Source organism: Cryptomeria japonica, chromosome 5 (assembly GCF_030272615.1).
Source record: "Cryptomeria japonica chromosome 5, Sugi_1.0, whole genome shotgun sequence".
NCBI classification, from domain to species: Eukaryota; Viridiplantae; Streptophyta; class Pinopsida; order Cupressales; family Cupressaceae; genus Cryptomeria; species Cryptomeria japonica.
In genome coordinates this window covers 124949692-125093870 of record NC_081409.1, presented here as the reverse complement: position 1 = coordinate 125093870, position 144179 = coordinate 124949692, and the positions used below count along the sequence as shown (strand labels likewise).

General features: G+C 36.7%; 1 protein-coding gene across 2 annotated transcripts; it reads right to left on the bottom strand.

Moving 5' to 3' along the window:
* Positions 1–25984: 25984 nt before the first annotated feature.
* On the bottom strand, positions 25985–106668 carry LOC131068391 (protein EI24 homolog). 2 transcript variants are annotated; one of them, XM_058003573.2, is made up of 11 exons: positions 106126–106668; positions 105951–106016; positions 76716–76875; positions 75195–75247; positions 32122–32262; positions 31842–31905; positions 31550–31635; positions 31359–31441; positions 30803–30884; positions 27299–27414; positions 25985–26488 (listed from the first exon to the last, which is right to left on the bottom strand). In XM_058003573.2, the coding sequence occupies exons 1-10, from the start codon at positions 106269–106271 to the stop codon at positions 27336–27338; spliced, it is 960 nt and encodes a 319-aa protein (XP_057859556.2). In that variant the 5' UTR covers positions 106272–106668; the 3' UTR covers positions 25985–26488; positions 27299–27335. The 2 variants fall into 2 exon arrangements, with proteins under 2 accessions (XP_057859556.2, XP_057859555.2); XM_058003572.2 differs by having other exon boundaries at positions 30808–30884; positions 106126–106651.
* Positions 106669–144179: the final 37511 nt, after the last annotated feature.

The following is a 144179-nucleotide window of genomic DNA, read 5'->3' as shown; positions in this document are numbered from 1 at the left end:
ACTGTTTGACTGTTTTTCATGACAAGAGGACACAATGTTGATGAGGACTCAATGTTTGCGAGTGTTTAGACTCCAAAAGTGTGTTGTTTGATGTAAAATGTTTTGCATACACTTGAAGACATAAAAGACACAATGTTTTGTTGTTTGGTCTTGAATGTTTGAATGATTAACATAAGACAAGCACAATTCTTATGGCTGGCCAAGACAATAGTTGTTGATCCCACATAGGGTTTTACCCCCGAGGCTATGCTATTCAGAGTGGATACTTAGATGCTTGAGCTCACTGGCTCCACCCTCGGCACTCACTTCTCGGGTCAGCCAAGCATCAGTCCCCATGAAAACTCCCCATGGCGAACTTTGTATCTCTACTAAGAACCGTATGTGTGTGGGCCGCTACCAGAGGTCCGACCTCCTGCCTCAACAACTAGAAGGATTTGGGCTTCTAAAACAAAAAGGTGCTAGTAAGGGCATCCGCTCGTGTGGCCATACATGCGGCACTTTCAGCTCTGTAAATATAGAAGGCTCCCAGCCGATAGGGGTTACGCCCTACAAATGATCAAATAAATTTGATCAAACGGGTTTATGGGGAGACATAGTGTCGGTATGAACTAATCAGCACACGTTATTCATAGTTTTCACCATGAATACATTTATTTATAGTGGTTTGGAAGAAGATGGCTTTTCTTTTGCTACCACTTGGGTCGTTCTCTTCTCACTAGTAGTCCTAATGACCACATGGGAAGACAGGCCCTCTAAAGATTAAACAAAAAGAGCCTATTGCTCAAGACACAAAAGACAATGATTCAATTTTAGTGCACCAATGGAAGTGTTTGCTAATCTATGAAAACAAGGCACACAACAAAATTTGTTAGTAGTTTGGGTTGTTTCAAATGATCACCCCTTCCTGCAAACACACGAGTTAGGTAAATTTTAAAAACCCAAAAGACTTTGTGAAAGAGGGGCCTTCAACCAAAACGTTTTTGCTTCCAAAACAAGCTGCACAAACTTAGTTAGCTAGATCTGACAGGGTTAGTCCAAAAATAAACCAAATCTGAAACCCTAGGTATGAAATCCGAAAATTGAACCAAAGAAAATTTAAAATTCCAAAACAATAAAAACACAGATGTTGTTACCCTAGACACAGACGCGCCTGTATTACACAGACGCGGTAAAAAATCACAGACGCCCCTCTCGGACACAGACGCGATCAGAAACAACACAGACGCGCTTATGAAACACAGACGCTCCTGCCTGAGACCTGCAAAATAAAACTTGTCAAAAACACAGACGTGGCTCTAGTATCCGCAGACGCTCCTGAAAATCAGAGACGTGATCCGAAAGTTTGCAAACGCAGAAAAACCTAAAATGTCGTCGAAAATGTCCGATCTGCCACTTCAAAAACGCAAAACCTGCAACAAAAAGGTTAAATGCAAAGGGACAAGAGTCCCACCGGGCGTGCCAAAATGTGTATGGTGAAAATGGATAACAATAATAACAATATTGAAAGGCTAAATGAATTCAACCACAAAACCCTAGCCTAACAATCAACAAAGATCCACCATAACATGTGAAGATTACCTAAGACAATGCAAATCACATGAAATCACAAAGATTATACCATCACATGTCCAATAGGGTTTTGATCTCCATTCTTCCTATCTCCATTGATCTTGCTTGATATATTTGCTCTCAGATTTTTATATGCACAAGAGCCCAACAAAGAACGAAATGTGGTTGCAAGTAGGATCGTAGTGTAGTCAATTGATCAAGTTGTTAGAATGCATCATTAGGCATTAGGGTTTGATAATGAAGAAGGCATCTCCTTAAATAGAAGACCCAATATGAAATGGAGGGATAAGATTGAGAGGTGTAAAAAGAGAGGTCAGCTAAGATTAGAGGGTAGGTAAAAGAAATACCAAAATAATGAAAGAGGTAGGTAGTGTAGGAATTAAGAGATGAATGACATGTGTCATGTGTAGAAAAAGCTAATGAATTAATTAAATAAATAAAGATTTATTTAATTAATAGAAGAAGTAGGATAATTAAATAAATAAAATATTTATTTAATTTAGGAAAAGGATAATTTAAATAAATAAATGTATTTATTTAAATGAGAAATAAGGCTAGAAGAGGATAAATGAATTAATTAAATAAATAAATATTTATTTAATTAATAGAAGAATTAGGCTTAGATAATTAAATAAATAGAATATTTATTTAATTAGACATGACAATTTTAGGTGTCTACACCTTGTTCTAGGAACTAGAGGAGTGATTTTCAAACCTAATACATTTCATGCATGAAACTAGTGCAACAAACATTCATGATTTTTTCTCAAAGAACACAATTTTTGTTGGAAAATATAATCTGATGATATAGAAATCAATTGATGCTTTCCTTGAAGCAAGCAAATTCTTACAAGTTTCTTCAATCTAAACATTATGGCTTAAGATTTTTTTATTTTTTATTTTTTTAAAAGGCATTTTATCGTTTGAAAGTTAATCGTGGTAAGATTAAATTTGTAGGTAGTAGAGGATTGGGCATGTAAATCATACATGATTGAAGGAGATCGAGATTACCCTAGTTGTTAATAGGTAGTTTTCATTTCATTTAATATTGTTGTTGATTATGTTTGAATATTGTAAGGAGGTCCTAATTTATTCAAACTTATTAGACTTTTCATGAAACCCTAACATTTATATTTTATTCCAATAGTGGAACTTCCATCCAAAGTTTAAATTTGAATATACTTATTTCCTTTGCCATTGATTTTCGAAAGATGAATGGTTAAATTTTTTGGTTATTATTTTAATACTTATTTAGGTATCTCACAACTAGGGAGAAAAAATATACAATTATGCTTGAATCTATGTTGAATTGGATTTAAATAATTATTTTCTAGAGGCTCTTAATATTTAGAACTAGGAGATTTTTTTAGCATCATGCACTTGATTATGAATCCATTCCTTTTAGATGTAGGGAATTTCATCTTTATGGACATATCCTTTAGGATTTCCCATAGCTCGAATCTAATGATTCTTTTGATAAGGTGTCACAAGAAGATAAAAAAGGATAAGCAACCAATTCAAACAGATAATCAAGGTTTTATTTCTAGTCCTTCTAATTATGATGGTTTTACCATGGTTAATAGGGAAGGTAAATTTTGACCTCCACCACACCCTAGAGGGAATAAAGCTACTACTCAAAATAAAAAATAAAATTGTTACTTTGAGAGAAATACCTACCAAATCTTAGGATGATCAAAATGAAAATTAGGGAAATGATGAAATAATGTAACATCATGAAAGTCATGCTCAACTATAGGGTACACATTTTTCTAATAAGTAGAAATGTCTTCTCAGGCTAAGCCAAGAACATCACTAAGCTCCTATCTATTAGCAAGAAGAAAAGAAAACTCTTTAGGAACACCAGGTTGCATATTCCCTTGCCCCTTAGGCACATGATCAAGGGTTCAAGTGTATTATCAGCCAAACCATTAGTGAAGCCTTTCTCTCTCCTCAATTCACCAAAATGAGAAGATCCAACCCTTTGATCATCCAATTTGGATTCATCTTTAGAAATATTTCATTGGCGAGCCTCCCCAGTTTTAACCTTCTTTACCTTATCAATAGCAAGGCAAATATTTTTTATAGCTTGCTCCTCACATGTGTGCGAACCCTCAATCCAAGAATAACGAGGCCACACCCTCCTTTTAGATGATATCTTCTTCTTACCCTTCACAGCCTTAGGAGACGGGCCTTCATCCACATAATCCTAACCCTCGGTCTCTTCAGTCTCCATGTCCTATGTATTAGTAGGCATGTTAGAGTAATAAGTATGCACAAGGACCTGATATGGTTTCTTCACTTTCTTTGACATGTTCTTCGGGATTTTAGGGGAAGAATATTTAACATACTCCATAATTAACATAATGAGCAACTCATGAAGAATAGTAAATTTAACATTCTTCATGTGGATAATGGTCATTGTAATGTTCAATTTATTTAGACATTATAAATTAATTAAATAATTAAAAATTAGTTTGTCTAAAAATAAGGGACGCATTAAGTCAAGTTCTTGCCAATAGTGTGATTAATCTCGAGTAGATAAAATTAGAAATGAAGATGGAGAGGTGAGGAAGTGGGAAAGTACGCGCGCGCGTGCACATGCACACGCACACACGCGCGCACACACACACACACACACACATATATATATGTATGTATGTATGTATGTATGTATGTATATACATACATATATATGTGTGTGTGTGTGGAATCAATGAACACTGAGAGGGGGGGTGAATCAGTGTTCTGCAATTAACAAAATCTCTTAACCTGATTCTTAAACCACCAGATGCAAATGAATAAAAACAAAGTGTTGAAACTAAAATCAAATAACCACAAAACCATAACACCAGAATTTTTATGTGGAAACCTGGAAAGGGAAAAACCACAGTGGGATTGGAACCCACAATATTATAATACTGTGATCAGGAGTATAATAATATTACAAGAGGGGAATGCACATGCATTCAGGCACACTGCCTAGAGCTCACTGCTCAATTACATAAGAGGGCTACAACTTAGAGGAAGTCTCACTGTCTTACGAGTGATTAAAAATAAGAACAAGAATGTTTAAACTGAATAGTAGCATCTACATATGCCAAAAAGCAGTTCCAGTTAAGCACAAGTAGTTTTCTTCCATTGTTATGTCTTCTGCTTTGTTCTGTTTCTCTATCATATACTGGAGCACAAAACTTCACACAATCGCTCATACAATATTCCCACTCTCACATATCATAACAACACTCACCAAAATTCTCAAATGAATTGGTCTTATATATCCGCATCAACAAGATAAATCAATTCTCATGTCGACTTCCAAAACTAGCATAGCACGCAACATGAAACGTGTAACCATAAGTCGGCTCAATCCGATTACCAATCTATATGTGAACCCAAACAAATTGATAACAAGCTTTGAACACACATGTCGGCTCAATCATCTTGAACTCGAAACCAATCTTTGAAATCATCCCAAAGGTTCCGCATAATACGTTACACCAAAATAACTTTGTTCTTCCTGAATTACCGGTTACCAGATCTTCTAACTTGCACGAGAGTTAATATCGAAGGCTAGGATTGTGAATCAAGCTGCCTCAAACATCTAACCATCTAAAGTTCTTTTACCGTAACCAAAACTATGCAACCAAAATGGAGATTTGCATAATGTATCCATACTTTGTATTCCACCTTCCAGACTTAAGCATAAATGAATATCAAAACTTCCCAAACTTTTGGTAGATCACTTCTACATATACCGGATAGAATATATCTTATCTGAGTTGCCATCAATGACAACCCAAAAATATTTCTCATGCACAAATCTCTACTGGTGCAGTGTCTCTTTCCAACAATATATGTGTGTGTGTGCACGCACACACATATGTATGTATGTGTATAGTGTATGTATATGTGATAGAGGGTGGAAGGAAGATAGAGGTAGAGATGAAGAGGGAGATAAATAGATAGAGAGATAGAGAGAAGTAGAGGGATAGATAAAGAGGAAGAGATAGAGAGAGGTATAGATGGTGAGATATAGTGATAGAAAAATATAGATATAAGAAGATACATAGATATGAGAGAGAGAGAGAGAGAGAGAGAGACCAATATATAGATATACGAAGGGATAGGGAAATTGATAGAGAGATGGAGGTGGACGAACACACACCGGATGCACATTGAGTGGTTCAGTGAGAGGGTTAAATGAGGTCATCCAAGGTTTGACCAAGAGAGAGTTTACTCCCCAAGCCCACAACTTGTTTAGCACCAAGTCATGAGCATCAGACAAATCAAATGAAGAAATAAGAAAACCCTTAGCACAAGAGAAAATCTCGAGAATTTCTTTTTGAAGGAAGAGTAGTAGTAGATCTGGCAACCTAAGCAAAGCTCCGCTTTCCAGCAATAGAATAAGGCATTCGAGGGAGGACTCCAACACCCACACACCAACCAAAGACCTAGGAGCAAGTTGATCAAGGGATAGAAAAACCCCCAAAGAACAACAGTAAGAGTAGTGCCACCAAGGAGAGCCACCAGATTCACCACAGTCCCATACCCATATGCATCACAAAAGGGCTCAACAACCCCTACATAAGAGCCAAAGCTCACAAGTGGAGGAGGCAAAACCCTGTAACAAAGGTAGGCATTGAAACAACGTTAGAATTAATAAATGTTGCAAGTGTTAGAAACCCATTCAAAACCTTCGCATGAGCCAGAGCCATTGCATGAGTGAGAGCCAGAGTCGTTGTGTGAGTGGTAGACATCTTGTCATTCTTGGACAATCAATGCTGATAAAAAAAATGTTGAGCTGAGTTGTTTGACTCCCCATAGCTTTCAGTTTTAAATATTGGATGTATGTTTATGTGGATACCATTTTGGCAAAAAAAAAGATTATGCATTGATATAAAATCATTAGTGACAATTCACATAAGAAAACTACCACCTTTGGGGTAACTCGTAAATTCTTCATGACTTCCTATTAGTCTAATATTTGGCTATGAGATCTACTTTTGTTTGGTTAGATAGAATGGGTACCTTGCATACGAAACCAAGGTATATTATTATTATTGTTACCCTTAAGTAGAGAAAATGGTATAAGGACTAAATGATGCTTTTTCTATGTGGTTAGTTATAACCATGTAAAGGGACACGGAAAATATATTATCTATGGAGGCATAGAGAAACATATATAGTAGGAGAATTTGGTACATCAATTTACTAGTCACATACACATACATAAGAATGGGAGGATTTCTTTGGCAAGCCATTCAAATTGTCAAGATATTCAACTGATAAAATAGTTTTGTTAAAAATTTCAAGTCAAATAATAGACTCTAATGAACTCGAGTCTTAAAAAAGGCAGAAATAAAATTTCCTATTGCTATCAAATAGTATGATACCATAGCATGAGTTGTGCCAAAGTATTAGAAAGAGAATTACAAAACTACATCCCTAGGAAGAGGTGTAGAGATGTCAATGTCAACCAAAATGCAAGCAAAATTAGAGTGACCCATGAAGGAAGTGGCATCATCAACCTTCAAAAAGTGACTAATAGAGTTGTCAATGACCTCATAACAAGAAATCTCCCAGAAATGAAGGGGAAGATTAGGAAGACGAACCCACACTGGATGCACATTGAGTGGTTTAGTAAGAAGGTTAAAAGAGGTCATCCAAGGTTTGACCAAGAGAGAGTTTACTCCCAAGCCCACAACTTGCTTAGCACCAAGTCATGAGCATCAGACAAATCAAATGAAGAAATAAAAAAACCCTTAGCACAAGGGAAAATCTCAATCAAGATGATAATTTGTTTTGGAAGGACGAGTAGTAGTAGATCTAGCAACCCAAGCAAAGCTCTACCTACCAGCATTAGAATAAGGCATTCGAGGGAGGACTTCAACACCCACAACATCAACCAAAGACCTAGGAGCAGGTTGATCAAGGGAGGGAAAAACCTCCCAAGAGTAGCAGTAAGAGTAGTGCCACCAAGGAGAGCCACCAGATTCACCATAGTCCCATACCCATATGCATCACAAAAGGGCTCAACAACCCCTACACAAGAGCCAAAGCTCACAAGCAGAGGAAGAAAAACCCCGTAACAGAGGCAGGCATTGAAACAATGTTAGAATCAATAAATGTTGCACGTGTGAGAAACCCATTCAAAACCTTCGCATGAGCCAGAGCCATTGCTTGAGTGAGAGGTAGAGTCGTTGCGTGAGTGGGAGACATCTTGTCGTTCTTGGACAATCAATGTTGATAAAAACAATGTTGACCTGAGTTGTTGGACTCCCCACAACTTTTAGTTTTAAACCTTGGATGTATGTTTATGGGGAGACCATTTTAGCAAGAAAAAACATTATGCATTGGTTTAAAAGCATTAGTGACAATTCACATAAGAAAACTACCACCTTTGGGGTAACACGTAAATTCTTCATGACTTCTTATTAGTCTAATATTTGGCTATGAAATCTACTTTAGTTTGGTTAGATAGAATGGGTACCTTGTGTACGAAACCAAGGTATAGTATTATCATTGTTACCCTTGAGTAGAGAAAATGGTATAAGGAGTAAATGATGCTTTTTCTAAGTGGTTAATTATAACCATGTAAGAGGACTAGGAAAATATATTATCTATGGAGGCATAGAACAACATATATAGTAGGATAATTTGGTACATCTATTTACTACGCACATACACATACATAAGAATGGAAGGATTTCTTTGGCGACTCATTCAAGTTATCAAGATATTCAACTAATAAAATAATTTTGCTAGAAATTTCAAGCCAATTAATAGACTCTAATGAACTCTTAGAGTCTTAAAAAAGGCAAGAATAAAATTTCCTATTGCTATCAAACAGTGTGATACCATAGCATGAGTTGTGCCAAAGTATTAGAAAGAGAATTACAAAACTGCATCCCTAGAAAGAGGTGTAGAGATGTCATTGTCAACCAAAATACAAGCAAAATTAGAGTGACCCATGAAGGAAGTGGTATCATCAACCTTCAAAAAGCAACCAATAGATTTGTTAATGGCCTCATAACAATAAATCTCCCAAAAATGAAGGGAAAGATTAGGAAGACGAACCCACACTGGATGCACATTGAGTGGTTCAGTAAGAAGGTTAAAAGAGGTCATCCAAGGTTTGACCAAGAGAGAGTTTACTCCCCAAGCCCAAAACTTGCTTAGCATCAAGTCATGAGCATCAGACAAATCAAATGAAGAAATAAAAAAAATCCTTAGCACAAGGGAAACGCTCAATGAAGACGAGAATTTCTTTTGGAAGGAAGAGTAGTAGTAGATCTGGCAACCCAAGCAAAGCTCTACCTACTAGCAATAGAATAAGGTATTCGAGGGAGGACTTCAACACCTACAACACCAACCAAAGACCTAGGAGTGGGTTGATCAGGGGAGAGCAAAACCCCCCAAGAGCAGTAATAAGAGTAGTGCCACCAAGGAGAGCCACCAAATTCACCACAGTCCCATACCCATATGCATCACAAAAGGGCTCAACAACCCCTACACAAGAGCCAAAGCTCACAAGCGAAGGCGCATGAGCCAAAGCCATTGCATGAGTGAGATCCATAGTCGTTGCGTGAGTGGGAGACATCTTGTCGTTCTTGGACAATCAATGCTGATAAAAAAAATGTTGAGCTGAGTTGTTGGACTCCCCACAGCTTTCATTTTTAAACCATGGATGCATGTTTATGTGGAGACCATTTTACCAAGAAAAAACATTATGCATTGGTCTAAAATCATTAGTGACAATTCACATAAGAAAACTACCACCTTTGGGGTAGCTCGTAAATTCTTCATGACTTCCTATTAGTCTAATATTTGGCTATGAGATCTACTCTTGTTTGATTAGATAGAATGGGTACCTTGCGTACGAAACCAAGGTATAGTATTATCATTGTTACCCTTAAGTAGAGAAAATGATATAAGGAGTAAATGATGCTTTTTCTATGTGGTTAGTTATAACCATGTAAGGGGACATAAAATATATTATCTATGGAGGCATAGAGCAACATATATAGTAGGAGAATTTGGTACATCTATTTACTAGTCACATACACATACATAAGAATGGAAGGATTTCTTTGGCGAGCCATTCAAATTGTCAAGATATTTGACTAATAAAATAGTTTTACTAGAAATTTCAAGTCGATTAATAGACTCTAATGAACTCTTAGAATCTTAAAAAAGGCAGGAATAAAATTTCCTATTGCTATCAAATAGTATGATACCATAGCATGAGTTGTGCCAAAGTATTAGAAAGAGAATTACAATTACATGATCTATAGCTCTATGATCATGCGAGGCAAATAATGGTCCTTTTAAAAGAATGAAAAAGTGTGTTGCTTCATCTATGAAGAATATACTTCATATATAAGACTTTGATAGATTTCCCAAATGATCATGACATGAAGAAGAGTCCACATCAAATTCTCATAATGAAGCAAATGAAAATTATGGGCACACAAAATGCAAAAATAGATAATGAAAATGTCCTAGATTTAAATTATGAAATAAATAAGATTTGTAATTAACCTATTTTGTACCTCAATCGGTTTGAAAAGGATATTTCTTCCATCAATGAGATAACACAACATAACTTGGACAATAGTGTCACTCGGCTAAACCATCATATCCAAACCTTGAAGGAAAGAGTTGTCGTCATAGAATATAGCAGGGGGAATCTTCATAAAAGAAAAGATAAGATTGAAAAAGATGTTGATTTTGATAATTTCTTTATTAAGAGGGAAGTCCAAGAAGTTAAGGATGTAGTGAAGAAATTCCTTTGGTTAAGAAGGAAGTTGTGGCAGCTACTATTAAAGTAACAGCTTCCAATGCCACTCAACCAATAAATGCAATACCAATTGATACATCTAGTGCATTAGGAGTTGTGTCTACATCTCTCCCACAAGCACATATTATAGGTCCAATAATAACTCAAACAATGCAAGGATAACCAGTCACTCTAAAGATAACATAGGAAAAATCTAAAGGTAATCAACTTGTGACAGTAACCCCTGCCACTTCTCTAATTAAAACTTTGTTCATGTCTCACCCATCAATGTGTAATATAGTCATAATTGTAGAAGGGCTGGCGAGGAAAAGACTGAAAAAAGAAGCCAATAGTTATAAGAGAATAAAGTCACCAATTCTGTTTGAGAAAGAACAAGAGACTCTAGCACGAGAAGGGCGGGCTGAAGATACAGAGCATAATGAAGAGTTGAGGGGTAGTCTACATGAAACCCGAAAAGAACTTGATCAAAAAACAGAGAAATCCTCCTCAACACATTGCTGAGAAAGTCCACAAAGATAGGAGGATTGAATAAAGATATTCACTCGGGTGCATCATTTAGTTTCGAAGAGATTATTTTAGAAATCCCAAAGACAATAAAATGACAGAATAATGAATAATGAAGAGTTTGTATAGAAGTTGTTAATCAGACTAATAAAGAAGTTGATGAGTTCGAATTTAATAGATAATAGACCAACCAAAGGTGAATGTTTCATCTCCTCAAAAGTAAATATTGGTAGAATATCACCAAGAACAAGCCCTAGATGAAATAATGAATAACCGGAAAAACAAGGGAATGTCTCTATTGGTCAAGATAAAACTCACAAGACAGAAGGGGTAATCACAGAAGAGATAACAGAGTATTTAGAATCACCAAAAGAGAAACAATATCAAGAAGGTGGACCAAAACGTAGCACCCTTACATGGCTGATTAATAGAATCCAAAGGATAGAACACATTGAGTTCATCCCTCTCAACCCAAAGACGCTAATGCAACAGATTGATACACCAAAACCTAAGAGAAAAGTTGAGGCATTATCTTCTATCACTTGGGAGTAGCGAGATCAATAATTTCCTAAATTACCACACCAATTGCACCTAAAAATCTGTGTGATGCACCCCAACTAACTATCGAATATCTACCATCAACTTGGGAGGTTCCACTAGGGAACAAGATATTGTCGAACTGAAAGCACATGTGGATGCAGCTATCTCAAGGATGTATAAGGATAAAGAAAAGAAGCAAGAATTAAAAAATGCAAGTTGTAGAACTTCAAAGGTACCTCGAGCAATTAGTTTACTCACATTGCAATAGCCATTTATCTTCCTCCCACCTGGAACGATGTGTGGGGATGGGTGGGCACCTAAAATGCCCAGGTGGGGGGACAATTCTAGTTAGACCTCCCACCCTTTCATATTGCTTATCAGGGTGGAAGGAAATAGATTTAGCAGGGGCCCTTTTAGGGTGGGTGGGTGGATACAGTTGGAAGGGGGGTAGTCTCTATACTATCAAAGGAACAGATTCCCATTACTCATGTTCTTTTTTCACAAAATGAGGTCTCCTCATTAGACAAAATGAAACATATGTAATACAACTAAGGAGTGGATGAAAACATTGTTATCTACAATAGATGAAAAAAATCAAATTTCCATTAAAAAGTGGGAGACAGTAGAATGGGAAGGTAGACTTTAAAGGCTAATAGATGATTATGAAGCTACATTGAAACATAACCAGATTGAATTACTTAGGCTAAGGGAAATTGCGAGTATAAGTGATAAGTTGCTCTTAAAAGAAAATATTATTACCAAAGAAACATCCCACAGGTCAAAACGAGGATCGAATATCTCAAGTGGGAAGAATAGTTGATAAAAGAGTACATTAAAGAAATGAATGAATTAATGGAATTAGCTACATTTTAAAATTTAAAGAGTTGAATGTCTTAGAAAAGATGAGGGATACAACCATTAGTATTCACATTGTTCAAGATGAGGAAGTTTCCATTGCTAGACTTAAAAAAATGTTTAGCAGTGTGCTAGATGATAAACCAGCAAGTTTTGATCCAAAGATAATAACTCGGGTAGCCAACATTATGGTAGTAATGAATAAGTACAAGAGAAAAACTAGAGTCAGAACTACAAGATATACTCAGATCTCTATCACGTATTGATTCGATAAGTACAAATAGAAATTCATGCGAGATCAATATAGGAGCGAGATTAACAAAGCTCTTATTGCCTATGAAGATTTTATGAGGTGGAGATCTACTTAAAGGGAGAATTTATAATGGAAGCAAATAGCAAAGCAAAAACTTGAAGTTCCCATTCTGCAGATTTTAGGTTTCCTATCATTTTACAAAATTTGGCTCAACTAGTTTGCGGGATTCTTGCTTTCAACTTCCTTCAAGCCATTTGATTTTGTCTTCATAAAGAACATTTTGTCTTTCAAAGAGATCATAAGATAATACTCTTTGCTTTCATATTTTTTATAGGTTGATGTTGGGTAAGGGCAGAAAAATGGGGGAGCAAAAGTGGCCACCCAATTACATAACACGAGTATGTTATAATGTATTTGGTGTTATAAAGATGACAATGTCAAGTGTGTTGTTCATATGTCTTTTAATGTTGAGTCAAAAAATGACACATATGTAGTCTCTCTCTTAGCTTTCTATCCTTGTATTTTTTACTACTTTTCAATTTGTTAAGGTTTTGATATTTACTTATTCTACTTATTATTGCTAGTGTCTCCAACTTTTTTGTCAAAAACCTACAAATAATATTTTTGGCTTCATTTTTTACTCTTTCATAAAAATTGAAATAAATTACATTTTTAGAAACTAGATTCTATTCTATACACAATTAACAAAAATTAATTTCTTTTTAGTTTCCAAAAAAATTAGGGGTCCCTACAACCAATTTTTTATTTTTTAAGATTTGTCCACTTTGAAAATTAGTTAAAAAAAAATATTCATTAAAAAATGAGCAAACAAATCGAGCATAAACTACATTGTGTTAGCTAAGTTTTGATTAAAAAGAAAGCAGCGTTAAAGAGGGCGCTGACCCTTTACAAAGCCAAAGGCTATCAATATTATAAAGACCAACCAGGGGAGCAAATCCCAAAAAGCAAAGTCAGACATGCCAAACTGACCTATCAAACCATCAACAACCCAGCCCAAATCAAGAGGGGGGAGAAAAACCCAGAACTTGACCAGGGGGGGCTTGGGAAAGGGGGTTAGATTTTCCTTTCCTCCTACAACAAACAACCATCCAAGCAACACTATCATTAGGAACTTTCAAAGAAGAGTCAAGCGGGGAAGACCCTGCAGGGTCACTACCAGACTGTCGATGCAGAGCGGCAACAACAGCAAGAGAACAAGCGCCAGGAGCAGAGTGAAGGTGAGGAGTAGGAGCAACAGGTGCAGGAGCCAAGGGGGAAGGATCCACCACTACAGTAATATTAACCAAGCCTTCATCAGCAGTTAGGGGCACCTCATCATGAGATGAATCAACCGAAATAGAGTCTGAAGCGTTAATCGTCAAGTGGTCTTCCGTAGCATCTTTCCACCAAGTAGCAGCTCCTTGGCGACGGGAGAGAGAACAGTCAAAAGCCAGGTGACTCATTGAGAAGCACCTTTGACAGCAAAAAGGGAGGCCCTCATAATCTAGCGGTTGGGTCCAAGGCCTATCTCCAACCATAAGAACAACATCCCTAGGGAGGGCCAAAGATAAATCAACATCAATTAAAAGGCGAGCAAAGGTAGAATGACCCATGGAGAATGTGGCGTCATCAACCTTCAAGAAGTTGCCAATGGAGTTACCGATGGCCTCAAAACAAGAATATTCCCAGAAATGGAGGGGGAGATTGGGGAGGCAGATCCAAACCGGACGCACAAGGAAGGATTCTGAAAGGGGGTTGAAGGAAGGCATCTAGGGCTTGATAGAGAGGGAGTGATCCCCCCAAGTCCAAAGTTTTTCCAGAATCAAATCACGCTCATGAGTAGAGGTAAAGGAGGCAACAAAAAACCCCTTAGCACAAGGGAAAAACTCAATGCCATGAGACAAAAGGGGCTTCCAAGAATCACTCACCCAGCGATGAAGGTTCGGGAGCTAAGTTTTCACCATAGCAATTTTTTAAATACTAAAAAAAGTTGACATTTTAGATGGGCCACACCAATCGCTATATTATGTTTGTTTTTTTTGTTTTGTTTTTTTAAACTTTGTGCAGACACTCTACTTGAACCCCTTAATCTCCAGGATTTTCCAAAAAAAGTAGTTTACAACGTAGAAACAAAGCACCACAACTATTGTTCTTGTTGCCTCTTCAAATTTTGAGTATAACTATTTTCAATTTCTCATCCAAGATCTTCGTTTTTTTTTGGGAAAAAAAGGCCACTTAAGACCCCTTTTGGCTCCCCATTTCTTTCGCATACCCTTGTATTGGCATATTCTCATGACTTTTGAATTGTAACCATCTATTATTTCAATGAATACTAGATTGAGTTGTAATTTTGGCACCGTGTTGCCTATAAAAAGTCATCACTATTCTTTCTAAAACACTAGGAATTGTTGGTAATTGTGAGGATGGAGAAATGTCATTAATTAGTTCGCTTTGAATGGTTTGTCATTAATCAATTTGCTTCATGGTTTCATTTCATATTGATTTCCTTGTCTATACTTGCAAGTTTGTTATTGTGATGGTAATCAAATCATGTACATTGTAAATCTCATATAATTGCTAAATTTCATGTCAATAATTTGAAATATCAAAGTATTGTGTCATTGTTTGTGTGGATTTTGGTCTCTTTCTTAAATTAATAAGTCTCCTTTGAAGATTTCCATGTCAATGTGTGGTTATGATTAATTTTGGCAAATAATAAATTGGTTGTGGTGTCTATTTGCAACTTTCAATATATTTGTGTAGTCTTGTGAAAAATATAGCTTCTTAACCTTTCCTCTTTTTGTTATCTTTTTCATTTCTTTGAATCTTTTAAGTCTTTAGATGAATTAATGAAAGTTATCAATAATTCTTGTAAATCTTGTCAAATAGCTTGTGATATATGCAATGAAGATGAAATCCTATTAAATGCACTTATCTTTTGTAAATTCACCTCAAACTAGAGACACTTGAACCGTAAAGCGCCTTTGCAAAATAGTATCCACATTGAACTACTAAGTTACCTTGCAAGTCAAGACTGACATTCAATGTCTTGGGATAATTGAATTTTGTTTTGTAACTTAATTTTCTTTGAAGAGGAAAAATTATCTGTGAATTTTATTTGAAGTTGTATGTGCATACAAAACATGTAAACAACTATTTTGATATGGAAAACTATAAAATTTGATTCCAACCAAATAGTTAATCCCTTCATGAATCCTTTACCACCACAAACAAATAATTCAATGTTTTGAGTTCCCCCTTATCACTCTACCAAGCTCTTAATAATAAAACCAAATGTTGACAATAATGGAGCATAAACCAAAGACTTGAACTTTAATTTGTATATATACCCCAATAAGAGGGATAAGAAAATGTTCAAGGGCTTATGTAGAAGATAACATAAGGATATAGTAGGATAGAACATGCAAAATAATACAAAACATGGGTTCACAAATTATTAAACTACACATCACATAGTATCTCATCATATACTCGTTATCTTCATGATATTTGTGTGTGTGTGTGTGTGTGTGTTTTATATCTATTACCATCTTCTCATTTATAAATCATTCCTTACTTGCACTTTAGATCTTGCCTAATCTCTCCTCAATATTACACATTAGTCTTATCTCTATTTGATTTATCTTATCTTCTATTATATCCTATCTTTTATGCATATTTTGGCCCACGCTATTGCTATGTCTTTTAGGCATGTTGTGGGTCAATTGGATGTGATGCACTTGACTTATAGTAGGTTTAGATTGCTATGTCTAGTAGGGAATTTTTCTATCTATCACCAAACTTTGACACCCTTGTAAGTTTTCACCATTGACCTCTATTGGGCCACCCTTTTAGACTCTAAATGTAGCTATTTAACAAGTCATCCCAATTATCAATGATAGGAATATTTGGAACTCAATTTTGAGGGAAAAAAAATATGTTTTTATTGTTCAAGTCAAACTATGCTTACAAAGAGAGAGTAAGTGGATCACAAGGAAAATAAATATATCAACTTCCCCTCCTTCGCTTTACCCCTTTCATTTGCATTCTAATTTTGGTAGTTAAAGTTCACATGCTCTTTTTTGAGTCATACTAGCTTTTTTTTAATATTTATTTATATTGAGGCAAAAACTTTAGAGCTTCAAAGTGGTATATATGATTATGTATCTTCTCGTCAAGATTTTTTTAAATCACAATTTATCACAAGTGATGCTAAATAATTCTTAATTTGAAAAAAAAAAAAAGTGTTCCATTTGGACTTATATGGTAACATATTTAAAGCGTTTCATTTGGACTTATATAGTACCTATTTGGATGCAATTTTTTTCAAAGCACATAATTTTTTGTGTACTTTCCATTTGTATACTACAATTTATCGCATTCTATGTCAAAATTATATTTTTTTTAGTTTTGTGGCCTAATTTGGCTTCTATAATACATTGAAATCAAGACCACTTCTTTGATTTGGCAAGTGGTAACAATACCACACTATTATAAAGTTTCAAAATATAACGACGTTGGGTTTCATAATTGTTTGATTTTGGGGGGCTATTCTTGTGATCTTATATTTTTTTTTTGTTGGTTTCATGATTTAAGTGTGGGAGTTAATCATGCCTTTCACTCCCTTTCCTTTCCATTTGAGAATTCAACATAATTCTTATTAATTGTGTAAGGTCAAATATGGTTAATATGGGAAAAAATCATAATGAAGATTATTTTTGAAGCAAATTGAAGAACTAAAGCAACTTCTTTAAGATGATCACATTAATTTGTAAGAGTCTTCTACTATAACATTGTAAGAACCCTTGTGGTTCTACCTTTCTTGAAATACTATTGTTGATTTGAATTTGTGTTTTTGAAGGGGTTTTGGATCATTTTTTAATAAAAACAACAATTTTGTCAGGCAAAAAGTGCACATAAAAACTAAATAGATACGAAATTGAGAGCAACTGCAACTATATTGTGAATCAGGAAACTGCTACAAATAAATCTAATGTTAATTGCATACTCGTAGGTCCTCAGCTGACTTTAAATAAAGAATTTTGGAGTTTGCCAAGCCAAGACTAGAAAAATGACCAAAATAGGCCTACAAGTCCAAAATACAATTTCTCCAGGTAAGAAATGAGATGAAACCACCTGAATATGCAGGGCGTTGGGAATGGTGCAACCAGATTGTAAAATAGGAAGGTGTTTCAGCCTCCCAAACAAAATGCCCACCCCACATGCCAAGCAAAAATTGTACGGCCAACAACGGGAACTTGTACGACTACTTATTAAAATGAAAGATGTTGCTAATTGGGGCAACTAAACCTCAATGCCATTTCCTTATTGAAAAAGTATGCAAATAATTGAACAAAATAACCTTTGATGAAGCACAGTAAGACTCTTCAATGAAGCCCTATCGGTTGCAATAATTTGGTTGATCTTTCATAACCTCAAATCATAGATCCATGAAGAATTAGTGTTCTTCAATAGCAAACCCTCTGAAACCCTTGTCTCAGAAAATCCACGAAGAAAAACCAAGCAATTTCAAATAATCAATAATGAATTCAACTTGAATTGTTTTTTTCCCTTATAACCCCAAATGGCATGAATTCCAAGAAATTATGCTCAATTTCCCTTTTAAAATACATTAAATGTATTTTAAATACTTTACATAGTTATAAAATGAATTTGGACGAACTTTTTCATTTAGATGATTTTTAAAGTCACTTTATAATATTTAAGTGGCTTTTTAATTTATATAAAGTCACTTTATAATATCCATATAAGTTAATTAAGTAACTTAACCACTAAAATATTAATATCTCCCTCAATATTCAATCTTTTGACGAGCCATCTGAAGTTGGGGTCAACACTGTTTAACCCCCATGTGTCCAAGTGCCCTAACTAAAAATAGCACTACTGTTAGATTGACTTACTATTCCCTCTACTGAGCCCATACACTGACTGCAAAGGCTTGGAACTGAAACCAAGACTGAACTGAAGAAGTGGAACTGCCCCTAAGACTCTCTATCCAAACATGTTAGCCTACAAGAGTCCAAATAATAGGCTAACCCATCAGCAATTGATGTTGACTAGACTGGGGACATTACAAACATCAACAAATACATTTCATATTGATACTCATCTTTTGTGGACACATCATCTAAAGATGAGTAGTGTAGTCAAATGGCATCCACTAGATATCATCTTCATCTTCTTAAGAGTTCAATGTTTCTTCAAATGGGGCTTCTTGTGATTTAGTGTCGTATGACATGTATTGTCTTCCAAAGATAGCTACTTGGCATGACTACTTGACAAATCTTACAAGTTATTTTGTGAGTCTCATCTTATTAAATTGGAGGACACCATTGAGGATATCATTTCCTCTTTTGATGTTAGCTCCTATGGAGTTACATCATCTTCTTCTAATGTAATAAGGGTACATTTCGAGCCTTTTGTTCCTTCTCCACAAACATCTACTTCTAGAGCAACAAATTTTGCAAATACTAGTTCATATATCCAACTCAATCATCTCTAATGTTGATATTTCCTAAAAAGTGTGTCATATTTTGATTAGTCCAATTATCTTACATATGGTGAGCAACATACATCCGTGGTTACTATACTTGAATCTTGCATGGTTCTTGAATAGTCCTTGATCCATCTTATCAATATTAACTTAGAGATTTTTTAGCAACATTAGGGTACAATTGTCTTTGGATATTGTTCTACATTTATTTTACACTAGATTTTGGATGGTCCCTTCAATTAGTCATAGGACTCTTTATTTGATTGTGGCACTTTTCAACACCTACATGGCAACACCTAAGATACTTCCAAAGACATACATCACGGTCTTTCTTTACCTCATGTTCCTATCTAAAATGGGAAGATATCCTACATATACCTTTGGCCTTGTTTCTTCTTAACAAACATTGTTCAATGATCATGGTGACTTTAGCACCCAATGTCAAGCATTCAACATTGATGTGAGAGGCTACATAAGAGGGTTTGCATAATCTCTCTCCTTATCTCAATTTTGGGAGGCATTGTTTCCTCACATGAGATTTTATCATTCTCGCTAATTTCAAAGGGGGTCACCTAGACATTCCGTCTTCACCCTCTGAGGGATAGTTTTGTTCTATAAGATTTCTCCTCGTGTTATGAGGAGCATCGTCTTTGTATATGTATATCGCATCAACCTTTGTAGTTGGAACCCATCTTTTCACCTTTTCATGTTTCTCACCCTTCATAAATTGCACTTAAAAGAGTGTTGGTGTAAACAAAATATATTACCTAATTAATTTCTTTATACCCATTTTCACACTTTGCTACTTAAATTTACTTAAGGTGTTCACTTTTTATATCTCAAATCACAAAATTAAAACACACATCATAATCTTATATTGTCTTATGCCTCACCCTTGCCTATATATACAAAGGTTTCTCATTTTAAATCATGAATCGTTATATAATTGTTGTTAAGTTTTATGATCAGATTAGATAGAAGATAATTCAAACACAATTGCACAGTATATACCCTGGGAAAACCTTCCAACTTGAAGGTGAAAAACCCAGCAACAAATATCTTGTAATATATTAAACAGGATAGCAAGATGTCTTTACAAAATTCGCTTCACTCCTTGAAGCTAGATGAATGATGCAATTCTCACTAGATGAATTACGATCTATTGTATGCGTCTATCCTTCTCAAATGATTCACAAACTGTTGAATGTGATGTCCAAACTGCTATGAATGGTATTCGGTCTGTTCTAGATGATTATCGAACTGTTGAAGGTAAACACGAAATGTTGTAGATGATTGGATCTGCTTGTTGTATATTCCTTCGATGATTTTGGAGGGAGGGAGTTAGACTATATATACACCCATACATGTGTGCATCCAACCAGCACGTCCATTCAAGGGTCGACTTCTTATTAACCAACACGTCTCTTCATTAGGGATCGGTTACATTATAATCAACACGTCTTTTTAAACAAGGGTGGCGGGTTTACATTTCAAAATATTTTATTTAATTTACAAATGCAAAGTTGGCATAATATAGAAATCGAACCTATAAATGTCTAAGGCCGATTAGGCCAATTAGACATTTATATTGGCTATGTTGGCCTAAAGGAATCCAACCATAGCTATAATAACATTAACACTCCCTCTTAGCTAGGGAGGAATCCTTCTCGATCTTTGTAGTGATATCCACCATGGCTACTCCCAGGGGATGGGTCCATCATGGCTACACCCATGAATGGAAATGCAAATGAACACAAGTACTCATCACGGAATCACTCAACGTGATGTCGTCATCTCATCATGACATTCACCATGGCTACTCGCAGAGGGTGAATAAACACAAGTGTTAAGTCATGGAGTCTCTCACATGACATCCACCATGGCTACTCCTAGAGGGTCGAACAAGGGCTTTCACCTCAAACTTCTCTCTCACAGAGAAGAATGCATTATAGTACATCTCAAGAAATCACTAATGTTGAGACTCCCTCTCAACAAGTGCTTCATTTTCCACAACTACAAGCTTATCTCGAAAACGCACAAACTTCACTTTGGCAAGGGGCTTGATGAGAATGTCAGTTGTATGTTCCTCAGTACAAATGTATCTCAACTAAACAACATTCCTCTGTACCATATCTTTGATGTAGTGGTACTGGATCTCAACATGTTTTGTTCTGTCATGGAATACTGGATTGACAGATAGCTTCACACAGCTTTGGTTATCACAATGAATAACTGTAGGCTCCAACATTGTCCAAACAATCCTGCAAGAAGCTTTCGAAGTCACACTGCTTCGCGAGTTGCCACACATGCTGCAATGTATTTTGCCTCTGCGGTGCTCAGTGCCACTAAAGACTGCTTCATGCTACACTAGTAGATCATAGCAGATCCCAAACTGAAGCAACAACCAGAGGTGCTCTTCTGATCAGTAACACTCCCTGCCCAATCAGAATCAGAATAGCCTTGCAGATTTAGGTCCACACTGGAGGAATATTTCAAGCCATATCCAACTATGCCATGCAAGTATCTCAAGATATGTTTGGCTACAACTAGATGTATCTGCCTTGGTTCACACATGAACTGACTAAGTGCACTCACTGCATAGCAAATATCCGGTCTAGTGTTAACTAGATACATCAAGGATCCAATCAACTGCCTGAACATAGTAGGATCCACAAGATCTGAACTAGCTGCAGATTCCCTCAATTTCTTCAAGTTAGTTTCCATCGGTGTAGACATGGACTTGCAATCTAACATTCCAAATCTCTTCAAGATGTCAATGGTGTATTTTCCTTGACTCGAGATAATCTCATTAGGCCTTTGCCATACTTCCAAACCTAGAAAGAAATGCACGAGTCCTAGGTCCTTCATCTCAAATTCTAAAGTCAACTCCTTCTTGCATCTATAGATAAGATGATCTTCCCCAGTAAGGAATAAGTCATCAACATATAGAACCAAGATTAAAACTTCACCATTGACTAATTTGAAGTAAAGATTTGGATCAACATCATTCTTGCAGAAACCCAAACTCACCAAGTATTTGGCAATCCTTTCATACCATGCACGAGGAGCCTGCTTGAGACCATATAATGTTTTCTTCAATTTGCATACATGAGACTCTTTCCCATGAATTACGAAACCTTCAGGTTGCTCAATATAGACCTCTTCTTCAATTACACCATTGAGGAAGGTTGTCTTCACATCCATCTAATGTAGCTTCCATCCCTTAGCTGCTGCAATGGCAATGATGGTTCTGATGGAAGTATAGCAAGTAACTGGAGCAATGTTTCTTTGTAGTCTATTCCTTCTTTTTGAGAGAAACCACGAGCCACAAATGTAGCCTTGTACTTCTCAATGCTTTCATTAGCTGCATGCTTAATCTTGTATAGCCACTTGGAAGATACAATTGACTTTCCTTTAGGTCTAGGTACAATATCCCAAACGTCATTCTTAATAATGGATTTATATTCTTCATCAATAGCATCTTTCCATACTTGTTGCTTTGAGGCTTCCTCAACACTAGAAGGTTCGGTCTGAATATCTCTAGGCCCATCAATAGGATCCAAAGGTCCAATTGGATCATCATCTGCTACAGGTTCAGTGGACTCCCTCTGTATCTCAGGATTATGATCAATGTCCATGTCTTGAGGAGTCTCATGATTTTCATCATCTATCTCCATGCATGAACCTTTAGATTTTATGAATGCAACATCTTCCTCAAATGCAACATCTCTGCTCACTTCTATTTGCTTCTGACTAGGAATGTAAATTTGGTAGGTTTTAGATGTTTCACTGTAGCCCACAAATATCCCTCTCTTCTCAGAAGGTTCTAACTTGGTTCTTTTGTCTTTGGGTATATGAACATACAGTGGACAACCAGAGATCCTCAAGTGACTGACATCAGGCTTAATTCTTGAAAAGGCTTCTTCTGGAGTCATATTATGTAATATCTGATGAGGATATCTATTCTGAACATACACTATCGTTCTAGAAACTTCTGCCCAAAGAAAGGTTTGAAGGTCTTGATCATGGATCATGGCTTTTGCAGCTTCAACAATGGATTTGTTCTCTTTCTGCAACCCCATTTTGTTGTGGGTTGTAAGGGACACAAAACTCCCTCTTGATCCCTACCTCAATAGAGAAATCACAAAAGCTACCAGAGGTGTATTCACCTCCATTATCAGACCTTAAAACTTTAATTCTCTTTCCAGATAAATTTTCTACTTGAGCCTTAAACTCTTTAAATCTACCTACGACTTCATCAGACTCTTTAGACTTTAAGAAATAAATCCAAGTATTCCTAGAGTAGTCATCTTTAACCATCTTCTCCAATGATGGAAGAGCCTTGAAATGTAGATGCCCAAGTCTTCTATGCCATAGTTTGCTAGAACTAGATGAGTCATGTAGAAGAGCTTGAACTGGATGAGTGGAAAGCTTATACAAACTCTCATGTCGATTCTCGATCACACGATCGGTCTTGATGTTGGAGTTCTTTGGCAATGCAAGAACTCTCCCTTCAGAAAATTCTATTTGATAACCCTTATCCTCCAAGGCTGAAATAGACAGAAGATTTATCTTGATTCCTGGCACTCACTTAGATGAAGAGACATTCCAGATTCTAGGTTGAGTGATGTGGCACCAAATACTTTCACTGAATAGTGCGGCATCATCTCGAATGATAACTTGGAGATTAGACTCCCTTTCCACCAAATCTGAAAGATGTTCTCGAAACCCTGTGATGTGTCGAGAAGCTCCACTATCAATTAGCCAAGTGTCACTATATGTGGGAACATTATAGGGTAGATATAAAGAAGAATCCATTAGAGTTGTCTTATGTTTCCTTTTGAATTGAGACTTCATTAATGTTTGTCATTTGTTGCTTAGGCCTTGTCAAACAATCTCTTGCATAGTGACCAAACTTGTCACATCTAAAGCATTGAATGTGAGAGAGATCTTTCTTCTTCTTCTTTGAATCAGGTGCAGAATCTGATCTTTGATCTCTATTCCTCTTGAAGTTGTCTTTCTTCCAATTTCTTCATGTCTCGGTAGATTGAGTGGCAAGAACATGAGTGTCTTCATTTTGAGAACCTTTGACAATTCCCCTAGCAGCCAATCTAGATTCATCTTGGATGCAATCCACACGAAGACGATCAAACTTAGGCAATTTGGATCTCCCACTTATACTTTGAATAAATGGCTCCCAAGAATGAGGAAGGCCATTCAATGTCAACATGACAAGATCTTTATCAACCACTAGATCTCCAATAGCACTTAGTTGATCCCCCAATTCTAAGATCTTCATGAAGAATGACATGACTGATTCTCCTTTCGCCATCTTAACTTTATGAAGTTGTTGCTTCAATGCAAGAGCCCTACTTGTGTTGTTGATCTCATATAGGCCTTCCAAGGTCTTGAACATGTCTCTTGTAGTTGTCATCTTGGAAATGAGAGGCACTAAATGATCTCTCACGGAGTCAATCAATATCTTTTTCGCTTTTATGGCATTCTTCTTGAATCAAAGTTTCTCCTCTTGATCTTCTAGCTTGGATAAGTCCTTTTCCTCCACAAACTAAAGATCATTTTTTTCAAGTGCAATAAGCACTCTAAACTTTCACGAAGTGAAGTGTGATGCACCATCAAGTCTATCCTCGACTTTAAAACCGTTCACCATTTTTGAGGCTATGATGTTCCTTTTTGAAGGTGAGAGATGAGAGAGAACTTCGTTGTTATAGGGAAATCTGATCACGACCTACTTCAAACTGGCTCTGATACCATGTTAAGTTTTATGATCAGATTAGATAGAAGATAATTCAAACACAATTGCATAGTATATACCCTGGGAAAACCTTCCAACTTGAAGGTGAAAAACCTAGCAACAAATGTCTTGTAATATATTAAACAGGATCGCAAGATGACTTTACAAGATTCGCTTCACTCCTTGAAGCTCGATGAATGATGCAATTCTCACTAGATGAATTACAATCTATTGTATGTGTCTATCCTTCTAAGATGATTCACGAACTGCTGAATGTGATGTCCAAACTGCTATGAATGATATTCGGTCTGCTGTAGATGATTATCGAACTGCTGAAGGTGAACACGGAATGTTGTAGATGATTCAATCTGCTTGTTGTATATTCCTTCGATGATCTTGGAGGGAGGTTGTCAGACTATATATATACCCATACATGTGTGCATCCAACCAACATGTCCATTCAAGGGTCGGCTTCTTATTAACCAACATGTCTCTTCATTAGGGCTCAGTTACATTATAATCAACACATCTTTTTAACCAAGGTGGCGGGTTTATATTTCAAAACATTTTATTTAATTTACAAATGCAAAGTCAGCATAATATAGAAATCAAACTTATAAATGTCTAAGGCCAATTATGTCAGCCTGAAGGAATCCAACCATAGCTATAATAACATTAACAATTGTATCCTTGGTAGAATAAAATTATTGTCTAATTTTGTAACTCTTGTACTGTCACTGAAGCTCCTTATCATGAGTGGCTATCTTCATAACCAAATCTTACATAGTATTTAATTATTCCATACCAACTCTTACATTGTGTGTGTATTTCTCATTTCTGTTCTACTCTCCTCCACTCTTTGTTTAATAAATAAAATTAGTCTGCAAAATATCATATGTTCTAATGTAAAAAACCCAATATGTTAATATAAAAAACCCTTAACACAGTATAAGATAAAGATCTAATAAACTTTTAAGATTTTTAACAAATAAATCAAATAAGCGAAAAGACAATTATATAATGAAGACCACAATGCCCCAAATTCACAACATAAAATTGTTCATGAAATTCATCATTTGCAAATGTTTTCATAATCCAATAGCATTAAATGCTTAACACTATATTATAAATAAATATTAGAAGATTTTAGTCATCTAGTAAGTGACCACTACGGACATGTGGTGCCATACACACAAGGAGTTACAACCTTGTAAGAAGCATTACCATACATGGTATGTACAATTTGTTAAAATTCAAATGACGTCAAAAATATGAGACAAGAACCAAGTGTAACATAAACCAATTTTACAGAACTGCTGAAAATTACAACAGACTTGCAACACCATCTTCTATTTAAACAATCATTACATGGAAAATCAGAATACAGAGCAAGCTTGCCGGACAAACAGCATTTCAATTGGGATGGCACTCAAGGAAAGACGATGTACATTTGTAAAGCAATTCACAATTTTGTGGAATAAAGTCTTCTCTTTGCAAATCCTGCAAAAGTCAAGATAAGGATGCTGCAAAAATGAATGCAAATTCCATGCTTTCCTCACATACTGGCACAGCTTTCTGTTTTGCACTGAAGCAGATCATCACAACCGATTCCATCATTGATTTTCAATACAGTTTCAGTCAGACTTTTTATTTCTTGTTGCTCGTGACTGAAGAAAAGTCAGGAATTGCAACAACCGTAGCCTGTATATCATATGTAGCATAGAATTTGTAAGAAAGTTGTTAAGAGAATGCAACCGAATAGGAGAGAATAATATTTCACATTCTCCCAAATAACAATGGCATTAACCCACATGACCAAATTTCTTAAAGGCGCTTGCATCTTTGCAAGACCAGGTAGAGAACAATATAGCCTAGCCACAATTATGAGCATACAAAATAAAAGATCGTCTGTTTAGGGAAACAAGGATTTTAAATTGTTGATACTAAGCACACCTTATTCCTATTGCAGTCACATAATTAATTAAGTTTTGAAAGATAAAGAAATCATTGAATTTATAAACCAAGTTTTATAAATTGTAAGAAAGGTTACAAAGGCAATGAGCAGTTTTTATTGATCTCAAGATGAAAAAAAATATGCATCTGAATTAAGTACAGCTAAGGAAAACCTGATGTGTTTCTGGTAGCTTGTTAACAAGGAGAAACTTGATTGTATTAATGGTCTAGAAATAATCAAGGAAAATTACTGGTAAATTCCAATATATATTTAAGCTCCTAAAAGGATTAGAATTTAAAAACCAAACAATGATCTCAAAATTCGTGAAGAGAAGACAAACCAGAGAAAATATATCATGACACAAATTCTGATGATTAGAACAAACCATAAAAAGAGCAGACATCAATTCTCAATACAACCATAGTTTCTTAAAAAATAAAAGCAACAAATGGCATGCATGTAAACATGAGCAGATTTAGTTTTTGAATTTCTTATGAGAAAACTGATATAGAAAAATGCTCATGCGAGCTTTGCATGAGTTTCTATGATGAACTTACGATGTAGCATTTGGCACATAAAATACTGGAACTTGACTCAGCCTATGGACCGTCCACCTTCTAGAATAGGAATCAATAACTTCCTGAGGATGAGTGGCCGTTGCAGCAAGTACACACTACAATAAAATACATCAGTTAGGCAACAATACTATTGTAATGAACCCGCAACTTTAACTAAACCCAACTTGAATTGAGAACATACAGAGTTGAAAACAATTTTAAACAAACATTGCATCAGTGACTTGCAGTCACTTCAAGTTTGTAGACAATCAAATCCTATCAATTGAACTGGTTCACACTGCAGGTAATGTTGTCAATCCAGTGTATTATTTTTTTTATAGTTACTTTATCCTGCTCAGGGATTAGAGAAATATTTTCATTTTTAAAATTTCACAACATGCCATTTAGTTATGAAAATGTGTTTTGTCCCAAATGAAGTGATGACTTTAAGAAAACTGTAAAAGTAAAAGTTTCTAGGGGCGAATTGACTCCAAGTATAGTCATAACACATCAACGGATATGGTTGACATAATCTATCTATACCCCATGAAACTCTGAAAAATAAGAGGAATTTCTTTTTTTTAATTCACAAAAACATAACCTGCTTACAAAGACAGCCAAAGCATTGTTGTTCTCTTTCTCTCACACAAACAAGTCATCCCTGTGCCCATATTTATAGGGATTTTAGCGTAGAAATTTATTTTGAAAAAAAAAATTATGGCACCTTTATACATAGGTCTTTTAATATCATTATAAAGGTCACCTCCCAACCGCATCCTATCCAAGGCTTACCACAAATGTGTCATATTAGCATAAGATATCACACCCCTATTGGCATTGGTATTTGTGTCCATGAAATTTTGCTTTATTTTTTAAGTTGTGTTTATGCCAACGAATTATAAGCCAATGTATCAACAAAATTTTGGCAGCAGTAGTTACTCCTCAAAAATCCACATCAACCTTAAGATGCAGAAGTGTGAAGATTTAAGTTATTCTCTGTACTCCTTGTACATTAAACTTTTAAAGAACTCATGATTCTACTGCCCTGATTCAATTTCATATTGGGAAGGTCCTTAGCTTCAGTATCCATATAAGAAAGGAAGTATTATAAAACCCAAATAAACAACTCAATCAGTACTGTTATATGTGATCCAACAAAGGTATAAGCAACAATTTTGTGGGCATCAGCAGCTAGTGGTTACCCCATATTTGATAAAATGAAACAGCTACTTTTATAAATAAGCTAAAGCAAGCAAAGCTGGCTGAATGTCTTTTGCAAGAATCAGATAAAACATAGTTTGGTATCTACTGAACAGCTCAGTTCATATTCACAAGATGAGCCATGGTCATATTCTCTAGAAAGCAGAAATATGTTTTGGAAAGTATGTGGGAATCTTCCAAATAATTAATAGAAGATCCCTTCAGAAGCGATTTGACCACATCAAAGCTAGTTTGCACCAATGAGTAACAGTAAAACTAAGTTTTATCCTATATGGAAAACTGAAAAAGAAAATGTTTAGAAAACCATGGATATAATATAGGCTAGGATGCCACAAATATAACGATATGAATATCTAACAATATACATACAAAACAAAATACAGGGCCCATAAAGTGTTTAGATGAGGAGCATGTTATACGGAATGGAAACATCTTTGTCTGGTTTTTATAAGCAATGGCTACAACAGAGATGGCAAGGGATTTTCAGAGTGGAAAAACAGATCTCTTACCTTACATCAAGGGTAATTATAGTCAAATCACAAAGATCTTAAAGAGAAGAAATATTACAATAATTCTCCTTCCTCTGTACATTTTTGTCAAATCATTGAAGCACTCAATTAATGTCCTTGTTATCAACATTTCCCCTAGTTCAAGAGAAAAAATTAACTAGAAGATCTAAGTTAGAACAAACTTTTGTATAGTTGAATATCCGTGGAACAGACAGTGATTATTATATTTTAATTAATCAGCATTTGGAGAAATAGAGAAAATGCTGGAATAGCTTCCTGTCTTGTAATATTTCTTGCCTCTTTTTTGCGGGGGGATGATAGTGGAGTGGTTTTATCCCGTTTCAACTTTCATTTGATTATCACTGGAACTGAAAAGAGTTGAATTTTTAGAATGTATCATAAAATCAACTAAGAATGCTTCATTGGTGCTCTTTGCAAGAATGTAAGACATATTGAATGCTTTTTGTAAGAATGCGCTACAAACACAATTTAGCATCTTTTGTCATTGTGACGTCCATTAAGGGCAATTCAACAGCTCTATATTACTCCATTTATTATGGTATGCTTTGCATCAGTGCAAGCAAGCTTCAAATCTTCATGGCTTCTATCAAAACCACACGTGTATGTTTGATCAAGGTGCTGAATAAGGCCTCTCTATTGGTAGTTGTGAATGTTTTTGTCAGTACTCTTATAAAACAAGATTTTTGGACATTAAAATTTTTTCTCTAGTTATTTATTTATTTATTTTTAGAGTTATTTTTGCATTGTGTTTATACCATGTATGTTTTGGAGGACTTCAATAGATATGCACTGTGCGTATACCATGTGTATTTTAAAGGACCTTAATAGAGTTTCTCCAGAGCTATAGAAGCTTTCTCTTCAAGTCTTTTTTTTTTACTTTTTGCACCACCTATTATGTGCATAACTAGAGTGAATTGAACACACACCGCAAGAAGCACAAAACAGTTGACATATAAATTAATTAATGATTTAATAATATGCACTACAATCTTCTTGTCTGCAACAAACAGATTTGAAGAAGCAGTAGTGCTGATACAGGATACCATTATCAAATTTAATTGTTGAAATAGAGGGCTTGGCATTTGCAGATCCGGATCAGAGTTGGCCATGGACCACAAAATATTTAGAGAATGAAGCATCAGTACCTTTAGATGCAGAGAAAAGTGTACTCAAACATGAGAATGGTAGTTTCCAGTGACAATACAAAATGGGAACATGGCAGTGCTGCTCACTTTATTTTAAATTTGTTTCAAAAAACAATCCATCATCCGTGGAGTTTGGACTGTGTATAGCTTTGGACTCTTTGCAATATACAGATAGAACTATATGTCTGCTGCTTTGGATTTTCAATGTGCATTTGGTAGTTTGGGATTTTGTTTTACAAACACCTTTATGCTTGCTGTGCTGATGGAATTGAAAATTCTGAGGTATTGCATGAAATTATGGATATTTTATCATTTTGTCTTGTCTAATTTGTCCAGTTTTACACCAAGTGATGAATTGAACTGAATTAAAACCAACATGCATGATTCTTTCATAGATTGAATTCCATCATTGCCATTCTTAACCTGAAGGCCTTTTGCATATTAATTAGAAACTTTTTGAGAGAATTTATAATTATCTATGAATTACTACAAAATATCAAGCTTCAACATAAAATTCAAAAGGAGGGTATGTTGCATATTATGGTCTTTCAACAACATCAACAAACTATAAACAATGCCACAGAATATCAAATGTATCAGTTTATCACCTTACCAATGGAAAAAGTATAGCCATAATTCCACTGCTCACAAGTTGACTTGAAAAGACAATTGGTAACACGCATGGGCTCCCTGGACAAATGAGGTAAGAACATTTTAAAAAGGCAAGTTTAGAAATGGAGATCACATCAACACAGAATGCTTGCTTCTTTGCTTCCTTCCTTTGAAATTCATATTTTGATTTTCAGTTCAAGTATTTTTTCATTTGGAGCATAAAGGAATTATTTAGAGTTATGCATAGCAAGAAAGAGGCACAGATCTACCCAAAGCAAAGCATGATCATTTTCAGACCAAAAATGAGCTAATATAAACACAGTGCAATTGAATATATTTATATGTTTTTCCTCGTTCATATATATACAGAATTGATCTTTTATTTGAAAATTTATAATATAATAGATTTCACTTTCATTTCCAAAACATTTTATTTTGATCCAAGATTTTTAAAAACACACTAAATTTGCAGTTAAAGGAGAAAGAAGTAGAAGTTCAGTACTTGGTACTATGATACAAAAGATCAAATATCAGAGGAAGAAATTTCCATACCAAACCCTGCAAAAAAAGCCCAATTGGTTTCAAAGAAGCCAATTCTCTTATCAAGACTCCATCCAATGAAGTTCCATTTGTACCTGCAAACAGAAAAGATTCGCGTTGATACCTATGTGAAGAACTCCACTGATGCTGGAAAAACTTCAATCCAGTCAAGACTGTTTATGTTTGGAATTTGTTAAACTCACTCAAAACTGTAATAAGCATAAATCCAGGAGAGGAGGAGGAAATTCAATATCTTTCCAATAAATGGAACATAACTAATTGCAGACACCTGCAATACAGAGTGAAATGTACATTTAGCAGCTGATTTTTATTTCAAAAATTCAAACCAAATTAACTGAGGAATAACAATTGCCTAGTAGATATTCTAATATGGAATAATGCAACAGAATTTTTTATATCTCGTGAAAAAAAAACTCCCATACTATGATACACCAATTAAATTTGTAGTACCAAGATGGACATTAATTAATCAACCTCTACGAAAAATATGCTCAACATAAGACATGAATATATCTTCTCTGCAATCACAGTCATCATTCTGCACAAAGACAAATAAGCATTAAAGAAATTTTACTTGTGTATAATACTAAGAAATATTTTATGATTATAATAACACAAACAAATATTCTACTAATTAATCATCCAAGCTCATTAGCACAATTGAAACCTCATAACTACAAGAAAATGAATAGCATGTCACAAATTATTACCATTGATTATTAGCATTTCTGAATCAATATAGTTCCAAACTTACCCCTCAAGGCCATCAAGATTATCTCCAGAATCGGTTACAAATTGCCTGTTACCTGTGCTGCCTTCCTCTGAATTTTGTCTCTGAGGCTCTTGTTCACTCTGCTCCATCACCTTACAAGCTTGCTCGGCAATTTCATTGTACCTATTTTAACAGAAATATTTTTGCAACTCAATATAGCTGAATAGATAAATGTGCACATGCATCATGTTAGTGTTCTAATTTGTCTATTGCCAAATAACACAAAATAGAACAGTATGTATAGTAGAACCATTCTTCAAATTATAAGGAAAAGCTCTCTAAGACTCAACTAAACCTAAAACTTATAAATATAAACAAAATAAACATGTACGCACATTGTACAAGATTTCGATGGGGTTTTGCATTAAATGTAAATGCCTAACTGACTATGCTTTTGCCCTGGATGCAAGCACCAAATTGCCAACTGTCAAATCCTATAGCAAGATTTTCAGATTTAAAAGAGTAAACTATCAAGCATGAACAAAAAACTCAACTTTCTACTAGCTAAAGCCAAAGACTAGTATTTGGCTATAAACAAAAATTTGAAGGAAAGACACAACAAATGCTAGCTACTAGCCAATAAATCTACCTAAACAAGAAAGATTTAAACAAGTAAACACCACACAATCTTATGAAAGAAATAGTTAAACTGCATCCAAAGATAAAATTTAAATAAATAGATTTTGCCAGTATAAAATTTGACTAAAAACAATCCACTTTCAATTTACTTAAGTCAATTGCAAACATAGATTTAACAATTAGCGAATAACACTGAACAATAGTCTTTGTATAATAAGCCTAACATCCACTAACATTCATTTACTTTCACAGATATAAAATAACTTGATTGACAATTTTCAGAGCATGAGTCTAGCATCAACTATCATTCATTAACTTTCACAAAAATACAAATAAGTTCACAAACAATTTCTACAATCTAAATCTAGCATTAATTATTATTACAAATTATAAGCTCAAGGTCTTGTTTAAAAGTTCTCAAGAGACGGCTTTAAAGAAAATAATTATAAAATATTCCCAATAAAGCACTGCTTAAAAAGAAACCATCTCTCTATTTGCAGAAAAGAGAAAATAGAACATCTTTAAAGCAAAATACTTAAATCAAATTTTCAAAATTATAAAATAATTTTGCCATATCTATCTCCGCTTAAAAAAATATCAAATCTTGCCACTTAAATTATTTTCAAAAATACTGTCAAATCTACTAGAGCCTTTGATATATGACAAATTAACTGGAGCTTGCGAGCATTAATGAAAGTTTGAAACCTTATCCATTGTTATGAAACTGATGACTACCTCTGAAAAAAGAAACTTTCTGAAAATAGAGAGTTAATTTTTTGAGCTCCTCTCACCATTCCTTGAACTTACAGTTTCTAAAACAAGCAGTTTCTAATACTAAAATTGTTCCAAATTTGAAAAGATTTTCTACTAAATAGTAAATACTGAAAAACTAACCATGAGAATATGCCCAACACTTGGATTTTCCTACACTTGAAGAATTTTGTCATAGCAAAGGCAGCCTAAAAGTGTGCCTACAAAAAATTTTGGGTAGCAAAACCAAATTGAAGGTGCAATTGCAGGAACTTTTGGATGGCAAAGCCAACTAGAAAGTGCACTATAAGAACTTTTGGATGGTGAATACAACTAGAAAGTAAAACTAAGAACTTTTGGATGTTGAAGCCAGCTGGAAAGTGTGATTGTAGGAACTTTTAGATGGCAATGCTAGCTGGAAAGTGTGACCCATATCTGTCCTTTTAACCCTTAATGCATACCACTTAACTTATTACCCCTTTTTGATCATAGGCAAAAATTTTGAGTAGTCTTTTTCTTTTAAGGTAGATTTTTCAAGTCACTTAGCCACTTGATTGAAAGTTTAGCAAAACTTTTAGGTGGCTAAGTCAAACAAAGGCACCTAACTTACGTTTAGAGAGCTGTTTTCATGTCACTTCTACAATTTTTTAGGCATTGGCACCTATGTCACAAGGTTCGATTTTGAATTCAATATGGCAACAATAAAAATCAGATGAAGTTCAACAACGGAAATAAATTGAAAAAAAATTCACCATTAAATTCACCTTATATAGTTTTTATTTTTAATAAAATATAAGTTATATATCCACAATATTATCAAAATAATTTGACATTTCTAAATACTGAAGTGTTGGGTATGACATTTTTTTCATTTTCCCATATGGATGTGTATATATTTAAAATCTATAAATATTTATATAGTTTATTTTATACAACATAAATATATAATTTTATAATATAGTATTTATATTTATTTCTTATATTTAATCATACATTTTCATTAATAAAATAAATAATATATATAGAAATTAAAATAATATACTATATATAAAAACATAATATAATAAATATTATATATTTATATAAATATCTTGTTGCTAGCAACTTCGCCATATTTGTAACACAAACCGTCTACGGAAAGAATGATGGATAGTAGATTGAATCCCACCATGACTCCACACTCCATGACGGATTCTTGCACGTGAGCCACGAACAGACCCACTTCTATTTCAGCATGTATGGAGGTCGAGGTCGAACATTTTAAAGATAAATGGATTCCCGTGAAGGAGTCGTCCGTGTTGAAGCGGAAGAGGAAGTGAGCAAACCCACGCAGGTCAAACCTGTGATACTAAAAAAATACCTAAAGAACGAATTTTTTTTAAATATATTTTAATATTAGTACTATGTGCTTCATCCATACGAATAATCAACAGATTTTAATGAATTTTTATACTACTATGAGGTCCGCCGAATTTCAAACCTCATGGCCGAAATTCGGCAAACTCTATGACAGAGATTGGCACTAATCACTTAAATACTTTTCTATTTGCCATATGCTTAGGCATAGTTTTATGAGCTTAGGTGGAACTTGGAGATGGTTTTGCTGCTGGAAAGTGAGCCCAAGTCTGTTTTTTATCCTTTCTACAGCTTCAGAATGCTTTTTTCCAATTATTTCCCCTTCTTAGGTACCTTTCTATAATTGCTTTGCCACCTACAAATGGAACATCATTGACTGTTGGCATGGATCACTAAAAAAATTGCCACATAGAGCACGTTCTTGCAAGGGACAATGCAATCTCTTTTATGCGTCAACCTTTGACAATTTCAAAAGACCTTAATCTTTGGTGGAGTTTCCTTAACACTTTGCCACTTTTTAGTTACAACTTTGCATAAATTTCAGTTGTGTGTGCCACTACTTTGCCTTGCTCAACTCATATCCTTGGACATGGATCTTATGGTGTTTTTGCCACTATTGCTGGTTGCTTTCAAAGGCGGAGTTCATATGACCTATTTTTAATGTCTTGTATATGCTGATTTGTTCTTTTTTCTCCAATCTATCCTTGAACACCATCATTGTTTATAACTTTATTCCTTATCAGGGTTGGGACAATCATCTTCACCCTACAAAATCGTTATTAAACAAGACCATGACAAGACAAACTTTTATGCAGATTAATCGGATGTACAGCAATAGACTTGAACATGAGGCATACTTGAGGATTAACTAAGTAGCAAAAGGAGACCCAATAATGAAGTTTGTAAGGGTACCAACATTGGCTTTGTTTGTGGATCAACAAACTTAGGCCATAGGATAACTCAAAAAAATCTGAAAAACAAGTGACCAATGTCTTATTTGTGATTTATAGAGTCATGCCTCTTAACTAACATCTAACCTATAGCAAAACAATATGCAAATGCATTACATGAACGGGAAGAATATAGAAACATGACGATCACAAGAAACAACAACACTTACCTATCTACAAACAAGAAAGGGGACACACTAACTATACAAAGCCATTAGGAAGTCGGAGATGTAACTACCCCTTCATTGAGTCAAGGTTCCAATAATAGGAGCTCATATCCCAAAAACCTCTACAAAAGTAGGGTAAAGATTCAAGATTCAGGTGGGCAAGAACAGTTGTGTAGTGAACAATTTAACAAAAACTAATTAATGTGCATTGGTTCTAGGTTTTCTTCTTCCGTAGGGAAAAACATCTCTAGCAAGTGAAGATATTGTGTCGTCATTTTAAGGTATCTAACAAGATCTCGCAGCTACAACACATCTATTCGGAAAATAAGCTTACATATTTGATTTTCTCTTCTCCTGTCATTTTAAAACATTCAAACCTAAACTTTGAAAAGGATCATCTTCCAAGAAAGGTTGAAGCCATTGAAAAAATATTTATATCCCTTGCCCTTCACTCTCCAAGTATATACAATTGTTATCTATTGTGCACCTCGTGCTTGCAATTCTTCGCCTTCTTCATCATTTGAATCTTCATATTACAAACATTCAAGTTTGATTCTTCAAATCTAGATCATTATCAAAGTATACATGTTGAAGAAAACAATCATTCTTTTGTGACAAAATTGGTCATCCATCATCCCATTATAGCAGACCTTAAGAAAATTGGGTCTCTTTTGTTTTACTAGAGCCATCAACTTTAAAGAATATATCCCTATGAGGGAAAGCAATTATACTCTTCATCATCAATTTCATAGCTGATATCTTCATTGATCAACAATTTTTGTTCTTCAAGCATATCCAAACTTGGCATCAGCTTATTGACTTCTAATATATCCCCTATGAGGGAGGAAGCAATTATACTCCTCATATTATCAATTTCAAAACTAATATCTTCATTGATCAACCATTTTTCTTTTACAAGCATGTAAATAATCCCTCCAATGCGAAAAATAATTTGTTTAACACTTCTACATCCTTGTCACAATCATCATCTTCTTGATTAGTGGGAAAAACTGAATCTTCGCTTTGTTCCATGGATGTTTAGGAGACTTCATCTACCTCAGCTAATGAACAATATGTAGTTTCTTCTAACACAAAAGCTTTCTCTCCATAGAGATGTCACATCCCCTAGGAACCCTATTATTTTCTTGCGAGACCCCTTAGCCCCATTGTGAATTAGAGTCGCTACAAAAAATCATGATTATACCCGATTAATCTCGAATCCTAGAGCTAGCCGATTTATTCCCTGAGAAAATCCCGATTCACGAAAAAATTGTTGACCCAATTTTCAACGATTTTTTGCATCTAAATCACATTAAGATCATGTTAAGAACCTGTTGATGTGTTTTTTATGCACATGCGAACACAGAATAAAATACCTAAAGGTACCTTATCCTTTCTTGAATAAAGCTCCCGAATGCTGAAGATATCGCAGAAGGATCAATCAGAGAAGCTTCAAGGTTCTTGTATGTAGGATCTCTACATGTGGATAAGCTCTCTATGGTATGATGTGATTTGCTGGAATCACAAGTCCTACTAACTAACTAGAAGACAAACAAATGGCAAAAGATGCGAGGTTTAGGAAGTCTACTCTACTACCTAGAATGCGAGAAGATGGATGAATGACTAGGTGGAGTCCTACTAGGTTGGGTCTCACCATCAGGCTGAACAATTCAACACCAACTCAGTGCGATCTTCTAAGGGATGCTTCCAATATGTTTAAATCGTACACCATCTTACAATGATCACCATTCAAGAAAATGCATGAAACAATAGACGTGTAACGACTTATGATTAAGCTCATTTGTTCTAGTTGACCACACAAGGCGCACTTACAATCAGTAAGAGGCTAGTGGTATGGATTAAACGGATTCCACACAGGTGCATTCAACAATTTCCTTCATTCGATCTAATCATCTACCATCTAGAATTGAAGATTCAACAAGAAACCATGCATATTGCAAGAAATGACACACTTCACCATTACTTCAATGAAAATGGAGTTTGTTTACAATCAATGGCAACAATTTCTTGCCTAGTCCTCCTATTCTACTCTAATTGCTATTCTATCAACTGACTATTCACCTTCTAACTACTCTCCATCTATCTTCTATTATCTCTTACTCCCTTACAAAATGAAGAGTCAGGGCTTATATAGTGCCCTTAATACAATTCAATGGCTCAGATCCATTTGAGATCAATGGCCAAGATTCAACAATAAAAACCCTAATTAGGGTTTGTTACAACCATTACATAACATTTAATGCTTGACCAATGATAAAATCACATCCTTAGGACACATGTCTTCTCTAGAAAATTCGACCAATGGATAGTTGGGGTAGGTACATCGAAGTTTGTGCCACCTTCCATGAGTTAGGTACATTGAATCTGGACATGTTGAGGTGGCCAACTAGAGAAGTGATGACTGGGATGCCACCTCGTCTGACACTTGGTTGATGCCAATTTGATGTTGCTGAGAAGCTAGCTTTAATTAACTCTTCTGAAACTATCCGCTTCTTCAACGAACCCTTGCTCTACCTTCTTTTGTCTTTGATGTGCAGGATGATGATGTACCTCGCCTTGGAATGCTGGATTGGAAGAAGTCATTCCTGATGATGTTAGTCCGAAGAAGGCCGTCTTTGTCAATGCTAGACTGGAGGAGGTCGCTCTTATCCTTGCTTGATCGTCCTTGATGAGAACCTGCCGACTTGTAGATCCTCCGGGCTTTGGAGTCGCCATCTTGATACCTACACAACATTTCAAAATTAGTTCTCAAGCATTATATCTTGAAGTGTAGAAATCTAGACTTAAAAAGGAAGATTTAAGATTTTAATTAGGAAACTTCATGATAAATCTTGAGTTATCATTTCCTAATTAACTATGCAATATTTAGATTTTTCAAAACAAATGTTCAAAATTCAAATCTTCAACAATGGTGTTAAGATGATTTCGCCATACCTCTTGAATATTAAACTCTAAGAAATGATGCAAAAAATGGATTTTGCTAGGCAAAATTTAAATCAAAATTCTCCCTTGGATGAATTGCGCCTCCTCTAACTTCAAAACGAATAGACTCCACCCTCTTTGATCTTCAACACTTAGTAGAAATTCGCTCCACTCTAGCTAGATTTCGCTCCTCCAAATTGTACTTCAACCTCTGGATTTCGCTCCTCAAATAGCTCTCCAATTTCGCACTTAGGAAAGGATGAATGAATGATTAAACTTGAACAAAGCATCACCCATATATAGAGCGCTCACCTTGATTCCCTCCAAGGCCAACTTGCCAAAAGGGAAATGAAAATGAAATAAAATCCCCCTCAAAAGAAGGCCGACTTGCTTGTAAAAGAAAATAAATGTATTTGAGCGCTCACCTTCATTTAAAATTTGAAAATTAATTTTAATGCCTCCAAGATAGATTTTTGATTATTTCAAGGCCTAAAAATTAATTTATTAAATTAAAATGCCTTTAATTTAATGCGAATTTGATTTAGCCTTTCCAAAGGCCTCAAAGTTAGCAACTTGGTGAATTTTAAGGAATATCAACGCTCAATAATGTAAAAATGAAGGATATCACCAATTTCACCCTGGACCTTCAGTGAAGGTCAGGAGCGATTTTTCAATCTTGCTCTTAATCCTTCATCTTTTGGATTCCAAATTGCTTCCAAGACATAAAATATCATCTCTTCTTCCTATCCACACAAGATCTGGTCTCAATTCCTCAAACAAAGGAGAGGATCCTGAAAAATCGCTATGGGCCCTCTCTGAGGGTCAGGAGCGACTTTTTGATTTTAGGCTTGATTCTTCATCATTTTTCATTGAAACTTCATTCGTCATTAAGCAACATCCTTCCTTTATCTACTCCATCCAAATTCACTTTGTTGTTGCAAGGTAAAATGAGGATTTTCAATAATTTCGATCCCGGCCCTTTCTGAGGGTCAGGAGCGATTTTTTGTTGTGGGCCTTCACTAAGGGTCAGGAGCGACTTCTCATTTTCTGACCAACATCATCAAGTTTCGAAGGCAAAATAATATTCATCCTGTTCTTGGAGGTCTTTTCTCCTTGTCCTAACCTTGCCTTAGCACCATTTTGAAGAAAACATGCATTTTTTGAAAATCTCGTTGTGGGCCTTCAGTGAGGGTCCGAAGCGACTTTTTGGTTTTAGGCAAAGTCCTTTATCTTTTAATCTTCAAATCACCTCCAAGGCATAACACGTCATGTTCTCCTCCTATCCAAGAAAGATTTTGTCTCAATTCTTCAAACAAAGGAGAGAAAACTGGAAAATCGCTATGGGCCCTCTCTAAGGGTTCGGAGCGATTTTTGTAATTGCCTTCAAAATTTCGATTCTCAATGATTTCTTTTAACTTCAAGGCCTTTCAAACATCGTTTCAAACCCATGCCTAGCCTTAGCCTTCCTCAAACTTGGATGAAAAATTCCCATTTTAGGTTTCTCGCTGTGGGCCTTCTCTGAGGGTCCGGAGCGATTTTTCGCTGTGGGCCTTCTCTGAGGGTCCGGAGCGACTTTTTCATTTTGGGTTGATTTCTTCTTGTGTTGATCCTCCAAATTATATTCAACGGATAGAACATGCTTTCCTTCATCCCTTCCAATCATAAAATCACTTTGATCTTGCAAGAATAATGCATTTTTGAAAATCTCGCTGTGGACCCTCTCTGAGGGTCAGGAGCGATTTTTGCTACCTGGACCAAAATGTTTCACTTTTCATCTAAAAATCACTTTGCCAAGGAAGATATCATCTTGTTCTTTACTATGAATAAAAATTCATGTCCAAAAAAGGTCCAAAAATGTGCACATGAAGAAAATCGCTGTGGGCCCTCTCTGAGGGTCAGGAGCGATTTTTCCTTTCCTGGGTAAAACTCCTTCAATTCATCATCTTTGATCAAGTCTGGATACTTCACTGTGCTCATTTCATCCATCCCCATGCCTTTGACATCTTAAGTCGACCAAATAAGGCTAGCAATGACCCTTATAAGATTTCTCGCTATGGGCCCTCTCTGAGGGTCAGGAGCGATTTTTCTATTTTCAACAAGGTCCATCATTATTTCAAGTCAAAACTTCTTCAGGTGGGTGGAGAAAGTTATTCATTTCCCCTTCATGATCAAAACTTGGTCTCTTTTCATCGGAGTTCCCAGACTCGCCGCGAGTCAAGCGAGTTCGCCGAGTTGGCGAGTCGAGCCAAGCTCGACGAGTTTTGCTGACTCGCGGCTCGGACTCGGCGAGTTTTGGGCAAAACTCGCCGAGTCCGAGCTCCAGGACTTGGCCGCGCGATATAGGCAATTCGGATTTTAAAAAACAAAAAAAATAAAAGCTTTTTCATTTGTTTTTTTTACCTCTCTTTCATATAACCCTAAAAGGTCTTATAATTGTTAGTTGCGAGAAGAAGAGAGGAAAAGTGAGAGAGAGGAAGGAAAACAAGAGGCCATAGGTTTGCAACCAGCAAGGAAGAAGAGCATCAAGGAGACCACAAATCGCATTGGGGAGGCCATAGGCTTGCATTGAGAGCATCAAGGAGTCCAAAGCAAGACTTCTCAACTCATTTGAAAGAGGTAAGGTAGATTTTGTTGGTTTTTTTAGGTATGTTAATGGATTTTTTTCATTTTTTTGTTAATTTTTTTTGAGTTTAAAAGTTAACTTTCCAAATCTTGAATGTTTTTATTTTTTTAGCTTAATTACAATGAGAGAAGTAGAATAATAGCAAAGTGCAAACCCTACATTTTTTTAGAAAAAAATTGTAAACATGTATTTACAATTTTATTTTTTTTTAAAGTAGGGTTTGCTGATTTTTTCTATTAGTTTATAACTTTATTAAATTTTCTTATTGCAGTAGCCTTCACGTTTAAAAAACATTCATTTTTCACAATGCCTAAAAATGATGAGGCTTGGAAATATACTGAAGGCTTTATTGGCAGACAAAAAAATCAAACAAAATGTTTTTTTGTAAAGAAATTAATTTTGGTGGCATCAATAGATTTAAATACCATATTGCCGGCATACCTGGCCATGATATTGAGGTATGCAAATTACAAACTCTTGAGGCAAAACGTTTTTGTTATGTCCAATTAGAAACACATGAACAAGAAAAGTTAACTAAGAAGAGGCAATTGGAAGAGTTAAGTGCTACTGGCTCCCATGCACCCACATCCGCATCCGTATCCACATCCACATCCGTAGGCTATGTTGGAGAGGGTTCTTCCATGCCTCCCTTTCACCCTAGTGCTTCTACTAGTGCTAGTGCTTCTACTTCTACTCCTCCTAGTGGCACTATTACCTTTGGCCCTAGAGTTCGGAAATCCAGGTTGGATAGTTATTTTGTGCCGAGTAGTACTCTTGGGGCACAACCCTCGCTTGAGGGCATGGGTTGGAACAAGGAGGTTCATGATGCTGCAAGAAAACAAATTTGCAAGTTTTGGTACTTTTGCAACATTCCATTTATTGCAGCCAGGTAATTCTTTTTGATTTGATTGCTTTAAGTTTAAAAGTAAATTTATAGTTTGAAGTTGAACTCTACTTTGTCTAATCATAATCTATTTGTGACAGGTCTCCTTATTGGCAAGGCATGGTAGATTCCATAACCATTTGTGGTGCGGGGTTTAAAGCCCCTACCGATGCTGAGTTAAGTGGCCCCCTCTTGTTACAAATGGTTGAGGATATAAAAGTTGAGCTAGAGGACCACCGACAGTCTTAGAGCCAAAAGGGTTGCACCATCATGACAGATGGTTGGACGGATAGGAGGAATAGAACACTCCTAAATTTTCTTGTTTCCTGCGGAGGTGATTGATCATGATTCATTCTAATTTGTACTTCGCTAAATGCATTGAATAAATTAAATTTTGATTTGTTGAAAGTTTGAAACTCTATTTTCAGGATCCACCATGTTCTTGAAATCTATTGATGCTTCCTCACATGTGAAAAATGCCACATACTTATGTGAGGCTATTGAGGAAGTCATACAAGAGGTGGGGGAAGAAAATGTGGTGCAGGTGGTGACAGATAATGCAGCAAGTTATGTTGCTGCAGGTAAATTTTGAACTTTTCAAGTCTTGATGGAGAGGCATCTATGATTATTTAAAATTTTCTTAACATATCAAAATTTCTAATTAACTTAAAATTGCTACAGGTAAACTTTTGATGGAGAGGCACCCGAAAATTTTTTGGTCTCCTTGTGCGGCCCATTGCCTTGACCTCATGTTGGAGGATATTGGTAAGCTTGAATGGGTGAAATCAATAGTTGAAAGGGCCAAAAATATCAGCAAGTTTATCTACAATCATGCATTGGTCCTTAGCATTATGAGGCAATACACGGGGCAAAAGGAGTTGGCTCGTCTTGGTATCACGAGGTTTGCCTCAAACTTCCTCACACTGAAATCCTTGATAAAATCAAATGCGGCTTTGAGGCGTATGTTTGTTGGTGAGGAGTGGACTTCCTCATCCTATGCTACGACCACTGCAGGGATAGATGTGGTAAATTGCATTTTTGATGAGCCAGGTTTTTGGACCCCCTGTGGAGAAACTGTGCAGGTAAATTTATTACAATTTAACATTTAGTATCTACTATCTAGTATCTACTATTTAGTAATTTAATTTTAATTTATTAACAATTTAACTTTGCAATTTTTCTTTTTTTTTTATTTAATTTGTTCCTTAATTGTTTTTGTTTAACATTATGTGTAGGTCACTGAGCCCCTCGTAGTTCTCCTACGAGTTGTTGATGGGGAGAAGCCCTCTATGGGCTATATATATGAGGGTATGGATAGGGCCAAGGAGGCCATTAGGTCCATATATGCAGGAGATGAGGATAAGTATGGCCCCATTTGGGAGATTATTGATAGGAGATGGCAGAACCAGTTTCACAGGCCCATCCATGCAGCAGCCTATTACCTCAATCCGGCATTTCGATTCCGTGATGACTTCAAGGCAGATGAGGAGATTCTTAGTGGCCTGTATACAGTGGTTCAAAAGTTGTGTACTGATGGCACAGCCTCAAGTACAACGCTCCAGCTGGATAAATATAATAATCGAGAAGGGGCAATCTTCGCAAGCAGCATGTGCATAGAGGCTCGAACACAATTGCAGCCAGGTAGAAATATATGTAAACTTAAGATTCTTAAGTTTATGGCTTATGCATTTTAATTTTTGATTTTATAATCTAGCCTTAAAGTTGGAAATGAGTTTGATTTTTTTTTCTTTTTCGTTATTTCAGATAGATGGTGCCAAATGTTTGGGCCCTCAACCCCAAACCTTCAAAAAATTGCCATCTGTATTTTGAGCCAGCCATGCAGTGCTTCTGGATGTGAGCGCAATCGGTCCATGTTCGAGCACATCCACTCGAAGAGGCGTAATAGATTGTCTATGGAGAGGTTGAATGATCTTGTTTTTGTTCATTACAACCTCCGTCTTAGGACCAGACAGATTTTGGACACTGACTCCTCTCCGATCACTTTAGCGGAGATCGATCCAGAGTTTGAGTGGATCACTGAGTCTACCAATCTCGTCTTCACTGAGGAGGACCATGAGTGGGTTGACTAGGCAGACAGAGAGGCTGAGGCTATGGCTATGGCAGAGGAGGAGGATAGAGCATGATCCGGCACAGGCACCTCACAGGCGGAGACTATGGCTTCTCAGTCATCCAGGACCTACCTTAGACGCATTTGTAGGAGGCAGACAGACTACTCTAAGGCTGAGGATGAGCTAGAGCCTGAGCCATAGACTTGTTTTTGTTTACAGTTATATATATGTTTGGGAACATTTGATGTCATGGATTTTATATACATTTGACAACATTTATAACTCTATATATCTATGTTTTCTATTTCCTTCAGCTACAATTTACATTTCTACGCATGTGATGGATGTATGTTTATGTATGTGATCAAATTAGCTTCTATTTGATGATGTTAGTGTCTTTAAGCTTTATTCAATAATGGGTGCATGAAACAAGTTTTAAATCGTTAAAAATCTCTAAATTTCAAGGATTTTTTATTTTGCCGAGTCATAGCCGAGTTGTCGCCGAGTCATAGCCAAGTCACGAGTCGAGTCGGCCTTGCCGAGTCCGAGCTGAGTCCAAGTCTGGGAACTTTGCTTTTCATTGCAAAACGAAGGAAATCAAAATCTCGCTGTGGGCCCTCTCTGAGGGTCAGGAGCGATTTTTTGCTGTGGGCCCTCTCTGAGGGTCAGGAGCGATTTTTCGCTGTGGGCCTTCTCTGAGGGTCAGGAGCGAAATTTGACTTTTTGAACTCTCTGTCAGGATAATTTTATGGAATATAACATTTAAGTATAAGTGATACTTTAAGTTATATTCCATATATACTTCCAGGATGTTTGAGAGTGGTTTCAGACCTCCAGGAGTTATATTGCAAAATCTAGTTTTTGGAGGTTTTTCAGTTTTCAGACTTAGTCAAATTTCAGGATCAGGACTTTCTAGACTTAGCCAAATTTCAGGATAAGGACATCACTCCAGCAAGACCTGCTATCCAAGTGATCCCCTTGGCGACACTCAAAATGCAAAGGCTAACTAACAAAACCCTAAAAGACCTAGAAAACAAACCCTAAAAAGCAAAAAGTAGGGGTCCCCATTTGCAATGGGGCGATGTGTGAAATGGTCACAACAGAACCAAAAAAAATAGCAAAAAAAAGTGAAAAAAATCATTGTAAAAACTTCTAAAACCCTAAAAATAATCGTGAAATTATTGAATTGCTCAGAAATAGGGCCAATCTGAGATCAAATCAGAGTCAATGTGGAAACAATGTTGAAACGGTTTGTTATTTTGTCTTTTCTTTCCAACCTTTGAAAATCCCTAAATAAAGGAGTGGAAGGAGCAATGGCTGTCATCAACCAAAGCTGAAAGGGCATCAATCATCCTAAATCGTGCGGGGCATATTAGATAGTGTCAAAGCAGCTGGAAAGTCTGCTCTAAATCGCGGCTTCAATATGACTCAAGCTCTCTGCACACCCCACCCCATGGATTCTGCTGCGAACAAGTATATAATTAATATTGTACACTAGCTATAAAATTAATACTATCATGCACTTCTATAGATGGCGCTTTGAGGGGGAAGGAGGGCACTCCTATAGTTTATAATTAATACCATAAAGTGGTTTCAAAATTTAAACTATTATAGAATATGAATATATATTAATAGTTATATAATAAACTATAAACAAATGTAAAATTTATAATGTACATATTTAGTTTTTAATATAATATATACTATGTAAATTTTTTTGATGGAGAAAACTCGGGTTTTTAGTTTGGTCTGATCCCAGAGAGACCACAAAGAGACCACTTACAAAGGATCCCTCTCCCATGAGACCATTTCCGGGGGATCATCATTCCCCACACTTCACTTGTTCAAACCTGCAAGCTCAACGGCCTAGCGAAGGCAAAAGGTTTGTGAGCTCAATGGCCCAGCAGGGGTTTGAACCTTGGTGGCCGCCTCTCCAACGGAATGTTTCTACCACAACACTAAACGTCTGAAGACATATAATATATATAGATATAGATATATGATTTTTAATTTTTAATTGATATAGTTAATTTTTGCTCAAACAAGGACACAAAATTCATTATGTGAGCAATATATCCAAAGTGCTCCATGAATTAAATCTAAATGGCAACAAACAAGGTTACATACTGGTAATAAAACAGCCTCCAACACATAATCATTAAAATTTGTCTCTACCTAAAATAGTAGTTGCAAACTAGGTGTTGCCAAAACCAGTGGCTTGCTAATCTTTTACTTCAACCAAACAAATGCCTTTTGTTGAATTCTACCCCATATAAAAGACTTACCAACTTCCATCAAGGAATATAAAGCATTGCAACTATGGAATATGATTTGATAAGCTTTCTCATTGGTCCACCTCATTTCTCATTGGTCCTTCACCTAAAAGGGCGTGTGTTTAATGTAATGTAATTTTTTCATTGGTCAATGAGGTGTTAGTTGTAACTAACCCTAATTAGGGTTTGTCTTGAATTATCTCAGCCATTGATTTCAAATCAATCCTGACCATTCATTTGTAATCAAGATCTCTATATAAGGATTTGCCTTCTCCTTTGTTAAGGTTGATAGGGAATAGTTAATAGTCGATGGTTAGCAATTAGCAATAGAGTAGGAGGAAGTTAGAGATTGTTGCCAAGACTATGTTGAAATCAGTACATAACTTTCATTGAAGCTATTGTGGATCTTTGTGTTGTGTTTCTACATTTTGCATGGTTTCGTGTTACTTCTCAAAGTTAGTTGAAGTTCATTGATTGTAATGGAAAAATGTGATGATGTGTGATGAAATTTTGGCTCATACCATTCGTAGTTTGTTGATTGCAAATTGCAGTGCATAGTCTGAACCTAATTTAGCACTAGTTTGATTGTGGACGTTCACTTGAATTATGCCAATATTGGGTATTTGAATGAATGTTTTACAATATAAAAATCCGTTGTTGCCTTTGGAGATTGCATCAGTTTTGTGTAGTTGTTTCCTCATGGCGAAGCAAGGCTTGATTTATGGAATCCATCTATCCAAGCATTATTCACTATCTTCATTGTCCTTAGGTTTAGCTTTAGATTTCCTTAACCTTTCATCCTTTCGTCTTTTCACTTTCCAAGTTAGTTAAGTGTTCCACGTTCCAGCTAAGTGTAAGTCCCTTTGTGTTAGCCAGCAACATCACATCATAATCACTGAGTCTATCCATTGTAAAAGTCAATTATTTGCATTGTGAACCTTGGGGTAGCCTTAGTTGATCATGAAGTTTAGCACATGAGGTTTCCTTGTTCAAGAGAGGTTAGAATATTTGGTATTTTATTGTGTTCGAGGTGTCATAAAAAACACATCAACAGTTTGCTTCTGCACTTTGTGCAACCGTAAGTAGAAAAAACAAAAGTGAAATCCTTGTTTGACAAGATTAAGAACAAAGATTTTTATGTGTGTATCTTCTGCTTTTGTGCTTTTCTTGACCTTAAGTAAAACAAAAAGAATATCTTTTTGTCTTAATCCCTTGCATCATGCATAGTTTGAATTTTAATTTTAAATTATAAACTTATAAATTTTATATTGTTTATTGCAATGTCACTATGAGTCCTGATGGCATGAGTGACGATGAGGTTGAGCATCAATAGGAAGTTGAAACTGAAATTGAAAATGAATCTGATTATGCACTTGATTATGATGGAAGTGCAAAAGCAGAGGGGTGACCGTGAAACCCAAACCACTAGTTCAATTGCCACTACAAATATTAAATGCCCTTCCACAATACTGGCAAAATATGCTAATGGTTCCTTTGATCCTAAGTCTCCTCTGAGACAATTTGCAACAAAATTACAAGTAAAACTGTGATGTCCCCATCCAATCCGTAAAACCAAACAAGCAAACAGTTATGTTGTGAGAAAGCTCCTTGTATCATCTTTATGAATGATGTGAATAAGCAGCAGTGAATAAGCCTATGATATATAACAATGATTACATGGTATCTGATATATGATAGTGTTGACGTGTATTTTGTACACGATCATACACAGAATAAAATACCGACAGGCATCTTATCCTCTCTTGAGAAAATAGTCTCTAACTGCTGAAGATCTGCAAAAAGGATCAGTTAGATGGACTCCAAGGTTCTTTTAGTGGGGTCTCCACGTGTGGACAAGCTTCTTTAGTGGTATGATGTGATTTGCTGTTTCCTCCAAGGCGTCTTACGGATTCAAAAGCTCGAAGATTTTACTAATCTAAAAGGAACTTTCAAAAAAAAATGGAAAAAGGACAGGGTTTAAGAGGTCTAATCTAGCCTAACCCTATGAACGACTTAGCATGAATGAGATTTGGCAAGACTCAACCAACTTCAATTTTGCCATAAGATAACAACTTAATTGAAATTAGTGCGATCTTCTAAGGTAATAATGGTATTCAATGCATCAAAGACCAAGGACACTACTACGAAGGTACATATCCTAGATGCGAAAATGCTTGAAGGTTAAGGACTCAAAATGTTTTCCAGTCGACCACGCAAGGCGTTCCTACAATCAGCAAGAAGCTAGTGGTTTGGATTGCGAATCCTACCAAATATCAAATCTCACACTTAGCCTTTCAAATTAACAAACTACTTTGATTGAGCGTGATTCAAGTACATCCAACAACCATGAAGATAACTTATGAAATTTGCAACAAAACACCATAACTTCAATATTTTATTGATTTCCAAGTCATCATATACAACAATTGCTTGAATTTCTCTCTTCAAGACTCAATCTTGCTATAAAAATTGCTTACAACTCTAATCTCTCTATTTCACTCTTATCTGACTATTCGACTATTAACTCCCCAAATGAAATGAAAAATGGGGGTATAAATAGCATCCCCAGTTACAATGAAAGGTCCAGATTGAAAGCAAATCAATGGACAAGATCATGACACCTAAACCCTAATTAGGGTTTGTTACAAATGACCTCCTTTTTACTGAACAATATTAAATACATAGCCAAATATTAAATTTGGCACAAAAATCTAGGAGGTATCAACCAATGAAAAAATAAGATGTCATGTCATCTGTAACAACCTTTCATCTAGAATCTTATTCCCTTTCCAATTCTCTTTCTTAGCATATGCAATGAATTTTGTCACGATTTCTTCGATTTCTGTGCTTGGAATCTCGGGAAGATTCTTGATACTCTCTTCTAAGTGGATAACCTGATCAAATGCATCTAGAAGAGCTGTGTCCCAAGTAGGTTCAAGTTCCTTTGTTCTATCAATCAGAAGCATGGTAGCATACATCTGATCATACTGCTCATCTGTAACATCTGCGTCCTTGCGAAAGATGATCTTGATTCTATCTTCAAATTCTTGTAAATCCACATCTGTCTCGACCTCGATCCTTCTGCCAAGAATGGTACGAAGTACCTCAAATACTCTGTCCTGGATCGGATTGATCACCTCCTCAACTTGACCACATCTAACACTGATGTCCTCAAAGAGAACACTCTTTATATGGAGTAAGGTTGACCACTGAAACAAACTGTGAGAATCACCTTCTAAGATCCTCTCTTGTGCTAAAATTCTTCTGGATGTATGTCTTATAACTTTCAAGACAGGGATGACAACGTCCTTGGTATGGGCAAATGCAGCTACTGTTGCCATCAATCTGTGAATAATCTCAAGAACTTGGATAGCCTGATGGGTGATCTTCGACATCCTTGTAACAAACTCAATGGCCACCGTGTGAGATCTATCCATCCAACTACATGTACGCTGGACCATATTCCTGAATCTTTCTGCTTCATTGATTGATTGAAGGGGTAATGCCTGCAATGGTGATCTAACTGGATCCTGACGTCCCAAAGGTTCATTGATGTGACTGAAATAAATCCTCCATGCACCGACCTCTCTCTCAAGCTTTCTATTCTTTTCTACTTCTTCTCTAAACTTGTCCTTCAATGCCTCAAATGTGTCGGTGGCATCATCTAAAGTTTGCTCTGCTGTGGACGGTCCTAACTCAATAGTCTGTATATGATAGTCCTCTGCTAGGATCTCACCCTCATATTTGTCTGCTGCCGGTGTAGCTATCTGCAGTTTTCTAGATCCAGCCTCATCTCGAATCATCTTGGACATCTTTGTAGCCGCCTTCTTCTCTGTTGTCATATGTGAACGTCCCACAAGGCTCTCTAAATCAATTGCACTGTCCTCGTCCTCAATTACGATCACCCTAGTCAATCTTTCCTTCAACCAATCTGGGATATTCGATCTTGTCTCTTGAACTTGAATTTCTTTATGTACTATTTCTTCTTGTCTGGGAGGAGATGTCACTTCATTATCATTGTCTAAATCATAGTCTTGGAGAGATCCATCGGATGAAACATGCTGCATCTGTCCTTCCTCCTGCCTATCATTCTGTACCATCGATTCCATGGATTCTTCCACTCGAATTGTTCTATCCTCTGGTCTGGAAGAAGTACCTGGTGTTTGATCTTTGTTGGCACCTTGCTTTTTCTTAGAAGGCTCTTTCTTTTCTGATCTTTCCTTTCTCTTCGAACCTCTCGAATGGAGATTACCCTCACTGGCACATCGAAGGTTACCTTCACCTGAATTCCTAGGATTAGGATTGCCTTCACTAACACTGGCTCCACCTTCGGCTGGCTTTTCTTCCAAAGTAAAAGACATGGCTATGCCTTGTTCTCTCAACTTCTGATGCTGAACGTCTACCCATCTGCGAGTACAAGACAAGACTAGTGCCATCAATTCATCTAAATCCACGGCCTCGGGCTCATTCCAATTCAAACTTATTGTTTTGCTTTCTCTATCATATGAAGATTGGATGTGCCTGCCGTTGTCCTGAGCTTGGTCGGCTATTCTGTAAATCTTACATTTCCTGATGAAATCCAAAGGCAATCTAGAATGTATCTTTCGTTTTACTTCGAGATCATCTAGGAGATTCATCATAAAATCTTCAATCTGGTACTCATGTCTAAATCTTCTACCGACCGTCTCCTCTAAATGTCCATGTGGATCAAAACTATTCCTCCAAGCAAAAGATGAAAAAGGATACAAGGCTAACTCCTTCTCTGCATCATCCATGGCTAAGACATTAGGACATACCTCAACTGAATTACCCAAAATAATAGGTACCTGAACTCCATTCTGATGTCTGTGTCTAAATGCCTTCACATATGCTGCCAACTGCCTTGTTACTTCAAGTAACACAATTCTGTCTATCGGGTACCTCGGCAACATGTATGGAGGTAAAGGACATCCATACACTCTAATGTAAGTGAACTTGGGAAACTGAATGAACCAAGCACCATACCTCTTGATGAACTCCTGGGCATCCTGAGATAATCTGTTGTGAATCCCTCCTTGCAACGTCCTTGTGATGTTCATCGTGAAAGTATCATTGATTAACTTGTAGTTCTTCCCTGGTGGATGATGCAAGTAGGTATAGGATTCACAAACTCTGACCTCGCCAGGTCCTCTTCCAATCACTCCTCTGTGAGGTAGTCCTGCGTACTCAACGCTCCTGATTAAGGCATAGATGACGTATGAACTCATGTGGAAGGACTTAGTAGCCCTGAGTCTTCTCAACTGTACGTCTAAGCAATGGCTAATTATCCTAGCCCAATGTATTGTACCCTTTCCTTGAACAATCACCTGGATGAAGTAAAACATCCATTTCTCAAAATAGAAGGCATGAGGTGCTCCTGTGACTCTGTTGAGCATGGTGATCAAATCTCTGTACTCCTCTTGGAAATCAATCCTGTGTGGTGTGTTCGGTACTTTGCTCAGACGGGGACGACTCTTAAGTAGCCAGTTCTTGTTGATTATGCTTAGGCAAGCATCTGGATCATCATCGTACACTGATCTGGTTCCTTCAATGCTCTTGTATATCATGTCCCTGTGCTCTGGAAGATGGAAGGCTTCACTTATGGCTTCCTCTGAAAGGTACGCCAAAGTGTTTCCCTCATTGGACACAATTGTCCTGGACTGTGGATTGTAATGACGGGCACACTCGATCATCAATTCGTGGCACTGAATGGCTGGAGGAAAACCGGCCGCCTTGATGATGCCACTCTCTATTATTCTCCAGGCGACAGGTGATGGCTTGCCGATGTAAGGGACCTCTCGGAACTTCTTCGTGCTAAAGTTCCCCAAGTTGGTATCTCCAATGTTGCTCCACTTGGACACGATCTTGGTCTCCACTTCTTCGGTCTTCTGATCTTCTTTCATGAGAGCCGAGCGACTGGTGGATGCTCCCGCCTTTGGGGTCGCCATACCTACACAACATTTCATTATAAGAACTAGATTTTGCAATAAATAACGTAAATAAGAGAGATAAATTTTAGGAAACCTCATGATAAGTCTCTAGAGTTATCATTTCCTAAAATACAACGATTGAGCCAAGAGATACTCAAGGATCAAAAATTCAAAACTTGAAATATGACGATGAATGAATAAAACAATAACAATAAAATCGCCATACCTCGATAGAGAGCTAACTCTAGAATGCAAAAACAAACTTTGCCTAGGCAAAATTGAGGTATAAAGATAATCTTCAATATGATCCCCTCAAAATTGACTTCGCCACCTCTGGATAGAATGTGATCTTCACTTATCGCCTTGGACGTGGTCTCAAATGGATCTTCAAATTCGCACTAACAAATCTCCAAGTCCTTAGCAAATTCCCCTTTGGCGTGGTCTTAAATGGATCTTCAAATTCGCATCACCTTTTGATTGCTTACGCCACCTTGGATGGAATTCGCACCTCTCCAAACACACTTCGCACTCCACGCAAGATGATACTAGCGCCACCTTTGGTTTGAAATCGCACCACCTTTGGATGAATGAAACTCGCACTACATTCGCCTCTTCTCAATTCGCATGAAGGAAGGTAAAATAATGATGTAGAAAATGATAATTCTACCCCCCTTATATAGCGCATTCATCCTTCACCCCTTAGGCCGACTTAACAAAAATAAAACCATTTTAAACGATTTTTAAATGATTTGCAATGACATGACAAGGCCGACCTCCATATATGAGCGCTCCAATTGATTTTTTATTAATTAATTAATCAATTATTTAATGCCTTGCGTTTTTTTATTTGAGAATTTCGATTTTAAATAAAGGCAAAATAATTAATAAATGTCTAACGCCATATTAAATGCCAATTTAAATAAGATTTTCAATTTTTAAATCGATTTAGCATTTAAGGAAATTCGAATTGTTTAATTTGGCGCCAAAAATATGAAAATAAAGGGATGTACCTCATCGCTCTGGTCCCTTGGAGAGGGACAGGAGCGATCCATGATTTTGGTCTAGATTCTTGCGTTTTCAACGTTTAACTCCTTTACTTCCACGTCCCAAATTGATCATCTGGTGGTCCTTTCGAATTTGAATGCCTTTCTTGTGCGAGCAAATGCATCTCATGATCATTATCGCCCTGGTCCCTTGGAGAGGGACAGGAGCGATCCTAAGTTTTTTGCTTGAAATTCTCCATTTTGGTACGATCCTTTCCTTGTATCATCTTCCAAACGTTATTTAGAACCATGTGCGTCCTTGTCTTAACGTGACTTTCAAAGAATGTCATGTGTTTTATCTAACATCGCCCTTGTCCCTTGGAGAGGGACAGGAGCGATCTCCATGTCTTCATGTTCATCTTGTATCTTTGACCTTCGAAATATCAATGCTTGTGTTCTTTTGCGCTTATTCCATTTGTCTTCATTATGTGTTTGGACGTTTTAAAGGGACCATCGCCCTCGTCCCTTGGAGAGGGACAGGAGCGATCTTGATTTCTCCTTGATCTTGGCGACTTTTAAACTTCGATCTCCTTTGCAATGTCCTTCAAACGTCGTCCTTCGCACTTCCTAACCTTGCTTCGCCTTGATCTTTGAAGGAACGTGAGCGTTTTGATAGTATCGCCTTGGTCCTTGTCCAAAGGACAGGAGCGATGTGGGGCCTTTACACCATTTGGCGATGTTTGGACGTTCAAAACTCTTGTTTATCACCTTGTTGTCATACCATGGACCCTCCAGAACATTGCAATATATTGTCCTTACGTGAATTTTGTATGAAATGATCAATACATCTAATATCGCTCTGGTCCCTTGGAGAGGGACAGGAGCGAAGTTCATTATTATGTGCTTGTTCTTGTTTTTATCAACTTGCAATCATCTTTATTACGTGAAATGATGTCCTTTCGACCTTCTTGGTTGCTCGAAACTTGTTCGCCTTTTGAAATTTATGCCATTATGTAGATATCGCTCTGGTCCCTTCCCAAGGGACAGGAGCGATCTGGGTCTTAGAGTGCACGTTCCTTCCATGTGATGACCTTTACAACCTTGCGCTTGATGGAAATGCTTTAAAATGTCTTCGCCACCCTTCGTCTTGACTTGGATCGGCCTTGAACTTTGGAGGAACGACCTTGAACTTGCGTAGAGAGTATTATCATCATCATCGCCCTGGTCCCTTGGAGAGGGACAGGAGCGATCCTTCCTTTGTGGCCACTATCTCACTTTGTCACCTTCTAAATTTATATTCAACGGACTTGTCCTTCTTCACTCTATTCGCCCATGCCTTGACATTGTTTGTAATTTTGCAAAAAAAGCAATTATATCAAAAATCGCTCTGGTCCCTTCCTGAGGGACAGGAGCGAACTAGGCATTTAGCACTGGTATGGACGTCCAAAAAATCTTCAAATTATATTCAATGCGTTCATCTCATGTTTTCCCTTGTTTTTGAACGTAAACTTGCCTTGACCCTTGTCTGGATTTTGCAAAATGAAGGAAATCGCTCTGGTCCCTGGGAGAGGGACGAGAGCTACAAGGTACCTCGCCCTGGTCCCTTGGAGAGGGACAGGAGCGATTTAGTCAATATAGGTCATTCTCCTTCGTTTTTGCATATCAAATTATATTCATTTGGCAAAACATCTTCTCTTGGACGTCCTCAAATTGCTAAGTTGTCGAAATCTTGCAAGGACGAGGCGAAATTTGATTTGTAGCTCCGGTCCTTCACTGAGGGACAGGAGCGATTTTCCTCCTGGAGGCCTTTCTGTGCTCATGAAAATCTTCAATTTATATTCAATGGAAAGATCTCGTCGTTCTCCATCACTTCAAACGTAAAATTTGTCTGGACTCTGCAAGGATGATGAGATATTTGAAAATGAGCTCCCGTCCTTCACTGAGGGACAGGAGCGATTTTGTTCCTATAGGCCAAAATAACAAGATTTTTCACATTTTAACACTTCACGAGGCGAAAACAAATCAATTCCAATGCCCAGGATCAAAATTCAAAAAAGTCAAAATTTGGTCAAAATATTCAATCAGACAAAAATTCATATTGACGGTCAACACTTAGACAAGTTTAAGTCCTGCATGAACATTCCAATTGAAAAATTAGACCATTTTGGCGAAATCATTGCATTCAAAATTTGCATTCTAGAAAAGAAGCGCAGAAGCTCTCAAAAACGACTGGATTTTGGCTTGAAAAGGCAAAATTTAAAACCCTAAGGCTTGGCCCTAAATCCAGACAACTAACCGACTAACAAAACCCTAAAAACGAAAGCGAAAACGAGCGAAAAACAAGCAAAAAGAGGGGGTCCCCATTTGCGATCGGGCGATGTGTGAAATGGTCACAACAGATAGCAACCAAGTTTATGATGCATCGATTATGGTAACAGAAGCATTTACAAGAAGTTCAACAGTGATGGATCAATACACTTAATGCAGAGATCAAACAAAAAGGATTATACAAACAATCACAAGGTGGTGATTTCATGCTGGTTGGTGCCTTAGCAAACATTACACAGCAATTAGATCTTTGACAAAGGTCAGCTACACAAAGAATAAAGGAACAAAGATGCTTATGGAGGAGAGGTTGCTTTGCAGCATAATACACATCAGCAATTCCATTAAGAATTGTTTTGATATAACAGTTATGAAATATAGAGCAGCGATTTTAAAAGAGCTATTAATATTGCAGCAGCGTAAACATAAACATACATACGGCAGCAATAATTATAAGGTGATTATGATATAGCAACGATGTTGAGACAAGTATAATTTGCAATAAGTAAAATGTGGCGACTTATGGAAACAGTAATTAATAAAAAAAAAATGTGATTTATAAAGGTGGCAATTTGTCTAAATAAAAGCATTTAAACAAATGGTGATTAAGTGAAGACAACAATCTTTTGCATGAGGTGCAACCGATGAATTTAGTTTAAGCTTTAAAGAAGGGGTGCGATCTGTATTATGAAGGCATGTTACTAACAAAAAGAAATGATTGTTTAAAAAGGAATGATCATAAAGGCAGCAATTAGTAGATAAGAAGACATGTCTCTTCAAAGAAATATCTATTCCGAAAGGCATTAACTTTAGGAAGTAAAGGTATAAATTATTAAATAGAGATGAAGCATAGGGGTATTGGGTGTGAAGATTAGTTTTTATTCATATTCAGTCAAGATTTAGAAGTGCTCAAGAAGAGCCAAGAATAGCCAAGGGGAAGGTGGTACTCCACCAAACCATTGCAAGACTAAGGTGCACAAACATAAGGTCAATATTCAGACAGCGTCAAGAAGATATTGCATGAGCAAAGCTTAAGAATCAGGGAAAGCGACAGACTGAGACAATTGTCTCTTATATAAGAATACTCGCATGATTACAAAGATATTAATCTGAAACAGCGACTGCACACACACACACACACACATATATATAACACTTATGTCTGTTCATACACAATAATATATTCACAGCCACTCCATAGTATTTGCATTGAAGAAAATCGGTTCATAGTTATATGAATGTACATATCAGATTTCTTACTTAGAGCAGAGTTGCAAAATCTATAATCAATTCAGATCTTGTCATCATAAGAACATTTGGCAGTGAATTGATTGAACTCCACATTCTCTTACTAAACCATTGATATAATAAATAAAGTCATATATATCCATTTGTATACTTCAATACAACTCTTTATGAATGACTGGTTCGTTGCAGCATTAGACACTTAATCATTGAGAAAATAGGGCAAAGATTTCATTAACTTAAAAGGGGGCATTACAAAAACCTATGGCATCTGGTGGCACTAGATTGTGGAAGTGCCAGATTTGTAACCTTGAATTTCAGGGCAATATTACCAAAGTCACTTGCTTCATATCCAAAATAAAGGTGTAGAAGCATGTGAGAAGTTGACTAGAAGATTGAACTAGAGGGCTAAGATAAGTAGGTTACGAGGTGGTCCAGGTAGTGAAGACATTGCACTTGCATCTTGTTTGTCTCTAAGGTCGAGGGCTCTTCAAGGATAAGGTCCTACTTATACAACTTTACAGAAGCTAGTTGCACATATGCCATTTTTTCTACTTCAAAGGTAGCAGAGGCTAGGAGGAAATGCAAGATGACTGACAAGTGATGCTCCATACCCACTAGAAAAATTATTCAATGTGCAATTAAAGGATTAGCCATTCCCATCGCCATCCTAGCCATTCCCAAAGTTAGGTTCTTGTTCCCTTGTCCTTGAAACCCATCCCCCCGTTAGAGAACTCTGCAGAACTATGCTGCAAACCCCTTAGCAATTAAATGCAAAACAAAACTCAACTACTAATTATGTAGGTATAACCATATTATCCCTTCAACGAGAACAACATACATCAAATATACAAAAATTTCAAGAACATTTCGGCATATAAACAGCAATTAGAAATAAAGAATAAGAGATATAGAATAGAAACAACTACAAGAACAAGAATAATAGTGATATATGCTAGGCAAACCCTTGTGAGAAATCCCGGCCCCCTAAGCACTACACAATTCAATCTATTATCAAATAAACACTATTACAATACATCCACAGAGCTTCTCCATGCAATACTTCAATGAGATCAACACTCTTGCTCCTTTGGTAGAAATCCAGCAACATAAGCCTCCAAAATTTATTGTATACATCATCTAGCCCATGCCTCCAATTTCTAGACATAAAGAAGCTCAAAAAACCACCAAACATAATACCATGGGCCCAAATAGGATCCTAAAATACCACAGTATGAATTCTCATGATCCTCATGTGTGAAGTCATTCTAGAATAGAAAATAACTCTTACACAAGCATTTTCACCACTCAAGTAGGCATATGTTGCCAAGCACTCCCCTATGAAAAACTAATTACATCTTACATCTACTATTAATAGAAGATGGTGTTTCGAGTCCACTGAGTAACCCCTCATCAATGTTTCATTACAACAACATTTTCAAGTCCCCAAAGAATAATAAACTAATTACATATACCCCCACCTCTACCCCCACCTCACATGGGTGTCTCCTTTTGCTCACTCCATGAATCTTGGAGTTACTTAATTAACCATCTATTAACAACAAGTTAATAAGAACTTATGATATGCAAGGTGACTTGACTAGCATACCCAATCCTAAAAACTAAAGCCATTTACAAATCAAAAAAGGAAAAAAGAAAGAAAAACTGAGTAAATAAGATTATAAGACAAAGAAACTTTTGTACAAGTATTCCAATTTGCAACTCCTGTCCCATGAGACAGACAAGGACAAGCAAGGGTTAACCATGTTTTGGCACATTCAACCGAAGTCCAACCTGACTTGGACGATGATAAGCAAGAAACTTCTACATGTAGGTCTAAGAGTGTAGCTCGTGGAACTGGGACTGCTGTTCTTGCATTTATTTCGATTATTTGTGGGATGATGCAAATATTCTCAAAGGAGAGATACAAGACAACTTGTTCTAGTCCCTAACTATCATGTATTTCTTTTCTTCATTGAGGGTAAAGATGGGATTTGAAAGGCAACCCTTTTACCAAAACCTGTACAGATTCATCAATGAAGCCCAATAAATAACAAAGATATATGAACAGGGTCCTGACAAGACTTAGGCTGTAAACCAATAGCAACCTTTCAGCACCTCACAATTAGAGAAAAAAAGACTAATACAGGGCATACCACCCAATCAAAACAACAGACTAGCAAGCTCAAAGCAGTTTGAAGCCATAGCACCTTAGAAAGCTCTGAACATTAACAACAGTGCTATCTAACGAGTCATTGAAGCAAATTTCCTTCTTGGCTGTTATCACTTTTTTATTTGTCAATCTTCAAACAAAATAATTCAAAGGTCTTCTGTCATGCCCTGTCCCTAATGATGGGATAATAAAGAGGAAAAATATATATATAATTAATAAATGTTGAAGATCTCTTCTAATTTGGATAATCCAACAAGGAACAGCATTATGTGATCAACGATCTGCAAGAGCGTAAGCAAATATATTCAAACAAAACCTTAGTCAACAGCAATTCCAACCAGCGGCAATCAGTGAAGGAACAACAATTAAATGATGTCATAAAAATTTCTAAATGGATCGCTGTAGATAGTACACTTAACATATAATTATTTATAATTAATATTAGTCAAATACTGGGTGGCCAGCATCCCAATAGGTCCATATTAATTAATAAAGGGTGGCAACTATTTAAGGGACTGTGTCTTTCTCGAAGGACAGATCCCTTCACTTCAGGGTGAAGGGGCATAACCCCAGCCATTGAAGGTATAAGAAGAAAGAAATGGGATTCAAAACAGGGTATGAAGGAAGAAGAAAAAAAAAGAAATTCTGAAGTCTGAGTCTGAATTCAGAAATGGTATCTGTTGATGTGTTTTTTACGCACATGCGAACACAGAATAAAATACCCAAAAGTATCTTATCCTCTCTTAAATAAAGCTTCTCAAATGCTGAAGATTAGCTTAAGGATCACTTGAGATAACTTCAAGGTTCTTATAAGTCAGGGCTTGACTTGTGGATAAGCACAGTGGTTTGATGTGATTATGCTGGAAACACGAGGGAACTTATGTTGAATTGTCTAATGCTTGAATCGCTGGAACTTGATCATCTGATGTTGCAATCTTGCAATGCTTTTTGTCCTAAACTAGCTTGGATTGAAAAAAGGGCAAAAGATAAAGAGTTGAGGAGGTCTATTCTAAGGCCTAGAATGTAGGAGAAGAGTGAATGATTGAATGGAATCCTACTAGGCGAGGTCTCACCATTAACTTGAACAATTTGACACAAGCTCAGTGCAATCTTCTAAGGGATAACTCAAAGATATTCAAATCATTATCATCAAACATTGATCACCATCCAAGCTAATGCATAAACAATGGATGCATAATAATTGAAGTTAAGCTCATTTCATTCCAGTTGACCACACAAGGCACACTTACAATCAGCAAGAGGCTAGTGGTATGGACTAAACGGATTCCACATAAATGCATTCACCAATTTCCTCCACCCAATCTAATTAACATGAAAATAAATTGAGAAGTAAAGATCATGCAAGTTGTTAAAGTAACCAATCAAATTCACCATAACTTCAATGAAATAAATTGCTCTTTACAACAAGGTTTGGCACAATCTTTGCCTTCTCCTAATCTTCTTGAAGATTAGTGTCGGTAAGTAATCTTCTAATCTGACTGAGTCAACTAAGTTGTCTAATCCGAATTAGACAGCTTAGTTCACCACTTAATTAATATATTGTTATGATGAAATGATATTAATATTCGTTGTCAACTAATATATATATATATATATATATATATAATTCGATTCTATGTAATGCTTAATGTACATGAACCAATTCATATATGAATCGATGCTACATAACAATTAATATATGAATCGATTAGATACATGAATCGGTTCTATGTAAAAACGTATTAACTAACTGCAGTATTTAGACGTATCTATGCATAATCGATTCAAGGAGGGGAGATGCGATGGTTGAATAGAGATGTGTTGTTTGGAACAGGCATCACGTTAAGTATTTTAAAATCGATCTCTCCCTCCATCTGCAGATCGATAAGAAGGATAAGATAGCATCATAAAACACAGTCGTACATTCTACATATCAGATTCGATCAGCATCTATAGTAAATCGGGTTCTTTGTTCTATAGAGTTTCCTTCATCTTCCATTCTGCATTACACTATCTACAATCAGTTTGAATTTCTCTTTTGTGTCGTGATTCCTCTGTCTATCTTCAGATCATCATTGATAGGGCAGATTGAATTTATAGTCTAAACGTATTGATACTATCCTGTAAGGAAGAATCCAAATTATTGGCTAATAATTTTGCAATTATAATCTGATAACCAAAACTTAACATGGTATCAGAGCCAGCATAAGAAAAAGATCAGATCAGATTTATATAGGCGAGACTATTCTCTATATATCCTCGAATTCTTCTACTCCCTTCTATACATCAAAATGGTGAATGGTGTTAGATTTGAGGATCGACTTGAGGGAGCATTAAACTTCGTATCTTGGAAGTTCAGAGTTATGCTTGCCTTGGAGGAAAATGAATTAGACGAATTCGTGAAAGATGTCGTACCGGAACCAAAAGAAGAGGATGAGAAGCTTCAATGGAAGAGAAAGAACAACAAAGCAATGAAAATGTTGGTTGACTCTATGAAAGATCATATTGTGCCAATTATCTCAAAATTGGAAATGGCCTATGACATGTTCAAATCATTAGAAAGTATGTATGAGATAAATAACACTAGTAGAGTGTTTGCCACATACGAGTAAACAATTAAACGCAAAAAGTAAATGCACAAAACATAATTGAAATATATTAAAGAACCAGTTTTGTATTAATTCAACAGTCCATATACATCAAGTGCTTATAACATTAAACCCAGCTACCACTATGATGACGCCACTACGAAGGGAAGGTATGCAATATATAATACCCGAAGGGGTACGACCAACCGTCCCGTCCAACTGCCCTTCAGGACGACTAACTGACTGCCGTAACTCATAACTATCGACGACAACATAACATAATACAACAACATGACATAATGATTATTCCCGGCAACATCATCCCCCCCAAGAAAAGAAGTCGTATCCGGACGACTTAATACAAAATAGAGATGACATTAAACAGAACCAAGGTAGAGAACTGCAGGAACTGTTGACGCCAGTTGAGCCCAGAACTTATACACTTGCTGTGTCCTCACTTGAAAACCCTTTTTTGCTACCATCCGATGCTCAAGTGCGGATGTCGCCATTATTGCTTCCACAAGGAGTTCTTTTTTTTCCCTCGACATCACAGTCCTCCTATGCCTAAACCAAACTTGTCTGCAAAACACGCTTTTTAGTCTCAGCCTCCATCAACTGCTACTCAAATGATACTATCTCCCAAGCCAATTTGTCCTCGATAGCCACCCGTGCTGCCCTCTCGGCATCCAACTCCTAGGTACGTTGAGCTAAGTCTCCCGCTACTACTGCCTCCAACCTGGTGGTCAGCTCCTCCCGAGCCCTTTATGCATCCACCAAGGCAACCTCACGTCCAATCGAGACATACTCCGAGTTCCTCAAAGTGTACCATTCATGCCTGGAAGTGGCCACAACCTTCTGGCACAAAGGCTAGGAGACACCTCAAATCCTCCATCACACTCCCCAAAGGCTGATAACTGAACTGAATAACTCCTTGGTGTCGTAGGACTTCGCGTTCCTGCAATGCCTTCCTTCAAACTCTATTTGTTTGCAACCTCCAAATCCGTCTCCCTCTACGGCTTATGGCTTCCCCGCCAATGCTTAGCTTCAAGCTTCTTTCTCACAGTACGGCTGATGCCTTCGCCCAACTCAAAAATGTATTGTAGCTCAAAAATAGACTGGGGTCTGGGGGCAGTGCCCCCAGTGGGGTCGAGGGGCAGTGCCCCTTGCAGGGTCCAAGGGCAACACCACACGGAAGTCCATGGCGCACATCATTTTTGTGATATTTTAAGATGCCAAAAACCTGCTTCTCCACTCTAATTTTTCAGTGTCCTAGCTCCAGACTCCATCAAATGATTTTAAATTTGGTCGTCGTTTTTTTTTTCACCTGCCATCACCACTGTTTATCCTTGCCATGCCGTGGTATTTTTCCTTTCACCCTCCTTTAAACTGCCACCACTGTCGCCGTGCTCCTTCAAGCCTACGAACTGTAATGTCTCGATCCCATACAGAGGTTATCTATCGTACGATGGAGTGGTCTGTCGTACGGTGGCTGAGCCGTACAATGACCGGGGTCACCCGAAGCTTGGTGTCGTACGGTAATTGGTCTCTCATACGATGTCTGGGAAGGTTGTACGGTGGATGTTATTTGGCCGTACAGGTGTACGGTAGTGACCGTACTGTAGATGAACACCCTCCGAGGTCGGTGGTCCACCGCACGGCGGTGCTCTATACGGTGTCCCACCGCATAGTGTCCCGTCATACGGTGTCCCTCCGTACGGTGGTCCCACCACCACTTTTCTTTTTTCTTTTTTCCTAATCTAATTGTCGAGAGTCTTCGGCTCGGGTCCCATGCCTCTAGGATCGCCCTTCATCCTTCTCAGTTTGCCCCGCCCGAGAGTCTTCCACTTTGGTCCCGTGCCTCTCGAGTCCCCTTCCATCCTCTCGGGTCCCCCTTCGGACTCTCGGGTGTCCTTTCGGCCGCTTGGGTCCCCTGCGCACTTCTCGTGGTAGGGTTTCCATTTGGACCCGTTGATGGCAAGTCTATTTTCAATGGCGATCCGAAGACTTGGAACCATAAATTCTACGGGAACCACGGTCTCCTTCCCATACATAAGAAGAAGAAGAAGAATAAAGATTTTGAAGGTTGCGGCCTTCCACACAGGGTTCCAATCGTTGCCGACATGAATAATCTTGGGATTATCTATGTCACCGAGGTTTGTCTCCTTCAATTTTACCTCTTGATACCTGATGGGTTCTTCCTTCGGGAACTGGTGTGCAGTGGTGTCACTCACATGGGCGTCTCCCTTCCAATATTCCGGCAGGTACACTTCCTCTGTTACTTGCTCTGGTTCCTCTACTTCGAGCCTGTAGCTCTGGAACATTTCGTAATCCTCCATCTGCCAGTGGAAGAGTCCGTTCAATGACCTCGTCTCATCCTCAGAGCACTCTCCTAGTTTGAGAATCCCTTCGTCGTTGGGCTCCTTGCAGCCCCGTCCTTCGTTCCTCAGGTTGCCTTCTCCTTCACCCTCCGATTCCGAAGATGATGTCAGTTCCTCACTAACCAACTGCGTCCCAAGGTCTATGATAAACTTCCTTCCTCCATTCTCCATAAACAGAGTGTTCTTCTTCCAGTTGTGGGTGGCCTTGGCTGCCACCAGCCACGCTCTCCCTAAGATCGCATCATACCCTTTTTTCTTTTGTGGGATTACCATTAAGTCCAATATGAAGGGTTGCGTCTCGATGGTAACTTGTTGGCCCATCAGTGTCCCGATGGGTTTGATTCCATGCTGATCTGCTCCCAATAGATTGAATGTAGATGGCTTCAGCATCGGCTTCCCTAGCTTCCGCCATGTTTCTTCTGGAAGAACATTCACTCCTAATCCACCATCGACAATGGTATAGGTTAGAATGGTGCCAAGGATACCCATCTCCACAATGGTCAGGTTCCTGCCAGTGTTAACTACCAACAGCATGGGGTCTATTGCAGACCCCCCAGGAACATCTGTGCGGTGGCTGGTATTGGTGCGTTGTTGGGAGAGATTATTCAGCAACGTCGTTCGTAATTGAGGCATCGTCTAGAGGAGGTCATGTACCTTCATAGGCACCTCCAGTTTTAAAATTTGATTTAGTATAGCCTCCTCCGCTCGGCTGGAAGTACCTGTTGTACCCTTCACCTTCGCCCCCTCTCGTATCTCTTTCTCAATTTCTTCCCGTACCCTTCGCTTCTCCATCTCCAGGTCTGGGCACATTGCTTGTCTGGCTTGGGCGCCGGATACGGCCAGCACTTCCTCTTCTTTGGTTTCCTCGATATTGAGCAAGTTGACGCCGAACTTCGGGCAGGTGGCGTCTTCGTGGTCTCCCAATCTGCACCATTTGCACAAATATTGTGTGGCCTCTCCCTTCGGACAGTCTCGGGCGAAGTGCCCCCACTGGCTGCACGCTCTACATTGTATCATCGGTCGGCCTTTGGAGTCGTATTGGATCCGGCTCCTTGTATTGTTATTGTTGTTTCGTCCTCCCCACCGGTTATCTCGATAGCCTCCCAATGTTGCATTATTGTTCTTCTTTGGTTTCCTCGATATTGAGCAAGTTGACGCCGAACTTCGGGCAGGTGGCGTCTTCGTGGTCTCCCAATCTGCACCATTTGCACAAATATTGTGTGGCCTCTCCCTTCGGACAGTCTCGGGCGAAGTGCCCCCACTGGCTGCACGCTCTACATTGTATCATCGGTCGGCCTTTGGAGTCGTATTGGATCCGGCTCCTTGTATTGTTATTGTTGTTTCGTCCTCCCCACCGGTTATCTCGATAGCCTCCCAATGTTGCATTATTGTTCTCCTAGGAGCTGTCGGTACCGCCCGATGTAGTTGGTTGTTCCTACATAAGCAATACTTGTTGGTTTCGTGTTTTCATGTTGTAGGGGCATTCCCTGGTGGGATGCCCCATCAACTGGCATATATCACAATAGGCTTTCTTTGGGCAGGAGCCTTTCGTGTGGCCGTTCGTCTTACATTCCATGCACCAAAGCTCCCCTTCGTCGGTCTTGCTCGAACCTCCCTTCATAACCTTCAGCTCTTTCATCATCCTCAACATGTCCTTCTGCAGGGCTTGCACCTTTTTGTCGAACTTGTCGTCATTGCTGCTTCCCTCGGAAGAGTTATCATCCTCGAACAAGCTATCCTTCTTCTTTTTCTTCTTGGATGTCTTGGTCACGCTCTCGAGATCCATCGCTCTATTATATTCATCTTCATACGAGGTTGGTGGAACAATTTTCATCTTCTTCCGGATAGAGTGTTTCAACCCCTCCACGAACCATCTCTTTTTCAACCCATCCGCTGGTTGACTCTCCATTTTCCCCAATAGTTCCTTGAGCCGCCGACTATAGGCTCGGACAATCTCGTTCTTGTTCTACTTTGTGCCATAGATTTCGGCTACTATTTCATTATCGTCTCTAAGGCGAAACTCTATCTCGAACTCCTTTAGGTTGGGCCATGTGCCAACTTTGGTCTTATCCGTATTGGAGTACCAGTCGATGGCCACTCCCCTTAAGGTTGCTGGAAATTGTGTTATGCATTCGTCCTGGTTGCTAACACCGTTCGCTGACCATATGGTTTCGCAAGTGCGGCAATGGCGGACAGGATCTTCCTTCCCATCGTCGTTGCACTTCGGCAGCTTCTGCTTACTTGCCATCCAACCGCTGGGTCTCGCTCCTCTGGTGCCTTGTGTGCTTGTACCTGGTGATCCTCCGCCTCTGCCTTCTGCACCTAACCCTCCACCGGAGAAGGTTGTTGACCAAGAACCGAACAAATTGCCTCCCGTACCGTACGATACCCTTGTGCTCCCTCGGCACCGTCAGCTGTACCGTCACCTTCAGTCGTCTTCCTCTGGTTGTCCTCCGAAATTGACAAGTTCTTTAGTAGGTCTCTGGTAGCGTCAATCAAGTTTAGACTTCACCTTGTTTGTTCCACCAAATCTTCGTGACTTCTTACCCTACAGTGGTATTCTGGCGAACTGTAGAGTTCTCCTTCGGCACCCTCCGTGACTCCTAGGTTCCCTTCGAGCAACCCTACGACAGTGTAGTGAGTGTAATTCTCTCTGTCTATCTCTGCCTCCACAACCTCCGTGACACCTCCTGGGTTCCCTTCGAGCAACCCCTCAGTCGGTTGTCCCTCGGCAAGCTGCCTTAGCCTACGCCTTTGTTCTATTTGTTGTCTGAGATTCAACGCTCTTTGTGCCACTTCCCATTCGTCACTTCGTATCTTTTTACTTTTGTCCTTATTTAGTATATTGGGCATAAATTACTTCTGTATATAGCAAGCACACACCATGTACACACAAAAAAAAAACTTTTATTATTTTCCCTTTTGGCCACAATTTATGTCAACATTGTGTCGGGATTATTACAGGGTTCAATTTCCCCTTCGCCTCTTGCCATCACGCTCTACGTCCCAATGACGATTGTTTTCTTCGTACTGTCAAAGGACCTGTTGGCGTCGCTCCTCACGGGCAATCTCCTCCAGGCGGGTTCGTTGTGCCAGTGATGCCTGTGCAAGCAACCGGGGGAGGTGGTTCATCAACCGATTCATTGCGGGGCTAACTTCCAGTGCTGTCCACACGGCACTTGTTGGAACTTCAGCCTTCATGGCCTCTCTTCGGACGTAGGTCTTGATGGCCGCCTGAAGCAGGATTGAGAATTCCCTCGTTGCAGTGTCCTCTCCATCGTAGAGCTCCGTTTGTGCATCGTCAGCCTCTTAGTTAATCTCACCGACGGTTAGGCCCATCATGTCCGTACGCCATCCGCTCCTTCCTTTCCCGAGTATGTCTAGGCAATGGTGCCAAATGTTTGCCACATACGGATAAACGATTAAACGCAGAAAGTAAATGCACAGAACATAATTGAAATATATTAAAGAACCAGTTTTTGTATTAATTCAACAGTCCATATACATCAAGTGCTTATAACATTAAACCCAAATACCACTATGATGATGCCACTACGAAGGGAAGGTATGCAATATATAATACCCGAAGGGGTGCGACCAACCGTCGCGTCCAACTGCCTTTCGGGACGACTAACTGACTGTCGTAACTCATAACTACCGACGACAACATAACATAATACGACAACATGACATAATGATTATTCCCGGCAACATAGAGCTCTTGCATTAAAGCAACAACTCCATCATGTAAAAATGATCAAGGGCAAATCTATCACCTCAAACTTCATGAGGATAACAGAACTAAGAGACCAGCTCTCCACCATTGGTCACACAATTGAAAGTAAAGAGTTAACCATCTTGGCCCTCAATGGTCTCCCTTCTTCTTGGGAATCATTCATTCAAGGGATAAGTGCACGATCTAAACTTCCTTAGTTTGATCGATTGAAGACAGACTGCATTCAAGAAGAGTCAAGATTGGTCACAAGAGGCATTGATCAAAGTTCTACAAATGAAGATATTCATGTCCTTGCCTCTCACTTCTCAAAGAAGAAAGGTAAGAAAGGACACTTCAAAAGAAGGAAGGATATTTCAGAAATCCAATGCTTTAGATGTGACAAATATGGTCACTACGCAATGAAATGTCCAACCAAGACTATGCCTCAAGCTTCCATTGTGGATGTTGGTGAGACTCTTCCACAAAAGGATGCAAATGGATTCATATTCTGATTTGAAAGAGATAAGTTTTATGGTTGAATAATATTCATGAATTTCATATGTAGTTATTAATTCATGCAATTAAATTATACGTGTTATTTGTGAAACAACATTGTCAGCAGATGTTCCCTTACGACAAGCTGCATTTGGATATCTTGTTTTTTCTTTTTAATTTCTTCAATCTACTATGAGAAACTTGTCTCTTACATGTAAGACATCTTTAGAATCATAGGCTGTTGCTTTTCATGTTATGGAGTTTTGAAGTTCTATTTGTGATAAAGGGATTGAAATTCAAGAAGAATATGCAGAGGACTTTAGTGGAGATTCTGAGATTTTGCATTTCCAAAACAAATATTTACCTGCAGAAGTGTAATTCACTTGTGAAAGTCATAGAGGCATTTGTGCAAGTGATTATAGCATCTAGGGTTATGAAGCAAGATGAGACAAGAAGGCTCCTCTAGTGAGAGGGAGCGCACTCCAAGGAGATTTTGTTCTAAATCTCAGGATGGTCATATTCCTGCCTAGGGCTCGATCTTATGACAGTAGATCCATGGTGGCTTTGGATCTAGCTGTATGAGGATCATACTAGATGATGAGAGTCTCTTGAAGCAAGATATCTTCCATGATTGGGACCATGTGAGCAGAGATGGTTCTGTGATAGAGGGAGCAGCTAAGAGGACGTGCTTCGATTGATATCCGAGGATCTTGGTCATATTAGTTCAGAGGGAGTGGACCATGTCAAGATGGTTTCTCTAGCGATCAGTCAAAGGACTATGATTCATAGGATGGAGACCTATGTATGTAGGGTGGAATGCCTTTATGCTAACTCCTAGGTCATGATATTCCTGGATAGATAAAATACTTGGTGAGCTTGGAATACACCAAGAGTGATGCAGGCTCCCACCTTGTATTTCATGAAAGGTCAAAGCATATGGAGATCAAGTTAGAGACATGGTGAAAAGGTATTCTATTCAGTTAAGATACATTAGTACTGATGAACAGACGGCAGACATTCTCACCAAGCTTCTCTCTAGAATAAAGTTTTTGTACTTTCGAGGTAAGCTTGGTATGGTGGAAAATGTAGCCCTACCTGAGATTGAGTCTCAACATTATTGATTTGTTAGTAGTGTTTATTATACTAGTGTATTCTTCTCTGTATAAGATGTTTAAAGTGTAAACTCTTGTTAATATAATTATTTTTGAGAAAGATCTAAGGTGAAAACCTTATCTCACCCTCTGATATGGTTCATGGTGAATGTCATGTGTGTGACTCCATGATAACATCATGTGAGAGAATCCGTGATGATCTTCTTGTGCTTTTGTGTTTACCCTCTGGATGAGCTATGGTGAATATCATTGTGAGTTGACGATTTCACAATGATGAACACTTGTACATCTTACCATTGTTGTAAGGTGACGATCTTACACTATTGGTTAATTAAACCATTATGGTGGATATCATGTGACATGATATATGTGGATATGCCATAATGGTTGATATCTTGAGAGGTAATATCTATGGATATGCCATAATGGTGGATATCATGTGAAGTGATATCCGTGGACAAGCCATAATGGTGGATATCACATAAGGAGATATCTATGGTGGATATCATGAGAAGTGATATTCGTGGATATGCCATAATGATTGATATCTCATGAGGTGATATCTATGGATATGCCATAATGGTGGATATCATGTGAGGTGATATATATGGATATGCCATAATGGTGGATATTACTTGAGGAGATATTTATGGTGGATATCACGTGAGGTGATATCCGTGGATAAGCCATAATGTTGGACATCACATGAGGTGATGTCTATGGATTTGCCATGCTATTTGCTATCACAGTGAGGTGATACCTATGTGACTCAGATCTTGAGTAAGATTCCTCCCTAGCTAAGAGGGAGTGTTGAAGATTAGCGTCGGTAAGTAATCTTCTAATCTGACTGAGTCAACTAAGTTGTCTAATCGGACAACTTAGTTCACCAATTAATTAATATATTGTTATGATGAAATGATATTAATATTCGTTGTCAACAAATATATATATATATAAAATTCGATTCTATGTAATGCTTAATGTACATGAACCGATTCATATATGAATCGATGCTACATAACAATTAATCTATGAATCGATTAAATACATGAATCGATTCTATGTAAAAACACATTAACTAACTGCAGTATTTAGACGTATTTATGCATAACCGATTCAAGGGGGGGAGACGCGATGGTTGAATAGAGATGTATTGTTTGGAACATGCATCACATTAAGTATTTTAAGATAGATCTCTCCCTCCATCTGCAGATCGATAAGAAGGATAAGATAGCATCATAAAACACAGTCCTACATTCTACATATCAGATTCGATCAGCATCTATAGTAAATCGGGTTCTTTGTTCTGCAGAGTTTCTTTCATCTTCCATTCTGCATTACACTATCTACAATCAGTTTGAATTTCTCTTTTGTGTCGTGATTCCTATCTATCTTCAGATCATCATTGATAGGGCAGATTGAATTTATAGTCTGAACATATCGATACTATTCTGTAAGGAAGAATCCAAATTATTGGCTAATAATGTTGCTATTATAATCTCATCACCAAAACTTAACAAATCTAACTTCTATTCTAATCTAGCTATCATCTTAGCTCTATTTTCTATTCGCTAATTATTAACCTTTACAAATGAAGAGCTTGAGCCTTTTATAATGCTCTCAATACAATTCAATGGCTCGGATCAATTTGAGATCAATGGTCAAGATTTTACAATGAAAACCCTAATTAGGGTTTGTTACAACAAACTCAATTTTGGCCAATGAAATAATTACAACACTTTGGCATGACCAATAGATAATGGGGGTAGGTGCCTCGAAGTTTGTGCCATCATGGATGAATCATGTACATTGAATCTAGACACGTTGATGTGGAACTTCTCTGATTGGTGGAGGTAGTAACTAGGATGACAACTAGGACGCCACTTCAACTTGCACTTGTAAACTTGGTAGATCATCATGAAGGAATATTTCTTGATACTTAACATTATCTATCTTCAGCAATGATTACGATGATCTTCTAACTTTGATTAATTCTTCTGAAACTATCCTCTTGAGGGCTTCAATCATGGAGGTGCAAGGTATAGATCTTGTCTTCCTCTTAGTTTTGGAGTATTGATGTTGCCTTGGAACGAATTCTTGATGGCACACATCATTTTTGTGATATTTAACACCTTCAGAACCACACGGAAGTCCATGGCACAAAACTATCCTCTTGAGGGCTTCAATCATGGAGGTGCAAGGTATAGATCTTGTCTTCCTCTTAGTTTTGGAGTATTGATGTTGCCTTGGAACGAATTCTTGATGGCACAACTGCTTCTCTACTTTGGAACTCCTTTGTGACTCCTTTCATGTTGTTGGTGTTGTGGATCATGTCTTTGTGTAAGTGAATGCTCCTTGTGTAATCACCTTCGTGTGCTTGTCTATGAAGTTCCCTTGAGGATATCTTCTTTGTATCTTAATCTTGTTGTTGAAATTTGATCCTTGAGAGACTTGTTTCAATCCTCCTCCAAAGTGATCCCCTTGATTACTTTCTTCATCTCCTGCAATGCAAACAAATGAGCATCAAACACACATGATATTACCTTCTATATAACCTCCTAATTTGATATGATTGTGTGATTTTATGTGGTTTGCAGGTTTAATAAGAGCATTTAGAGAGAAATCGCCTTCATGAAGAAGCACTTGAAGTTGAGGTTGCTCTAAGGAAGGGGCACTTGAAGTTCACTCCCACCTTGATGTACATGAAGTTCGCTCTTACCTTGCTGCTCATGAAGTGATCTCCTCCTTGAGTTCATGAAGTTCGCTCTCCTCCTTGAGTTCATGAAGTGTGCTCCCCTCCTTGAGTTCATGAAGTTCACTCTCCTTGGATTCATGAAGTTCACTCTCCTCCTTGAGTTCATGAAGTTCGCTCCCCTCCTTGAGTTCATGAAGTTCGCTCTCCTAAGCTTGAAGATGAAGTGAATTTCAAACCAAAACAAACTCTTTCTCCAATCGCTTCATTGTTTAATCAACTCAATCTTTAGGTTTTTCAAGTCTTTATCTACAAAAACATGTCAAACTTTCCCTATGAAGGCCTAAAATGCAAAATTCGCTCCTATCAAAGGATAAATGAAGTAAACTTTGCTCTCAACTAAGGGCATTTGAAGTATCCCTAACCAGCAGTCTCTCACACTCTTCGGTTGAACTCGTGATGGACTTAACTTCATGTGATTTGGATGTTACTGAAGGCTAACAAACTCACTCATTTCATACCTCACACAAGGCTATCCACCTGACTCCTGGGTTCCTATCCACCTATACTTCTTCGATGCAAAGGCTAATAGCTAAGAACTCTAACACTATCCTAGAAAGCAGAAAAGAGTGGGGGTCCCAATTTGCGATGGGGCGATGTGTGAATACCTAACAACAGTATCCATGAGGGATCGTCATGGGAAATAGAAATATAAGGAAGAAATAAGTGTTTGGATCAGTAACCAAGCAAGTGGATCGAATAACAAGGAAGATAAGAATAGATTGGTAAATTAAGAAAATTTATAATTCAAAATACAGCCATACCTGATCTAGTAAACGTTGTGGTATGCATGCATATATGTTTAATATGCATGCTTGATGTATACAGCATGATAATGTTTTTAATACACAATTCCTCACATATAAATATAGGAAATAATATGTATACAACAAATAATATATTTGATACATAACATCTTATATAAGAAATAATGTGGAAGATCTAGATTCCTAGACTATTCATCAAATTGCGGCAATCAATCATGACAAGTTTAGTGAAGGAATACAATGAGGGAGAAACTGATATGAGGTCCTCTTCCAAGTACACCACCTCATGGTGGATGGCTGGCAGCCTGCCACATGAGGCCAAGGTGGGCAAGATGCATCCTGCCCTTAGGCTTAGATGGGAAGGATGCTCTAGGCACCCTATTGTGGTTTCCCCTCCAACCTCTACAATGGTTGATTGTTCGAATGGATTCAAAGGACTCTCAATCATAGGAAGGTGAATAAGGTGGCACGAATAGGGAGGGCAGATACACGCTTCCTCCACTAAGTACACCACCTCATGAGGGATGGATGGCGGAATGCCACATGAGGCCAAGGGGGATGGTATATCCGCTCTTGGGCTTAGTGTGAGAGTTGCTTCGGGCACCCTCTCCTTATCCAAGTCCTATTATGGTTGAACTCCAATAATGAATTATAGATATTGTATGATTTATTTAAATTAAGATGGTTATGAATATATGTTATCTAACCCTAGTAGAAATGATTGCTTTTATGAATTATATTTTCGATAATTGTCTAACATGATTGCAGGATCTCAACCAGGATCTATCTTGCTTTAACATTTCTTTGGTAAACATATATCTAACTATATTACATCTCTTGTTTTTATTGAACTTGTGATTCTAGGGAAAAATTTAGGATCATCTCGAACGGGGACATTACATCTTCTAGTTAACCTCCCTCCCGGTTCCATCTTCCTTTTCTTTCTTAATTGTGGAAGGCAAGCTGGGTGAACATAGAATCCCTTATATTGAGAAGATGACTTTCTGGATCACACCAACCAAGCCCTCACTAACAATTTCCTTCTCCCTACACAGCTCCACCAAAATCCTCACATCTAGATAAGACCTACTAGTCTTAAAAACAATATTAATAATTTCTTCAAAATTAATTCTAGATAAAGAAGTGTCATCCTCATATATTTTATGTAATTTTACTTATTTTTGTTTGAATGTGATTTTGGACCTTTTTTCTACACAACATGAACTTTTTGTGTGTTTTTACTCATATTTATATATTTTTATTTTTTAATGTTTTGTGTGGATGTTTCTACATCATTTCATTTCCAGGGTTACTTGGAAATTTCGCTAGAAATGCACCCGTACCCATCTCCCTATCCTTCTGACTTAGCTCTTGAATCCTTCAAACAACCTGAATGGATCACATTAATCATCTTAATCCTAAACATTCTTCATGAGCTAGATGTAGTATTGCATTTTTACAACTTTTGAATCCCCTATAAGCATGATTTCAGTACCATGTCAAAAATGTACCAAGTTGATATAAATAATACACGTGAAATTAAAAAAATAGAATAGTTTCATTCATACAGCAGTAGAATGATACAAAAGGTCAGCATGAGATTAAGACAAGAATACTTATATGTTTCATCATATAAGTTTTACCAAACAAATCTATCACTAACATAACCTCTAACCTTATCAGGTGCTAAAATAAAGTTACTCTGATATCTAATATTAATTGATTATTAAAGTCTGTGGTCTGATTACTCCAAGTCTCCAACAATTATTTAATTTGTAATATATGACAATATTAAACTCAGTATTTTTCCAAAAACAAATTCATTCTCACATATTGTGATTTATAAGCCTTGTCACAGTAATTAGATGCCATTAAAATCGTGCACCTATGCATGCTACAGATTAATCCTAAAACAATTTTACAATTACAATGTAATGCAGCATGTTACACATTGCATGATCATGTGATGGAAGATAATTACCATAAGGTGCTTATAATAAAGCTGAAAACATACATAGGATAGAACCAGAACACCTGCAACATAGGCAAAAATCAAAATATAATCAGGCATAATATGGTTAATATTAATAATAGAGTGATAAATACAAAATCATCTAATGTGAGATGACTTAACATTAACAAGAGGCAACAATGATGTTGTTATGACCTCATTAGTAAATACAGGAATAGTATCATTTATAAAACTAAGTGGTAGATAATAACATAACTTATGAAAAGAGCGTAAATTCAGCTACAAAAAATATATACGTCGGGAGAACAAAAATCAACATAAAGAGGCAAGCTCAATTGTTAACCCAATTCCTACAGAGAAAAGACAAGCCCTGAACTAATTTTTGGGCAACCTTGGCCAATCTGACCTCATCCACAGGGAAATTCACTTTAGGGGTGCAAACACTCCTCTACCATGTATTTTTACCAAGCTTTCACACACCTTTCACTTCAGAAATTTAAAAATTTTGAACCACATATAACTTAAACTATGTATAGCAACTTTATGGTTGTCAGACTTCAATTTACCACACTTGACAAGCCATTGTAACTTACGCTTTTGAATCCCGTTTGCCTAATTTCAAAGTTTGTAGCCACTAATATAATTCCTTTCTTTCTTCCCTCTAAGTAGACAAATATGGACGTAACTGTTTATTCAATTTTACTCAATGGTTTAGTTTTACCCATTTCATTCCTATGACAAAGAAAATCACTATGCTTGCAAATTCTATCTCCTAAACACTAAGATAGTCCTGTTCTAATTTATATTCTATGTTGTACTTTTTGGGTATCTCATTGTTAAGACATTATAAAATTTAATCTTATTTGGGTGTTGGTTGTTTACCTATAATTTTAAGGGTTAGAATCTGGATTTAAATTGAGAATTAGATACTATATGCCTAGTTTTGGTGTTGTTGCATCTTTCATTTATTTTTATTGGATTATAAATGCTATCCCAGTGATTTCCCAAAATCTTTCTATGTTTGGGTTCTTGTCTCTAAGGTGTCATATGCCCATACTGATCTTGATTTTCTGTCACTTCCCATTGATTGTTGGGGCTACTTCCCTACAGAATTTTCACGATTTCATATAATTTATGTGCTAAATCCTGTCCTTATAGCTGTTTCTTGGGAGGGAAAGACAAGGGTTGGAGCTATAGGTTAATGAGCACAAAAATGTAATGTTCTAAATCAGATTTTCCAATTATAATAATAGATTTGAACATATACAATAAACTTCACCAAAACAGCACCAATAAAACTAGCTAGTCAACACTCAAACTAGCACAAATCAAACCAAAAACTATTGCAACTTATATATCAATATAATTCTGATTTCTACAACATAATGGATTGACGTGACAATCCATGGGAAGATATAACTACAATCCATTCTTGGCAAACACTGCATTAGTTAAGATCCCAGCAAACAAGCATTCAATGACACATAGAAGAACATTTTTTAGGACAATATAAGGTGAGTAACAGCTTACATAGAAAAGAGAAATAAGGATAGACTGAAGCAATGAGTAAAATCTTATGCCTGCTTCCATAATTTGAGTATCCTGTGAATCTGGTTTCTCTTGGTGAGGCAGCTGGACAGGCAGAATCCATTGTAAGATAGGCGTGATCATATATTTGAGAAGAAATATGCTGCAATAAAGGCATACATGCAACGAGATGCTTAGTAAATTTCCTATGAATTCAATGTGCAGCACATGACATTAACACAATGCATTCTCCTATTTACAAAGAGACAGTAACCAAACAACAACATCCATCAATATTTGAAATTGTGAAAAAAACACGGGGGTATTGTACATAAAACAAGGGGTCTGAAGGGCATGATATATCTTAAATGCAGAAGGATAATTTAAAAGGAGATAATCTCCAGCAAGCTCCATTCTAAATTGGTGAAGCTTACAAACAAGGCTAACGCAGACACTTCCAAACTTACCCATGCACAAAATCTTAAGTGACTGACGAAAATTGTCCAAGACTAGGAAGCTTCATGAAATCCAATCAAAATGGTACATAAAAGATCAGTTATGCTTGACTATTATTTTCTAACAAAGTTTCGGTAAAGCAATTTATTAAGTTTCAAATTTCAATATAATAGCATTCCTAACATTCACCTCTTTCAAGTAATATTTGCAAAAAACGACAAATTTTCATGAGAAGTATTTGAAGTAACGATTGCTCAACTTCTTTGGCAAGTGCATTATATTGCATAAATTAAAAAAGAGGGAAAAAGTTATTATTAATGTAAAATCAAAGCTGAATTCTAAGATGAAGGATGCTAATAAGCTAGATTCTATAAAATAATTATTCTTGTGATGGAAAACCCAACCAAGAATAATTATAGATTTCATTGGATCTCACAAGGCATTGCACATTTCCTGAGTTGATAAACGACAACACATTATATGTTTCATGGCATTGTGTAGTTGTTCAGCTGATAAACTAGGACACGTTTGTTTTTAAGCGTGCAGTGTCACATTGCATATTTTCTAAGTTGATAAACCACATCATATTTTTCAGGGCATTGTGTATTTGTTAGCTGATTAATCACTTTGTGTATTTATTGAACTGATAAAACACCGCACATTGTACATTTTTAATTGTGTAGTGTCCTCTAGCTTGTCAAGTGGTCTTTGTAAGCTTTAACTTCGTTTGCTTATAATTAGTTTTCAAAAAACTGCAGTTTTTTTCTTTTTTTATAACTTTTTACTCTATGAAATATTTCTAATTTGGGAGAAGACGGCCAAATCTAGTTTAACTGTTAATTTTGATGAGACGCCTAAAATTAGCAAGCCCTGCTTTTAGGGATTACTTTCTATTGTGGAAATAACTGATTAAGAGTGACAGTTGCATCAGAAGTTTCCACTTCAGAGTCAGTTATGAGTTGATTAGAAGAGTGAATAGTTTTAGCGTTATTGTTTGCAAGTCAATCAAACTTCATATGTCCAAGTAAAAAGTGTGGCAACCCGATTAAGACTGTTAGATATCAAATTATGTGTGAAATATAGCTCAAAGTTAATGCTGTTGTAAGTTCACATTCTAAATTTGGTGTTCAGTTAAAGATAGCTTCAGTTGACAGCTAGAGTTGAGAATTGTTTGAGGTCATTCTTTCCTTCTTGCTTTTGTAATCAACTGTTGTAAGATATTCTAATTCCCCTGCAGAGGAGTTTGAGACTTGAAATGTCAGAGTTAAAAACATTACACAGTGGTATCCACATATGTTATGTCTGACTCTGAAAATTTAAAATCTTTAGGTGTTGTACTGATTTCACGACTAATAGAATCATTCTTCAAAATTGAGCCTCAAATTTTACATTTGTAATTTGCTTTTCCAACAAGACTGAATTTTGAGGACATCTTCCAATCAGTATAGTGGAGTCTGTTGTTTTATTATATGCAACGTCTCTTCAGCTGATATATTATTCTAACTTGTTTTAAAATCTGATCACTTTTACCTGATGGTTAAAGTGTGTTTCAGATTTAAAGAAGTCCAGATATTACTGAAAAGATCTGCTACAATATTCATAAAGATATTTCAGCATGTTATCAGAGTTTTCCTAAAATCTTCAGGTCTACTGAGTGGTGAAATGAAAGATCCCTCAGAAAGGCTAGCAAATGTCAAAAAGACTAGAGGCAATGTGAAGCCCAATGATTTGTCCCAGAAAATGGAGCTAAATAAAGGCATATGTGCTTGTGAGAAGTGATAACATTTGAATGCCTGTGACAGATTGAGGGCCTATAAAAGATTATATATTAAGTGTTTGAACTGATCTGATTGTCACTTGAGCTGGGCTCTCAAGGGATTGCAAACAATGATATATACAAGCATGATTGTTTCGCAACATGGGACTGATTAAAGGGGGCCTCAATTTCACTTCTTGGAAATTAAATCCCAAACTCTCATTGAAGATTTAGAACTTTGGGGTGTTTTAAATGGTGAAGTTTCTCCTCCTACAGATCGACAACAACTTGCAGCTAACATTACAATGACTGCCAAAGCAAAGAGGTAGTATCATAAACCGCGAGCGACCATCTGATTCCTCATATTTTGAGGAAAGTTGGCAAAGAAGATGTTTCATGCTCTTAGAGATCTCTACCTGAGTGTGAAGATATCTAGGAAGATGTTTCACTAAACAAGTTGTCCCAGATTTGGATGGTTAAATACAATAACAGTAACCAGCTACCTTATGAAGATCACTGAGTTGTAACATCAGTTGTTTTCTATCAGTACAGAGATCAAAGGTGATAAATTAGTGCCTATTGTACTATATGGTTTCTCGCCAGCTTCAAATTCTTTTGCTACAGGTTTTGATGAGTGAGAGTAGTTACCTTCTTATTATCACCTTGGAGACATCATTTTCCAAGAGGAAAAATGAAGGGAATCAATTTAAGCGAGAAGAGAAAAGGTGGCAACATGCTTTTATTTGGAAGATAAAGAAAGACAAAAAAGAAAAGGCCCTGGGAAGAAAGAAAAAGAAAACTTGTCCTAAAATGCTGGGTGAAACAAAATGAAAAGCTGAGATAACTGTTAGAATGTAATAAGGGTTCTAATGCTCATGAATCTCAAGAAAGAAAATATCCAGGTAAAGGGAAAGATAGTACATTCATAGTGTAATACTTAATCATTCTCTATTGCCCCTCATGAGGATAGGTTGGTTTTGTTAGGGAAAAGCGGTTGTAATACCTCCCAAAATAGGTGAGCCCCAAGAGGTGGTATGGAACAGTGTTCCAGAAACCCTTAGGCCTATTTGTGGAGAATGATTTTCCTAGCGCCCTAACAAGTAATTCCCCATCCTCCGTTAGGATTGATGATTAGGAAAAAAGTAAGGATTGGGGCTTCAGCATACTAACTATCAATATTATGAATGCTAATTGTTCTCTAGTTTAGTGTTCTGATTTAAGAAATAATAATGTATGTTAATTATACAGGCAGCCGCCTAGTAGGGGTCATTGCACAGGGACATCGACTAAGCTAGATGAACTTGCATCTAAACTAGAAACCACATTCTCTATAAATTCAACTCTCTTCTAACACTGCTATTGAGCAAAGTTGGTATGTGGAGAATAGAGCATCAAGACGCATCTCATTACAGTAAACGTTTTCTGCATGCTTTAGAAGGAACATGTAGGAGTTCAAGCTGCTTCAGGTGACAATACCTAGGCAGTTTGTAGGGAATGCAGGGACATCAATGATTTCAACTCTCTTCTGACACTGCTATTGAGCAAAGTTCGTATGTGGAGGATAAAGCATCAAGACACATCTCATTATAGTAAACTTTTTCTGCATGCTTTAGAAGGAACATGTAGGAGTTCAAGCTGCTTTAGGTGACAACACAACCTATCCTACAACTGGGGATGAAATCATGCTGTAAGATGTCTTCAAGTGATGTGTTTGAATTGAAAGATGTTCTTAATGGTCCAGGATTGAATAAGGATCCCTTTGTTGTTTCTGCCATTAGTGCTGGAATATGTAAGGATATAGTGCATCATCAAAAATTGCAGCCAAGAAGCCTTTCAGGATTTGGCTAAGAATGATTGAGATGGTGGATTTTATAGACCACTTGCAAGAACTCAAGCTCATGGAGATTTGATGTATGACCTTCCAAATTGTGTGAGCTATGGCACAACAAATTTGAACATTTGCAATATTGCAATCTAACACTTCTGAAGAACATGGTGCATGGAAGTACCCAAGATCAAAGAGAACGGTCAGATAATGGGGGAGAGTATACCTCCAAAGAGTTTGACAGTTACTTCCCAGAAGTGGGGATACAGAGGGATCTCTCAGTGACAAATAGTCCACAACTAAATTGAGTAGCTGAGAACATGGCAAGAGGCCTACATAAGTGAGAAGCCAAAGGTATCTGATTTCTAAGTTTTGGGTTCTCCTGTTTAACTTTGCATACATGTGCTTTTAGATAAAATAACAAAGATGGAACCTTCTAGTATCAAAAGCATCTCTCTGGAGTAGACTGAGACATCTAAGTATTGTCATATCTATATTGTTAGGTAAGAAAGGCAATGTGGGCAAGTGCTTCAGCCTAGCATGAGCAAATCCTTTTCATAGATCATCCACTTGGTTATCTCAATAATGGACCTACTCTTCCTCTCAGCCACTCCATTCAGTTGTGGATTATTTCACAATGATAGATCCCTCTTTATCCCTGTTTCTGAGAAGTAGCTGTCAAATTCCTTGGAGGTATACTCTCATTCATTGGAAGTAGGAAAATAAAATTTATTGAGGAATGATTCACAAGTTCTCAAAAGCTTCCTTCAGTATAAAAGGCCAAGATACCTGGTGCACCTAATTCAGACCAGAATCAGATTCTGATTTGATAAATTGCAGCAGAGAAGAAGTCATAGAGCCATCCAGTTCATCAAGGAACCTGAGATGGCTTTGCCAAGTTTTACAAGAGCAGAGGAGAATGTTGGCAAGTCAAAATTCATCATTTAGGTAAGCCATCCACTTAAAACAATTCCTAGATATCTTGCTTTAGTGGCATCTACTCTTGATGCACAGCCTTCAAGTTTTCAGGAGGCAGTTACAAAACAATTTTGGTATGAAGCCTTGGCAGAGTATGACTATCATCAAGATTAACATCTGAAGATTGTACCAACACTAGAGGGGAATCAGTGATTGATTCCATATAGCTGTATAAAATTAAGCGCACTACAAATGGGAGCATAGAGATGTTCATGGCCTTGTTTGTAGCAAAGGGAGTTCTCTCACGATTGACCATGACAAAATACTACAGAAATCAAGCACACAAAGATTACCAAGATATCCATTAATAAAATAAGAAGCAAAAGATTTCTTATTTATGATTACAAGTACCCAAGGGGCCAAGACAACCCACATTGTGAATGTGGGACTAATAAAAAGAACATACTACATCGAAAAAAACATTAAATATATCCTAAAGTCAGAACAACTTTATTAAAGCCTACAACTAATATCTAATTGACCATTACAATTTATAATTACTTTAACACCCACCCTTAATGGCCAATCTACTAACTATACCAAACTTATCTCAAGATTTTACAAATTCGTCAGGACAATGCTGCAGCATGATAGATCCATCTTCAACAAGTTGGCAATGTATTTCAACATGTTTGGTATGCTCATGAAAGACTAGATTTTTAGCAAGTTTGAGCACTCCTTGTTTGTCACATAACAGTGTTAGGCATTATCTATGGCATCTTCATGTGAAAAAGCAACCTATTGAGCCAAATTGCCTCATGCTCCTTGCACTGCTACTCAATATTTTACTTCTATCAAGGAAGTAGCTAATGCATGGTGTTTCTTAACAGTCCATGTCATTGCAATTGTGATATGGCTAAAAACATATTTAGAAGTGGATTTTCAATCATCCACAAAATCTACCCAATTTGAATCTACAAAAATCTACAAACCCACACAACCTAAGATCTTTGTTTCTACTATATAGAATGTCAAAGTCAAGTGTCCCTTTCACATATCTCAACACCCTCCTTGATGCAATCCAATGTTCTATCTTTGGTATTGTCATGGATTATGAAATGAAACTCATAGCATAGGTCAAATCAAATCTAGTGGCTGTAACATAATATTAAGGTCCCCGCTAGTTGCTTGTAGTCATTAACTATTTGAGAATCAGCGTTGACTTAAAGATATAGCTCTTCCTAAATAGGTATAGACCATATTTTCCAATCCTATCATTCTAAATTTATTGAGCAAAATCCTAGCATATTTGGATTGTGCAACAAAAATGCTGCCACCTGTTTGCCAAACTTTTACACCTATGCAGTGATGTAGGAGGCCTAGACAATAATGTCGAAAGTTGTACTCATATTAGATTTGATCTGTTCAATAGCATGTGCCTTACTACTTACAATTATGATGTCATCCACATATATGACTAGTAGAATGAAATCATTACCTATGCCTTGGACACATAGATTAGAATCTGAACAACTCCGTTGGAAACCCTATTCATCCAAGTACCTATCAATTTTGATGTACCATGCCATGGATGCCTACTTTAGGCCATATAAAGCTTTCTTCAATTGGCACACAAGATGCTCCTTCCCTATAACCTAAAAACTCTAGTTGATATATATGTACTCTTCCTCCAAAATACCATTGAGAAAGGAACTATTCATGACCATTTGATAAACTGTACAACCAAATTAAGCGTCCAAGGCTAGAACTAATTAGATGGTGCTCACCTTTGTTGTAGGAGCAATGGTCTCCTCATAGTCAGTGCCCTCTCTCTATGAGAACCCTTTTGCAACTATTCCTACATTGTACAATCATTTGCAACCAATGGGTTTCTTCCCTAGTGGAAGATGTATGAGATCCCAAGTCTTAGTCTTCATGGACACCGCAAGGGGCGTTGCCCCTTGACCCCAACTTGGGGGCGCTGCCCCCAAACCCTCGTCGTAAAGTTGGGGGGAAATTGCGCCGATAAAGTAGAGAAATTTTAACCTCCGAATCTGATTAGGCTCCAATTCCATATAACAACATATACTTTCATTTGGTGCATCAAGAGTTGGAAAGGAAGAGTTTGCATCTCATTTGATCATATGATGACATGGATTTTTTATTCCATGAATTTTGTAATAATGTATACATTTGACAATATTTATATATCTATGTTTGTTATTTCCTTCAGCTACAATTTGCATTTATGATTATGTGATTGATGTATACTTGTGTATGTAATCAAATTAGCTTCTATTTGATGATGTTATTGTGTCTTTAAGGTGTATTTAATAAAGGGTGCATGAAACAAGTTTTAAATCTTTAAAAATCTATAAATTTCTTGAGTTTTTCACTTTGTCGAGTCCAGCCGAGTTTTGACTCCAAAGTCCGAGTTCCGAGTGGAGTCGGCCTCGCTGAGTCCGAGTCCCGTTTCTTTGGTTCATATTCCCCAATTGCATTATCTTGATCAAGTTTCTAACTTCGATTAACTCTTCTGAAACTATCTTCTTTCCTCCTTGATCACATTTCACTTTCACATCTTCATGTTTTGGAATCCTTCTTGTGATGATTTACATTTCATTCTCGTGTTTGGGATCGACCATGTTCTTGTGATGTCCTCCTCGAATTTTGATTCTCTACTTTGGAATCTTGAAACACTTCTCTCCTTGGGGGTCTTTGATCTTGAAATTCCTTGATATAGGATAATTCCTAACTTTATGTTGTAATGTCTTGATCGTGATCATTTTGACATCTTCTTGAAATGTGGAACAAGTCTTTATCTTTACTTTCGGAACCCTTGGTCTTGAAATTCCTTGATTCCTTTGCAATTGTTGTAGAGTCCTTCACATTGATCTTGGATTTCCAAGGGAAATCCAAGGTCAATGTTAAATCTTTCCTTGTAGAGTGTAATGTCCCCTTATCAGCGGTAATCAGCTCAGTTGGCCGTTAGCCTATTCTAGAGACCCATAGGCTAGTCGGAAGCAAAAATTAGGGTTTCCTATCCCTGGGAGGATATTTCATCATTTTCGAAGGCTTGCATGTTGGAATTTGTCAGTTTGGGTTCCAGATTCCTTATGGGGTTTTCAAAAAGCTTCGCAATGATGGTACATGAATAGCAAGTAGCGAAGTTTGACAAACTTACTATTTTTAGTAAGTGGAGGCGAAGGTAGCTAATTTCTCTAGGTTTTTCTGGGTTTTCTGAGAGCTCTACGATGGTATAACATGCAAATCAATCTGAAGATCTTTTCTGGACTTACTATTTTTAGTAAGTATGACAGCTGCTCAAATTAGGGTTAAAATCACTTACTTTGGAAAAACTTACTATTTTTAGCAGTATGCTATTTATAGCAAGTACTATTTTTAGCAGTGTTATTTTTGGCAAGGGTTCTACAACTCAGCTCAGTGGCTATTTATGGCAGTGTTATTTTGGTTCGGATGACTATTTTTGAAATTCAATACCTTGGCTTCGATTCAAATGTGGCAGTTGTTGAAGAAGGTATATTTTATTGATTAAAGCTTATATATATTACATCTTGATTTGGGATGACTTAGAGGAGGAAAATATTAATTTTATCCTAAGTCTATTTGGGCAAATTATTTCACCTCCTTGGACGCCAAAGTGCAAATTGATTAATATTATTTTATAAACCTTAAGTTATCCCAAAAAGTGCGACTTACAGGGGGTCATGTTTTGGACGCCATATGCTAAGGAAGTAAAATTAAATGTGCCTAATGAGGATGAAATGAAAATGCATTTGGTTTGGGTGCCATTTGGAATGAATTTGAATTTGAATTTGGCCTGGTGAAAAGTTATAAATAAAGGCCTTGGGCTCTCATTTTTGGGATATCCATTTGCTATGATAACGAAGTGTTGTCGAAATACTGTGAGACTCTTGCTTCGAGGGATGCATACCTCCTAGTGCCTTCAATTTCGTGCTTGAGAGATAGCGCCTAGTTGTTGAAACATGGACCAGCTAGGACTCGAACCTAGGACCTTCCATACGCAGCTGGAGTGCTCTACCACTGAGCTACTGGCCCCTCTTGGACCAGTCCATCGTTGGTCTGGGTGTGGCTTATTTCCAACACCAACACCCCCCCTTAAGCCACACCTCTCGTGTGCTTGGGGCTCCTAGCCTGGACCTGGCTCTGATACCATGTTGAACTTATGGTGCTCGATTAACCACGGGCACTGATTTGCCCTCCCAGCCATAGACAATACACGATTGTCTCCCCCAAGCACTACTTATTCTTAATATAGCAGATTGTGTGTTATATCTCTATGTCATTCAAGAGAGAAGATTAATCTTCCTTTATACCTTTAGTGGTGCCCCTTCACCAAGGGACGCCACTCTTCCAAGTGGCACCAATTATAATATTATTAATATAATATAGTAATATTATATTATCATATAATATAATAATTATACAATATATTATAATTATATTATCACATAATAATATAGTTATATTATCTCATAATAATAATATTATCACAATAATCGCAATAATAATATAATAATTATATTATCAATTTAATTACTATATTATCAATAATTATCAATATAATTATTATATCACAATAATTATATTATCACAACCTTTATGTTGTCTACGTCGGCCTGAAGGAATCCGACCATAGCATCAACACTCCCTCTAAGACGATTAGGCCGATTAGACTGTTGAGACATGGACCAGCTAGGACTCGAACCTAGGACCTTCCATACGTTGTTGGAGTGCTCTACCACTGAGCTACTAGCCCCTCTTGGACCAATCCATCGTCAGTCCGAATGTGACTTATTTCCAACACCAACACCCCCCCCTTTAAGCCACACCTCTCGTGTGCTTGGGGCTCCTAGCCTGGACCTGGCTCTGATACCATGTTGAGACATGGACCAGCTAGGACTCGAACCGAGGACCTTCCATACGTTGTTGGAGTGCTCTACCACTGAGCTACTGACCCATCTTGGACCAGTCCATCGTCGGTCTGAGTGTGGCTTATTTCCAACACCAACATAGACCACTTACATATTTGTCTTCCTCGAGCTGGAAGTGATGACCGACGCTGCCAATCTTCAACACTCCCTCTCAGCTAGGGAGGATACTTCCAGCTGCACAAGACATATCACCTCATCAAGATGTCAACCACAATGGCTACTCTCATAGGGTAGATCCAACATGGACAAGAGAGGCATATATTAAATATGCAAAGTCGAATGACTACTTGCATATTTATGAGTTGGCCCTTTGAAGGATCCAACCTTAGTTATAACATCATCAACACTCCCTCTTAGCTAGGGAGGAATCCTTCTCGATATTTACAAGTCATATCACCTCATCGTGATGACTAACACAATAGCTACACCCATGTGTGAAAGAAGCTTATCACCTCATCGTGATATTGACCATCATGGATACTCCCATAAATGGTGAAAGAAGAGATATCACCTCATCATGATATTAACTATTATGGCTTATCCATAGATATCACCTCACGTGATTTCCACCATTATGGTTTATATATAGATATCTCCTCACGTAATATCCATCGTTATGGTTTATCCATAGATATCACCTCACGTGATATCCACCATTATGGCTTATCCATAGATATCACCTCACGAGATATCAACTATTATTGTGAGATCGTCACCTCACAATGATGGTAAGATGCACAAGTGTTCATCATTTTGAGATCGTCACCTCACAATGATATTCACCATGGCTCATCCAGAGGGTAAACACACAAGTACAAGAAAATCAGCACGGGCTCTCTCACGTGGTGTTGTCATGGCGTCACACATGACATCCACCATGAACCATATCAGAGGGTGGAGATAAGGGCTTACACCTCAAGTTTCTCTCAAAGAGAAATGCATTAACAAGAGTTTACACTTTAAACTTCTCTCAAAGGGAAGAATGCATTAGTATATAAATAGATCAATGATGCTGAGACTCAATCTCAACTAGGGCTTCATTCTCCACCATACCAAGCTTACCAAAAAATTGATGTGACTCCCTATGAACCTGATATCAACCTTCTGACCTCCTTGTCCAAGGTTGCTTCTGAAGCTGAAATGTCAAGCTCCCTATGACTGTTGATTCTTCCTCTTCGAAGAGACGTCTCCAGCCACCAACTCAATTTCATGGCAGCAGCCTATGATGCTTCCTCACAGGATGTATCAAGCTCATCCACCCTTGAATGCAATCTTCGTCCTAAAAGCATTTAGAGAGATTAATTATGGTCTAAGACTATCTCGAAGAGAAATATCAATGCTGGAATCATGCATTGTTCGCTATAGCATGAATTAATAACTATATGAAAAATTCATGAACATTATTCAACCATGAAAACTTATCTCTTAATTGGTTAGTCTTCCTCACAATCTACCAACTTTCTTTCCTAAACTCGCTCAGCATTGAAATTTCCATCCATTTGAATTGATCACACTGAAGCATCTAACAATAATCTAATGGTTGCGTGGCTTTAGAGGTCTTGTTGGCTACTTTAATTCCAACTTCAAAACAAGCTAAAAAGGCTGCTCTAAAGATGTGATGGTGAAAAGCTCTAAAAACTAATGAAGATGAAAAATAACCTTGAGACAAATATGTTGCAAAGGAACTATTCAACATCCTACACCTCCAGCTTAATAAAGAAGTTTTTGAAGCAACCATAGTTGGCAAACTCAAACTCAGCAAAACCAAAATTTGTGACTCAACAAAGAATTAGGAAAAACTCAAAAACTCGACAACTTAAAAAATTGCTTAAATTTCTTTAAAAACACATTTATTTGCAAAATTCAATGATAAAATGTACCCAATGAGCCAATAAATGAGCACAAAAGTGTTTTATATTAAATTTAATTCATTTGAATATAAATTGAGTACAAAATCACATCATCATGTAGAATCCTAATATAATAGATTGGTAGATGCTTTATGAATTTATGATGATTGCCTTTGAAAAGTATCATCATAATTCATAAATTACGTATTACAACATTTTACATCTTTCTTTTCCCTAGTCTAACAAAAACTTGAAGAGAGATTCTAATCCTTGCACTAAAACTTGGGGAGAGGTTCTAATCCTTGCACTCCATTACAGCACCTTGCTCAACATTGAAGGTTGTGTTTGTGGCTCCAACTTGACCTCCATCCTACTACTAGGAGGAAGTAACTCCTTTGCCTCGTCAATGTCATTCAATGACAATCTAGTAGCTCCTTTTGCTACAAACACATCCTCCATTGCCTACCTCTCAAAATCAAGAATCTCATATGCAATAAACAATGGTATCTCCTCATCTTGCCTTGTCTAATAGCTATAAGGATCAATGTCGTCCAAATCAATGACCTTTGATTTGTCCTCTATCCTTCTTGTGCAAAGCTAAAAGTTAAATTGTATTTTATTATAATAATGGCATTTGAATCTTTGATGCTGATAGTATGATACTTCACCATTGATCAATGATATTAAAAATTTGATAAAGATAATTGTTTAAGTTGTCAATTCTGGTCTCCAATCCCAAACCCCCTCATTGTAATCAAATTTATTATATGACAAGAGATCCCAATAACTAGTGGGGGCTTGGAAGTGAAGACTCAAATGGGATTGAGAGGCATTGCCACTCATAGGGGTCTAGGGGCAGCACCACCATTAGGTTCAAGGGGTAGTGCCCCTCATGGGACTTTGGGGCCCCCAACTGGATCAAGGGGTAATGCCTCTCGTGCATTCCCTATTGCAAGACAAGGCAAGATTGAGGGGCCTTTGAAACCAAGCAAAACTTCATGTCATACACCATTTTCATAATTTTATCACTTAAGGGAGAAATTACGTATTTCACACATTTTTGTGAAGAATATTTGCTCTTCAAGTGTTGTGTGAGGAAGTGTGAGGGGCGTTTGTGAATTTATAGGGACAACTGTTGAGACATGGACCAGCTAGGACTCAAACCTAGGACCTTCCATATGTTGCCGGAGTGCTCTACCACTGAGCTACTGGCCCCTCTTGGACCAGTCCATCGTCGGTCCGAGTGTGGCTTATTTCCAACCCCTCTTGGACTAGTCCATCGTCAGTTCAGGTGTGGCTTATTTCCAACACCAACACCCCCCCTTAAGCCACACCTCTCGTGTGCTTGGGGATCCTAGCCTGGACCTGGCTCTGATACCATGTTGAGACATGGACCAGCTAGGACTCGAACCTAGGACCTTCCATACGCTGTTGGAGTGCTCTACCACTGAGCTACTGGCTCCTCTTGGACCAGTCCATCGTCGGTCCGAGTGTGGCTTATTTCCAACACCAACACCCCCCTTTAAGCCACACCTCTCTTGTGCTTGGGGCTCCTAGCCTAGACCTGGCTCTGATACAATGTTGAGAAATGGACCAGCTAGGACTCGAACCTAGGACCTTCCATACGCTGCTCGAGTGCTCTACCACTGAGCTATTGGCCCCTCTTGGACCAGTCCATCGTCGGTCCGGGTGTGGCTTATTTCCAACACCAACAAAAAATTGCAACTTTTTTCACTTTTTTTGCACATTCTTTTTCTCATTTCACATTTTTAATGCATCTAGCAATTTTTCTGCCAAACTTACTGAATTTTTGGACTCACCAAAAAAAGGAGAACTTGCCAAAAACAAGGCAAGTCAAATTGGTGAGTTTTAATGCGAGTGACTTGGCAAGGCAAAAAAATGGCAAGTACTCATCAAGTTCGCCAACATCAATTAACAATGTAATGTTGGATTGAGTGCCCTAATGCCTAATGAGAATGGAACTATCATTCCAACAATTCTTTAAACCCCAGAGAGTAAGATTACTTCCTAATAGTCTTTAGACATTTTTAATACTTTCAATTGTCAATGATTGGCTACTTTGTTGTAGCCAGAAGTTGGGCATACATCTACCACTGTGTGAGGACTTGATCATTCAAATGCATTATGAATCTCAACAATCATAATACAATGTAACTCTACAAGAGTTGTCGAAGTATTTATAAGAGCTCTCCAAACTTTGAACTAGCACATCCACTTTGTCTCCATTTATTGTACCAACCAAATCCGTAATATCTAACTAGAATGTAGGTTGGACACATAGAAACTTCAAACAACTATGGAAAAGTGTTGGCGAATCACCAATAGAATAGCATTGGTACCTTTTTAGTGCCTTATAGGATGTTGGAACACACTCGTCATCTGCTATATAAGCTTGATTTGGAACTCATTTTCTTGGCATTGGTCATGAAGCTTGCATAGGAGTTAAACAAAGTCAAGGTTCTAGTTCAAACCCGTTTGCTTTTCTACATCCAAAATGATTCATGATTTGGAAAGTATAAAGCAATAATAGAAGAGGTACACAGAAGTAACACACCATTTAGAAGGTATGTTTTTGGTTTTTCTTTAGTACAATAAAAAAATTATAGAAGAGATAAAAGACACAGTTCCCCCTAGATTCAATAACTGAACCCCAGCAGAACAAAAGAGACTGATTGCTGGCCCTAAAAACAAAGAAAAGCATTAAAAATCCTACGATGAGGCAGGGAATGTAACAATTTTACAAAACGTCCACTACTAGAAAGGCAAGGAAGGCAAGGGAATTTTGAACAATGAACTCCTGTAGATGTCAACACTACAGTTTAAGATCTGCAAGAAAAAATCAGGTTGTGATCTAACTGTGAATCTAACTGGTATCGAAAACTATCTTAAGTGTTATCCCGCTTTAACCATTTGTCAAATCTGAGTATTCAAGATAACCTTTCTATCTCTTGCTAGATCTTGTTGACGTGTCTGAAATCGCATTGCTGCAAACTCCATACGGCCAACGCAGAATAGAATAACCAGCTGAGTATCCTATCCTCTCTTGAGATAAGGAAGTCCCTAATGCTGTTTTTGGTTTGATCAAAGGGGACGACCTCAAGGTTTTGATTGTCAAGTCTTGACTGCGGGATCTCTCAGTGGTCTGATGTGTTTATACTGGAAACACAAGGGGGACTTACGTTGAATGGGTAATTTATAGATAAGTTCCCTGGAACTTTTATAACCTTTCTATCAAATGATTTCAGTTAAGTTGATACTGTTTTGATGGGAATGCAGATTTTCTGGATAAAAAAAAGGGAAAAAGGAGGGAAGGATAGGGAGAGAGAGAGACATGAAATGTAAATTCTAACTAAGATAGCAAATTCAGTCAAGCAGACAGACACCTCCAAGAAACTAGATTAAACATCACCAGCTACTTAAGCACAATGTTTGCATAAATCCAGTGCAATCTTCAAAGGAAAAACAAGATCATTCATAGTATGTGTTTGATAACCGAACTAAGCATGAAAGGTCCAAATTTACCATGCAGAAAGAAAGGCAATCAGCTGTTCCCTAATGGTGTGGACTGCAAGGATTCTATCAGATGCTTGCTTGAAAATGCTATGTAAAAGAAATAAACATAACTGAAAGATTTCTAAATTAAGTGAAGAAGGAGACCATGCACTCACAAGGAAACTTGAAAACAGTCTTAATCTTTGCATTAATTTCTGTAAAATTTCGCCAGAGTTTTTGCAACAATCCAAGAACTTCTGACAAAATGAGGGAAAACTAGTCCCTTAAATAGACTTCAAAAAAGGATGAATGGCCTAGATTTAATCTAAACAAGTGGCCCAGATTCATCCATAAAGCATGGCTGCCCATATCCATAAATGGGATGCAAATATCAACAACCACCCCAAAATGGGCAATAACTACCCAAAAGGGATGATTAAATCAATTTGAAATAATCCAAAAAGGTGTATCAATAAAGTTTTACATTTTGTTGACTAGAAGTCAAATGTCACCTTTTGGTGCAAAAGTGCACTTTTAAGATTTAGAGAGAAAAAGGCACTTTTGAGAAATCACTTTCTCTATTTCAGTCTCACACTCTTTTTCTAGAAATTGATCTTCGCCATGCAAATATTCCCACCATAGATCACGACCTACTGCCCATTCCTCACGAACGTATTCCTGGAACCTGATGCATAACTGGAAAAGCAAATTGAATGGAGGCATGGGAGGATGGCGAATTTTGTATTGCATGCCTTCAAGATACTGGTCCACGTGTTTTAAACCGTCCTTCTAGCTGGAGCGATTACGCTCAAAGCATAATATGTCTGAATGGAACTGACCAGCAAAACTCAAGTCCTTAGCGGAATAGGTAATCCTATCCGTTCCCAATCTTTCTTCCCAGTCCGGCTCGATTGCATCATCTGACAAGTTATTTATCCATCCCGAAACCATTGATCGGAGGATGGTCTTACCTAGTTCTTGCATGTTTCCCAGAATCACTTCACATGCGTCACTCTCTTTGTCAATAATTTCTTTGGTATCGTTCTTCATGGTGATAGTCCAGTACCATTCCTTAAGTGTACTGATGCTATGAGGATCTAGGATGGCGGACAATGTAGGAATTTGCGCGTGTCTAGAAAAGAGCTCTCATGAGGGGAAGGGTAGTGGCAGCCACTTCATGCATGTGGAGGGATTCCCTCTTTACCTCTAATAACTTGACTAGAGTGAGCTCTCGATGGCGGGCCATCTCTTTTACTTCCTTAAGGATTCGCTCTCCCCTTTTCTTGATGTTTTGTATCCATTCCCTGACGGCCCTTGCGGTGTCCCATACTCCTTCAAATTCTGTTGCGGTCCTTTGCGCCAATGCCGTCGGGGGAATATGGGATTCGGAGGCATTGTGTAGTGGCCTTAGGAGCTGATCGATGTATCCCTCGGCTTGTTCAGCACGAGCCCGATACATGTCCTTTTCAGCCGTTATCTCTTCGAGCTGCCTGAGTATATTCTGCACTGAACACTTAAATTCTTCTTTTTCTTGCTCTCTAGTGGCTCGTCCGATGGGGACAGTTGTGATGCTATAATCTGCCAGTGTAATCTGATCTGTTGGCTTGTCTATGGGCGAGGTGGCAATGTGGTGAGTGCGGTTCCTTTGCTCGTCTTTGGTCACTCTAGAATATGCCTTGGGCTTTTTCTTCCCCTTAGCTTTTGCTTGGTCTATGCACGATAAGATATCCTCTAGATCAATAGGTGGTTTGGTGGCGGCCTTGCGCTTGGCTCTGGCAATCAACCATTCTTGAGGCACTGTCTGGGCTGATAATAAGGTTAAGTCTGCATTCTGTTCTTTGACGTTCTCAGCCGACTCACCACAGATTCGCAGCTGCTCTGCTACCGGAGGAGTGAAAGAGGTGCAAAGTTCTTTGCTTGCAGCTGAATTTTCTCCTATTTCACTAAACAACTGTCTGACATCTTCATGTGATGGTTGTTCTTTAGTTCTTTCAAGCTCATGAGTCTCATCTATCCTTTGCTCTCCTTCGACGATGGAGTCATCTTTGGCTATATTGTGGAGCAGCAACTCGTGGCGGCTCTGTTGAGTGGGTTCATGCACTTTGATCCCCTAGGTGGATTGAATCTCTCCTTCCTCTATTTGGTTGCCCAGTTCAGTCAATTCGAGGGCTCTTAGCTCAACTTCCAGCATGTCAGGCGTGGGAGGATCATCAATTCCAAACGCATCAATGTCACTTTGAGAAGGCGAAGCAGGTATATGATCTAATTCCACTACATCGTCGGACGAACTGGGGTCCTTTGACGATGACGTGACCTCTGGTCTCCTTATAGAAATCTTCTCCCTTCTTGTTCTTTTGGACGTCCGAGTCCCTCTGCAAGCCTTAGCCTTCTTTCTTTTCTATGGTTTCTCAGTTTCTTCCCGGGGTGTACTAGACGTTCCCCCATCTTCGGAGGACTGAGAATCAAGGCTACCCATTAGGTGGTAGGTTAATTGGACTCCTTCGTGAATTAGCCTCTCAATTTGTTGATGTAACCATTGATCTGTGTACCTTGCTGGGGCTGCCATGATTGCCTTGAAATCAATGATTGGGTCCTGGAACCAATCAACGCCTGGCAAGAGATGCCTTACTGCTTCAAATTCTCGAACCTGGAGGCAATTCCCTGAATCTATGAGCTGATCTGGGACCCGACGGTATTCAAAGAGTCGCATTTGCTGCACACTCAGTCTAGAATATTCCCGCCTCCTGACCTCGTAGTCATCAGAGCATGTAATGTCCCCACTTTAGCAGTTGACCAAGTGTATGTGCGTTAGCCTATCTCTACATGGTCCTGAGGGCTAACGAAGGGTTTACGGGGATCCTGGAGTGTTTTGGCCTAGTCATTTCCAGTTTGGGCCAAAACGGAGTTGATTTACTTAGTTTCAGACATACATACTATTTTTAGTAAGTCAGCAAGACACGACGAAGGCTAGTTTTGGTGATTGGATTCGATACTCCTCGGCGAGAGCTTTCTGACGAGCTATCACTCACGCTATTCGGAGTTTGATTGCTAATATATTTTAATGCCTGAAGTGTAATTAAAGTAACATTTAATTTAATTGTAAAATATTAAAGTGTTACTTTAATATTTATTTTATGGGGATGTGTGCAAATCAAAGGGGCACCCAAGGGAGACATAAGTGAATATTTTAATATGTTTTATATTGCACATCTTTTATCCCACATTGTTCAAGTGAGTTGGGTCGTCCCTTGGAGAAAGAATAAAAGGAAGCTTTTGTGGCTTCATTCAACATGTTGAATATGAGAAGAATTGGTATGTGTGAGTTGCAGATCCGTTCTTGGCATTAGAAGACGTCTATCCTCTCTTGTGACATTCTAGACGTCATTCCCCTGGGGTTTGGCCTTTGGAATCCATTGCTATCAGCTTCATTATCAGGCAGATTGGGTGCATTTCCAGCTACAGGCAGATTTAATGTTTGTTCATATCTTCTTCCCTACTTGTCCGATGCTTGTGCCATTTTGAGGAAATGATTTTATGAAGATATTGGACCTATTGAAGACAAATTAATATTGCCGCAACACTATTCACGTGGGTACTATTCACGCAGTTACTATTCACGCAGGTACTATTCATGTCACTGTAGCAGCAAGATTGAAAATGATTGCTGGAGTATTATGTCAATAATGCTGGAATAATTAGTGAGTTGATAATCTGCCATGTATTTGATTTTATTGATTCTGAAAATAACATCTTATCAACAGTAGTTCAATCTTCAGTTTGCATATTATTGTAGTTTCCTTCTTGTTCATGTTATGTGATTTCAAATCTATGCAAAGACATAAAAACAAACAAGCATTTCATTTCCGAAGCCATAAGGGGTTTAAACATTAAACGGTGAAATAAGGAGTTGGCTGCAAACTGTTTGACCAAATTTCTATTAGCGGCTGGTTTAGTTTTTGGGCATTCTAGGGTGTCCATTACAGAGCAATTCTTCCAATAGTCTTCAACTGATTCCTTTGCTCTGTACCGCCTGCCATGGGCTCTTTTTGCCAGATTATCATGATAGAAGTATTTTCTTGGACAATGGTCCTGTAGGCCATAAGAGGCCAGCTCTGCAAGGGATTCCTCTTCTAGGGTAGGGGTCTTCAGGTGGACATCATGGTTGCCTATGATCATGGGGAATGTGAATCCAGCCTGCTTACTTTCTCTGAGTAAGATGTCAGCCGGACGTGACTGCCTTGCAACCTCCATAAGAATTACTTTGTCAGTTGGGTACCGTGGAAGTCGGAGAGGGGCACCATCAAAGCCTGCTATTCGGATGTAGGAGAACCTTGGGAACTGAATGAACCAGGCTCCATACCTCTGTACTAGAATAGTAGCTTGCTCTGAGAGCCTTATATGTAATCCTCCCTGCATTAGCCTGACCAGGCGCATCGTGAAGGCGTCATTGACGCGCTCATATTGGCCAACTGCATAAGCTGGGTTGTTCTTTTCCCTCTAAGCTATATCTTGGTAATGCAACTGCAGGTAACAATCATAGAACTTTACCTGATCAGGCCCATTCCCGATTTCACCTTTCATTATCAAGCCTAGCAGCGGCTGGTGTAGTTGGATTTAGGGAGTCCCATAACTCGGCTGAGTAGTGTGACCATATCCCCATGTTCATTATGAAAATCACTTATGGGGGTCTTTTTCACAATTCTGGCGCTTGGAGGCCTTTTCTCTTTGTACCACTCTTCGTTGATCAGTGCTTTGCATCAGGCCGGATTCATATCATATGCCCCTTGTGCTTCATCTATAGTTGTGGTTGTGGGATTGTTTGGAAAGGGAATGTCAAATGCATCGCCAATGGCCTCAGGAGTGAAGTTGGCGATGGTCATGTTCTCAAGGAGCACCAGTCTGGAATTTGGCTGATAATGTCGGGCAGCCTCTACCACTAGCTCATAGTTCTGTACTGCTGGAGGAAATCATGTCGCTTGGGCGATGCCACTTTCCACCATCTGTCTAGGCTTGCCATATGCGTTAGGTGAGAAGACCCGATTCCTGAAGTCTTGAATGTCAATATGGCCAAGGTCAGTATCACCGACATTGTCCCAGACGCTCTGCACTTTTGACTACCTCAATCCTCCTCTCTGATATTGATACTTCATCCTTTCAACCTTGCGCAGGATATTTGATTTGGATGCTCGCGATGTCTCGGCTGCAGCGGGCGTTTTTAATGATTCTACCGCCGATTTAGGCATTTATCCTGCACAGTCAGATGCGGATTACGAGGCGATACAAAAGAAGTAAGGCGGGTTAGATAGAAAATATTCCAGCATGACAGGATTAATTCAAAATTTAGATTGGACATGGAGCAACATTTCTAGCTAAAAGGGCTTGATCAATTTTAACCACAGCATTCGTGAAGATTTTTGATTGCGAATTTATACTTAACACTTTCTGGATTTTGGATTAATTTTCAACAGAGACCAAGCATGAAAAATTCTCCTAAGTTTGAAAATGCAATTTTTGGCTAAACCTTAGGAGTGAATTCTAAATTTTGACTGCTTTGAACAACGTTTTACAAGTGAAAGAGATGCAGATTTCGAAAATTTAGGCATTTTAATCAGATTTCGCACATACGTCTGTTTGATTTATAAGCATTTCAGATGATCAAGGAAGACAGAGCATACTTACCTGACGAAAACAAATGGCGAAGAATTGCCCGGCCTTGCTGTGTGATGGCGAATGGACGTTTCTGCAAAGTTTTGAATTCCAACGATTATCTCCTTGATTTAAATTTCTCGCGGTTGTTGGATAAAAGAGAATTTATCATGTTAAATGGTTTTTTACCCTGGGTAATTGGCAATCTGAATTTGAATGATTTGGGATAGTTTATGCAGCGTTTTACCTTGAATTACCTTGGATCGCGCAAAATTAGCTTTCTTTCCCTTTCAAAATCGGACGTGATCTCTTTTACATGAAACGCAGCAGCATGGAGGGGGTTTTTCAAATGTGAATGGCGTTTATCTTCTCATTTTCGGACCTTCTGGAGAGTTTTGCAAATTTTGCGTCTATCTCCCAACTTGCGGCCTTGGGGAGATGGAGGCCCTTTGAAATTTAAACTTTGCTTTTATTTTAACCTTAAGGGCGAACTTTGGACCCTATGACGCCTATTGCAAATCATACAAACCTCGGAGCTATGCCGTTCTTCGCAATCTTCACGCCTTTGGAGAATTTCGAAGCATCCACTAACCTTATGCCTATGGGATTTTGGAGATTTTACCAAAACTTCGGAGTTTCGGACCTGGACTCCTCTATGCAAACTTCGGAGCATTCATCGTGTTTGGGATTTTGGTGATTCAAGCTTTGGCGAGTTTGAAAGACTTTCGAACTTTTAAACATGCTTTGCAATAAACTTCGGACCCTAAGCCCATGTTCGCAAGCTTCCGCCTTCTCGAATTTCGGAGCTTCAACGCGCCTTCTGCGATTTTGCCAAAATTTCAAATTTTGGAGCTAGGGTTCGAAATTGAAGTTTTAAGGTGATTTTCGGACCATATAACAAATTGTGCGAACTTTTTTTTTTTTTTTAAAAACTTCGGACCTAAAGCCACTTTTGCAACTTCGATATAATCTCCAATTTACCCCCCAAGATCCGAAATTGAGAGACTTAAGTGATTTTTGGACCTTTGGGGTCTTTTTGCAACACTTCGCATTTTTCGTTTTTTTGCCCCAAGGTCCGAAAATGAGCATTTAAGTGATTTTTGGACAAAATAACATATTTTGCGAGCTAAAAAAAAAACTTCGGACCTAAAGACACATTATGCAAATTTGATATATTTTGAAATTTCGGAGCTAGGGTCCGAATTTGGAGGTCTAAAACGAATTTTGGACTGAAAGGGTCTCTTTGCAACTTTTAACATTTTTCACATTTCGCCCCAAGGTCCGAAAATGGGGACTTTAGGTGATTTCGGAGTTTTCAAGCGTTTTTGGCAAACTAGGAATATTTTCGGACCTAAAACCATCTTTTGCAATATTTAAAAAGCATTTTCGGACCAAGTAGGAAACTTTGAATTTCGAAATTTTCACCCCAGGGTCCGAAATTCGGCCCCTAGGGCGATTTTAGCAACTTTTTAACCTTGTGAAATTATAACCTTTTGGCCTCTGGGTCTGAAATTCGGCCCATAAGGCAATTTTGGGAACTTAAGTAAAATTTCGAACTCCAGACCAGTTTTCGCTAGACTCTATAAATTTGGATTTTAGAGGTTACGAAACTCTAAGGCGTTTGGGCAAGTTTCGCAACTTCGGCATTTTGGCCAGGAAATTCACTCCTTCACCAGCAGGCGAAAATCATCCTTCACTCCAATCCCACAAACATCGCGGAGACAAACCTTATGCAATCTACTTCGTAGCTGTTGTGCGAAAAGCGGCGACTTTGGTCCTCATACGACCTTTAGACGCACTACTCTTGCTTGGCAAGGTTCGCCAATTTCTATCACCTTACGCCTATCCAAGGCGATTTTCAAAATTCCGAACAAACTCTGCACATCATGCCCGAGGGCTAGACTAGCCGGATGGATTCATCGGCTCATTTCTTTGACATCATTACTTCATGGACCAGTCGCGGACTCGCTCGAAAGGACGCGAGACACTCTGCACGAAACTCAACAGGGCGAGGACGAAAGGCTCAAAAAAAATAGGAAGGGGGACCCTGTCGGCGACAGGGAGCATGTGCAACGCACAACAGATCTGTACAAAGATAGAAGCCAAACAGGAAGCAAGACCAGCTGAAGTGACATGTTAATTCCTTGTATGAATAAAAGAAAAGAAGCACAAGCCACAACATGAAAAAATCTAAGCAGAACAAATCCATAGTCAAAACAAGTTTGGAAGTGAAATCAGAACCCAATGTGTTAAAGGAGCCTGGTTGTCAAGCTCTGATACTAATCAATGTCTATCAAACTACAGCAGAAATTAAAGAAAGGAACACACATAATGACAGCGGAGAAAGTAGAGAAATTGAACTACATTTTCATACTCTTCATTGCTGTGGAATAAAATGATGTATAATAATACGGATTTCCACTCACTTCAAAAGGTCAAACACAAAAAGGAAATAATAATTAGAAATCAAAATTAAAAGCTAAAGCTAAAGGAACATTTACATAAACATACAAAGTGTGGATCTCATCAAGTGACCATATGTTAATGATGAAAAAAATCATGATGTATCATCCAACAAACTTTAATGCATATTCCATATATTTGGAGACAAGCTTTAGACTTGTTTTCTATTTAGCATTTTTACCCTAGCGAAGCCTAAGCCATGTAAATCAACAGTCAACACCTTGTAGAGGAATTTATTGCTTCCAGGATATGCTACTTTGCACCAATTCCCCCATTGATGATAATAAGAACAATCATTTTTCTTGACTGCAGAGATCTTGGTAGACTTCTTAAAACTACATAAATTACCTATGAACAAACCTGCCCCTAAATGACCACAAAGTAGATATAGAATCCATCAAGAATGGCATAATGCGAACTGCTTGGGCATCATTTCCTAGATTAGTTATCTCAAAGCCTATTTTCGATGCAGAGCATTTTATTTGACATAACATTGTTATTTCTTCCAGATGTCATGGAAACTGATCTTATAATCTATGCTTCCACTAAATTAGTTGATAAGCTCTTGCCCATATTCACAAGGGTAGAAAAGTTATGTAGATTTAACAAGGGGAAAGGTTTGAGAAAGTTTGAAATTTCAAAGAGCTTAAGAAAGGCTCAAATGATGCATAACCATAGAAACCAAGTACAAAAAAAATATGAAAGAGATATTTCAATATCTAGTGTTCATACTAATTGAAAATGTAATACATCATTCAATATTTCATCTTTAGAGAGTGGTGGTAGCTCAGGGGTCTCCACATGTACCTCTAGCTCTGAAATAACATAAACAACTTCAAGAAAAACCTACCATGTGGCCTTATTCATCCTAATCCCATGCATCTATATGTTCATCATTTTCAAAAGACTTGAGCTGAATAACAGAGTTTATGTGGCAAAAATGAGAGCTGATGTCATGGTCAATGTGTTGAAAGAATGGCATATATGACCATATAGGTGAAGCTCCAAAAGTGTTCAAGATCCAGCAAACCTTGTTGAAGTTTGGCTAAACTTTATAAATATGCTCTTACCCACCTAGAGTTGAAGTAGCAAGATTAATATAACTTCAAGCATTGCTCAATGAGATTGGGATTAGAGCACCATATTTAGGCATTTAATGTGCTACAAGAAAGAGAGAGTTTTGTCTATTTTAAGATAAATGATTGAGTCTCAGTTACTTTCTATCATTGGGAATGCTGATGGGTAGCCTAATTATGAGATCGCTTTTCTTCCCCCAGTGACACTTTCTGAGAGAGTATATTCCTAGGATGAATCATTGCCCTAATGTCACCAACTGCAACATCAAGCAGGCAAATCAAGAAAACAGAACTCACCTCCTAAATGCCTTAAACCAACAAGGATAAGTGGTCAACTTCCAAACAGCCTAATAAAGGCCTCTTTGCCTTCAGACAGTAGAGAGAAATAAAAAGTCTTCTTCAGTTCATTGAGGGTAATTCTGTTAGCGATCCTTCTTTCTTTCTGTGGAGCAGGATTCTGATGATCTTGCATATGATCAGGATGGTTGGCCAGTTCAGAAGGACCTTTCTGTTGTTTCTTCTTTTCAGCAGTGTATAAGAATTGTGCCTTCTCAATTGGAATCTATTGTTCCTGGTTTGGCGATTAATTCTGTTGTGAGCTGGCTGCTGACATTGCTCCTGATATGGCTGTTGCTTTTGGTGTTGTAAACCCTGATCCTATGGTTTGTGACTCTGTGGCTATTGAGAAACCCACTGAGGATATTCTTCTTGATGCTGTTGCTGATCCTGTTGGTGGAGACTTCTCTTCTACCTTTCACTCTCATGATATTTATAGCAAATAAAAGATTGAGGTTGCTGATCCTCCTGGGCAGTATGATGTTCCAAGATCTCTTTCTAACAGTGATCCAGATATGGGTGATTCTCCTTTGCCAGCAGTTCCTATCAGGATTTATCCTGAATCTTGGCTGCAGGATAGTGTTGATTTTAGGATCAAAATATTAGAGAGGGATGTTAAGTCTTTTCTTCATAAGTTGGATAAAAATGGTTGTGATAATGATGTTTAAGCATTTGGTACTGGACATTTGGGTTTTTGTTATCAAGGCGAACTCTCCTATCATCCCTATGTTTAAGCAGCTATTATATCCTGGTAGTCTTTGTATAAGCAGCTATTACTGTGGTGGATGCTTTATCTAGTGGTCTTTTTGACATTTTGTTTCAGTCGATGTAAATCTTTGTTGATATTTGTTATCAGCTGCTTGCAGGAGCCAAATTTGTAGACTATTTCCTATATATATAGGAAATATATATTAGAAGGGTTTACCAATAATAAATATCACTGAGGTTTAGGCATCTAATCATATCACATCAAAGCCTCCAAATAAAGAACTTCTTGTAAGCTATAACAACATCTGTCTGTCAAAACTCTCTTAACTTGTTACAAGGCAAGGTTGCTGATAAGGAATTATACAAGGATTTTGTCGAAACCTTCTCCAAATGTTATGCCTAGTAAGCATTCTTGTTTTATACAAGTAACGTGTTGCATTGGTAAAGTTCTGACATATATAAGAAGATATAAATATACAATTTGTCAGCACTTAGAAATAAAAAGTTACCCTCTTGTTTGAAATGTAGAGCTTTTACTCTTTGTAGGGATATGGTGATCCCTCTTGCGATTTGGTGATCATCTATTTCTGGCAAGCAGAACACACTTGATAATAAGTGCAAGCTAGCATATGAACCATGAGCCTCGTCAACTTAAAGAATACAATTTTTTATTAATCTCAACTTTTACGGGCATAGAAGGTATACTAGGGCTATATAAAATAAATAGCAATAGAATGTCTGTATATAATTTCCAACTGAAGACATTCATGCCAACTACACAGAGGTGAGACCATAGGAAATTTACCATATGCAGAGCTGAGGTCATTCCTCTTACAGTTTGGTGTAATCCATGGGACTCTAGGCCTACTCACCTATAGCAACAGGTATCTGCATATTAGTAAGTGTGGCCTAGTGTTTCCACCCATAACCTGACCATCTAAAAATTTACGAATATCAAAAAAACTAAAAAGATGCTTAATCTCAAACTTCTAAGTGAATACAAGTCATACTAAACTTGTTTGAAATAATTGAGCAAACAGAATTGAAGGTTCCATCCCACTACATCACATGTATGGTCATTGTAATGTCTCCTTCCTAAGCACTTCAGCATGGTGGACCGTTAGCCTATTCAATGGGTTCCGTAGGCTAATGAGTTAGGGTTAGGGGAGTCGTGATGACAGTTTGATCCATCTTTTGGTAGTGACAGGTGTTTCATTCAGCTCAAGCAGTTGAGATTTACATAACGCTCTTTTTCTGGAGTGGTTTTGGACAATTTTCCCATACTATTTTTAGTAAGTGACAAGTTAGATGCCAACTATGTCAATTGATAGTGTTTCTATTTTGGGAATGTCGATGGATGCATTGGATGTTGATATTTTGGGTTTTAATGTGATCCAATGTATTTAATTTCAATAACAATTAAGTTATAAAGTTAAATTAAATATTTAACTTTATCATTATTTAATTTATTTAATAATTGACAATATGGGCACCCAAGTGATAAATTAAAAGTGCAAGTGACAAATATTAAATAAAAGGACTTATATGAAGTGGGCACCAACTTTGGGGAGACATAAAGAGTTTTTAAAAAATTAAAAAGTAACCTCTTGCCAGGGCATGGGGTTTTGGAGGTCTATAAAATACTGTTTTTGAGCTCATTTGCATATGCTAGGATTTGATATTTTGAGAATACATTTGCTGGTTGAACTTTTTCATCCTATGTCTTTGTGAGGATGAAAACCCTTGCAAGGAACATCTTCTACATTGGTGATAGATCCAATCTCGAGGATTCATTGGTGATTTCATTCAAGAATCACATTTTGGCTTCACAGTTGATTTATTCTTCAAGATTTGAGAGAGATTGAGAAGGGAGATTGAGGAGATTACTTGCAGATTTGGAGCATATTTATCTCTCTTTGGCTGGCCGTACATTTCCGTTTGCTGGTCATAGAGATGCAGCAAGGGCATGAGGTTTTGTGGGGAAGTGTCACTGGGGTTCGAAGAGTTTAGTTGCAGATTTGTGGTGTCCAGACTTGCAGTATCATTCTTACATCAAATTGTCCCCTTTGGAGATGGGCTTGAGGGTGGCATCTAGAGTTTCTATATACGAATTTGTTGGATTTCCTGTCATTTCTCAATTTTATATGTAATCAGCAAAAGGGTATGTTTGATATTTTATTTTGATGAGATTCCACCATTTGAGTATCTTTAGTTTTGATGATAAATTGTACTTCAAGTTCACTGCTGATTGTGGGTATTTGAAAATATTGCAAATGGAGAGTTATTTCAGTTCATTATTTATTGTAAAAATATCTATTGTGAAACACAACTTCTCATCTCCATCTACTTCTATAAAACTCTTCAAAATAGAAAGAAACAAAAAAAAAAGGGGGTGTATGTTACAGTTACAAATTCTATTTTGATTAAATCATTCCACTTTAAAATACTATCAAAAAAAACTACTCGTGCCATGTAATTCCTCCATTTTTGGCCATAAAAAATATTTCTTTACCCATGTATACATGCAGCAATATTGAGAAAAAAAAAGAAAAACGAAGAATTAGTAATAACAGTAAACAAATTAAAGATTTATAGCTTCCGCGAACAGCCAAAAAATTTAAAACTGTAAACAAAAGCTTTTGAAGACAATCATGTAATGTAGGAAGCAAAACAACATTCTGGATTTAAAAAGATCCATCATCAGGATGAAAATGCTGAAAGGATCGCCAATACAGAACTCTTCACACAGATAACCCTATCACAAGATTCCAATATTAAACAAATGTCAAATAGGATAAGCACAAGCAGAAAAATAGCAAAATTGTGAATAACTCGCGATTACTATAGGATTACTCATGAGTTAACATGGCTTGCCATGTTTCCTGTGTTGACTTGAATGATGCAGGCTTTTATCAATCCCAGGCTTAAACCTGAAAAACTCTTAATTTTTTTTATTAGTTAGGTAATAACTCAAGTCATTCTGAGTTTTTTAAATATGCACTTATCTTTTTCTCCCCTCTCAAGTTAAAATGTAGTTTGCTAAGATTTTCCTCTTTTCAATCTGAATAATTGAATTATTTTTCAATCTACAGCTCTAGCATGCAATGTCCATCCCATGAAAATGGAATGCTACTATGGCTGAAAGTATCAGATGTCTTGTAATGAGATTCTATTTTGAAATCCCAAGAAACATGATAGAGTGTAAAGATTGGGTCAAATACAGAATCCAATTGAAAGTACTAAGTGATTTTAATCATCCATTCAGCACGGTGCGGTCTAAGTGCAAAGAGATTCAAGTGTGACTTCTGGATGAATTTAACCGTCCATTCATCATGGTGTAGTATGTGGTCAGAGAGACTCTGAGAGCTAGTCCTGGCTAAATTTGATTGCCAATTCAACTTCCTCGTCATGGTATTAAAGCCACAGAGATTAAAGTATTAAAATAGGATTAAAAACTACACCCAACTTGCCACTGGAGCGTCCTGGTACAAGATTCTGAGTGCCGATCCTGAGTAAATTTAATTGCCAATTCAACTTCCTCATCATGGTATTAAAGCCACAGAGATAAAAGTCCTAAAATAGGATAAAACAGTACACCCAACTTGCTAATGGAGCGGCCTGGTACAAAGTCTCCATAAATTTTACATAAAAAGGAAAATTCAATAAATGGAAAAGTAATAATAACAATAACAATAATAAACAAACGAATGAATACCTGCCAAGAAAGATACCGCCATTCAGCAGAAAGCACTGCCTGGCTCTCTTAAACAAAATCCTTGACCTGGGGAAAAATTTTAAAAATCCACACTAAACACATTAAATTATTCATTTACAGCCGGAACTGAAAACAAAATTCAATAATTGATTAAGGAAACTGGATATGAGGTTACCTCCTGCAGAAGAAGAGGAGGCGGTGGACACAACAGGCCTCTATGAAACCTGCACACCACAATATGACCACCTGCTTGAGTATTTCCTTCAATTTTACGGAATTCCCCTCCCTTAAAGCCGTTGTCTGTGTCCGGTGTGGCTCCATTTAAGTAATTATCTAAACAATTAGAGCTTTTGCAGCAGAAGGGTCTAAATTTTCCTCTGCTTAATTAAAAAAAAAATTGGATGGGCTATGTAACCTTGGGCGGATGAATAGCTGTGACAAAGGAAGGAGAGCGTATTGTTTTTAATTTTTTAATTGCTAAAACTCGCTTGGAAAGTTTGGTAAAAAAATATAAACGTTTGATTGGGTGACTCTAAATATTCTCTCCCCTGGATTGCTTTTTTTTCAAATTTTGTGGTGGACGGTCCTAATTTTCGGCACGGACTATTCTCCCCACGTCTTCTTGTTTGTTTTTTTGTGTTTCAATAGCAATGCGGAGGCGGATCATAAACATGGAACATACGAAAATTTCACAAAAATAGGTTGCAAAACTGTACCACCAAATTTCACAAAAATAGGTTGCAAAACTGTACTACCTAACAACTGCCCTTTTGTATGGAATTGTATCCTTAAATTTCAATCTTAATTTTCTCTATTAGATTTGTTAAAAAAAGGAAAAAAATACAAAACAAGAGCTATGCTACAACTTTATCCAAAAATAGGAGACATGAAAAAAAAAAAGAGAGACTTTTCTAGGTTTAAAAAATTTGAGTGATGCTGAAAATAGTTGAAATGAAACCAAAGTCATGAGGGAGGAAGAGAGAGAAAAATAGATATAGAGATTGAGAGAGGTAGAGGGAGAGATAAAAAGAGAGAGATAGATGTGTTCGAGTAAACATAAATATAAAGTCATTTATTTCTCTATCAAATATAATTTTAAGTGGAGATTCTATTGCAGTCTTAGATTGCATTTTTTTTTTTTGTATTGCATTTTTTTCAATTTAAAATAATTGTAATTTTTTATTTTAACTTTTAATACAATGTCATCAAATAGTTTTTAAATGACTGTGTGCTAATAATTTTAAAGAGATGACCATCAATTATTTGAGCATTCCATTTCATGCATGACATAAAACATAAATCGTTAATAATACTTTAAACAAGACTAATGAATTAAAATTCATGAATATTTTAAGGTTAAAAATATAAAATGTATGAATCATAATTATACTTGATGAAATAATATATTTTGAAGAGCACTGATTTGTCTAATTTAAATATTTAATGTGATTTAAGTAATTTAAACATTTATTATGATGTGTTTAAATTTTGGAGATAATGGGTTTTGAATTTTAAAGGATGAAATTAAAGACATTTATTTGGAGGATAAGATTGATGTCGTTCAATTATAAACCTCTAATTTTAAAATGTTATTTTTTAAAATTACCCAATGAAGATATTTTTATTATAATTTTAAATATTAAAATATATAATAAATTAAATAAATGATTAACAATCTTTAAATATTAGATTATGAAGAGACAATAAATTTAAAAATCAAAGATATCCTTAAATTTAAAAGAATGAAAATATATAATAATGTAAATACCTTTTATGGAATCGTACACTTTCATCAACTTCATATATAATATATATTTTTTAAATTATTTTTTATAATCAAGAAAAATTATATATGAGTAGAGTCTCAGTTGGCCTAGTGGTGGAGAACTTGTGCTCTTGAAAGAGAGGTGGGCTTCCGCCCATTACCAATTAAAAAAAAAAATTATATATGAATTGTTAATATTATTTATGTTTAATGAGAAAGATTATATATATATATATATCAAAATCGAAAAATATAATTTATTAAAATAATTAAAAATAACAATAAAATTAATTATTTTAGATCATATTAAATAATCCAAAAATAATAATATTAACTTAATAATCTATTTATACATAAGACGATCATCATTAAGAAATAATTAATTTACTTAAATAAAAATATATGATCTACTAATTTTTTTGTAATTTCTATTGTTTATTATATTGTATAATTTTAAAATTATATTCAATAAAAATAAAGAAAACACAATCTAATCGGAAAGCACTCTAGATTAATATTTTATGGATTGTGGAAACTTGATATCTGTTTAAGAAAACGCTAAACTTTACTCGTTACTCTTACCGATCTCTTATCTCAGGATGATGAAGTGGAATTTGATGGCCGTTTGCCCATATTTAAGTTAAAATATAATAATTCTTTTAATAGATATAATCTACTTATATAGGAATTTATGTCTCTGCAATTAATATATTAAGTATATTTTTTTTTTTCTTAAATTAAATTGTTACTGTTATAAGTTTCTCACTTTCGAAATCGGAATTAATTGTTTTGTGGGCCTAGTCCAGGTCGGAAAGAAATAAATATATGGAAAACCGTGTTTTTGATGAGGTAAAACCATTAGGGTACAAATGCTGTGTTGGCATACACACTTGGTAATTTTGACGTAACTATGATTCGAAGTGCAAGAATACATTAAATAGGGTTGAATTAATAAATACTTAGGTCTTTGTACAGCAATAAATGGTATATTTATGTATTAAAAAAAAATTTGAAAATTTTGAGAAAATTAAATTTTAGGTTCATACAAATCAACGATAATAAAGAAAATTGGGATTATTACTGAAAAAAAAAAAAAATGAAAGGAGACATTAAGTTTCTATAGTGTGAGTAATTGCATGGTGAATGTGAGCTTCTTGTGCGCAATCAAATCTAGAAGCTCATATTCATCATAAATAAAAGGAGGATAAATAGAGAACCACAGCACAATTATAAAGACTATAATTGAAAATTATATTTATAATTGTTTACTTAAATGACTAAGTTTCAACATTAATATATACATAAAATATGTAATTGTCAATAACAAAAAAAAAATAGCTAAAAATAAAAATAGATTTATTTTTGGAAGCATAAAGACATAATTTCATGATAGTTATATCCTTTCGTGGATAATATATTATTAATATATCAGTATTTGATTTATTTTCTCAGTATATGATAATTTCAGTTTTTTTATGGAAACAATTGAAATATATATATTTTCATCTCTATTTTTATATAGTAGATCACAAAATTATGAGGAGTATGAATCTAAATCAAGAAATCATCCTTTGACTAAGCTATCATAAGTGGGGGGATTTGATCCATCAAAGTTTCAATACAGAAGTTTGCCTTTGGCCAAACCCAAAATGATTCTTTAATAAAAGTTTTAACTTTCAATTTAGTGTTGATTTTCAATCTATTTCACCTTTATCATTATTTTTATATAGTTTAATACACTACAAATAACATCTGGAATTGTTTAAAACATTTATATAAATTGAACTTACATAAGTAAAATATTCTACAATAAAGAACACACTCTAAAACATTGTAGGCTAATAAACTTATATAAACAATTGTAATCATGAAAATTGCATATGTGTGGTATTTTCCATTTAATGTTTGTCCACCTTGGTAGCAATTACATATTGATAAGTGGCACTCTTGTACAAAGTGTGGCTTATGGTTCAATCTTTATATGTACCCATTTTATCTATATCTTGTTATGCCCTTAATCCATTGGCTTCATTGAAATTTGTCATAACAAACTATGGCTCACATTATCCTTAATTGGATCATTTATGAGTATTTAAGCATGGAGGATTATTTCTTCAATATGAGGTTAAATTTGTAATCTTCATTCTTAACATCCATTCGTACGAAATTATAATAATATTGTACGCTATGTTGGCCTCATTAGGATTAAGGTACTATTATTACTTATTGATGCTTGTATATAAGAAGTAGTAATTAAACATTGTATTGCAACTTATATTCTTACAAAAGACTTTTGAAGGTTGCCCCATTGAAGTAGCTTATTGTTACCAAATATTTGTATCTGCTTTTGTCTTCTTCTCTTGTGCAAGTAATTTCATTTCTACTGGTATTGGAGAATGTTCTTAACACATTAAAGGTAAGAAACAAGGTGATTGTTTTAGTTTAGGACTCAAGAGTTTGCACGTTGTCAAGCACATATCTCTCTCATTGTTGTAAAAAATAAATCAAAAATCTATAGGGTTGATGAAGGACACATTAAAACAACTATATTATAGATTTGAGGTAATTTTAACTATTTTTAAGAAGTTATTATGAAAATGGGATTCTTACCAAATACACCAAAAAGGGTGTTAGGCTCAAGTAAGTAGTAAATTATTATAAAAAAATATTGGTGACATCATGACAAAGGACTTTATTAAGAATCAAAAGAATATCCAATCATGCTAAAGAAGTCTCCATAATAGAGGATCCAAGGTTAAGAAAGAGGGCATCCTTAAATTTTGAAGCTACTTTGAATATAAAAACCACCAAGTTCAAGTAGGTGTAGCATCCTAAATCATACTCACCTAAAATTGTGTCCATCCTACAAGGCCTGATTGCAGCACTAAACTTGCTCACACCACCCATTCACCTCACATTCTCACCAATTTTCCAGCTCAACCTCCTATTTGGAGCCCTGATTTTGCAAAACCAAGGCATACCACACCTTGGTCCCATTGGTCCTAAATTAGGACCAAGATGTATCATGCCCTCTTCCTAAATCAAGACTAAGGCGTATACACCTTGGGGCCCTCAATTGGGCCCCGAATTGGCCCCACTCAATGGTCACATTGTGAGAGCAAGAAATTAAATCTCATGTCAACTTAGGTAAGAACTATAATTTAATTTTTGACAAGAAAGTATAAAAGGAGGTCTACCTCTCTCATTTTAAACCTAACAAACTCGAAATCAAGATCTACATTCTAGCAAATTCAAGTGACCAAGCAATCAGACTTCTATCAAGCATTGGAGCAGAAGTGAAGTCAAGATTCAAGCATTGGAGATGACATTCATGTTCTATGTTTTATGAAGACAGCCTTCATGAAACCCTAATTACTTTGTGAAGACAAACAAAACTTCATTATAGGTTTATCATTAGTGTTTCATTCATTCTCAGCCTTTCCCTCAAAAGAAGAGTATTTTACTATAGTACTTCATTTACATTTTTAATTCAATTTCATGGTTAATTCTGAAACCGAGGTTTGACCTTAGGCGAACCCTTATTCCCAATTTTTCCCCCTTCTTTTTGTGTGCAGGAAACAAGTACAAAGTTGCATTCGAGATGATCGGCATAATTCATAGAGACAAATAGATTCAGCTTTTGACAGTGAGAAATTCAAAGGACCATGGCAAATTTATACTACTTGGTCCTAAAAATTAGGCCAAAATTTTGGGAACAGATCTGTGACATCTTATTTTGCCCAGATCCAGGTTGGTGTCTCCGTACAATGATTGTAGCTCACTGTTTCTGCTTGAATACTTCAATAATTACCTATTTGAAATATATTCTTCTGCTCAAATTCAAGTTGGCGGCTTTGTATGACCTCTGTAGCTTATTGTTTGTATTAAATTACTTCAATAGTTCACTATCCTGCCCTAATTTTCAACAATTCAATTCAATTCAATTTAAGGAGGAGAAAGCCGTATCAAAAGGAACCAAGAGTCTGATCAAAGTCTCATTCTTTCAAGGCTATATCTATTATATTCCTCTTCTCTTTAATGTAATGGTTAATTAGGTCATTTAGAGGTTTTATTATCTTAATATAACCTTAACCCTGTTTTTTCACCATTATAGAACATTAGTGGGAAAATTGCAAGAAAATGGACAATTTATTTTGAATGAATAATGATGTAATAATATCTAAAAGTTTTGTTGAAATGCAGCCTTAAAATTTCACCACACCGATTGATTTCATCATTGTATTTTGTGGGCCATGGGACCACAAGTGGATAGTGAATGTTTTGGACTTGATTGATTTTACCTTTTATTGACTTCACCTAGCTAAACTTCTTGCTATAGTGGACCTCGGGGGTCACTAATGAATAGCATGTGTTTTAAGTTTGCTTGACTTTTACATATTCATACTCTAATTAAACACAAATGCTTCACTTTAGTGGGGCCTAGGGTTTCTAGTGGGTAGTAGGCCGAGAATACCATTCTACAAGCATGCTTTGTTTTCAATAACTCTAGCATGTACAAAAACATATACTAAGTCCATCAAAATTAACTTCAAGTCTCTTTTGGAGGAAAACCATGATATATGAACTTGAGCTAATATTGTGGATTTTCTTTGAGTGATAGGCAATTATTTCAAATTGTTGGATCCCATTTCATTGTGTGGCTAAATGGAGCATGTTATGAGACCTCACAACAACTTGTCACCCTTAAAACAACCAAAATCTAAGGGTTCAGAAGTTAAACACGAATTTAGACATGCTGTCAGCATAATCTTTCTCCATAAGGAATGTTCATCTTGCCTCCATAGAGTCGCACATATTTCATTAAGTTTAATATCTAAATAAACTCAATTGAGTGTACATTATTAATTCCTACATTTGAATAATTACAAGACACTGACAATAGTAAAATACTAAACTACATGTTTTAGTAATCCAACCATCAATGGAGTCCTACTACCAGTCAAGCATTCATGGATGAGGTAGGGTTATCTCTATATTAATCCCTAAACATAGCTATACTACGAGTTAGGCATCTATAGCCTGAGTAGAAATATGTAGATAGCCTCAAGAGTTGAATTTTTTTTATTCACAAGCATAGAATTTGTATTAATAAAAAAGTTGAGAAATACAATGCAAAGTGATTAAGAGCCTTCAAAAAAAGGAATTCTTGAGCTAGACATGATTTCAGCCCCTCTCACATTTTGAATTCATGCAGGGTCAATATACGTTCCTCGCTTCTGAAACCTAGTTGATTGCAAAATCACAAATAACCCCATTAACACCTGGCTACCCAAAATTGTTCCCTCCCAAACCAACTAATATTAACTCTAGCCATCTAACGCTATGGATTTCGACCCTTTTCTCAACCTAGAGTGCATGTTTCACCACATTTGTGGCTGCCATCCAACTCACGATGATACCACGATAATGTATTTTAAAACCCCATTGCAAAACTTCTCTCAAACCCTATCATTAATGATCTTCTCCAATTGACATATAGGCTCCACGCACAAGAGGTTTGTGTCCCCTACTTCTTCATCAGATATTAGGTGTCAATCAATCCTTGTGATCATATACATAGTCAGCTCACTTCATATTAACAACTGAAAGGTATGTATCATATTCTTCCTACTAAAGGCTCTTCGTTCATATGTTGTTAAGTTTTCTACAACTGAGTAAACCAAATGAAAGAATAGTGTGTCATACATCTTTTGAATCCTTTGTTTTCACTATTTTTGTATTTGATGGGTTAGGCAACCTTGGCAATCCTTCCAGATTTGGATGCTTTCAAATCTTAAATTGAAGTTGAGAGCCCCTATAATAATTGGGACATCTCCTGAGGATGGGGATGATTGTCATCCAACCTTAATGCTAGAAAATGGACTAGGAAAATCCCAACAAAGCCTAGATATAGGGATAACACACTTGGATTGTTTCTACTAGCCAACCCACCAATATATCTATATTTTTTACCTTAGAGGTGTTAAAATAAAGACTCATTATCTGATCTCTATTCGAAAAGCCACCCCTATGACCCAGATAGTGCACTCTCCTTTAATATACTTAAATCTAAAAGCAATTCTTAAAAATAGTCATTTCTTACCATCTAGGCAAATTTATTACCTCCTACCCAATGCTTAGAATGCCCAAAGTACCAATAGTTCATCCCTTAGTGTTGTAGAATAGTAGTCATCTCTTATCATATAGGAAAAGTTATTACCCCCATGGCAATATTTAGACTGCTCAAAGTACCTATAGTTCATTCCTTTTTCTTGTAGAATACCTTATCACAATACTATCTACTGCCTGATTGGCCAATAGGTCAACATCAACATTGGCTTCTCTACACACATGATTTGGAGCAAATAGATGAAAAGAACTTGTGATCTCCACACTTCCTCCAAATATACTTGTATCCTCTAATTTGGCATAACACCCTTCCTCAAATCATTAATAACAATGACTGAGTCCCCTTCTACGTCTATCTTCTTGAAATCGAGTTCCTACACCTGTAAAGCCCTAGAAAAAGAGCCCTAAATTCAGCTTCATTATTTGTAGCTCTTGGCAATGGTAAGGTCATCCTACTAATGATTGTCCCTTTCCAAAATATAACTAAACACCTTTCACCTAAGACATCGGGGTTGCCCCTAAATGCACCAACAAAATTCAATTTCAACAATCCTTTTTGTGGAGGCAACCATTTCGCCTCCTCCCTTAATTTTTGAGTGTCCACTCCACTAGGCCAAACAATTAGGGGGTTCCTCGTACCAAACTAGTTTTTCTTCATGCAAGCATCCAATTCTCTAAAATATGCTAATTTAGTAGAATGTTTTCTCATATGGCTACTAGTAACCTCAACCATCAAAGCTTCGACTTTTTTCAAAAAGGAGTTAATCTTCATTTATTTACCATGTAAAATTATTCTATTCCTCTTTACAAATCTCCCAAATTAAAATTAATGGGTTGATCCTCCAAAAGCATGAAAAGACTACTTGCTTTTTTATTAGTGGGCAAGATTTGAATGAACTCAATTTTGTCTCTTGGAAGGGCACTCATCCAACCTAATTTTGTGCAAATCCATACCCCAACATTCTTGCATGAAGAGGCATACAAGAAATAAACGATCTACTATTTCTTCGTTATTTTGCACATCTCACACCTAGAACGACCTTCGAATCCCACTTTTCTAAAACTTATCTATTGTCAAGACTTTCTTTTGAAGAGATGCCCAAGTAAAAGTTCTAGCTTCGAGCAAACAAAATTTATGCCAACATAATCCAATTGGAAGATGCACATCATCCCTTATTAATTATCTATCTGAAACGTCTACATCCATCTATAGCATTATATTGACCCGGCTTGGAACCGTTCCGAATCAAAGAGTCATGACCATGTCTCAGGACCAATAATCTTTCCTTAAGACCTTTTTATATTTCAACCTCTCCAAAGGCAAACCCAAATAATCCATATCCTTCCAATCCCAAACTCTTATTCCATCCTTCAATTCTATCTTCAATTAATCTCCAACAAAGGGTACCCAATGCTATTTGAGGTAATTCTTAAATTTGTTTTGAAGAACACAAATGGACACTGAGAGGGGGGTGAATCAGTGTACTTTAAAACTTTTAAAGTATGTGTGCAAATGCTGAAACTGTAAACTAATTAAGAACACCCACACAAATCAAACCACAACACTAGATGTACGAGGAAAAACCAATGTGGGAAAAATATTGGTGAGAATAGTTGTTGGAGACAACTGCTCCAATCTAGCCTCACAAGTAAAAACTGATTAGAATATGTTTTGGACACCAACCCAAGGAGCACCAATCCCTGATGATTCTGAGTACCAAATCAAGGAGCACCAAACCCTAATTTTAGAGCACCTACTCAAGGAGCACCTACCCCTGCTCTGAGAACCCACTCAGAGAGATTAATGACTTAATTTATTTTTAATACAATGAGAACCCCTGTTACAAATGTGTTTTATAACACCTGCAAATTTCTCACACCTTCAAAAAGAATGTTTTTGCCTGTTGATGTTCTTCCTCTCTTTTTTTCCTTCCTTTTCTGTATGATTGTCTTCTTCTCTTCGTCTCTGCTTCACCTAGCTAAATGTTCTCTACTCTCTATTCACTCTCTTCCTCGTTCAACTTCTACAACAACTTCTCTCAATCACAGCAACAACAACTCATTTATTTTAACTCAGATCTTTGTGTCCTCTTCTATCTCTGTCATGACAACCACACCTACCTCTAACAAGAAGTAAATTCTTTGAGAAACCATAGAATGTTTTTCCCTCCAAATGATACATTTAAAAATTAATTCTTATGTCTCTTGGTGATAACAAATGTATCAAATTGGAATCTATATCTTACCTACAAAAAAAATGTCTCCTTTGTTCTCAGAATGTCATATGTACCTGGTTTTCTAGATTTAGCAAAAGAGATCTTTTCTATGAGCTCTGATTTTGCCTTTGTCGATCACCTCGAGCCCTGCAACAATCTATAACAGATCTGCCATTAATGAAATATATATCCTCTATTGACCTCTATGTATCTAATTTGTTCTTTGTCCACTAGGGAGCCACATGTCTTCATTTTCAACATCCAGATCACCAGGTCAAGGTCGGTCAGCATCCACATAAAACATTGTGTCTATCATCATGTACACATGGTGTCAAAAACATCTCATTTTGGCATTCAAGTTGCTTGGAAAACATCGGTCAATTTGCCACGTAGAATATCAAGCTACACATCTCATGTCTATTCTACCTCCTTGTCAGTGTGAGTCTCTCCAATGATCAACAGGATAGATCCATCGGCTTGACATCAACTATCGGGCTAAGATCCAAGAGGTCACACCGAAGAGCAAAGTCACTTTGATGCCTTTAGACAACTTGCAACACATGTTAGAAACAATCTCACCGATCCCCTCTATCTCTTGGATTTTGCTTCCCTCATGGTCATCATTGAGAGTCACACCGATATCCTTTCATTATTGTTATCGGGCTGACTCGTGAGGTCAGGCTTCGCATCAAATGTTTCTCTTTGATTTGAGTAGGTATGGCTGACAACCACATCTTTTGTTTTACTTTATTGAGCTAACAAACAAATGTCTTATCAATGCATTTCACTTTTTCCTTGTTGAGGTGATTTACATAGTCGGCATGTCCATAATGATTTCATCCCAACGGTCTCAGTCTCGCCAATCAAATTGGATTATCATGTAGTTCATATCGGGGTGACTCGTCCTAATGTTTCTCCTAGTAGCTCCATCGACATGTCTTTAACAATCAATCGGACTCCTAGAATATCACTTCGCTTTTATAAGTCACCCCGATGACCATCTATCAGCCAAACACTTCCCGATAGACTTCTGATGCCTATGGTTCTTTTTGTTGTGCACATCGGGTAGACACATCCTGATGTATTGACTTATGTTCTCAATCGGTGTGACTTGTATAGTCAAGCCAACCTTCTAGATCTCTTCCCGACTTCATAACTTTTGTCAATGTCGAACTTCGTCAGCCAAACTCTTCCTGATGACATTCCCATATTTCTTCCATCGATCTGACCACCTACACCGGTGTGACTCTTGTCGAGGTCAAGATCTAGCCCAATGATGATACTTGGCTACTCATTGGCCAAACATCATAGAGATCTCACCCATACAATCATGGGCTGAACATCCAAAGACATCTCCAAGGTCGGCCAGAATCACGTCGATCCAACTACCTAGAACACTTAGAAGATAAAAATGATCTTCGATAAGACTGTTTAGGGGTCTCCCTGATTTGCTTCTTCAGGACCATTTCGCCAAGACAATTAACCTGTCATGTCGACTTCTAAAGAAAGAAGGACTTTTTTACATATTTCAATCCTGCAACTTGCACACATCAAAGGCGATGGATCAAATGCATCATGAGGCACTTGTAGAGCATGAAACCACCTCTTTTGTGCCTACCAATTCCTCTACAACCTGCAATTACTTGACCTAGTTGACATCAAGGTTGACATCAATGACAACATGTGCCAACAATCTCCCCTTTGGCATTAATGTCAATACACTCACATACTTCTTCTTCTCCCCCTTTGACAACAATGGGAAAGGGCCAGATAGACATTCTTCTCCCCCTAAACAAAAAGATTTATATCCTACTAGTAACTTGCATAAACTGGGACTTCTAGTAGCGCCTGAAGGCTAGATGAACCATTATTACAATATAAAAAGTAGTGCCAATACTTCCTACAAAAATTTCAGAATTCCCCTTGAGACAAACGTGAGTTTCAGGGATGAAAAATAGTAAAACAGTATGCCCCCCTGAACTATAGACCTTAAAAACATACACTTAAGTACTGAGAGAAGGTGGGACTATGCCCAACTTGTGTCTTAGATATTCAAATGTATCCTTGGGTAGAGGATTTGTGAAGATGTTTGCAACCTTCTCACTTGTGGAAACATATTGAACCTTTACTTATTTCTCTGCAACCTTTTCCCTAAGAAAATGATACTTCATAGCAATGTGTTTTGTCCTAGAATGCATAATAGGGTTCTTTGAGATGTTCATGGCACTTGAGTTGTCACACATATTGGCAATAAGATCTGAAAATGATATCTGAATATCCTTCAAAGTTTGTTTCATCCACAACACCTATGAGCAACATGTGGCGACAACTATATACTCTACTTCAGTTGTGGATAGAGAGATAGAATCCTACTTCTTGTTGTGCCATGAAACCAATATGTCACCAAGGAATAAAGCTCCACCATTGGTGCTCTTCCTATCATCTATGCAACATGGCCAATCACCATCAATATAGGCTTGTAAAGTGAAATCTCCTTTCTTTGGATATCATAAGCCATAGCTAAGTGTTCCCTAGAGATACTTGAAGATTCTTCTAACCACATTCACATGTGATTGCCTTGGAGTAGCTTGGAATCTAGCTACCATGCACACTGCTTGAACTATATTTGGCCAAGATGCGATTAGATACAATAAACTTCCAATCATTGATCTATACAAGATTTGATCTACACTAGGTGACTTATCTTCTTTGCTTAGTTTGCATCCTGTCACCATGGGAGTACTAATTGGCTTGTTGTCCTCCATTTGAAATTTCTTCAATATGTCATTTGCATACTTGATTTGGGAAATGAATATGCCCTTACTTAACTGATAAATTTGCAAACCAAGAAAATATGATAGCTCACCAAGTAAAGACATCTTAAATTCAAATTGCATTTGATCAGCAAACTCCTTGCATAAAGCATCCTTATTGCCTCCAAATATGATGTCATCAACATATACCACTACTATGATCATGCGGTCTCCATCTACCTTGATATATAAATTGTCATCAGCATTTCCCTTTTTTAAACCTTGTCGATGTAAGTACTTATCCAACCTAGAATACCATGCTCTAGGTGCCTGCTTTAGACCATATAATGTTTTTTTCAATCTGCAAACAAAGTTCTCATCTACATGCAATTGAAACCCTTCAGGTTGTTCTATGTAGACTTCTTCTTCAATATTTCTATTTAAAAATGCATAGTTGACATCCATTTGATAAAATTTGTATCCTTTATGGGCCAAGAATGCCAAGAACATTCGGATTGCTTCAAATATTACAACTAGTGCAAATGTTTCCTCAAAATATATGCCCTCTACTTGAGCATATCCATTGCATACTAGTCTTGCCTTGTTCCTTATCACTTTGCCTTCTTCATTCATCTTGTTCCTATAGACCCATTTAGTCCCAATGGCATTTTTGTCAATGGGTCTAGGAACCAATTCCCATGTTTTGTTCTTTTCAATCTGCTGCAACTCTTCTTCCATAGCCTTCATCCACTTCTCACTCTTGTTGGCTTCATCATGTTATGGGTTCCATCTCAATCATAAGGCAAAAGTTTATTTACTCAGTGTTCCTTGCTCTCCTTCTAGTTTGCACGACATCATTCTTGTTGCCAATAATTTGACCCTCTGGGTGATTCTTTTGCACATATTTGGTAGGGTCTTTGCGTGATGCTTCTTCTTCATGTTCACTTTCAGATTGATCTTCATCTTCATTGTGTGATTCTTCAATCTAATTTATTGTGGTCTTTTTACCTTTATGTAAATCCTCATCAATTCTCACATGTATACTTTCAACCACTTTCTTCAGCCTTTTGTTAAAACATTTGTAGGCTTTGCTGTGAGTAGAGTAGACTAAAAATCTACCTTCATTACTTCTTAATTCAAAGCTAGATAATCCATCTTCATCTATTTGAATGAAACATTTGCTGCCAAATACCTTGAATTACTTGACTGAGGGTCTCCTATCATACCATAGTTCATAAGGTGTCATGTTGTTGTTCACCCTTAGTTGTACTCTGTTTAAGGTGTATACAGTTGTGTGAACTGCCTCTTTCCAATAGACATCAGGCAGATTGGCTTCATTTAACATTGTCCTTTCCATCTCTTTGACTATTTTATTCTTCCTTTCCACAACACCATTTTGTTGTCATGTCCTAGGGGCTGAATTTGTCTTTTGATTCCATGCCTCTCATAGTAATCTTCAAACTCATTTGATGTAAACTCACCTCCACGGTCTAACCTTAGGCATTTTAGCTTGTAACAACTCTCCTTTTCTACCTTCTTATTGAAGACCTTGAATCTCTCAGATGCTTGTGGATTTTATTGCAAGAAGGTGACTCATGTCACTCTTGAAAAACCATCTATAAGTAGCATAAAGTATTTTTCTCCATTTAGTGCTCTTGTCCTTCTTGGCCTACATAAGTCAATATGCACAATCTCTAGTGGCCTTGTAGTTGAGTGTTCTTTAGTCTTGAAGCTTACTTTAGTTAGCTTCTCTCTTTGGCACTCATCACAAAAGGTGCTTGCTAGTTTGATAACCTATGGTATGTGCCTTACATATCCTCTCTTCCTGACCTTAACAAGATTATCAAAATTTATGTGACCCAATCTTCTATGCCACATCCAACTCTCATAAACTTGTCCCATCATACATTGAGATTCAAAACACTCCTTTAGGTCGTATATGTTGCCATCTGTCCTTTTTCCTTCAGCCACAAATTGTCCATTTCTTTCTTTTCTTATTTGACATCCTTTTGAGTCAAATGTAAACTTGTATCCTTTGTCACACATTTGACTTATGCTTAGCAGATTGTGTTTCAGGCCTTCTACATAGTATACATCATGAGCTTTCATCTTGTCATCAATGTTTAGTGTACCTTTGTCATTGATCTTGATTGATGAGTTGTCTCCAAACCTCACATAACCACCACTCCAATCTTCTAATTTGATAAACTTCTTCTTATCACCAATCATGTGGTTGGAGCAGCCATTGTCTACTACCCACAAGTTTTTCCTTTCAGCATGTAGGGTAGTTTGAACAATCAAACTCAACTCAGCCTTGTCCTTGTCTTTTTCTACCCTAACTTGATTTGATTTCTCCTTCTTTTCTGCTATCCCATTTTGTTTTGGTTTTACATTTGGTTCAGATGTTGACACTGTCTTCTTTTGCTTGGTTGTCCCAAGCTTACAGTGTTTTGCAATGTGTCCCAAGTTTTGACAATGATAGCATTTAACATTTACATTGAAAGATGAATTTGAAAAACTATTGTAGGATTGAGATACATTTCTCCTACATTCACAACTCCCATGACCAACACCATTGCAATCATAGAAAATGACATTTACATCTCTAAGGGCGTCAAAAGGATTTCTACTTTCATAACTGGGAGGGGACTTACGCATAAGCCTACATTTTGCAATTCTATGACCTTAAGTATTGCATTTATAGAAGTAGCCATGGAATTGAGGTACATACCAATCATTGTTGAAGTTGTTTCTCATTGGTCTCCTTGGAGCAAAATAGTTTGGTCTTCTTGATCTCTTCCTTCTTTTATCTTTGACTCTAGCGAAGCCTCCATCATTCATCTTGGCTTTTCCTTTAGGATCGACATGTTGGTTCCTTGTAACAATAGCATATGTCTTCTTCTCAGTAAGCTTGCTGACAATGAAGGTTTGTCCTTTACCATTTTCACTTGAGGAGACAAATTTTATTTATCTATTCAATGAGTTCTTACTTGTAGAACATTGACCAGCCTCAAATCCAACACCCTTTGTGTCTTTGTAGTGCTTTTGTTTGCTCAGCATTTTATCCAAAGCATCAGTGTTGCCCTCATACTTGATTCTCACCTTGAGTTCATCTTTGCACTTTTCAAGTTCCTTTCCGAGATTCACAATTTCTTCCTCCATCTTTTGATACTCTTTCTCTTTGTTTTCTAAATCTGATTTAGTGGCTTCATAGATTCTTCTAGCTTCATCCAATTGTGTTCTCAAACCTAAAATGTTTTGCTCAAATTCCTCAAGACATTTGTTCAGATTACCTTGTTCTTCAATAGCAACATACTTAATCTTTTTGTATTCTTTCCTCACTTTCCAGAGTTCTTCAAGTGCACTCACAATTTCACCTTCAAAATCTACCTCAGCTTCAAATTCCACTTCTTCTTCATCAACAATATGTTCATCATGCAACTTATCTTGTGCCATAAAAAAATTAAGCTCTCTTTCTTCCTCATTGCAATCCTCTTCAAAGACATTATCTTCATATGTGGCATCATCTTCAAAGGTGTAAAGATTGTTTTTCTTCTCAAAGCTCCTTCTCCTTGGCTTGTAGGTTTTCTTCATTTTATCCTTACCAAAAGATCTGTTGTTTTTCTTCTCAATTTCATCTTTCTCACCATAGGGACACTTAGATGCAAAGTGTCTGATCCTACCACAATTGAAACACTTGAAAAGAAGCTTACCTTTGTATTTTCGTGAACCCTTTTTGAGCTTCCTTGCAAAGTTGGCTATAGCAGCATCAGAGTCATTTTCATCTTCATTTGTAGCTTGTTCTTTTCCTTTATGTGTGGTATTGAAGGAAACCTCTCTCTTTGATGATTCTCCACCTATTGTTCTCATTTCATAAGCTGATAAGGAGGCAAATAATTCATCCATAAAGAAATTTTTAAAGTCTTTAGCTTCCTCAATAGCAAAGACCTTTATGTCATATTTTGAGGTTAATGATTTCAAAACCTTCTTGACAGTAACTTCATCTTTGACATCCTCTCCAAGTCCTCTTATAACACTCATAGTATCATCCACTCTTTGTAGATAATCATCTATCTTTTCTTCTTCTTTCATTTTTAGGTTTTCAAACTAAGCATTTAGATTTTGCAGTTTGGCTTCTTTCACTTTGGTGTCTCCTTCATATACACTTTGCAACTTGTCCCAAGTTTCTTTTGCTGATGTGCAGTGCATGACTTTGACAAACTCTGTATCTGATAGACCACTTAAGATCGCATTCTTAGCTTTTGCATTGTTCTCATATTCCCTTTTAATACAATGAGAATCCTTGTTACAAATGTGTTTTGTAACACCTACAAATCTATTTTTTTCTTCTTTCTCTGACTAATTATCTTCTTCTCTTCGTCTCTGCTTCACCTGGCTAACTATTCTCTACTCTTTGTTCACTCTCTTCCTCGTTCAACTTCTGCAACAACTTCTCTCAACTGTAGCAATAACTACTCATTTATTTTAACTCAGATCTTTGTGTATTCTTCTATCTTTGTCATGACAGGCACACCTACCTCTAACAAGCAGTAACTTCTCTAAACAACTAGAGAATGTTTTTCCCTCCAAATGATACATTTAAAAATTAGTTCTTATGTCTCTTGGTAATAACCAATGTATCAGATTGGATTATGTATCTTACCTGCAAAAAAAGCATCTCCTCTGTTCTCAAAATGTCATTTGTACCTGGTTTGCTATATTTATCAAAAGCGATCTTTTCTACCAGCTCTTATTTTGCCTCTATCGATCACCTTGAGCCCTAAAACAATCTGTAACAAATCTGCCATTAATGAAATATCTATCCTTTATTGACCTATGTGTATCTGATTCATTCTTTATCCACCAAGGAGCCACATGTATTCATTTTCAACACCCAGATCACCAGGTCAAGGTAGGTCAGCATCCACGTAAAACACTGTGTATATCGTCATGTACACATGGTGTCAAAAACCTCTCATTTTGGCATTCAATTTGCTTGGACAACATCGGTCAAATTGCCACGTAGACTATCGAATTAAACATCTCATGTCCATTCTACCTCCTTGTAAGTGTGAGTCTCTCCAATGATCAACAGGATAGATCCATCGGCTTGACATCAACTATTGGACTAAGATCCAAGAGGTCACATCGAAGATCAAAGTCACTTCAATGCCTTTAGACAACCTGCAACACATATCAACAACAATCTCACTGATCCCCTCTATCTCTTAGATTTTCCTTCCCTCACGGTTATCGCTGAGAGTCACACCGATTCCTTTCATTGTTGTTATCAGACTAACTCATGAGGTCGGGCTTCACATCAAATGTTTCTCTTCGATTTGAGTAGGTCTGGCCGAGGACCACATCTTTTGTTTTACTTTATCGGGCTAACAAATAGATGTCTTACCGATGTATTTTACTTTTTCCTTTGTCGGGGTGATATACATAGTCAGTCTATTCATAACGATTTCATCTCGACTATCTCAATCTCGCTAATCAAATTGACTTGTCATGTAGTTTGATCGGGATGACTCATCCCAATATTTCTCCTAGTAGCTCCATCGACATGTCTTTAACTATCAATCAGACTCTTGGAATATCACTCCACTTTTATAAGTCACCCCGACGATCATCTATCGGCCAGACACATCCCGATAGAATTATGATGCCTATGGTTCCTTTTGTTGTGCACATCAAGCAGAAACATCCTGATGTATTGACTTATGTTCTCAATCGGTGTAACTTGTATAGTTAGGGCAACCTTCTGGACCTCATCCCGACTTCATAACTTATGTCGATGTCGAATTTCATCGACCCAAATCTTCCCAATGATCTTCCCATATTTCTTCCATCGGCTTGACCACCTATATCGGTGTGACTCTTGTTGAGGTCAAGATTCAACCCGATGACAATACTTGGCTACTCATCGATCAAACATCATAGGGATCTCATGCATACGATCACAGACAGAATAGCGAAAGGCATCTCCTAGGTCGGCCAGAGTCATGCCAATCCAACTGCCTGGGACACTCAGAAGATAAAACTGATCTTTAATAAGACTATCCAAGGGTCTCCCTAATTTGCTTCTTTAGGACCATTTCGTCAAGACAATTAACCTGTCATGTCAACTTCTGCAGAAAGAAGTATTTTTGACATATTTCAATCCTGCAACTTGCACACATCAAAGGCGATGGATCAAACGTATTATGAGGCACTTGTAGAGAATGAAACCAATTTGTGTACACCTTTCCAACACATGAAACTACCTCTTTTGTGCCTACCAATTCCTCTACAACCTGCAACTACTTGACCTAGTTGGCATCAAGGTTGACATCAATGACAACATGTTCCAACAGTGTTTACCTCCAATTTTTTGTCTAAACCAACATACCTGCACCAAGAATCTTCCCAAAATAGGGTTGACCACCCATCATGAATGTCCTAGTTCAAATAGTCAGTAATAAGAAATTTTCATCCTAGCATAAAATTCTAAACAATTTACCCCCTCGAGGAGTTATGAGTAGTTAAGAAGCTAGAATTCATATTATTGCCTAAATAATTATGCTGAATAATGCTCACCCATTTAAGATGAGGCTCCTTGAAAATAATCTATATGAGCTTAGCACTCAAAGCCTTATTCTACATTTTTTTTGTCTAATGCCAACCCCACCTAAGTTTTTAGATTTGCACACTTTGTCCCATGCAATCGATGCAATCATGTCCTTTTCCTTGTTACCTTTCCAAAAGAATTTTTTAAGGGTCTGATTTATCTTTTGGTTTAGTCCAACTAATAGAAAAATGTGTCACATGAGGTGTATGGGGATGCCGAAAAGAACACCCTTCAACATTATAATGTACCTTGCCTAAGACAAACAACAACCTCTCCAAGAGGTGACCTTGTTTGAGATTTTTTCACAAAGGTTATCTCGTAGTCTACTTGTTCTTATGCCTTTATCCAATGGGATCCCTAGATATGTGCAAGGAAGAAGTCCTTTCTTATATCCCCAAACTATTATGATTTATTGTTCTTCCATTGCAATTTTAGAGCAAAAGATCATTTTGATTTATTCACCCCAACCTCCTGACCTGAAGCAACAAAATATAAGTTAAGCATCTCCTTGAAAGATCTTGCCTCTTACCTCTTTGTTGTCCCAAAGAGTACAGTATCGTCAACAAATTGTTGATGAGAGATAGATGGGAGGTTGCAAGCAACTCTTACTAGTTGAATTTTCATATATAATTTTCTTTTCTCTGTTTTTGATATAATTTTGAAGCACCTGTTGACCTTTTTCTATCAACTTAGTTGCAGATCCAAGTTGAGAAAATTCAAAGTTTATACATAACCTGTGTGTTATGCGCACCTGCATAACCTGCATGTTATGTGCATTGTATTGACAACATGTGGAGGGATTCTTTCCATCTTTCGGGTTCTATTTTGTATTTTCAGGTTGACCGGTCGCGGCGCCCAAATCACTTAATTTTTTACCGCCTAGAGGGTTCCCTGTCGTTGGCAGGTCGGTTTCCCCTTTTCTTTCCACCAGTTGGAGGTTTCTTTTTGACCTAGCTTCTCTGAGTGACACAATAATTTTGGGTCTTTCCAGTCTCTTTTCTGAATGAAAACTAAGTCTTCCTCACCACCCTATAGGCATTTCAATGTGCCTAGGGGCGGCTTGCAGGGTAGGAGACAAAGAGGCAGGTAATGTTCTTGCTATCTCATACAAGCAAACGACCAAGTAGCAAAGGCTCATGAGATAGAAAAATAAAGAGAGAAGCAAGTCATCCTACCATCTCACGATGGTTTTCAGGAAGCAGTTTGGTCATGCGACAAAGGAGAAAGGGAAAAAATGGCCTGAGATAGCGAGAGATGAGACTAGATCTCTCCCCACCACCCCCATCAAGGAAAACAACATCAAAAAAGGGCCCTGCGGGGTGATAGAAGAGGATGTGAGTAATGTTCCCTGCTACCTCACAAAGAGAAAGGGAAAGGATGAAAGGTGTTGTGGGGTAAACGGTAAGTAGGCCAGGTGGCCCTCACCATCCCGCATGGTAAGAAAAGATTGAAGATCATGAAGGCTAAGAGGAATGAAGGAGGATAATTTTCCCTACCACCCCAAAGGGCAACAAAAGGGTTAGCGCGACCTTGCAAGGCAAGTAAGATATCTCTCCCCCGCCATCTCGCAAGAGTTTTTGGTATGGAAACAATGACAAATAATATAGGTGCTCCTTGTCATACCATGGTGAATTTTCAAGGTACCAAGGAAGCCTGTGGAGAAACATAGATGACGTTGGTGGCTCCAACCTGCAATGTGGCTTGTTTGCGGCCATTGATTCTCACTTAATGGTTGATCAGACGATGTGTTTTAATCTTCAGTTGGGATTTTAAGCATGCTTACATAGCGAGATCTCGCGCATCCATCTGCGGTCAAGATCTCTTGATCTACAGTAGACATTTGAACTTGCGGAGGTCGTTGAAATTTGAATGCTTTGTAGAGAGGTGGTTGTTGACCCGATGGTTGAGGCAGTTTTTTGTGCTCAGTCAACACCCAGATCTAATCAGATTTAGCTCAACCACTTTCAGGCGACTATGGGTTAACGTCATAACTCCAAACATGACTTTTGCAAGCCGTTTTGATGTCGCTCATGCCTCTTCAATGCATTTTGAAGACTTTCTCACCTCTATCGTATGACCATGATGCATCTATTGCAGAGATGTCTTCTCCTGCAAGGATTTTGTTTCTTTAGAGTCAGAGGATGCCTTGAGAGGCTGTTCCAACATGCCATCAGATCAACTTGTCGATCTGATCTCCTCCCTCTTGCAGATTTTATAATCGAACCTTCGTTAGGGTTAGGGTTTCAACTGTAGTTTTCATTTTGAGTTATGACTTAGCTATAAATGTATTTTCTATAAATCTCCAAGGGTTCTTTTCTTTTTCTTCTACAAAAAACATGTCTTTATGCACTTGTAAAAAATTGCCTTGCCTTCTCATTAATGAAATTTACTTATTTTGCTTGATTTTAGTTCTTATGATGTGTGTATTTTTCTTACCTCATTGTCTGAATACAGTCTTGTTTGTTTTCCTTAATTCTAGGTGTTTGTGTTGATCCCCTCTATTAATGTTGGTTATGAATTGAGTCCAGTTCCTCTCCTCATTTCATAGAATTCGAGCCTTCACTCATACTTAGGTGGCTAATTAAGATAGAAGATTGTGCATCTCTTGGGTGATTTCATTTGTCTCCTGTACAATTACAGGCAAGAAGATCACAGTTTCAATCTGGGTGCAAACCCCTCTTTCCCTTCTTTCAAGCAACCCCTCTCTCTCTCTCTCTCTCTCTCTCTCTCTCTCTCTCTCTCTCTCTCTCTCTCTCTCTCTCTCTCTCTCTCTCTCTCTCTCTCTCTCTCTCTCTCTCTCTCTCTCTCTCTCTCTCTCTCTCTCTCTCTCTCTCTCTCTCTCTCTCTCCCTCCCTTTTCCCCATCAAATTAGTAGATTAGAATTTCATGTGTTGGGTTGGTCCAACACTTTGCATCAGATTGAAGAGGAAGTGATCCTTCTCCAAAGATTCAACCTCACAATAGCGCAAGGTCCCACACTTGAGAGGCTGATTTAATGTTTCACAAGGTTGATCATCACAAGGAGCAAACATTTGTGACAATAACAACATTTTCAACCGTATGGGCAAAGAATCCTACTATTAGTTTGGATGAATATGGTGGTAGCGAAGATGACTTTTGGATTTTTTATTTAGCAGAATTATTCATGAAACTCCTATTACGTCGAAAAGACACTTTTGCGATTAGAAAGTATGGAGTCTACTAGATTAATAATATTTTTATAAGATATTATGGACCTGGCGGCTTATAGGACATAGCTATCATTTAAGGACTCTAGTTTTGCTAGTAAAAATTCATATTTAATTTGGGAACCTCCAAATATCTAGCTAACTTTAAAGGTTACAAGTGACCTCATTAATGCCTATACAGGATGGATTAGACTATAATTATTTGCAAAATTTAATCACCTTCACTGAAGCAACTTGTGTGTATCCTACTCAATCGTCTTAAATGATGACCTCATCTTGGCAAGTGCACATGGTATGACACTATCACTAATTTTATTCTTCTCGACTTAAGGGAGTATGAGCTTGGTTGCGCTAAGTGTCCACTTGGCAAGCAATGGTTCTATCAATCAATCAAAATAGCTACTCTTAATTCGAATTTCTTTCACAAAATGAAGTAGGAGTGGGTGAATTTACAATGCAAAATCCTTGGGGTCGATTTCACTTGTGTAATTTAATGTACCTCACATTTAAATTCCCATTTATGGAGCTTCTTGTCTTATCACACTTATCTAAATTATTTTGCAAGTCTTAATCATGGCAAGAGAGATTTTTGTATTTGTAGATAAATCTATTCATCTAACTTCTATAGACAAATGGATTTTCTTCGTCCTATCACTATCAACCATCAAAAGCGTATTTTTAAGGTTGTCATAAACTTAGTATGTACATAGTGGTGAGATGGATCCTTGAGAATTAATTTATGGTGTTTTTGATTCGTTACAAAGTCAATGCTAACATTTTATCACACTTGTTTCTCCCCTTTTGGACATAGGAAAGAGGGAACATAGTCTCTAAAATATGCAATGGAATGATTAAGGAGGACTTTCTTGGTGGATTGGATGAGGTGTAGTTGTCACTCTTCCTGATTATGGAATTCATATGCCCCAAGATGTTGAGGTTTATTGGGAAAAATAGGAACATGCTCATTGGTGCACGTTTCTTGGAGGTGTTCGTAGGACAACTCTGGTAGCTCATTGCAAAAAATTAGGAGGGTTTGTTTATTCTTGAAGCAAGTGCTTGCCATACTATCCACTAATGGTTTTGGCTGGATAGATGATTTTATCGCTTGCGTTGTTGCAATTGAGGGGCATCTGAATGTCTTATACTTATTTTACTATTTGTCTGACATTGTTTAGTGTTTCTTTCATATCCTAAAGGGCCTCTTTTAATGTTTCTTTAGAATGTAAACATATCAAATGTATAGCTTTTTTTCATTGGTTATTAGCCAAATCTGGTATTTTGAAGTACCTTTTTGAAAGATATACTCAAACTAAGTTTTAAATATTCTTGATATCAATGAAATAATAGTTGTCGCTCAATTTGTTGTTTATTTTTTAATTTGGTACCAAGGTTTTCAAAAAAATATTTCTTGGCTCAAATTTATATTACAAAATGTACAAGTATTTGCATTTTAAACTAAAGAAAGGAAGCAAACCAACTAACAGAAGAAAACTAAAGAACTAAAAAAAGTTACACAATTTATACTAATTTACAAAAAAATTGGTGCAAAATCTCCTATGATTTGAAATAATATTTCAAATATTGCCCATTCACTGGTAATGACACATCTTTATCGTTAAGCATTTTTAGACTATATGTACTATCACCTAAAATCTCTGCAATTTGATATGGTTCTGACCATAATTTTTCAATTTTTATATGTTGATCCTTTTTCTCATGGGATTTGTCCCAAGAAACGGCCAAATCTAAAATCCCGAAGGCTTTATTGTTTTCTCTTTTATCAATCCACCTTTTGACTGCAAACTAATATTTAGTCATGTGATCTAGGTCCTTGATGTGTTTCCTATCTAGGTTCAATTTTTGTAACAATTTGTTTCTTCTTTATTTTGAAGACTTGAATATTTTTAGATGAATTGCAATATAGGGCTCTTAAGATTAATGGGCAAGACTGGGTCAATCCCATATACTAAGTGATACGAGGATTCCTAGGGTACTCTTGATTTGTGTTTTGTCTACCCATAAGGAAAACTTCAAACAAGTATGCCACCCTTTAGGATTTTTATCAAGCAACTTCTTGATGATATCTAAAAAATTCTTATTGGTGGACTTAGCCAAACCATTACCTTGTGGGTAAAAGTTTAAATAAAATTTTAAAATAATGTCAATATTCAAAAGTTCACTTTTCAATTAAGAAAATGCAAGGCCATTGTCACATACTAGGAAATAAGGGACATTGAAACACATGATAATGTTATCTTCAAGGAACTAGATCATTGTCTAAATAGTGCATTTGAAATTTATAGCATGAATCTTCCGCTCAACAAGTGTAGTAGTATATAACTGTAATAACATATCTATGTGCAGCTAATGAGGTAGGATTTATCATCCCTGTGAAATCTAATCCCCATTGTGCAAATGGTTGCATTTTCATAACTAGTTGTAGGGGTTGTGTCACATGCCTCCCTTTGTTTGCACTTGTCTAACATGTATGGAAATGTTTGATATGCTCCACAATATCTTTGAAAATAGTATGACAATAATAAACTACTCCTAGAATCGAATGAGTGGCCGCTAATTGTGCACCATTACCAGTACCGAATATTTCATGGATTTCATGTAACAATTGAATTGCCTCTTGTTTATCTAAGCACCTCAAATATACACCTTCATGATTCCTTCTAAACAAGATCACATTCTTGATCATATAATTTTGTGGCTTTAGCTTTAAATCTCTCCTCTGTATCCCGTTCATATGGTTAAGGCATTTAGCTATAACTAGTAATTGAATGATATCTACATACCTGTCATACTAAGACAGGGTATCCACTATATTGATGACTAGTTAGATTATGATCTATTTCAACCATGGCCTGCACCAACACATGTACTCTAACTAGTTTCATAGGAGTGATCTACATATCAAATTCCTATAAAATTGTCATTCATTTCGCTCTTCTCTCTCCTAGTTTATTTTGCATCAACAACTTTCTGAGTACTACATCAGGGACAATGGCTATAACTTAACTTCTCAAAATATAATGTTTGGATTTTCTAACTACTTTTGCTAGAGCAAATTCTTGCTTCTCTGCATTTATATATATTAACTCTACATCCTTAAATGGACAACTAACTCATGAAAGCTATGAGCTTTTCTTCTTTATTTTCTATTCTCTGAATTAATATTGGGATGCGTGTATAGTCTGGTTCAAATGAGTAAATATATAATAGTTTATTGTAATTTGGACTAGTTAAAACAAGATCTTTTTCAATTTTTCTTTTTATGTTCTTGAATACTTTCTTTGCTTCTTTACTCCATTCCACCTTAGCCTCCTTCTTCAACATAGCATTCAATGGTTGCATTATCTCTGCAAAATCTATAATAAACTTTTAGACGAAATTAATCTTACCAAAATATGATTTTAGTTATTTCTTGCTCTTTAGTGGTTGTAATTTCATCAAATCATTAATTCTATCAAGGTCGATTGAAATCCCCGTCTCTAATATGACATGTCCTAACAACTTGCCTTCTATCAACCCAAACATACACTTTTTGTGATTAAGAGAAATCCCAAACTGTTTACACTTCTTCCAAACTTTTTTGAGGCCTTTCATGAGATCCTCTTTATTCTTAGATAAAATTGTTAAATCATCCATGTAGATGATTATGTATTTTCCAATCAATTATTTTATTATAATCTCCATGGCTCTTTAGAAGGTAGCTCCTACATTAATGAGACAAAAAAGCATGACTCTTGTATGTAAAGGTTCTCCATTTGGTAGTTAGAGTTCTCTTCAATCTATCTTGTCTATGCATGAGAAACCAACTAAAAAATACATCATTTGGGAGTCATCTATGATAGGTAGCACTTTATCTAAAGATGGTAGAGGATAATTCTCTTCTTAGATGCTTTGTTCAATTTTTTGAAATCAACGTAAAGTTTCAAATCCCCATTTTTTCTTTCTCACAAGTACTAATTTTTTAAATTTTTGTTGAGTGTCTTACTAGGAATATAGTTGACAAAATTTTATGTACTTCCTTCAAAATCATGGGTTCAATCAGGGCATTCATTAACCTCTGTTTTTGTCTAAATGGTTTTACTTTTGGCTTCAATTAGATAATATGAGTAATTATATATGTATTATACATTTGTAGATCTTCGTAGCTTCATACATTGGCATGCTAGTAATCCCCCAAATATTTAACCATCCTAAATTGCTATGTGTCTGTGCATACTTTACCGATCAAGATTAGAGTTTTCTCCACTTAAATTGTAAGGTTCACACTCATCTCCATCAGTTTTGGGAAGATCCTTCTATATCAACATCTGATAAACATAAAATAATCTTTCTAATTCAATTTTCCCTTTCAGAATATTATTAGCTCTTTGATTATATTTACATCTTCATTCAATTTATCTTCAATCCCATCATTCTCATCAATTACGTGTGCTTCAAATATTTTGGAGTTTGAGATAAATTCTAATACGTGGTTATCATCCTCATTATTTTTAGATCAATCAACTCTACTCCTACACCAATCCCTTGTTTGGATTTTGATCCATCAAACTTGAGTGTCCAAATCTGATTAATGTCTTCTATTTTGCCTCTCTTTGGATTAATCACTTAACCTTTTGAGGATTTAAATATTCATTTAATGTTTTACCAAAACTTAGGGCAATGCCTTTAGGCTTATTCTATTGATGTTGAGAATCAAATAATTTATTTGACTATGAAGTCACTTTTGATGCTTCTACCTCTTGACATTCTTGGCTTCCCACCTAGCTTCTTCATTAGTTATAGTACCCAAACACAATGCACATGAGGAATATATTTGTGTATTACTATGGATCCTACACTAATTTTTAACAACATATTTTCAGGGGTATTCCTTGGGCTATGCACCTTTTGGCCTCTTGTGAAATAAAAACAATAAATTTCTCAAAAGGCTTGTTTTCTTCATTAGAAGTTCCTCTATTTGACTCTATGAAAATGTCTATACTCAGGGTAATGAATTTTGTGGATATCATAAATATTTCATCTATTTGAACTTTTTTAGTGGGGTCAAATAGTATACTCTTGGATCTACCTCAGCGTGCAACACCTCATTCTCTTGATTGTATTCAATTATCATATGCTTCATACGAGATTTTGCCTTGATTATGATTTGATTAGGGATAACTTTCCATGGTAACCACATGTGAGAAATATAATTCCATATAATCATTTAGGGCTCTTGACTAGTCCCTACTTAACAACATCCCATATGCATTAGGTATATCTACAACCTGAATATTGATGTATTGTTGAACTTTGGGATCAAATGCCAATTGCATATGAATGGTAGTCAACTCTCTAGTTCATATTTAGTTGAGTGACCTTTCTATTAGACTCAGAAGGCATCAATCCCAAATCCTAACATATTGACAAGGGCATCACATTAGTGAAATCTCCAAAGTCTACTAAAACATAATGCAAGTTCTTACAAAAAATACTCAATATTAACAAAAAAGGAAGAGATTTTGACTTCCCTTTATATAGAGCTAACTAAGAATTTGTTGATGGAGAATTATATTTATCTTTTGGTTTAATTGTATCCTTTGTTTGACTATTTTGAGTGCATTTATTTTCCTTCCTGATTGACTTTTCTAAACTCTTAAGTAAATCAATCTTAATCACTAAATTTTGTAGCAATTTTGTTAATGACAAAATTACCTTAACCTTTTAGATTATTTCATCCAAATAATTAATTAATTCTTCCAATCCAACATTATTAGATTTCGAGTTTGACCTTCTAAAGTTTGACACTTTATAGGTTGTGTTGTTTACCTTTGGTAACTTAGGTTATTACTAGAGCGTGTATCCAAAGGGATGTTGAAGTTATTTGGTGGAGTAGTGGTAGTCAAAGGACTTTTTGGTCTGTTATAATTGTTACTCCCCAAGTTATATCTATGCCCTTTTTGATACTGCTAAAAAAATTGTACCTCATCTGGTTACAAATCTAGCTCATTCTCTGTTTGAAAGGGAAAAACATAATATTTGATTACCATTACTCAACAATCCCTATTATTGAAGGTGTAACTCTCATAGATTTTATTAGATGTAGAATTAGACGCTCCAAAATAAGGCAAAATCATACCCTATAGAAACAATCTCTCTTCAATTATTTTCTTTTGGTTCATGACAAGTTATGTTCATAAAGCTAGATTTAAAGGTATGAGATGCCACTTTAAACTGTAGAAAAATAGTATTAGAATGTGCACTAGTGTTATGAATTCTATGCTAGTTACTTAAAGCTAACTTTGCCCAGGTTCACTTTAGTAGGAGGTTCATTATTAGGATTACTAGGGTTATCTAGGGGAGGCACTACACTTCTATTATTCGGTATTGTCTTACAAGGTCTAAAAAGCCTAGTAGCATTACAATGGCTTTGTTGGTTTTGATCATTATTTTTGTTGTAGAAATTCTAATTTATCAAGAAAGAAACCTCTATGGTCAATCTTTTTAGTTGTCTAGTGATTTCTTTAATATCTTTTTTTTTTCATCTACACTCTTATTTCGATTCTTGTCTTACGATTGCCAAAAAAAGGAATTACCATTTCCATTTGGTGGAGTTTCTCTGATGGTAGGTCCCTGGTGTAACACTAAGGTCTAATTATTGTTCATTTGTGGATAGCTATACAACATGTTCATTTTAGGTGGAACAACATGAATAAGATTCATCATATGAGTGTGATTAATTAAGGTTCCATTTATAGTCTTTAATTTATTTGGAATGGCCATAGTCCCAAGATTGACCAATGGACCATGACCTACTTTTCTCATATCCCTATTCACACTCATCATTTTTCTGTAAACCTCTACCAAATTTCTTGCAAGAGGAACTTTCCTCTTAATCAACATAGTGGGTAATGGATCCAAGGAAACATAATTTACCAATAAGGCTTGAAATTAATTAATGAGATATGGATCTTCCATCCTGGAGTAAGATTTTTGAAATACATCATTAAAATTCCTTATGAACTCAACCTCATCATGTTTAATTTGAGCGAACTAGAGATACAAGGAGGCATGATCAATATGAATTTTAAACAATGTTAGAAATGCATTCTCTAATAAGTTCCATGAAGTTTTATAATTTATTGGCCAAATACTATACCATTCATAAGTTTCATCACTCAAGGTGTTAGGAAATAATCTACAAACCACACCTTCATGCTAGATCCTTGCTTTGAATCAAGTATCTTTGAAAATTCTTAAATGATGTTCAACGTCTCTATGCAACGAGTATTTAGGACAAATTTTATACAGAATTTTAGGTAGATTATGATAAACTATAAAGCTAATAGGAGAATACATGTTAAAAAATACCATAGGTATTGTTGGTTGATTCTGGTTACGGGGATTTATAGGAGCTTGTGGTTGAATAGGGTTTTGAATGCTAGGAACAACTCCTACTTAATTTTCCTTGGGGCTTTGATTAACTCTATGGTCGAGTAGTTCAACAAATTAAAATCTTGGATTACAAGACCTAGACCTAGTTGCATCCCTTCCATACTCCAATTTGATAAAGCTCTAAAGAAGAAACCTTCAAGCCCTCCTTCCAGCACCACTTTTGTTGATGTGGATGTTGTTCATACCTTCAACACAAATATAATTCTAGCAATGAAACTTATCTCTCTTGAATAATTAATCAAATTATTAATCTCGAGGCTTAGAATGTCATATCTTGACTTACTATGTTAGCTTAGAGTTCGAGTTGTCATATTATTGTTTTTACAATGGGCACACTGGTTCTTTTCAAAGCCTACCAATTCTACTAATTCAAACTGCTAGATTCTTGCAAACACAATTTTTTTATTTGTTCTTAAAGAACGAAAAGCATTGAAATCCACAATATATTTAAAAATTACAAAAATAGGTTTATGAAGAACAAAAATGTTATTAATACTTATAACATTTCAAATTTTCAAGTATGCATATCTTGACAACACAAAGTATTGGAAAGAAATAAATTTACACTTAACCAAAATCAACTAACAGTTCTTGTGAAATCCTCAAAGAAACATCCATTGACAAAGGAATTAACAAAACACACCAGTAATGTCTCATTTAGTGATTTTTATTCCAAAGTTCAACAAAATTAGAGTGTTTGATAATTTTATGGATGATGACATTTGTGCTTTCCAACTTCTATGTCATGGAAAAGACAAGCAAACCAAACTCTAATTTTGAAAAGAAACCAATAAATTGAACTTGAGAGTTGATAAGCATTCCTAGATTGTAAAAATCCATAATTTCTAATCCCTTAAAATAATAATGTCTCATCCTTTTAGAGGCATTGAGCTTTTCAGAATATAACAAATTTCATAAAGTGACAAAAAGCACATATAACAAACGAAATATTCTAGATTTGATGTAAAAAGTTGACTTAGTCAATGCAATCTTTACCTTATGCAATGACTTATGAAACTCCCATTAAAACCTTCTTCAATGATGGATTTGTTTACATGCATCTATTTATAGTCCAAACCCCCACTACAATTTCTTGAATATTTTAAGACCATTTGTAACATAGTCCTTTGTTATCGTTCAATTAATCTTAGAGGTTCCCACATCACCTTTTTGGCTTTGGTCTGACTTGGAGTAGCATTTTTCAAAGGTTTCTAATGTTGTCCACATGACATTTTTTAAAATCCATCATCCAGTGTCTAGTTGAGCAATTAAGTTTTGTATTTATACTTCAAGTCTGATTTTTATGGATCCCTCTGGATTGTGTCGGATATATAGTGCATAGTTGCACTTGTTGTCATCCTGGTGTCATCTATTAGTTGTATATTTACTCCCATTATTGGATCTAACTTTTTATTAATCATATATTTCCCAACTTTCTCCACCTCTTGCCCATCTTTTCCTAGTGTGGATTTCTCAACCAAACTGTCTGACAATGTTTCAATGGCCATCCTTTTCTATTTCTTCATTTTTCCAGACTTATGAGAATCTTTCCACACCTTCGACGCATTCATTAATTTGGGTCCTTTCCCATTCCAACTGTATCTTCCACCTAACAATATCTACAAAGTTCTTTTTAGAAAGTATGCCTTCACTTATTACAATTTGATACTCTAGACTTTGCAAATTTTATATCTTTTTCATTTCACTTTTGTTATGTTTTAAGCCTTCTTTTTACAAGCTTTTCAACTTCTTCACTTTGTCGTGTATTTGCAAAGATGAAGTATATTTGGTCACAACTACTTGAATCACTTATGTTTCACTTATCAAAGTATCCTATATCCATTCATCTAGTATTGATGATTTATGTTTGATCACATTAATAGCATCAACTTCTTCCTAGGACATGATTACATGGTCTTTTGGCAAATCTATCATAGCTTGCTTAGGCTGAGCCATCACTACGTGATAAATTATTTTAACTATCTTATTTGGCCTTTCATCTCTAGCATATTTATCCTAGCATGTTTGATATTTTCTTTTGTAATATCTACTCCTAGAATATCAATCTCTTGTCCTCAAGAAGGGTGACTTAGATTTACTATAATGACTTCATAATCCTTTGCAGTGATCTCATGTTTATCTGTCACTAGTGGGTATTGCAAGATGCAATTCCCTTTCTCATGCAACATTCTTTCTCGTGATGTATCTATCCTTTGGTCTTCTTTTCCTTTTGGATGGTTCAAACACGTGCATCAAAATATTAAAACCCAAAGGTATTAACTCCACTGTAGCCTAGGGCTGCAAATTTTTGGTAGTCATTCTGAGACATCTTTCCTAATTGATTTCTCCTATTTTCGATACATTTTTGCATCTTCTAAAGGTAGCATGTTATGGTTTATTTCCAATAGGCTTTCTCTTCATTCATCTTGCTTCAAACTCTTTTCTATAGTTTCTTGTTGAGTACTAACATGTTGCTATTCAATTCTTTGTCTAGATGTTTCTATTCAAGGGATTGAAACATCATTTTCCTTCCCTTGCCATCCTTCTATCCTTGGGTTTTGTAAGTTTTCTTTGCCACTAGCTTCTTTAACTTCAGTGTTCTGTCATGTTTTCAACTTGAGCTTCTTAAGTGAAGTATTTCTTGTCTCTCATGTATTTTTATTCTCGATTTCCAATCCTTGTCCCTCTGATGAGACCATATGTTCTTGAGAAGATTTACCAATGTCCAAATTTATTCTACTTTCTCCAAATTGGATTTTATCAAGATAACAAGACATATCCTCTATCTCATTTTCATGTGCTTCATCTTCATCTTTTTTTCTTGTTATTCGAGGATTTATCCTATGATCTAATATTCTTATCAAATGTGAATGGACTTCCTCTATTAGGAGTTCAAAGGATTTTTATAAGGCTTCTATGACTTCTCGGCTTTCTAGTTCTAATGAATTAGCTTTGGAAGATGCAAATCCTTCATATTCTTCATCTATGACATTATTTGAGGGGTTTTAATGTCTTGTTGAGCCTTATGATACGTTTCCTTTATTTTCTTTTCTTGGACTTGTATGAATCTTTTAGTTGATAACCTCTTATGCCTTATCTAGGCATTAGTCCCATATTTTCACCCACCATTGATATTGATATGGATGGTGGTGAAGAAAATAATGTAGTTTTTGGATTTGTTGTTGATGGTATGGGGGTTGCCTTCATTGCTCCTTGTGTGTCTAGATTTCCATTTTTGTGGAATCGTGATGATTAATTGAGATTTTGGCATATCAGAGGTGGATATTGCACTTGTGGCAATACCAACTAGTTTTCCAATTAAATTTGTCATTGAACTCCTTACCATTTGATTTGGTTCTTTTCCTCTTGGTACCACCTCAACCCCTACAATCTACAACTTTGTATCTTCTGATAGAGTGTTAAGATCAATTTATTTGGCCATTATTATGTTTCTATATTTTATCACGAAGTCATCATAATTTGTATCTTTCATAATCTTCCTCTTTCTCTTCTTACCACTTTGAGGCTATGTAATTTTAATTCATTTTTCTCTCAAGGCGTATGTATACCTCTCTAGCCATTCTTTGCTAGCTATAATTGGTAGCTCTTCAATTTTGAAGTCCTCATACTTGTCCGATGAAGGACTTTCTCATTATCTTCATATATCTATGGTAGAATATCAAATCACCCCAACGTGTGCATATGTTTGAGTTTTATCCTTTGATATTGCCTTTTCCTAACCTCTCTACCATCTTCACAATGCATCCAATAGTCATCAAGATCTGGAATGTGAACCACTTTCTTGTTAATGAACCTATGAATTTTTGAAGTGGGTCAAACGATTGTCTTGCAAATTTGTAAAAATGAAGATGTTGAGCTAACGATTCTTCTTCAACCTGTTTGGCATTATCTAGTATATTGCACATTGTTGACAAGAAATAGGGTTGTGAGGCACCATAGATATCATTTGGGTCAAATTCCAAATCCATATATCCATTATATACCCCTTAAATAACCTTAAAACATATCCAATATGTTTAATTAAACTATAAAAGGATAAAATATTGTGGAATTAAGGGCAAATTTGTGGAATAAGTTAATTGAGTGTTATTATGAAAGGATGTGATGGAAAGGCGTCATGAAAATGCATTAAGAGGCTATATAAAGAGGGAAAAGGGGTAGATAAGAGTGTGAAAATATTTATGTATAACATCGATTTAATATATAGGCATGGTGACTATATTATAAAATATGTGTAAGACATTAAAGGATAAAAACATATGATCTTATTGACCTATAAATATGAATTTGTGTAATTTATTATTTAAATTGGTTCATACTTAATGCATATTTAATTATTCCCTTTTTATTGCATCACACCAAGGCTGACTACATATGATAAAATATTATACCTTACACTTGGGTCAAGGTTTTTCTGTCAACACACACGTAGCAACACATTTTGATGGGAAATTTATCACTCATCCTTCTATGCAATCTATAGAATGCTACATAGAAGTGAACTATTTGTCTTGCAAATTTAGTTAATAGACCCAATTTCTTGAGTATCTTGGTAATATGAAGGGTTCTCCTTTGAAGTTTTGTATCCTAATGTAAGAAAATGTTGGGAAATGAATATAGCAACTTCTTTGAAACCTTATGAGATCTTTGGCTTCCTTAGGAATTCTCTAGTTAGGCCTCCCTTTTGACCTTAGGAATTCTCTAGTTAGGCCTCCCTTTTGAATCTCCGACTATCTTCATTATAAAGGTGTCATTCACCAATTTCTAATGAAATTGGGATTGTTCTCGTGTGAGCTATGGGAAAGGTTGGTAGATTGATTGTTGTCTATCTCTACTTCCCAAGGTACACATATAGTGTTAAGTTTCTAAATGTTGGCTTTCATTGCACAAGAATACACAATGTAGGAACACATATAGAATGTCTAAATTGGGAGAGGTGTTACATATCTATGAATTAAATGTTAAAAAAATGGTATCTCAACCTTGTAATAATAAAAAGGTACTATTAATACATGAGCACGAGTAGTTGCAATCCTATTTTATGGGGGTTGATATTTTGTACATTTTGTTTGCCCAAGAAGGCAACCAAGGATATTGTATTGCAATTGAGTATTGTGATCATGCATTCTAAGAGTTTGATAGTTGCTAAGTTACCTTTAGATCTTTGTTGGTGATACTCCTGTGAGGAGGTTTCTCTATGAGTATATTGTAATCTATTGTTGATTTCTTAAAAATATATTAGGTGGCTTTTAGAGTGTGGTTTTTTCTCTTAAAAGGATTTTTCCCAATGTAATTCATTGTGTTGTGGTATGCATGCTATAAAAAAAAAAAATTGTGTTAGTGAAGACCTATTAAAGTTTTGCATTACCCTCCTTTCAAGAAGAACGTAGGAAATTGTTCTACTAATTTAACTTCCTTACATGGAATTGTTGATTACTTATGCCCAATGCCTAAATGAGGACTTTTCTCTTATCATTTGTATGAACGTGAACATCCATGTTTTAAACACTCCACTAATTTTAATCCTTGCTACTCTACTTAAAACAATAATGATGTCGTATATCTCCTGATGGAAGTTACTTCTTTGTAATATTTTACCTGTAATTTGGAGAAGAATCTTTGTTGTTTATCTTTTTTCATTTATTTGTCCCTTATAGTCTGTTTGCATGTCTCCTTAGCACTAGTAAAGAACTTGAAGTTTTCTATTTCCATCACCCATGCAGATCTTGGTATTGGAATAACAAAATTATCTACAATTTATTTAGAGGTTAAATCAACATACTCTCTATTGTTTCTTTTCACTGCCCAATTTTCCTCATCATAATGCACTAAGCATTCTTTAACCAAATTTAGAGCTTCTGCAGACATAGGAAATCCATTTGCTTTAGGTAAACCACTCGCACATAGGTTTTTCATTAATTCTGAAGCTATTGGATCATGCACTCTTTCCATGAGTTGATATAACTTGAAATTGATGATATGATGAATCAATAAGGATGCAAACAACTACTGAGAGCGGGGGGGGTGAATCAGTAGATAGAAAATTGACTAACTTTCACCAAACTCCAAAACAATCTCACAAGTCAATCACTGAACTAAACTAGTTCAAACACTGAGTAATAAACTGCAATAGCACTAACAGTTTACTGCTTGACTAGCATATAAGAATAATAGTAAAACAAATCTGAAAATCTCAAACCATTTAACCAAAACATCAAAATACTTTAGCAACAATAGTAAAATCACATTTCATATTTTTGTCGGTCATCATATCATAACTAAGTGGATTTAACAGTTAAGCAGATTAACCATATCAAAACATAACCACAAAAACCATTCACCACTTGACACAATGATTTTTGACATGGGAACCCAAATGGAAGAAACCATGGTGGGGATGAATACCCACAAAAATTATGAACTCTTCTGAAGTTCGCCCTGTTAGGAGCCAAGCCTGTTAAAGCTTTACAAAAAGTCCTGTTAGGAAACAAATCCTATTAAGGGATTGACTATAATGCCCTGTTAGAAGCAATACCCAATTAGGAGTAACCTCGACAGAGGATTTGAAATCCAAGCTAATGGATCACCTGGTTAAAGGATTTAGATACCACTAAGTTTGTTAAGGCTTACCCGGTTAAGAGATTTAACTGTTGTAATTGTTAGAGAACAACAGGGGTTTGTTGATTTGGTAAATAGAACTTCTCTGCTTGGTCAGATCCTTTTCATGCTTCTACCTTCCTTCATACATACTGCAGATACTCTTTCTGGTTTGGCAACCAATCTCTCTGACACTTAACCAAAATTGCCAACACTACAACAAACCAACTCATCGACCTTATAGGCAAAACAATTGCACATTGTTCAAGACAACCTTGATCGCTCCTTGATCATTGCTTCATCGATTCCAGTAACTCATCACGTGGTTTTGTCTTCATGCAATGAACTCACTCATTCCCAAGATAAAACCGTTATCTCTACATGCCAAAAACCATTTGAAACTAATCATATACAATATGCATACGTGGTATAATCATTACCGATCACCATTTGATCATAAATCAATACAACTGATTCACTAAGCTCCACCGGTTAGGGTTTAGCATATCAACAGGTAGGGTTACCGGTTGATCTCACTACTTCTAAAGTAATACCAGTTTCCATCACTTGATCAACTATCGGTTGCATAACAACATCATTACCGATTATAATTGACATCAATGACAACACAATAGTTCATCAATGCAATCTTCAATCAAATACCAACAAAAATATCCCACATGAGTATCTAGGACAAACCAAGTTTCAAGGACTAATTGGTAATTTTTTTTATATGTCTCTCCTTTTAAATCAACTACCCTCATACTCAGTTCTTCCTCTGTAAGGCATCCACCTAATTAAGCTTATATCCTTTGTTTCCTAACCACCACTATTTTTAGGTTCGCAAGGTTTCAATCTGAATGACTATTCTCAATTCCTATGTATCTAGCTATTTTCTACAAAATTTATCTTAGCAGTTGAAAAAAATTCTTTTGAAATCATGCAACATCAGGGTATGTTGAAAACATACCTATAGACTATATTAATTAACCTTCTTGATGAGTTGATGTTGTTTGTAGTTTGGATTGTATATTCACCTTCATGTGTTTTGCATGAAGAATTGGCTCTCAAATTCAATTATGTCTCTTTTAAACATGATGTTCAAAGTCTTTTCCAAATTTCATGCACTTCAAATTGCTACAACATACAAAACTAAAGCATAAAACAAGTGTAGAAAACACAAAAATACCTTAAAGGATGATAATTAATGATTGGACGAATTTCCAAAATGGTATGATCAATTTTACGACAATAATGCTACTCGAACCGAGAGTCTACACCTTAGATTATTCTTTTGACATATGTAACAGTTCAAGCAGTCACTCATTGTTCTATGTTTATTCTTCACATATCGGTAATGTGTGTGTAATGACATTTCTTACTAAATAATGTAATTTTCATTTTAGTAGGCAAAAATGAGGTCCTTGGACATGTATTTTACTTCAAGAAATAATGTAATCCAATATCGTTTAAAAGCCCCACTATGACAACATATGCC

What these genes read in the sequence shown, in the direction of transcription:
- LOC131068391 (XM_058003572.2), bottom strand. Translation starts at nt 106,271, where the DNA reads ATGGAGCCACACCGGACACAGACAACGGCTTTAAGGGAGGGGAATTCC. An exon ending in TGAGCATATTTTTCGTAGAG is followed by an intron (nt 31,636 to 31,841) that starts GTTGATTAATTA and finishes TCTGTATTGCAG; the next exon opens with GTGTCTGCAATTAGTTATGT. An exon ending in TGGCTATACTTTTTCCATTG is followed by an intron (nt 27,415 to 30,807) that starts GTAAGGTGATAA and finishes ATTTTATTGTAG; the next exon opens with TGTGTACTTGCTGCAACGGC.